General features: G+C 41.1%; 5 protein-coding genes across 9 annotated transcripts; 2 read left to right on the top strand and 3 right to left on the bottom strand.

The window, feature by feature from the left end:
* Positions 1–7,095: 7,095 nt before the first annotated feature.
* obsl1a (obscurin like cytoskeletal adaptor 1a) lies at positions 7,096–22,589 on the top strand. Its single transcript, XM_028011462.1, has 25 exons — positions 7,096–7,407; positions 9,054–10,299; positions 11,337–11,606; positions 11,701–11,961; positions 12,774–13,079; positions 13,175–13,441; positions 13,511–13,786; positions 13,880–13,994; positions 15,867–16,027; positions 16,126–16,398; positions 16,483–16,758; positions 16,847–17,122; positions 17,197–17,472; positions 17,555–17,830; positions 17,922–18,191; positions 18,278–18,544; positions 18,619–18,888; positions 18,972–19,238; positions 19,939–20,205; positions 20,326–20,438; positions 20,515–20,668; positions 20,790–20,951; positions 21,022–21,126; positions 21,216–21,482; positions 21,589–22,589. The coding sequence occupies exons 2-25, from the start codon at positions 9,138–9,140 to the stop codon at positions 21,864–21,866; spliced, it is 6,615 nt and encodes a 2,204-aa protein (XP_027867263.1). The 5' UTR covers positions 7,096–7,407; positions 9,054–9,137; the 3' UTR covers positions 21,867–22,589.
* Positions 22,590–24,611: 2,022 nt separating this feature from the next.
* LOC114140754 (carboxy-terminal domain RNA polymerase II polypeptide A small phosphatase 1) lies at positions 24,612–40,964 on the bottom strand. Its single transcript, XM_028010957.1, has 7 exons — positions 40,581–40,964; positions 30,079–30,227; positions 29,906–30,001; positions 28,724–28,780; positions 28,219–28,311; positions 27,090–27,275; positions 24,612–26,971 (listed from the first exon to the last, which is right to left on the bottom strand). Exons 1-7 carry the CDS (start codon positions 40,651–40,653, stop codon positions 26,843–26,845), a joined length of 783 nt encoding a protein of 260 aa, XP_027866758.1. The 5' UTR covers positions 40,654–40,964; the 3' UTR covers positions 24,612–26,842.
* A 2,055-nt stretch (positions 40,965–43,019) lies between these two features.
* Positions 43,020–89,419, bottom strand: spega (striated muscle enriched protein kinase a). 2 transcript variants are annotated; one of them, XM_028010111.1, is made up of 42 exons: positions 89,054–89,419; positions 86,907–87,451; positions 72,939–73,037; positions 71,101–71,251; positions 69,428–70,213; positions 68,224–68,669; positions 67,293–67,436; positions 66,861–67,043; positions 65,279–65,433; positions 64,332–64,420; positions 64,051–64,226; positions 63,756–63,942; positions 62,773–62,846; positions 62,517–62,675; positions 62,179–62,368; positions 61,091–61,320; positions 60,892–61,011; positions 60,714–60,818; positions 60,290–60,496; positions 60,087–60,210; positions 59,163–59,335; positions 58,969–59,081; positions 58,724–58,892; positions 58,339–58,438; positions 56,606–56,806; positions 56,203–56,260; positions 56,040–56,117; positions 55,467–55,639; positions 55,351–55,377; positions 55,119–55,271; positions 54,101–54,143; positions 53,944–54,009; positions 51,029–53,618; positions 50,768–50,938; positions 48,892–49,014; positions 47,275–47,439; positions 46,427–46,994; positions 45,902–46,141; positions 45,608–45,831; positions 45,450–45,525; positions 44,626–44,775; positions 43,020–44,536 (listed from the first exon to the last, which is right to left on the bottom strand). In XM_028010111.1, exons 2-42 carry the CDS (start codon positions 87,367–87,369, stop codon positions 44,299–44,301), a joined length of 9,987 nt encoding a protein of 3,328 aa, XP_027865912.1. In that variant the 5' UTR covers positions 87,370–87,451; positions 89,054–89,419; the 3' UTR covers positions 43,020–44,298. The 2 variants fall into 2 exon arrangements, with proteins under 2 accessions (XP_027865912.1, XP_027865913.1); XM_028010112.1 differs by lacking the exons at positions 66,861–67,043; positions 67,293–67,436.
* Positions 89,420–97,809: 8,390 nt separating this feature from the next.
* On the top strand, positions 97,810–100,031 carry inha (inhibin subunit alpha). 2 transcript variants are annotated; one of them, XM_028011504.1, is made up of 2 exons: positions 97,810–98,678; positions 99,129–100,031. In XM_028011504.1, exons 1-2 carry the CDS (start codon positions 98,210–98,212, stop codon positions 99,851–99,853), a joined length of 1,194 nt encoding a protein of 397 aa, XP_027867305.1. In that variant the 5' UTR covers positions 97,810–98,209; the 3' UTR covers positions 99,854–100,031. The 2 variants fall into 2 exon arrangements, with proteins under 2 accessions (XP_027867305.1, XP_027867304.1); XM_028011503.1 differs by having other exon boundaries at positions 99,126–100,031.
* A 1,707-nt stretch (positions 100,032–101,738) lies between these two features.
* Positions 101,739–109,318, bottom strand: LOC114141084 (gap junction gamma-1 protein-like). Of its 3 annotated transcripts, none has more exons than XM_028011505.1 (5): positions 109,069–109,318; positions 103,751–104,022; positions 103,451–103,676; positions 102,505–103,182; positions 101,739–102,280 (listed from the first exon to the last, which is right to left on the bottom strand). In XM_028011505.1, the coding sequence occupies exons 2-5, from the start codon at positions 103,988–103,990 to the stop codon at positions 102,267–102,269; spliced, it is 1,158 nt and encodes a 385-aa protein (XP_027867306.1). In that variant the 5' UTR covers positions 103,991–104,022; positions 109,069–109,318; the 3' UTR covers positions 101,739–102,266. The 3 variants fall into 3 exon arrangements, with proteins under 3 accessions (XP_027867306.1, XP_027867308.1, XP_027867307.1); XM_028011507.1 differs by lacking the exon at positions 109,069–109,318 and adding an exon at positions 108,890–109,058; XM_028011506.1 differs by lacking the exon at positions 109,069–109,318 and adding an exon at positions 108,039–108,441.
* Positions 109,319–114,520: the final 5,202 nt, after the last annotated feature.

Genomic DNA, 114,520 nt, shown 5'->3' with positions numbered 1-114,520 from the left:
GATTTGAATTAGTAATGAGTGAGTTTTTTGTTGTTTTGATGGGAAAAGCTTATAAAATAATTCCTACAACTTGATTTTTCCCACACTTGTTACAACCACACAATTTGATTGGAGCTTTATGTGCTTACACCAAAACAAAGTGGTGCAACATTGTGAAACAGGTGGGGATTTTCACATATGACAATTATGTGTGACGTTTGTAACTGCAACATAAGAAAAATGTGAAAAAGCTCAAGGTGGAAGAATGTATGTGAATATTTTACACTGCCGTTCAGCAGAAAGAACCAGAGACGAAGGTTAAAGTGAAGCAGCAACAAGTTCTCTGAACTTCCTCTGCCTTCGGAGCAGAAGGTGTCTGACAAGGGTTCATGTGGAGGACACGTGTGTGCACGCACTCACCAAACGGAAGCCATGGTTACTGTATCCCTGGCATCGGGAAGCAGGCTTTAAATAACCCTCCTGTATATCTGTGTGTCTGTCTATCAGCGGGGAGGTGAGCATCGACTTCCATCTCTTCTGTGAATGTGAAATCTATCTGCCTGGAAAAAAAAAAAAAAAAAAGACATCCACACAAAGCAACACACTTCTCTGTGACTGTCTGTCAATTACACACTTAACCCTTTTTTCACGCACTCCTTAGATAACAAGACGCCAATTAGAAGCCTGGGTTAATTAGGACTAAATTACGACACTCACACGGTGCAGCTGTATGTGAATTTAAAAGCATGTGACTGACAGGATGAGGTCTAATAGTGGGGATCCAAGCATAAATTTATCACAACACAAATTCAATCCGTATGCTTCAGTTTCTATAACTATTACCTACATAAATGATGGACGATGAAGCGGCTGAACGGGAGCAGGAAACATCTCAGTGTGCAGCAGATGGGTCGCCAGCGGCGGCTGAATGGCGTGACAGTTTCTACAGATCGCCTCACATCTGCCCCCTACGTCCTACGTCATGTGATCGCATGTCATTTGCCCCTGAAGGCCTTTTCGTCAATGATGGGACTTCACTTTACAGCAGATAGCACTGCGCTGCACTTCACTTTCCCAATGAACGTGTCTTACTCATAAACACAGACTTATTTACAGGAACATGAAATGTGGTGCCACTAAGAAATAGTGGAAAGCTATAAAAATATCAGTGCACAAAAATTGCGTAGGGCTCCCGCTGATGCAACCCTGAGATCCACGTTTGAGAAATAAATTCCTGTCAAGCATGTTCGGACTTCAGTTGACAAATTTTATAAATTACACCAAACAGGAGTCAATAGCAGAACAAGCTGTTTTGGCAGAGAGGATTTTTTTTTCCATGGGTGCAAACCAAAAATGGATTGTCCTGACAAATATGGCATTGATGAAACAAGAAAATAGTAGTACTGCTAAAGGAGAGGTAGGAATGACAAAACCAGAAGAGATAATTACAGGTGAGTGGATGCAGCTGGGGAAGGGAGTAGGTAGAGGCAAACCGGGGAATGATTAACAGCTGGGACGGGGAGCAGAATGGAGGCTGAGGTGAAACACAATAATATAGAGAATGAAAGACACAAATTAGAGGTGTGCCGATCGATCAGCCACCGATCATAATCGGCCGATTTCCGTGAAAAGTGTATGATCGGTGATCGCCGAACACTATCTCTTGATCTCACTTCGCAGCCTGCCTGTGCAGCTAATCTACTCTTTCCTTCACATTGTACTGCAACAAATCCTGCCGTGTGGAACTATAATGCTCAGAGTGAATGGGGACGTTTGGGTATTGCGGCGGATAATTACCTCAAGGGTAATTATTGCCTCGAGGTAATTATTCGTTGTGCTATATTCAACACAACGAATATAACATGACATTTATAAAACAAGCACTTGACAGAGTTTGGCTACATCGAGGCTCACTGCAGGAAAAAGAAGACACCCGCAGCGGACAGATAGCAGGTAAAGCAGCGCACAACTACCAACGCTCACCTGGAAGAGCATCACGATCAGAGAGCCAAAGAAATAACCCGAAAAATAATTAAAGTCTTCGAGCTGGCGGTGTAAAATCCTGGATTCTGCTCTTGCTGTTGGAACGCCACTACGCGTAACATCTCACAGACTTAGTGCCGTTCAACCTCCACCCGGCAGTGAACTCTCACACCAAACATCTGCTTAAAACTGGAGCATGAAACTTAAAAATGCAAATATTTTGCATGTTTTATGTCTAAATTAGGTGAATTTATTGCCAAATAATTTTTCATTTTGCCAGCTCACATAGTGTAATTTATAACAAAAGCGAAAAATTAACAGCCAATCCAGGCTATCGGTAGTGATTGGCACAGATTGGCCTGGTGGATGATCGGAATTGGCAACCAAAAACCTGATCAGAGCATCCCTAACACCAATCCATCAGACAAACATTGAGAATATATAGATAAGAAAACAAACAGTAAATAAATAATTTAAAAAAATTAACTGAAGCCAAAACTCCAAACACCAAAGGATCGTAACATTCTGCCGTTTTCTAGCCTAAAATGGACCAGAATTGGCATATCATGATCAACTGAGACAAATACGTCACTGAGATCTAAAACGCTGAAACGGACGTTTTAGATCCATCACTGTTAAGGTGAATATCATTCAAAACTCTTAGTGATATAAAGTCAGTGCTGTGCTGTGGTCTAAAGCCTGGCAGCGTAGCAGTGCAGAGAATATTTTCAATATAAAGAGAATGTTGTTCATACCTTTAAGATGATCTTCACCAAAATATTAGATCAGCTCTGGGACTGTAAATACTTATAATGAATTCTTCTAGATTGGATGTGATGCCACAATCTGTTGTTTTTATCGTGATGTGAAGCATTAGTGTTATGCAGGTAGGCAACAAAGTTTGATTAAGTTCTCATTTGACCAGAGAGCCTTCATGTTTGCTGCGTACCTTACATGACATCAGCATTATCCCACCACTCTAAGCAGACATAAAACTAATCCTATTTTAATATGCTTAAAAAGGTGTAAGAAGCTACAACATATCCTAAAAGCAGCAAGTCTATCCATCTTCTCACCGGGGTTTCGTTTCTTCACATCTGCTTCTGATGATGAAAACTGCTGCAATATTAACCGACTCAACTTCTCACTCGCATTTTTAAACCAAACGCAATATGAAGCAGACTTAAAGGCCAAACCCAGGATCAGGACTGTTATCAGCTTGAAGCAACAAACTATACAAATACGGGCCTGGATTTATACTCAGGACAAGCATGAAATGTGGAGAGGTTCAGAGTACATGCCATCAACAAGAGCCAAATCTAGAAAAGCTAGCTTTAATGAAACGTTAGCTTAAAAAGTTGAGCCTACAAAAAAATGTGATGACTACACATAGTATTGTAGTGGTGTGCAAGTACTCTATTCATTTCACAACACAAGACGATACACAAAGACATCTTGTGGCAAAATCTCTGAAACTGATGTTAGCTTTAGCATTACTAGCTGCTAACTGGTCAACTAGTTCCTGCTGGGGCTTTTTTCCCCCTCCCGCTTAAAAAGCTTCCATTTTCTACAGAATACCCAAAATGTTGAGAAACAATTTCAAAGTGGGAGCTTCTATATTTGCTTTTTTATTTTATTTTTTTCGTATTTGAGAGTTGTTCTCCAGACGGGCAACATGTTTGTTAGCTGATACAGCGCTGTGATGTAGACTTTCTCCCTCTGCAGAGATCTTTTATGAAACAGTCAAGGACTGTAAGGCAGCTAATTTGGGAATAGCAATCTGGTCCTGGAACAGCATTTGATATTACCTACTGTGGGCCCAGCCTTTTTGTCTTTTTATTTCTATCACTGTACAAGAAAATGTCTATAGCTGACCAGAATGTTAGCAGAATCAAAAACGAGCAAGTTTTACAGTATGACTTTTTCTACTAATGAAACTTTTGACCAGATTAGGAAACAAACATCACAAATATGCTAACAGAGTAAAGAGTGCATAAACAAAGCATAGAGATCCTGTATAAACAAAGCATGTTTTTTGACTTCCTTAGAGGATGCTTTACTGTTATTAGTCGACTGCTGAAAGGTCACATACAACGGAAATGTTGCAAAAGAAAAAAAATCTAAGTAATTCTGTCAAAAAAAAGACAAAAAAATCTCCCTTTTTTCCCCTAGTAAAGCAGTTATTTGAACATCACACAATCCAATTTAATGTTGGGGTGAGAGTTGAATCTGAGCTAAGAATCACTTTTGAGAAAAAACAACAACAACAACAAAAACACACAGTTCACCCCACCCCACACACATCCACACAGATGTTGTTTGTATTGAAAAAAAGAAAGCCCTCCTCCTGTCTTTCCCAGAACCCATTGTTGATTCTCGCAGTGTGCTTGCAGGTTACATGTAGAAGGAGGGGGGAACTAAAATGTCAGAGATCGCTCCACAAAATGTATTTTGCTCTTTGGTCTCCCATCTCTGTAGCTTTTCATGTCCCCTGGGCCCCCCTTCTCTTTGATTCCTGCCATACGATCCCAGTTCCCGGCAGTCCCTGAGTGTACGTGTAGCAGAACACGCCATTTCTGGTCTCAGGGGGCTTTGTTCTAGGACCACAACGTTTTCACAGCTCATCAGATCAGTAGGGGTGCTGTGAAGAATTTTAGTTCAGAAATGAAGCTCTGATTATCACCAGTTGTGAAAAGGTTCCTCAGCTACATTAATGTTCTCTGCACAGATTTATTTTTGGCTTCTACATATTGATCCATAAATGGATTTCTCAAAATTGGCTGTGTAACATTTTAAGTTTACACAACAGAAAGATTTAAGTGTCTAGGCTGTGTAATGTTTTACTGGTACATGATGCCAGATCGTCCGCCCCCCCTTCAGTGATATCAAGGGTCAGAGTTATAAAGCTGTGAGGTCAAACACTCAAGTTTATCTTGTCTCTGGTACAGTGATTCAGTCATGGTGAATCTTTAGCGCCATCTAATGGAGGACATAGGAAAAGGGAAAAAGTCCAAACTCTTGTTGAGGTTTTTTTTTTTTTTTTTTTTTTTTAAGATTTCAACCTTGCCAGATGGGCCAAAAAAGTCAACAGTGTCACAAGTTACATTTTTTATTTTAGGAAAAATTGGAATCTCCAATTCATAGAGATTTGAATTTGCCCGTATTTCTTTTTTGAACGGCAAACCAACATGCCACAAAAATGTGACTTTTCTCAGTAAGCTAGATTTGTCTATTTCTTAAAGCGATATCCTATTGTAAAACTATACAATGGCGTGCATTGTTTTGGGTCAGTTTTCTATTTTCTCGGTTTAGAAATTTTTTTTATGGGATATGAACCACGCTTGCTTTGAAAATTCTATCCATTTTGTAAGATTAATGGAACGGCGTACTCAAACATGCTTCTGAATATGTTTTTAGATGGATGAGCTTTTCTTAACTATGGAAAAAAAAAAAAAACAATAATGTGCTGTTGTACGGAGCATTTTACATGCTAAGATTATAGCATGTCTGTATCTGAAAATTGCACCATAAAAAAAAACAAAAAACAACAACCTGAAATTCTTTCAGAATCAACTACTTGTGCTGACGGGCCTAACTCCTGCACAAAATCGTTAAACCGAACATTGAGTTCGGTTTAAACGTTGAACATTACATCATACAGCAAACTCTTTTAAAAAGGCAGAAAACTGGAATCCCTCCAAAAGTTGGAAGTCACAAAATCCCAGTCTTCCACTCAACACAATCCACCACAACTCTGCAACACCTAGACACTTCATTTTCTTTAGTTGTAGCTACCAATGACAAAACGTGATTAATAGCCATGACTTACGTGTCTCATTTTTAGCTGTTGTATGAATGGAATCCGGTTGACTGACAAGTCAGTCATGAATGCTACAGTCTATCAATCCCCTTCAGTTCTTCAAACTGAAACCTGACCCCAGGACAAAGCGCAATCTGTCGATGACGCGGTCATCACTCAGAGCAGCTGCCAGGACGACTGCAAACATGGGAATGACAGAGAAACCATAAATGGAGCTAGTATTGTATTGTAATTCATCAAACGGCTGATCTAAACACCACAGATAAAACAGAACATTAAAAAAAAAAAACATTGAAAGGTTTTTTTTTAAGACGACTAGATTAAGTGGATGTTTCCAGATGGAGTCGAAGTTATGTGACCTGTACTGAAGGTCGAAGATCTGAATGGACAGTTTGCTGTGCGTATCAGCAGCTTCGCTGTCTGAAACACTCTGGAAGCGATAGCCTAAAGAGCTTTGGTCTGAGAATGCAGGCAGGAACTAATCAACACCAGGAACACAAACGGTAACTGGTTAAGTACCGTTTATCATGTGTACATGATAAAGTATACATGCTCTCACCTGTGTTGCTGTTCCTCGCTGGATTCTTGCATAAACTTCTTGTTCTGCCCCATTGTGTTTCCAGTGTTTCTATTGTCCTGTTAGTCATCTGTGCTTTTGATTACGGTAACTCATCATGTGACTATCAAGATTCTTTTCCTTTTTAATCTGCCACTCGTCTTACAAAACATGACCTGCTTCAGTTCAAGAATGATACAAAGTTGGCCTTTCCCCTGGACAAAGAAGACAAAACAAATGTACCGCAAGAATTGAGGGAACTGAATTTGCATCTCTAGATCAATGTGATTTACATAAGGCTCCTTTGTTCATTTCTTTAAATATCACCAGTTTAGTTTATTTTGGGGGAAACAACCAAATTTGCAATAAACGTACATTGCATTAAAAAAAAAAAGAAAACAATTCTAATTTTAAATGCTTTCAATTTGACAGATGTTACAAGTTTAAAATTAAAACAAGCATTCATGTAGAGTCCTAAACATAGCAGTATTTAACATAACTTCTTCTTCGTTGATTTCGAATGACTGTGTTTCTATAATTATTGTCACAAGGAAGTCCAGCAGGCGGGGTGTCCTTTGTCTTCCGATGTTTAGCTAAGGATATCTTCTGAACTGAGTGATCCAAAGCAGGGCTCTATCTTTAGTGGGCTGTTGTCTCTGAACGGAGAGCCTAACTTTATCTGACTCTGCGTCATGAAAGCTGTTTATTTTTAGGACGGGGGCTTGCAAGTGGCAGCAGCTGCAAAAGCATTTAATGACCCTCTCCATTCTGGCCCTCCCTCTGTCACATTAGCTGTTGGACAATGATTGAATCAGAGCTGAGGCGTGCACAACAGAGACAAAAAAAAGAGGCTTATTTTCCTTTATGCCACCTCCAACCTTCCACCAACAAAGACAGAAGCGAGCGGGAAATGACAACTGTGACTTTGACCCAACAAATGTGAGTGGAAGGTTTAGTTTTGTCTCTTATGCAGACGCCAAAGTGACATGAAGGTGTGCTGAGTGGGGACCGAAGGCAAGCAAAAGCTTTCAACAGGAGGCAAACAGCAGAAAGCAGCTACTGGAGACAGGTGAGTTTTGGATGTTCTTTCTCGGTTCAAAAAGAAACAGTTGAACTCTGGTCTGCCAATAAAATGGTAACAAATACGATATCGCTAGCTGTAATCTTTGCAAGTGTTTCAGTCACACAAAAAACCCCCACTAAAGCACTGCCCACCAGTGCTTTAGTGCAGGAGTGTCCAAAAGGCATCCTTGGGGCAATTTGCAGCAATCTGAGCAATTTTGGGCAGCTTTGGACTACTATTCAAGAATGAACTAAATATCGTTTGCCTTACAGACACAAACAAAAACTCAAGACAACGTAAAGCGTCCAAATAAAGAGTAAAGATATGTATAAGGTCTCAGAAACCTTGGTCCATTTCAAATAAAATTATCTTACTGGACCAACATAACTTTGAACTGAACAGCTTTGGAATCCAACCTTTAATTTGAGCACATTTCTCCAATTAAGTTCTACATTGGGAAATAATCATCTTTTGTACACTGCTATTTAAAATTTCACAAGCTTCAACAATGCTTCACACAGACATGGGAATGTTCAACCAGTCCTCAAGTCACAATCTGCCTTTATAGTCAAGAACCTTTTCAGGTCTGTGTAATGACCTAAGAAGCTCATTCTGGATGAGAAGCTCTTCTTATCCCAATGGATCAAAGTTTGTGGTTCCAGTTGAAATCCAGGCAAAGCAAACTGTTTAGCTAGTCAGGACAGGGCTGAGTAACTGATTGTCATATAGATTATGTCATATTTAACACCTCTCAGCTACTGGAGAAAGGTAAGAACATCCAAAACTATGCGTCAAAACATCTCTGCACATGGTGGAATTTGACATATGTCATGCAGAAAATGAACGTAATGTTTTCTTGTCTTTCCTATTTTGAAGAGGGCTTGAGTTTATTCCCCAGGGAAACAGAAACTCATGTATTACATAAAAAGTTCCTCCGATTAATTTAGAAAAGTAAGTTTTAAAAATTCATTACATTAATTTGATGCATTTTTACCTTAAATTAAGCTAATATTTGTTTGTGTGAAAATGCTTTAAAACACTGAATAAATATACTCACATTAAATGTTGGATATTTTTTCAGTGTGATGCTATTTCAATAAAACAAAAATTGCGAAAAGATGTATTGATATTTTCATTAGGAAGGAATTATACTATTGAGTTATAACCTTGCAGTCAACACAGAAACCACCCAACAACTTAGAAAACAGAGACATGAACAACCCAACCCATCCAGCTGCTTTTAGTGATCAGTACACCAATGAGTCAGCTGTGTTCTTGTTAGTCACTGCAGATGTGATCCCCACAGTTTTTTTGAAAAGGTTTTTCTACCATGACACATGGTCTCATGCTTCTTATTTTGGAGTACTTTATAAATACACCGTCAATGAGCTACAGCACCAACTGCGGGAGAACCAAGGGCCGACTGCGTTTACACAAAGTCTAATCCACTAAAAAGTGATGCAACTCAAAATACGTAAGACAACCAGCTTCATTAGCTGCACTCAGCTTTTTGTAAACCGCTATGGGTATCTTTTATTCTTTGTGAAGCACATTTCTAAAAGGCATTCCCTAGATTTGCGACGAAACTTTATTTATGCTCCATTCACAAAAGTAGATTTTCTACTAAAATGTATGTTTTGTTTGCCCAACAGCTTCTCACAGAAGATAAGGATATAATTTTTGGACAAAAACAAAGAAATTTGGACAAGACCTCTTTCATAACGGTTGACATTATCATGGATATTCTTGGAGGTGCACCTCGTGTTTTGGGCTATCCTCGCCCTATTGTGGCACAGTTTGGGGCAGATGCAACCCTAAGGTGCCAAATTGGTGGAGACCCTCATCCGGATGTCATCTGGGAACGTAAAAACATACAAATTCTGTCTGAGGGGCGGTACAAGATCTCAGAGGAGGGAAAAGCATACTTGTTGACCATTACTGGAGTTACCCAACAAGATGCCGGTCAGTACATATGCAAGGCTAGAAACAGCGTAGGAGAAACCTACGCAGCAGCCTCTCTCAAAGTGGAAGGAGAGCTTCTCGACAATAATGGAGAATCGATACAATCAAACAGTAATGGCATAAAGGAAAATGGGGACTTTGGGGAAACCCTAAATGGCTACAACATGGTGCAGAAAGAGAAGGAAATGAATGGAGACTACAAGTGGAGGAATCAAGCAAATGATCAACGGAAAGAGATTGATTTAACATCAAACGATAAACCAAGATTCCTGATCAAGCCTTTGTCCCTGCGTGTGGATCGTGGAGAGGATGCCGCCTTCTCATGTAAAATCTGGGGCACACCTTTGCCGGAGGTGACTTGGGAGAAAGATGGGAAGAAGCTCAATGATATCTTTGAGAACTCTCACTTCAGTGTGAGCATTCAAGACGGGGGCTGGTTTCAGCTCAAGATCTACAGAACGCGCATGCCGGACAAAGGCGTCTACACCTGCAAGGCCGTGAACTCCTATGGCGAGGCCTTGGCGGGAGCTGTCCTTCTTGTCGAGCCCATTCCAGAGCGAGAAGAGAGTAAAACATCATCAATCAGTCATGTCGGCAGCCAGAGGTCACCCAAACAAAGAGGCGGGCGGTTCAGTTTGTCAAAGCTCGCCGAGGAGCCGCCCATCAACCCGTCCAAAGTCAAAAAGTTTGTAGTGACAGAGGGGAAGCATGCCAAGTTTCGGTGCTTTGTAACAGGCAAGCCCAAACCAGAGATCATCTGGAAGAAAGACGGGGTTCCTTTGGAACCCGACAGACGACACTTGGTATTTGAGGATCGGGAAGGCTACTACACGTTGAAGGTTCTCTACTGTAAAATGCAGGATACAGGGCTATATGTATGCGCCGCATCGAACACTCTGGGAAACACCCTGAGTGCTGTTCACCTGACTGTGAAAGGTAAGTAAAATATTTTTGGATTTATTCCAGGAAAGGAGGACAGTGTTGCATATTGTTACAACTTTGATGGATTAAAAAAAGAAATACACTGATTTAATTTGAAGTGGGTACCGTTTCCCTCATCTCAATGGATGTCAGACGTCATCTTATTTGAACCTAGGAAACGATCCACGATTCGAGAAAGTATAGACAAGCTAAAACAAGAATCACTGGGAAGATGGCAAAGCCATGCTCCATGCCCATTGGTCAAAAGAGAAAACATAGCATACACCATGGACACAGTGATATTTTTAAAACATAAAATAATTAGATACATGAAAAAACACCTAGCATTAGGTAGGTAATTTAGCAGACAGATACTTACTAAGACCACATTTAAGGAAACATGACCAATTCCTCAAACACTTAAGGCAGGGGAGTCCAAAGTTTGGTTTGGTCATTTTGTATGGTCCCCATCTGGAGTTCAAGAATGGTCCAAATTTGAAACTTCACCAAATAAAATTTGTATTATTTTTTCAGAAAAAGATCTTTAGAGAGAATAAAATGAATTAAACTAAATCGTACTGTAATGAAATCAAAACTAAAAACTATTAACTGGAGCAGTCAGGAATTGATCCAATATTACCAGTTTTAAATTAAAGTGGTTTATCTATATAATAAAAATTTGAACAAGGAATGCACCGATTCCAGTTTTCTGGTCAATAACCGATGTTTAATAAGCCCGACCTGCTGACTCCAATTTTTGTGTGTGAAAATATAAATGTAGTGACAAAGTGCCTAAGTTGAAACTATAGACAAGTTGCATGTTACTGCTTGCATCTGGAAACTTTGCACATGAATATAGGCATGGTGTATAAAGCCACAGGAAAAAGTCATTACATTGGTAAAAATTCTGATTTGCATTATTTAGATGTTTTTTTTCCATTTTTATCCAGACTAGAAATATTATCAGTTGCAACTTTTCCAAACTGTATGTGAAGCCATAATGTAAATTCTAAAATCAGAACAAACTACCTGCAACCTCCTTTGTGCCTCAGGGCCTGCAGTGCGGTTTAGACGGCCATTAAAAGATGTGGAGGTAAAGGAGAGGGATGTCGCTGTGCTGGAGTGTGAGGTGCCTGATGAGATGATCCCAGCTGCCTGGTACCTGGAGGACCAGAGATTGATGCCTAGCAGTAAGTATGGGATGGAACAGAAAGGGACCAGGCGAAGACTCACCATCCATAATGTTGGAATGGATGACGATGGGGTTTATCTTTGTGAGATGCCAGATGGAGCAAAGAGCATTGCCGAGCTAGCAGTAAAAGGTAGGATGCATGTAATGTTAATCATCTTATTCACAATCTGTTTTTGAAATGAAATGAGCAAAGAAAGGACAATAAAACATTTTCGAACGTACAGGCACAATTGTTTGTAAACTACCTCGGAAACTGGAGGTGCTGGAAGGTGAGAACGCAGCGTTCTGCGTCGAGGTTGACAATGATGAAATGGAGGTCCACTGGTTCAAAGATGGTCTGATGCTACACGAGACACACCAGACCATCCTCAAGGCTTTCGGCAAGACCCACATCCTGGTTTTTGTCAACGTGGCCCATCATGACTCGGGGGTTGTGACGTTTGTTGCAGGAAGGTCTAAAAGCTCATCACGACTCAAAGTCAAAGGTACAGTCTACACATGCAAAATTAACTAGACCTGCTGTTGGAATGAACTTATGAAGAACTGAAGGAAAAATCAAGTTAATGGGGATCTTAACCTTAATTTGCATATTTATTTCATGAAGAAATATTCTGCCATTTGTGCTAAGTATGTGAGACACATACTTAGTTGGCGAGGCACTAACTTAATCAGATTTAGAGATATAGACACCTTGCATGTTATGGTATACGTAAGAAAATTTTGTGCATGTGCACAAAGCTGGAGGCCAAGAAGACTATTCTTTTACATGTTATCCACAGCCGCGCCGCAGCTGTAGCACAATTTCGTTAACTCAATGAAACTTGGAATTATAGGTATTAATTTAGTGCAGTGCTCCACAGCAAAGGGAAAACCAAAGTACAACTCCAAACCACTTCTATCTCGCCCTATGTACAGCTACCTTTACTTATAAATTAAGTCCATGTCCCACTCATTCTGCACAAATATATCTGTTCATTAAAGCCAAGTCTATCCCTTACCAGCTGCACTTCTGAGCAGTTGAATGGGAAATTGCAAAAAATCAGCGATTTTGAAGAAAAAATAATCAAAATTATTTAAGCTAAATGAAAAATAAATACTTTATAGTACAAACCACAGGGTGAAAATAGCAATATAAATTATTTTATCAGTATATATTACTTTTCCATGATGACCGGTAAGGCTCTGCCTCGAGTGAGCGCACGTCACTGGTAAGTATACAAAATAAAACGATGGATGCCGTTCCTGCTATACAGAACTATTACACTAGACAATTTACTGTTTTTCCTCTGTACTACAGCAACCAGACACAGCCCGCCAATCTGTCCTGTTGACGTCAAAATGGACATAGACCGACCCAACAGTGCTCTCTTCTTCTGGGTGCCTGCGCCCAACAGCCAGACTACCACCCGCTCCATGTTTGTCCTTGAGAGAACGGAGATTGGTTCTCATGAGTGGCAGAAATGCTTCACCTCAGAGACCGTCACTTCCGCTGAAGTTTCCGGTGACAGCGTTCCTTGTGAAGGCAACTACCGTTTTCGGGTGTGTTGCGTCAATAAGTACGGACGCAGTGGCCATGTGGAGTTCCCCGAAGTAGTCCATCTTGGTGAGCAGCATACCTAAAAGTATAACATATTTCAGTAAAAAAAGAAAAAAAAAAGATTAATGCATAGCATTGCTGATATATTGTTACACTATTAGTCCCAGGGCCCAAGATTCATAAACATCTCCAAGGGTGTGAGGTGATGGAAGGCGAGGACGCTCAATTCTCCATCGAACTGTCCGCACCGATGGTTGGAACCTGGTTTCTGAACAGCTCCCAGCTGCAGCATGGTGGAAGATATTCAGTGCAGCTGAACCAAGCAAAGCACTCTTTGGTGATCCATGAAGTCGGAACTGCTGATGACACAGCAGAAATCACATTCATCGCCAATGGAGTGAGGGATTCAGCTGTGCTCAAGGTTAAACGTAGGTGTAAAAGGCTGTAATATTCATTCATCATGTTGGTTCCCTATTCATGTGTTCATTTCCCTGCAGCTGCTGTATTCAAGTTCGTCCCTCTGTCAGACCTGGAAAGCAGTAAGAGAGTGGAAACCGGTGACGCCATTGTGCTCTACTGTGAGGTCACCCATCCTTTCGCTAAGGTAACCTGGTTTAAAAATGGTGAGAAACTCCAAGTGAGCGATGGGCTAAACATCCAATCAGACGGGAAGATGAGAAGGATTGTGATACAGTCTGCTGAAGCATCCGACTCTGGAGTTTATACATGCCAAACTTCAGGGGATGTCATCAAATTCAACGTGGACGTTGAAGGTTGTCTACTTTCTAGCAAATGTTTTTCAGGAAGTAAGTTGCCTTTTGTTGCACCAGCTGTAACAATCCATCCATTAATCTCATGTTGCTCAGGGCCTCCAGTAGAGTTCAGTCCAGCCTCTCAGGAAGAACTTCATAAGAACGGCATGGAATTAGATCCTGTGGTTCTGCTTTGCCACGTCTCCAGAGAAGACGCTGAAGCTGCTTGGTAGGACAATGAAAATGTAAACTCTTGCAATAAAATAGTCCCAGCCAGTGGTCTGTATTGTGCATCATCAAGAAAATGTTGTTAAAATATTATCGGAACATACTGAGGAAAATATTTATGTACCCCCAAGAGTTTGGTTCATCTGCGGGTACAATTTCCAAGTGCCTGATAGTATCACATTCATCTGTTCAAACAAGATAAGATAAGATAAGATAAGATAAATCTTTATTGTCATTGTCACAAGAACAACGAAATTCAATCACATAGAACGATAACCACCATGTACAGCTATCATATTATTCAAGAAGGGAAGTTCTCTGTACAGTGAGATGTACGTGTTTTTGTGGGAACAACAGAATGAAAAAAAAAAACCTCATGAGATTCTGCCAGAAGCTGCCGATAGAGTTCCATATGCTGAACGTCCGCTCTCCAAGGAAGCTGCCATTTCATCTGAACCACCACAAAATGGCAGACTTTAGTTTGCAAATGCACTCAGGAAGTAATATTGTTATATCTGAAGACATGTTCTGTAGGTTGAGAAAATCAAAATCAAGTGTCTATCCACCGTATCTATTGGAACTATTGATGAAAAAGGTTTTCCCAACTGTGACATATGGTGATGGTAGCATCATGTAGGGATATTTTACTGCAGGAGGGGCTGGTGCTCTTTAAAAAAAAAAATAGATGTCATCACAATAAAATTAGATTATGCTGAAATACTGAAGCAACATTTCAAACCAGGAAGCTAAAAACTTGGTTGAGAAAAAATATATATATTTATTAGGGCTGAAACAATTCCTCGAATGGTTCGAGTACCTCGATTATTAAAATAACTCGAGGAAAAATTACCTGCCTCGAAGCTTCATTAATTTATGTTTTATTATTTAGTGCACCGTGTTCCGGCCGGGATATTATTTGCGTTGCGCGGAGCTCTCACTTCCGCCTCTGAGTTGTTGACGAAAGCTAAGTGTTAGCAGCATAACGTCCAATTTTCAAGTTCGGCCCGTGGGGATTTCATTGATTGATGATAATTCACGGGTTTTCATCGTTTTTGGTGGACCAGTAGGCATCTTTAAAATGACTGGCGCGATGCCTGGAGTACGGCAGCCTTTCTCCTGCTGGTTCAGAGCGAACGGCAGGAAGAGCGCTGAAGGAGTTTTTATACAGGTGAGCGGATAGACTGAACACATGTAAGTGCAGCTTTACAAACGACATCATCCCGGTCTGAACAAACGGGTGACGGTACACGGCTGGTAGATGCGTTTCTGAGTGTGACGAGCGAAGGTGCCATAAATATCCCGTATTGCTCCCCCCCGTTTTTACTTTTGTCCCCTGGTCTACCGGTTGTGTCTCTCCCACCCCTCTTATTTTATAACAAATGTTTCCTTTTTTTAATTGACATTATTTAATATAGGCAGTGTTATGAGATTTATTTGAGTAATTGTATAATTTAGGGTACTGAGAACCTAACTGTTAAATATTAATTTACTGTTTGCATGTTTTTCAGTTGTCCTTTTGACTGAATATCTGTTGTATCGTGCCTGTTTGCATGTTTTATGTCTAAATTAGGTGAATTTATTGCCAGATCATCCTCCAATTTTGCCAGATAACATAGTACCATTTATACCAAAGGCAAAAAATTAACAGCCAATCCAGTTGATAGGCCCTTAGAGGTGATCAGAATCAGCAGCAAAAAATCTGATCGGAGCATCCCTAGAGTAAGAGAGATAGCATATAAAATAATTTTGGAATCCAAGAACATTTCTAATTTAAACAATAGAGAAAGGATTCATTTGATTTTACTTACAAAATCAAATGTTCCAAAAATAAGTTGTGTGTCTAGTAAAATCTGGCTTCATATGTATTTCCCAGGTATAAAGATGGTTGTGAGATTCGGGCTAGTGACAACATTACCCTGCAGGTGGAGGGTACCATGAGGAGGCTAATCATCCGATCTGCAAAGGCTTCAGATGCTGGACATTACACTTGCAAGTCTGGGAACAACAGCTTAGAATTTACAGTCAATGTCAGAGGTATGGCAACTTCTGCTGATTTCCTTTGCATGTGAGATTAATTAGTTCACACCGATGAGAAAACTGAATTTCTGTGTTCGTCTATTTCAAAAACCCAGAGCCCCCAGTGACAATTGTTGAACCTAAAGATGACATTGTGATGACATGTTACATATCAGAGGAGATCAACTTGCAGTGTGAGTTATCTCGGTCCAACGGGAAGGTCTGTTGGTTTAAGGATGGTCAGGAGGTGCAGGAAAGCGACAATATCCAGCTAAGATCGGAGGGTCCTTACAGGAGGCTGACCATTCTCTGTGGCTCAGGAGCGGATAGCGGAGAGTATGTCTGTGAAACAGATGGAGACTCTATCTTCTTCCAGATAACTGTTACAGGTAAAACCGTGATTAATATTTATTAAAGAGATTACAATAAAAAGGTATGAGAAGTATATTTTAAATATCTCTTTCCTGTTTTAGAGCCTCCTGTAAGAATCGTCTCTCATTGTGAACCTGAGGTGCAACTCACCCATGTTGCACCAGAGAGACTGGAACTTTGCTGTGAAGTGTCCCAGGCGGATGCTCCAGTTCGATGGTACAAAGATAGTTTAGAGGTAGAAGAGAGCCCCAACTTGATACTGGAAGTAGATGGGGCCCAACGACGGCTAGTTATACCTTTAACAACTGTCAGTGACACAGGAGAGTATATATGTGACACTGAAAATGACTCAGTTGCCTTTCTTGTTAATATCACAGGTAAGTGATAAAGATACTTACTCCAAAGCAAGTACTACCTTGGAGGTGATCGTTTTTAACCTATTTTTACTATGTCACGTTTATTTAGAGCCACCAGTGATGCTAAGTCGACCCAAAAACTTGCCAGACAAACTGGAAGGTTTTGCTGGTAAACCAATCGTTCTAGAGACTGAGGTGTCACGTCTAACAGCAGATGTCAAGTGGCTACTCAATGGCAAAGAAATAGAGCAAAGTAGTAATATCGCAATCACAGAAGATGGGATCTTTCGTCGTTTGACCATCAACTCTCCCACTCCAAACGATTCTGGGAAATACACTTGTGACGCTACAGATGATAAAATTGATTTCCAGGTGAAAGTTTCAGGTGAGAAGCAAAAACTGACTGATATTTTATGACCCATGAAACTATTTTAGACCACTGTGTCTGTATTTCCACAGAGCCGCCTGTGAAGATCTTGAGAAAGTGTGAGATCAAGACAGATCTAAAGTTTCTAGTTTCAGATGACATTGTTCTTGAGTGCGAGATCTCTCAAGCTAATGGAAACGGCAAATGGTACAAGGATGGCTGTCAAGTTCAGGGTGATGAAAGGTTCTGTGAAGAGGAGGAAGGTGCATTCCGGTCGTTGGTAATCCTTAATGCAGAACTCAAAGATTCAGGGGAATATTTCCTAGATGTTGGGGATGACAGCATCAGTTTCCACGTTAAAGTAGAAGGTAAAATTCAAATAGCCGTTACCTATTTTTCCCTATTATTTGATAGCAAAAATCCACAATATAAAAACTCTTTTGCCCTTAGAGCCTCCCGTAAGCATTGTAGGAAACTCATGCGACCCTGATTACCAGGAATTGATGGGAGGTGATGACCTGATATTGGCCTGTGAGTTGTCCCGTGCTAATGCCCCAGTGCAGTGGTACTGTAATGACAGGCTTCTCACCAGCGATTCCCGTACCATCATTGAATGCTATGGAAGACTGAGAAAACTTATTATTTCAAACATCCAGCCCTCGGATTCTGGAAAGTATGTGTGTGATGCGGTGAATGACAAGATGGTCAACATAATCCATGTTCAAGGTAAAAACTGCCAATCATAGCTTATTAGCGTCTATGGGAATAGCAAAAATCTTTAAAAGTAACTGACTTTGTGTCGTCTTTCCCAAAAAAGAACCTCCGGTAACTTTTGTCAACAAGGAAGATGATGTGGTTGTGACAGGTTACGAAGCTGAAAGCGTGACTTTAATGAGCTACGTGTCCAAAGAAAGTGCGGTTGTACGCTGGCTTAAAGACTGGACACCGGTTGAAGGTGAACGCTTTCGAGAACTCATGGACGGCCATAAACGGAGTCTTACCATCCAACCTTTAAGGCGGTCTGATGCTGGTGAATACACCTGTGATGTCAACACTGACCAGATGCACTTCAGTCTACTAGTGAAAGGTAACAATCAACACTTAAAAAAAAAATATGAAGAGAACTTCAAATGAACTAAAAAGCCAAAAAATATGAACTGTTCTTCATCATAGAAATGAGGATAAAATTTGTGCGACCACTCTATGACACCATGGCTCATGCTGACGGCATGGTGACACTGCACTGTGAGGTGTGCAAACCAAAAGCAGATGTCCAATGGCTTAAGAATGGGATAGAAGTAGTTGGAAGCAGGAGATACTCCATTCGAGCAGATGGTGTCGAGAGAAGCTTGACCATCCATCGTTTAACTCACGAGGACGCAGGGCAGTATGCCTGTGAATCCAGAGATGATCGGACCGCCGCAATGCTAAGAGTGGAGAGTAAGTATTCAATTTGTGTTTCTGACATTTCCATGCGAGTTAGCAGCTTCATTCACTGCCTACTCTCTCTTCAGTGCCTCGAGTTGTTGAGTTTCTTACCGAACTTCACAACACAACTGTGCTAGAAGGAGAAGATGCCACCTTTAAATGTGTTGTTTCTCCTGAGGATGTTTCCTTGCTTTGGCTTATGGACAACGAACCAATGACTTTAGGGGATCGCTTCCAAGTGAGTCGAAATGGATTGTGCCACACCTTGGTGATTAAAAAGTGCCAGATGATAGACTGTTCCAGGATCACAGCAGAAGCTGAAGGAAAAATGAGCAAGGCTAGTCTCAAAGTTCAGGGTAAGACTAAAGGAAACCTACGTAAAATGTTAAAAAAAGGCTGAATGTGAGTTTCAGTTTTGTTTCTCCTCACAATGTTTTAGAAGCTCAAGTCATGTTCACCAAGAAAATGGAACCTGTGACAGCAGAGGAGTTTGAAGAGGCTACCCTAGAGACAGAAATCAGCCTGGAGACTGGTGAGGTTCAGTGGATGAGGCAAGGGGTGGTCATCCAGTCTGGTCCTCGTCATACCCTGGCACAGAATGGCTGTAAAAGAAGCCTAACTATCTACAAGCTGAACCTGTCGGACCGAGGAACATACCGCTGTGAGACCCTGCATGATCGGACACAGGTCAAACTCAATGTAGAACGTAAGTAATTATTTTTGAGGTGTGGAAACCTAATTACCATTTGTCTTACCAACCTACTTAGCCTTTGGCTAAAACGTCTCCATAAATAAAAGACCCAGGTAGATTCTTAAGCACAAATTATACCTAAAGTGCAATCATAACTGTTAGACATCCAGCTGTTACTTATAGTTATCTATACCTGACTTAAACTAGTAATTCAATAAGAAGGAGCTAACCTTCGAAAAGTGGAAACAAAAGCCACAAAAGAAAAGTTTGTTGTAGGATTTTCCTCTCAAATAAAACCATTACAGTAACAGGATTTATTTATATTGATATTCACCGCACTTCTCTGGAAATGATGTCTCTTCACACATATTGTAGGTGTCTTTTTACAGCGTGTCACAGAGCAAAACGATACTAAGAATAGCTCAGCCAGACTTCCAAGTGTGAAAACACAGACGGAATATTATATCAGTGTGCACGGAGCAACACCATCAAAATAAACTCCCGCTGGAAGAGGCATTTTTGTAATCCCAACCATGTCTAAATTTAGACCCCTATTGTTCACTGTGACACACTAAGTGCATTTAAGATACAACATGTGTTTGCTATGCCAAAACGTTAGTTCAAATTCTCAATTTCAACGCTAAGTTATTATATTTCCTTGACATGATTCCACAAAACATTGTCCTTTCACTGCATCTCTGTATCGCTAATCCAGCCCGAAAGATCTCCATCTGTAAAGGCCTAACGGATCAAGAAACATTTGAACGAGAGACTGCCTCCTTTGAGGTGGAGCTCTCCCATATAGACGTGGAAGGCATCTGGCAGAAAGATGGCATCCGCGTAAAGCCAAACAACCAGTTTAGGGTGAGCATCAACGGGCTAGTCCATAGCCTTACCCTGACAAACTTAACTCTGGAGGACACAGGCACCATCGTCTTCTCGGCTGAAGGAGCGCGATCGACTGCAAGGCTCACAATTAAAGGTGAATACAAGCTAAAGAGGTCTGGGTTATTATTTTTAGTAGGTCACAACTGCAAAAGAATTATTTGGAATTACTACGGTTTCGGTGCTGACAGGCTAATCAGATTATATTGATTGACAGAGACCCCTGTGGCCATCCTGAAACCACTGGTTGATGTTCGCGTGGAAGAAGAATTTCCGGTCACTCTCGAGTGTGAATTTTCCAGACAAAATGTGGAAGTCAGATGGCTTAAGGTAAAGAAAAGAAAATCATCAACAACTTGAATCGTTTATGTATGTAAATAATTTTTGTCTTTCCTCTGCAATTTAGAACGGAAACGAGCTGAAGCCAGGGAAGGACCATCGAATCTATTCCATGGGTCGAAAGCGGTTCTGCCAGATCCTTCAATGCTCTGTTGCTGACTCTGGTTCCTATACATGTGACACAGGCGAAATAAGCACCTTCTGCTCTTTGGACGTTTATGGTATATTTAACTCCAACACTAGAAGCACTTCAACCTTATTCTTGGAATATATTCTTCAATCATTTATAATCAAATGTCTCCATCTAGTGGTCATTCTTTTCAATTTCATCACTGCCCTCAGAGCACAAGTTGGAGATAGTACAGGATCTTGAGGACCTTTACATCCAGGAAGACCAGAATGCTGTGTTTATGTGCGAGCTCTCTCTGGAGGATGTGGCTGGGGAGTGGTACAAGAATGGTCACAAGATCAGACCCAGTAGCACCACAAAGATCCGCACAGAAGGTCAGAAATCAAACTATAATTTGACTTTTTCGTTTTTCACCAGCTGAATTTAAAACGTGTCACCTTGCAGGGCCCAAACACTTCCTGCTGATATGCAACGTTAAAGCTGAGGATGCTGGAGATGTCCAATTTGTAGCAAGGGATGTCACGTCAACAGCCTACCTTGAGGTAGAAGGTGAGTTTTTTCAATTAACGTCCTACTTCCTTCATGCCACCAACTTTATATTTTACCCATTATAAACCTAAAAAAATTGCAATTTTCAGAGCTCCCAGTTTTCATTGTAAAACCACTGCGAGACAGAACAGCCCTGGAGACCCACCGAGTGATCCTTGAATGCACCGTTTCCTCCCCTCGCTGCAGTGCAACCTGGTACAAAGGCAAACAGGAACTACATCCTTCAGACAGGATGGAGATTATAACAGAAGACTGTTCCCATAAACTAGTAATCCACCAGGTTGCTGTGGAGGATGAGGGAACTTACAGTATTGAGGTTGGAGAACACACATCCAAAGCAAAACTGATGGTTGAAGGTAAGCTGGATGAAAAGCAAAATACATTTTTGGCAGGTTTTCTTCGCTAAAATTTCATCTGAATAATTTCTTTTTTTTTTCTGTAACATGCTTTACGCTTCTTCAGCAAAGGCTCTTGTGATGGTGAAAGAACTTGAGAATGTCCAGGTGACAGAGCCGGAGTCAGCTTCTTTCCAGTGTGAAGTCTCTGTTGACATCAACAAACCTCCAGTTTGGACGTTAAATGGCGTGACCCTTCGATCATGCCCTGCCGTCCGTCTGGAAGACCACGGGACAGTCCACAAACTCACTCTGAGGGACACAAGCGTGGACATGAGTGGGACAGTCAAGTTCACATTGGGCAAAGCCAAAAGCAGTGCCACGTTTACTGTGATTGGAAAGTAGAAGGACTACAAAGTATCTCTTGAAAACAAAACGCCAACAGGAATCAAACTAACCCTGCATAACTGGGTGGCCCTCACTTATTCCATCTGTTTTTATCAAATGGTGAGAGGTTAAAGTGTCAAACTCCAGTCCACAAGGGCCGGTGTCCTGCAACTTTTAGATGTGCCTCTGCTGCACCACACCTGAATAGAATAATTAGGTCATTAGCAAGGCTCTGGAGAACTGATCTACACAAGGAGATAAGTTCCTTGTGTACTTATCCAGCTTAATTTCATTTCGCTGGAAAGAAATTAAGCCATTTCATTCCAGCGTTTTGTACCTGTGGCACATCTAAAAACTGCAGGACACCGGCCCTCGAGGACTGGAGTTTGCAGCCTGTGGAATAGACAGTTATGTCAGTAATTATACCATTTTTAGAATATAATATTTACATTTCAGTATTTTTAGTTGATTTTACAATAAATTATTACATTTCAATAAAAAAACAAGCTGAATAAAAGGTGCAACTCAATAAGTATCATTTTCTACCAGTGCCACTTTCGAATAGCACCAAAGTTCGAATGTAAATTCACAGTTGCTGTAAACCAACCGGTAATGTTGAAGCAGTTATTCTGTCTTTTTATGTCTATATTGTAAAAACTATGACTGCCTGCTTCTCAAAAGGAGCTGTTCAGACTACCGCTTACCAAAACATTACGAGAAATGTCTTCTTTGGGAACTGTTTGGAACTCAAGTCTTTGCTTCCAACATGACGGCATACCAGTGCAAAAAACTAAGGCCATAAGACATGGGTGATCAAATTCAGTAAGGAACAACTTTTGTGGTTGTACCACAACACATCTCAGAACACATTTGTGATGAATTTGAGCAAAACCTCCAAGCCCGGCCATCCCATATCAGTGCCTGACCTCACCATTGTTCTTTTGGATAAATGGCCCAATACTCCCATTAATGCGTTCCCATAAATCTTGTGAAGCCCTTCCAGAAGAGTTGGAGCTTTTATAGCCACATAGGGTAACCTGGGGCCACGTTAGTGGATTTGTACAAAAGATAGAATTAACATCCATTTCCATGCAAGAGCAACTGATCTAATAGTTTTGGATGATAACTAGTATGAATATGCAACTGTCCCACTGTGACTTGCTTGGTCTCTATTCAGTGCCAACAGATCAGAGTTGCTAGTTTGACAAAACAGATGTTTCTTGATAATAGAAAGCTAATCATGCTTTTATCATGTTCTGCATTAATTAGGATTTAATATCTGGATGCAGAGTATTTCTAGTATTTTTGGAGGACTAACATGGAGTCCAAAGGAAGCCTAATTTTTAATTTGGATTTTCAGATAACGGCTCAAGAAATAAGCATATATTTGAAAGAGCATTAAAAATGGTTGCTTGTAGGGATAGTGCTAAGAATACAGCTGAGAATTGAAACTTCCGGCCTTCGTGGTATTTTTGGCATTTAACTCATTGAACTGCTAAAACCAGACGTTTTAGGCGCTGAAATATTTAACAAAAAACACTTACTGGTTTCCAAGATCCTCCTGCAGAGGTTCTGGTTTTTGTTGGGGGTTTTTTTTGTTTTTTTGCTCGTCTCTGCAAATGAAAAATGTGTTTTTAGGTTTGAAATTTTACCCAATGACCCATGCACGCGCCAATTCGGCGCCAAGAAGCTTACCAGCTGTAAACAAACATCGTATCTGCAAAGAGAGCGTGTCTGTCCGAGGGAGGCGACTGTTAATGTCAATTCAGTATTTGGAAACCGTGGCCAACACGGACTTGGAACAGCTTCGTTCACTTCCGCCGCTGCCATTGCTAAAAAAAAAAATACATTCTAATACGGTGCAGAAAATCAACGTCATCGTTGCCGACCACCTCCTCCTTCGAGTGGCCCTGTCGGAAAATCGACCGGAAACAATCCTAGTTGAGGGAAGAAAGCCCAGACTGCTTGAAGCCAGAATTTTTTATTATTATTTTTTTTGAGCAGAATTTCACCGAAAGTTAATGGTCAACCTTCCAAGATCCGTATCTGAAACAACACACCCCAATTTATATAACATATTCACTATATTACATTTGAAAACTATTTTTAGTAGTGGCTTGGCTTTCTGACCACTGCTTCTGTAACTCCTCACGCCCCTTGTGCAAGAAGAGTAACTACTATACATAAATTCACGAACGTTAAATCGTTAGTACAAGTAATTTTCTCATTTTAGGAGATATAAAAATACGTTCCTCACTATATATATACACACAGAGATATAGATATATATATATCTGTGAGTGTGTGTTATGTTACATAGCATAGACATAAAACAGTAGGGAATTCAGTTTCAAGATTGTCCAAAATGCCATCCTTATTTTAAACAATATTGTTTAATATAAGGAACTGCCATTTCTAAAACTACACCGACGAAACATTTGGTTCATTTTCCACAAAATTGCCTTTATTGGACATTTTAGCCATCATCTTGCTTTTTGTTTGTATTGTGCCGAACGGTGCCACCCACAACTGTAGTTTTTACTCGTGTTTGGACAATGCAGACAATAAATCCCAACAACTGTAGACGTCTGGTTGATTTTCAGTATACATTTGTATTTAGAGATCGAAAGAGAAGCCGACGGGGAAAAAAAAAAAAAAACCTCAAAATTTCAGGCTGGAAAGCTGTTTGTCAGAATTCCATTTTAAGAAACGCGTTTCTGTGATCCTCTGATCCTCTTGAACAGAAAATGCTTTACAAAGTAGGACTTGGACCATCTTGCAATGAGCATTTATGGAAGATAAAGAGAGAGAGAGAGAGATGGCAATATTACATACAGGCATACATTATTTGGCATGAGAAAACAACAAAAGTCAAAAATTAGGTTACATTTATTAAATCATGAGTACAGTAAAATGAATATTCCATATATATTAATGAAATTTGTTTGCTTTATTACTGTGCAAAACAACATATACATATCTATTAATGTGTAAGAAGTACAGTATCAGCAAATGGGCCCCATGGTGACGCAGTACTCATAAATGTAATCAGATGACTAAACGACTTCATGTTCCTATAAATACTTTGCCAATGAATTGAAAATAGCGTCATTTCTCAATCTAACACACGTGACAATGGCTTACACGGAAAACACATTTTAAAACAGTTACCCTGTTATGTGCCTAAAACAGTAAGGTACTATATTTTCAGTTATCTGTGGGCGGTTCTGATCCATATTCTACCAATATATGAGGTATCCAACCAAGTCTTGCATAGAAAAAAAAAAAAGAGCTGATTGGAAAACACACTATAAATATTATATCAGATGACCACTCCTTGGTGAAATAAGAAATAAAAATAGGTAAGTATTCAAAAACAACAAGCTAACTTGATTGAAAAGTTGTTTCTTTTTTGTGTGTTTTTTTTTTCACATATAAAAATAATTCAATAGCTCTTAATCTCCCTGCCCCGTTCAAAGCCTGCTACCCCAGGCTCATAGTCTAACCCACCGTTTTCATTCATCAGTGTCAATACAGGCCATTGTCATCGCAAACGTGGAACAGTGGATTGTTGGGAGACCGTGTTGCTCTTCGCCTCAACAGACCAGGAAACTGATCTCCGAGAAGCTGAGATTGGAAAAAAAAAAAAAGATGCACATTCCAGCCTTAAATCAGCTCTACCTTGTCAGCAATTGTGTACACAGTGATTTCCTACACTTCCCACAATGCCGTTGTTGTTATTTTCTGTGATTATATTTCAAATTCAAAGAATGTTAGAACATGGCTGCGCTACATTACAGAGTTAATATTACATCCATTTATGTCCAGGAGATGAAGAACTGCGGCCAAGTAACAGAACCAATAGTGTTGAACGGCTTCAAGGTGGATTTATCCCTTAAATCTGGACTGAATCAAACCATTTATTGCAACAGATGGCTTTACGCTCCCCAAACAAGCATCTTCTGACTACGTCACAAACTTGCCTCCAGGCTACAAGTACCGCTTAGGCAAGTAAATGTCTCAAGCCTACTGTTTCGCTACAACAGAACTTTAAATATAGTCTGTTAAACCCAAGTTAAAAAGACGAAGAAAAAAAAAAGTTCACGATTTGTGCGTGGCTTTAAAGCCAGGAACAAATCCGACACAGTTGTGATGCACCATTAACAGTGACTGGTTTCCAGGGGTTGGGGTTTGGAAGACAGTTCTGGTCCTCTGAACTCAGTTGGTCACGGCGTTTATCGACCCGACAACCAATGAGAGCTGCTCTTTCTCTGGTTCAATCAGAACAAATCTAGCCTGTTTAAAAGCATGAAGCGGTGGGGAATTACACGGTAAAGATATCAAATTTGGACTTTTATTCTATTTTCTAAACATTTGTGCACAAAAACCATCAGTTTGCACTATAGACTACACATCAAACAGTAAAGTGCCGTCCAATCACTTATGTTTTAATATTTTAAACTCTTACAGCTCTGACTGTAGCTAATTTGAACGAGATTATTTTATAACACTGCCTTGATGACTCCAAAGCAGCGCTACAAACGAGGGTCAAATGAACACTGGTCCAACATGCTTAGAAGACGTGAACGACCTGCATTGCTTGGATGGAACATGTGTACTTTTATGTAAACCTTTCAAAAAAAACTCCTTTCAAATCAGTTTAAAGGAGCGTCCCAGGGAGAAATCGGCGTCCAGTACCCAGGTGGAATCCGGAGGATTCGTGGCCTACACTGTGGAAATGTCATTAAACATTCATTCATCCTGTCTGTGTTTGACCAGAAGATGGCAGCGCAGGTCAGGAAGCTGGTTGTATACTGGGAGGGTGAAGGCTCTGTCGGCTGTGAAGCAGCGTTGTGTTCTGGCGGGCAGTGATAGGTGGAGCTCCGGCCTCGCTGGTGTGTTCGGCTTTTCTTTTTTTTTCTCTCTCTCTCTTTCTGTTTTGTTTCTACGGCGTTTTGTTTCCACGGCGTTGAGGTGAAGGACCTTCAGCGCCGTTAGCTCGGAGTCCCTTGTTGCTTGAGGACTGTGTAGACGTTGTCCACTTTGCTCAGCCTCTCGAAGAACGGGATGAGGTCGAGCAGCTCGGTGTCGGACATGTCGTCGAACCAAGAAGCAACGGGAACCTATACAGAGAGAAGATGGAGAATATGTAACGTCACTCAATGCAATGACTAATAACCAGCTGCCATAGGAAAACAGGATGAAATGTCCAGAAACAGCGAGGGCTGTGTGTGCACTCACTGCGTTGTCGGGATGGAAGATGTAGGAGGCGGGGGAGTTGTCCACAATAATGACTTTGTTGAGATCACGACCCAGACGACTCAGGTCCTTCACATAATTACCTCGGTGGAAAACGCATGACTCCCTAAAGAGGCGGCAGCGGAACGCGCCCCACTTGTCCAGGAGGTCAGAGACGGGGTCTGCGTACTGTCGGAAAGACGCGGTCAGATTTACGGGACCCGTTTAAGGACGCCAGAGCAGCAGGCAATGATCTCAGAAAAGTGTCGTCGATAAAACTAAACATATAGCCGAGTAAGTTCTCCCACAATCAAATGTGTAGTTTAACACAACGTCAAAGTGGAAGTTGTTAATTGTCCAAAAAGGGAATTTTTTCAACGCTAAGGCAGAAAGACATGAGCAAAGGTCGATGTTCAGCTATTCCCACTCTCTTACTGCAAAGTGGGAAACATTTACAGCAGACGCTAATCTCTCCAGGAGAAAATAATCCTTTTCCAAGAGGTTTGCATAAACGAATGATTTTTCAAAACTGTAATGAAGAATGAGATGAAAATCCAAAGCAGAAATCTTAACAGATGAGCATCACATCCCCTACTCCAACATCTCTAACTGTACAAGCAGACAGATTTAAAAAGGTGTGGCAAAAGCAAACGAGGAGAATTAGCAGTGTCATACACGACATGTTAGTCTGGAATAGCTGGTAGCATGTCATGACGGACATATACTGACAGTCTTCAGTCAGAGGCCTCTTACTATGTATTGTAAGACTGACTGCTACAGGAGGTCCTTTTTCCCTGCATTTTTTTGTACATTACCTTATTATAGTCACAAGTTAACTCAAAGTTCTGTGGAAAGAAAACTCAAAACATTGCAAACCACTTTGTATTTCTTCACAGATTAGAAATCCATCACTCTACACCATGTTGCATCACCTCTGCCTGCAAACGTTTAGAAATATTTCCTGTTCCTGCTTGACAACATTATTTCAAATGCTCAACCGCCTAACAGTGCCTCCTTTGACATGTTTTTATTTACTGCAAGAACTGTTAAAGGTCAGGCTTTTCCACAACGGATTACCTTCTAATTTACTGAGCAGAAATGACCAGATTATCCTCCACGCTGTGGCTGTTACCTTTGCTAAACTGGCAGTGAACAGGACACACTCGAAGAGCTCTCCCATCCTCTTCAGGAACTCGTCGACATGCGGCCGCTTCAGGACGTACACCTGGAAACACAGGAATCCTCAAATCGGCCTCATTTTTGCTCTGAAAGGCAACGTGTGTCTGCAGACTCCAGCCGACAGAGTCACACATGTCTGAATGCAAAACGCAGCTGAGGGCAGCATCAGACTTGCATCTGCAGCCGAATATCAAGGTATGTGCATAGACGGCAGTCAGATGGCGTATGCGAGCCGGTGAGGTTCTCCTGAAGGCGGTGGAGTTGGCGTCTGAGGCCGGCGTTCCTGAACCAAGTCATCCGGAACAGGCTGTGCTTGTCTGAACAAACCTATCCTGGATTACTTGAATCAGGCCCAGAGCCATGAGGCACGTCGTCCCGCTCCGTCAGCCACTTGAACTCAGGCGCCACCTGCAGACTCGGCCAATCAGAGACATGGGGAGACGACGGAGCGGCGTTACCTGGTGTACGGTTCCATCTATTTCCACGGGAATGATGAAATCTGCATTGTTCACAGGCTGGTCGAAAGAGACAGACAGGGAGACGTTAGTAATTAAAACATCCAGCGTCTCTGTACAGACTACAGCGTTGCCTTTTGGAGAATGAAAAAAGACTTTGTATGAACATTTGCACCGAACGGTGTCGATCTGGTTTTTAGGAACCAGCCGGTCAGTCGATGGGAATTCACCGACAATCAGGAACAGACTGAGTTAAACAGAGAGAAACTGAGCTGCTCTCTGGTTTCTTTAAGACATTTTCCTTACATATTAAAAAAAAAGAACACCCTTGACTTCAGTAAACTCGGTGGGTGAGCTGCCCTGGTCCTGGAGCTGCAGTAGAAGTCCCCATCATCACACTCCCACCACTGTGTTCCTACATGTTCTCCATGTCTACTTTTCCAGACTCACGTTTCCATTTTGTAGGCCATTTTGTGATATTACCAAAAAAAGCAAATGGCAGACTTCACTGTGGTTATACAAACACTCTAAAATAGAAGACTGAATATGTCAAGAGATGGGCAGGAAGGAAGGAAAGAACAAAAAAAGGAATAAACAAAGGAAGGAAGAAAAGAAGAAACAAATGACCAAAAATGAATGAATGAAAATCATAGAACAAAGGACATGGGGAAGGAAAGAAGGGCACATGGAAGGAGACAAATAAGGAAGAAAGAAAGGGGAAGAGACAGGAGTTTACAAAAGCAAATATTTTTCAATATTCCTATTCCAGTTATCCAGACATTAAAAAAAAGCACTTGAATCAAATTCCAGACTTTTCCAGACTAAGCAAGAGCGCTGCAGTTGACACGATCCATTTCTGCTGACATGTTAGATTTAGTTTTCTCCTAAAGTGGAATAGAGGTCTCACGTCCAACTTGTTTATTCAACTGAAGGCTTCCACCTGTCTGTTTCTAACCCTGCTGTCTGACCTTTGAACCTGGCCTGAGCTCAGCACTATCAGACCTTGGAGTGGATTTGCTGGGAGGTCTACTTCCGGGAAGACTGGCAAAGGTTAAATGCTTTCCACTGACTTGGGGTATTTTGGCCTTACAATCATTCCCACATTGATGGACAGGAACAATTTCTTCCCTGGAGTCCTTGTTATTGTCACGTTTTGGTTGTACCCATAATCCCCCAGTGACTCACCTTAAAAGAGCTGTGAACCAACGTCTCGTCCAGGTCTATCACCACACAGATCTTCCCGGCGTCTTTTGACTTGGCTGGAGGCAGCAGTGGCTTGACCTGGACAGAAACACACACGTTGACCGCAAACCCGACACCATCCTCTCTGATTCAACCGAAGGAGGAAGTCAGCACACCTTGGAGACCGTCCCATTCTCCTCCACTAAGAGAGGGGCATTGTTGTTGACGGGCAGGGGTTCAGGCTGGTCCCGGCAGAGGCAGCAGAACAGGCCGGAGAACAGGCCTCTGCTTCGCGGCTTCTTAGATGACAGGGAGGGAGAAGAGCCTGCAGAAAAGACAGAAATTCACACAGTCAGCCTTAACCTCCCGGGCTGTACGAAGATGACCACATTGAAAAGGAATGAGGCGCAACTACTTAATTTTAACCACTTTCTGCTTTAAACAAAAAAAAAAAAGTTTGATTCTTCCCTGATGCTTTGTGATGAACGTCATAAGTGAGGCATTGTCAGGCGAGCTGCGGATGCTCGGGTATGACGAGGAAACCCAGAGACACGCCCACAATGAAGCCAACGGGAGGCTAAAATAAAACTTCCCCTCTGGTAACCTTTGTCCAACTGGAAGCAGAAACAAAGAAAAGCTGCGTTTTGTAGGCCTCGGGTCATGTTGACGCTCATCACGACTTCTTTGTTTGAGGCAACTTATTTTTGGCTGACAGTGGTGCTAGTTGTTCCATTGTTAAATTGCTAATTTTTTATTTATTTTTAATAATTGTCTTCACAGACTTGGTAGTTGTGACACAAATAAACACCTGCCTTGAGTTTCGACAGATTGATTCAGCCCTTACACCAAGACCACGCCTTGTTTTTTAGGGGTGGGGGGCCATGACTTGGATGTATGTAAAATCAAAAATCTTTAGTCTTAAATATCAGCAATAAATTATTCATTAAGTGAAATTACATGCTTGATCTTTAATGGTGAATTTTGTCCACTGTTTCAACTATATGTCATAATTTCATTATGCGATAAAAAAATATATATATTCATAGGATTATTAACACAAACCCAGTTGTAAAACCTTGGTCTTCAGCCTAGGTTTGTTTATCAGTTGATCTGACAAACCATTGGCCAAATGATCAGTGCCCATCTGACTAGCTTGTTAGCTTCCTCCACTCTGAAGATTTCTTAGTTTTGTCCAAATTCAGGGAAGGGTACAGTCCTTTCTCTCAAACCCTGCGCACCAAGTCTCCTGCTTCATCCACCACTGGTACAACAACACAAATCTTCTGTTTGGCCTGCAATAAGTCTTAGGATAAGGTGGACTATGACCGGTCCTTCACATCTGGGGAGAAAGGGGAACACATTGGAAGAAGACTTTGAATTTAGACAGCCTTCGTCACTTTGCTGTGACATAATTGCCGTTCAAAAGGATGTAGCCCCTGAATGGCTATTACTTTCCCAACAAGCTTCCAGTGAAGACATCTTGCTACAGTCAAGACAACCAATATCAATAATGTTTGGAACTCTATAATATAAAACACTGAAACCAGGTTCACCAGACACTTATGACCACCTCAGACATACAGTACATCCAATAGAAGACATATGGGATCTATGGAAGTCCCAGGAATCTGGACAATCTGGAGATGTTATAGATGCCAATGTAGTTTCTTCTTCGTATCACGTTAAAAGTCTGTGGGGCTAAAGTCTGACCTCCATCCCTCCCAAAGGAACATTTGAAGAGAATCAAGACTTCCAGTAGAAAGTTTGGAAGTCTTTAATTGAATTTATAGCTAATTAAAGCTGTTGTATTGTTGGTCTCAAGTCACAATTGCTTATCTTAGTTACAAAGTTTATTCCTCCTCCCGTCAACCCTGTAATTAAACACTTCTCCAGATTCTCTTCTTCCTCACACCAGACTTTGCTTCCATCTCTGTTCTCTCGTTCCATCCGGACGTGACCGCGTTACTAACACACAAACCTCTGTTGTGCTGCTCTCACGCCTCTTTCTTTCCCTCCTCCTCCCCCCTCCATTTGTGGATTCAAACCAACGGTGTGACCCCTCCACCGGCCTCCGCCGCGTGCAGGCCAAAACAGGAAGAGGAAACAGACGGGTATCACTGGGAGGAAGCCTCCTTGCCGGCGGGTTTTAAGACGAGCGACGCTACTACTGTCCTATGATTTCAGAGTTTGTTTTCCTTGTCATGAACAGTTTCTTCTACGTTTCTGCAAATTCAGCCTCCTCTTTACCCCCAAACAGCAATTAAAGCTGTAATTTACAACAGATAAAGCATCTAATTCCATAGGAAACACACAGAGGAAGACTTATGTTTTCTTATTTCACTCCTTCATATCCTCAGGATTTCAGCTGCACTCCCATGGCCTTATTTGCTCTCAGGAGTCTTAATTCACTTCAGTGTTCCAGCCGCCCCCCCTGCGCCATCACATGCCTCTCTGCAAGAAAAATGTCCAGCTGGGTGCTGACTGCAAAACACAGAGCATGAATGAACTTACAAAGAAAAAAAAACGGGGCTCTGTGAAGATGACAAAGAGAGAGCGAAGCGGAACGTACTGGAGGCTTTTAACGAAGAAGAAAAAGATGTGTCCCCCCTGACTGATGGGTAAACCTGAAGCAAAGGTTTTAGGTCAAGAAATTCAAGTGTCAGTGATATTGTTCTGTGTCTTAAAAAAAACCAACTGATTTCACCTGTGTGGGGAAAAAAAAGTCTAGGTAGAAGGAAAAAAATTAAACTCAAATCCTAAGCTTAATTCTTTTAAAGTGAAACACAAACAGGAAGTCCATAGTCCATTGATTCTGAATAAATCAGCACTTTCTGTTTTCTCTTCCTGCTCGGCTTATCAGCTTGTTGCAAGTTGAGATGGCTGCGGACGGAAATAAACTCAACGCATATTTCCAGTGCAGCACAGAGAGACACTCGCTAGCTCTTCTGGCGGAACCAGAGGGACGCCCTTTAGAAAGACGGCTGCAGGAATGTGACGCAGCCAGATGAGACAGAATTCACTTTTCGCCTCTTCACATTGTTTTGATCCAAGCCAGAGGAGCTCTGGTTCCGATTGGCTGACATTGTAAACACTGACGTCTAAAATCATACCTCGACTTACGAGTGAATGTTTTTATTATTGCTATTATTATTTTTAGCAAATAGTAATATTTAACACTGCTGGAACAGCAACTAATAATAATAATGATAACAAAAATATAAATAAATAAAATAATTATGGCTATCATTATTTCTACTGTTATTATTAAAGGCTACAATAATGATAATGAATACTCTAATTACAACTAAAATAGTTATTACTATAGACATTAACTAGAGAACAACAATAAACATAATTATTACTATACTTATTAATATTTTGTATTATTAATTGACATAATAATAATAATAGTAATAAGTACTAATAACTATTAGTATTATTAATTACTACAGCAGCAACAACACTCAGTAAATATAATTACATCTATCAATTATTTATTACTATCACGCAAGAACAACAAAATTACAATTATAATAATGCTGTTTTGTGTTGTTAATACTAACCATTTTGACATCCATATTACTCCCATGCTTGTACACACACTTCCTATTGACTGTAAAACCATAAACTAGCAGCAAGGCCAGCACTGTTGCATAATCTGCTCACATGACATTCAACACTAACACTAACGCAGGCAGAAAAGTGCAGGGTGGCTTTTTTTTTTTTGCCCTCCAGAAGAACATCTAACAAATATACATAAGAGCATAAAGTTGTGGTGTAATGCAAGGTGTTGCATAATAGAGTTAAGTATCAAGTTTAAGTCCAATACGCCACCCAGAAGCCCCTTTGTTTCGCCTTCAGCTCTTTTAATGAGCTCCAGCCACTTCAAGAGGCCATGGAACACCAAAAGCCTTTATTTGCATTTATATTGCTCTAATTCTCCTTGTAAAAGTCTCCTAATTGTTATTTGAAACAAAAATTATTTTTTTTTAGCATTTTACAATCTTAAAAGAATAAAATACAACTCATGTGGTTTTCAACAGAGATCAAAGAATCAAGTAAAAAAAAAAAAAGAAAAAATTGCTCTGGTTACAGAACAATAACTGGAGCTGCTGTTTGGAGCCAAGCTGAGACGGAGACAAGGAGACAAGGAGACATGCAGACAAGGAGACAAGGAGACAAGGAGACATGGAGACAAGGAGACATGGAGGCTGGAAGGATCCCAACAGCCAACCGGAGGATGCTTTGTAACAACATAGCACCGATATGAACATCTATATCTATATCTGAATATTGCTCTTAAGGCTTACCGGTATTATGAACATTTTGCTACATTTCCTGACATCGCCTACATTACTTCAGATAAAACCCAACACACTGCATCACTGTCACATGACCAAACAAACACCGCATACAAACAAGGTGGAACATTTTTTTATTAGCTACTTATCAGACCAAAACCGACGTGTTCAACAATGATAAACATCGATATGTTAGTGTCGATATATCCCGCATCCCTACTTAATAAATTACCTTTTAAAAAAAACAATAACAATAATAATAAATACAACCTAAATGCAGAGACCTGGACTTTGACTGGGCCGTTGCAACACTTTTTTTTTTTCTCTCATCCAGCTTGCGCTCACAGATAATCTTCATATCTGATTTCAAGAATACTTCAATACATCAGATAAACTAGTTGTGCTGCAGAATACACATCACCTCCGTCACCGAGCCTTCCAGCTAAAAATAAATCTTTCCATCACAGCCGTTTTCATTTCGATTTACTCCGCGTTTCATTTCATTTCGGAGAGTTTCACGTTCGGACTTTAATGTGAACTTGCAGAACCGTCCGTTCGACGAAGATGCCCAGATAAAAGCTGATCAGCTGCTGCCTCCTCCAGCTAAACTCAGTAGTTACATAGGAGCTCATTTTTATGCTTTTTACACTTTTTATTTTTTATTTTTATAAAACTCATTGCCCTGTAAGAGCAGGCACATGGATTTTATTGCGGGGTAACTAACTAACAGTAGTGCATTAAACACAAATTCTGTTTTATGAAGTCAGTTATTGTGTTCTGGTGATTAAAATGCTCGGCTGGATTAAATAGTTTCCTCAGCCCGGCATAACTGCAGCCTGTCATCATTTCCCTGTAATAACCCACATCTCCCCCTCATGGTTTTTTTTGAATATTTCTGCCTCTTCATGCTCAACTTCAGACATCAGATGCTTCAGCTGAGTTCATCTACTCTCCCAAAGTCAGCTGCTAAAAACGTCACTGAATATGCCTTTTAAAAATCAGCTTTGATCTCACAGAAAGTTTTTGTTTTGTTTGTTTTTTTAGAACTAAAATAAAATAGACAACTATAAATTTATGGCAAATGTTTCTACAGTTGTGGAGAAAATGAGGACGATAAAAGGAAATAAACGAAGAAAAGTTTTTAATCTAGATATATAATAATATAGTAATATAATAACTGCAGGTTTTAGTAATTTTTCTGCTCTTAATCAAATATTTGCTCTTTAATTCAACACAATGGCACTAAAAGCAACAGTTTTATTTTAGAAAACCCATTCTCCACAAATATCAACAAGACGGAGAAGCAAATGTATCTCTCCGTGTTTTTATTTATTTTAAAACTGAAAGCACAAATCAATGAGTGGCTCTTTGAAAATGATGACACATTTCCTGTATAGCTATTTACCAAAACGTTTTATTTTATTTCTCCAAACATGGTTTATGTCGCTCGTCTGGGTAAAAAATGTCTCTTTCAGATTTCAGGCTCAAATATCAACATGGAGCTTCATCCAGTGGCTGTAAGCCATAGAGCCAACATTCCCAACATGCACCAGGGCAAAGTTACATAACAGACTCAGCTGCTCCACATGTAGAAGAAACAAACACGCGCGCACACCCCCACTAAGCATCTGCTCATGTTTCACCTGATCCTTTATTGCCAATAGATGCTCTTCTTCTGTGGTGGAGGTCTGATCTGCTGCTGCAATGCCAGCAGATCTGGGACTGCCGCTGACTCCAGGATTATCCAGTAACCTGCACCGTTTCTTGACCCAGATGGGAGTTAATGTTCAACTGGGACAACCGGAGCCGTACAGTATGCCGTTTTGTTCTGTTGGGAGTTTATCTCATTGCTACTCATCCAGGCATGTTGAGTCTATGTGTTCCTGTTTGCCTGAAGATCCAAATTGGTACAATTTGAAAATGAAAACTCGCATTTTTTTTTTCAGCCACTAAATACATAAAACCAGAGCAATTTCATTCAAATTTACAAATAAAAACAAAGTTCTCGTGTATACGCTGTGCTCTCCACACACTTTCTGTTGCAATCCACACCATTGTACCCTCTAAGGCAACCACCAGGTCCAATGCCGACACCAGGGCCTGAAACAAACGATGAGCTTGTGTGGTTACTCTTGATGAATGACGAGTTTTATTCTGAAAATCAGAAGCGTCCGTGTCCCGTCTGACAAGTAGGATGATTTGTTCGGCGTGATCAGTAGGACATTTCTGCTTCATGGCTAGCAACATCAACATTTATAGTCAGTAACATCTGTGTTCCCAACCAGATTTCCTTACAGCGTATTAAGAGTGAAATATAGAAACTTACTTTAAATCATCAGCTGTCAAAGTGGGAACAAAACATACCTCCAGCACGCAGAAACCGATACATGTTTGGTAAGCTCTTATAGACTTTAACGTAAAGTCGCGTCCAAACATCCAGACCTACAGGTACAAAACGACAAGAGGGCTGTTTCATAAAAGTAGAATTACGAAATCCAGGATAAGAGATACAGCCAGGCTTGACATGGCACCATCAGCTCATCTTGACTTCTATCAGTTTCACAAATACCAAACCAGATTCAGGAGGTGCAGCTACGTCGAGCCGAGCTAAAGTAATACAGATTTCTTCAACAGACCAATGAGATCGATCACAGATTCACTGATGCTACGCGCTATACATAAACTGCGCACATCATAAGTCACACCAAACAAACAGCATATTTCTATTGAGGATTATGAGGAATTGAAGAACTTCATATACAAGAAAAGAACCCTGCTTCAACAGCAAACGATCGCAGATCAATTGAATACATAATTAGCGAAAAATGTACATTTCCAAACCATTTTTTAACTAAAAATCGTTCCTAATCATTTGTCATTTTCTCAAATAAACAACTTTAACTTAATATGAACATTCATATTTATACAGAACAAACAAAAAATAAACACAAGGACATTTTTGCAGTATCTGGGAAGTGTGTGAATAAAATATCTATTACAATGGGCAAATAACTACTGATAACTTACAACGTCCCTGCCTATATCGCCTTTAATTAGTTTTACCTATAGTTAACTTCCCGATTGAGTTGTGATGCTTTTGTTTTGAAGGGACAATCTACTGTTAAACTGTTAGCGCAAAGGCAGCTTAACGGATAATTAGATAAAAATCATCTAATTATTAGCCCCCTTGATAGAGGCAAAAGCATATTTATGATTTAAATAAGTACAAGTATCAAAAGTATGCTAAAACTAATATGGATTTGTTTGATTACAATACATTTGTTTCTTTTCAGCCATTTCTCTAATCCTCCTAACACTGCAATGGTCTATTAAAGGCCTTTCTGTCAAACTAGAACAGTGGTCTTCAGAAACACAATCGAACAACAACATAATCCACATGGATCATTTTAAAATTGACAATGGTACTTTCTACCATCAATGTTAAAATACTTGACTGGATACCAAAATTAATTGATAGTATTTTAATGCAGCCTAATTAAAAATGTAGAAGCAGACAGACTAGAAAACAGAATTGGTAATTAAACTCATTGGTTTCTGATCGGTGTGATCGATGACTGAACAGATCAGGCTCCAGGCTTAACTAAACCTGGCTGTTAGCGCGGTCTGGAGCAGGCTAAATCGCCATGGTAACCTATGCATTACTGCTTTTGTAGACAGAGGTTTAACTTGGCCAGGATATCTGGAAAATCCCGGCTTAATCCGCTGCCCCGGTTTTTGAAAAAGTCATCAGCAAAGTCAAAAATTGCAAAAAATGACAAAACGCCCTGATGAACATTCACTGCTCAATATCAAAAAATATCAAATCATGCAGGTTTGTTAAACTCCATCAAATGAAATAGGATGTTCTACCAGACATTGTGACCAAGAGGTCTATTGCGATTGCCTTGTTGAACACACTGATACTCCACTGACAGATCATATCTAGTATTCTGCACCATTCTACTTATGAACAAAAGTTTCCATGTCCAAGTATGGCTAAAAAAAAAAAAAATGATTGTGCGAAAAAGTACAATATTCACTCATTTCACAAAGTAAAAGTCATATTTGTTACACATAGAGTGAAATATTTCAAGCCTTTATTTATTCCAACATTGATTAAGGCTTACAGATAATAAAAATGTTCAAATCAAAGGCCTCTTGCCTTTGTTCCAGATATGCGATATTAGGAAAATATTTGCAAATTGGTCTTCACTCATCTGACTTTGTGTCATTATGGTTGGCCTTATGTTGGAGGCTCCAACAGCTTCACACTTCTTCAAGGTTTAGGAGTGTATATGATTTATGGTGCTTAGTTAGGGAATATTTGTGAGGTCAGACACTGGTGTTGGACAAGAGACTACCCAACTCTACCTCGGCAAAGGTCTAAAAATCAACCACGGTTGCCTTCTGCTCTCCTGTGAGAGAGGTTTGACTGACAGACCGGCCCACCGGGTCATGTCTGCACAGTCAACAACTCAGTGACTTTCTCACTACATTTAGCAACATTTCAGACAAAAGAATTGGTATCAGCCAAAATCGGAATTGGCAAGTAAGGCTTTTAAAAGACGGTAACCGGCCTAATTGAAGAAATGGGACTGATTGGAACACTTGAATTCAACACTTTGGATGGTTAATCCAATATTGATGGATTAGCCAAAATATTGGATAATCCAATATACCAATAATGGACAATAATGGATGCATACACTACATAACAGTGTATGCACATGTTGTCCAGTCTAGTTCATACCCAGAAAAAGTCGGCTCATTATAGACAGAGTGCAGCAGGCTGGTCAGTTGTGGGAATATAAAAAAATAAAGAAAGGCTAGAAGTTAGCCGATATGCTAGCACCTGCATCATTTTATGACAGCATGCATCTGACAATACAATAAATATAATTAAGCAGAAAAGAATATCTATTATTGAAATATGTGGTTTGTCTTATGTCTCCTGTCATGCTAATGACATTCACCTACAATTTGATCATGAGAGTAAGGATACCATAAAGTTGACACTTAGTAACTACAGTCAGTCCTTACTTACTGATCATACACAATTAGCATTAAAGCTAGATTTTGTTTCTAACAAATCACACCGAGCTTTTCCACACTGACACCCAACAACAGCAACTTTCCAACAAACGTTTGTCAGATATTACACAACACATACGTATAAATCTGATATTTTAAGACCTGTAAATACTGCATTGTCTATGCTGATGTAGGAGATTTCTAGAGTGTTGGCCGAAGAGCCAAAACTCTAGAAATACAAAAGCTAAACTGAATCAAAGACCTAGATCCCCTTTAAGCTGATTGATTAGAGTAAAACAAAACTATTTGTTTCATGTTGTTTTTTTTTTTTATATATATATAAATACTTGAATTTTGTAACCCCTTCCACCACAAAAATATCCACAAGAGAAAACTGTATTTTCCACTCTTCTTCGTCTCAAGTCTGCATAGCTCCCACATCGAAACTGATATTTATGGTTACTAATGGAAACCATACCAATCATTAACATAAGACCTTAAAATTATATATAAATAATAACTGCCCATCAAAAAAAAAAAAATGCTGAATAATTTTTAATTACTTTTAAACATCTTCAATTTTAGCAGAAATGAAAAGAAAAATGTGGAATATTTGTAGTTTCGCTAAAAAAAAGTTTGAGATCGGAAATGTTGAGTAAACGTCTAAGTGATGCATATTATAAAATGTATCAAAACGGACTGCGAAAATAAAAATAAATTAGGGTATTTGCATGTTTAAGCAACAATATTAGGGCAATATTCTATAAAACTTTCACAAGTTTTTTTTATTTTTATTAAATTGAATTTAATGGTGTTTCAGAATTTATCTGCAGTCTGAAGTAAGGATCTTTAATAGTATGTAATTAACATTATATTTATTTAAAGTAATATGGCGTAATAATTACTTTTATTTGACTATTTTCCTTAATATTCATGATATTTTTCAGCACTCTTACTTATTTTAATTGCATTTCTTTTGTAAAGAGAGTAGTATACCGATGCAAAAAAAAATAATAATTTGACAGGTTGGGTTGATGTGTATGATCACGCTGTGGGGACGTCACTTCCTTTATTTTTTTATCAGAGGCCAAAAGGCCGCAACGATCATCTCTGTCCGCACAACCACCAAACTTTCGCAGTCCGACTGCGCCAAGTTGTTTTCTGATTCTTTTTCAACGGGAAATGAGAGAAGTAGAGCCGCCTGTAATGAGCCGTAAGCAGATTACTGCAGTTTTTTTGGATGTTGAACTCTGACCACGCAGCTGCAATAGAAAAGAAAAAACAAAAAAAAAAACAAAAAAACTTTTCCTGACATGACAGCAGAGGACAAAAATGAAGACACTCACCCCTCTCTGACGCGGCTTTACTTCCCTCGTCATCCCGGCTCACTTGGGTGATTATTGAGGACGGATTGTCCATCACGTCCGAGTCCCGGACCTCACGCTTTAAACTTCTGGGCTGTTTCGCCGACTCCGGTGCCGCCGCTTGAGCTGAACATGTACGAAAACAAAACTGAAAGGCGCCGGAAAAGTGGCAAAGCGGTCGCCTAAAGCGCGTCCATTAGCGCCGCCGGAGGGTCCGCTCGCTAAGCCGCTGACGTAGAAAGTTAGAAAGTTACCAAACATTTGTTTTCAAAGAGTTGGCAACTTTGATTCAATATGGTGCTCAACTCCGTTCGCAATTTCAAGATACAAACACGGAGGTTTCAAGGCGCCCCTCGTTCACTTAAAGTGGCGCAGGAAGAGGGAGCCGCCGTCACCGACACTCCGCCTCGACGCGTCGACACATTTAGCCTCGGTCCCTTAAACCGAACGGGACAAAGTTGCTCCAAAAGTTACACCGTGTTCTTTTAAGTTCGAAATACTCCACGCACCTTCATGATATGCCTATGGTTTATCGTGTAAACTTGTTAAAAGTGCGCAGAATGCGCTCGGGACAGAAGGTTACGGTCTGAATGTGACGTAAAAAGTCGAAACTAAATGATAAGTATTCAAAGACAGCTCATTTGTTCAGTTGTTACGAATAGTGGTTTTTTTTTTTTTTATGTTTGGGTCGCTGTAGGCTGCAGCGTTTCATATTGGTTCTAAAAACAACCTCAAGAGCAAAACGTTTTAAAACTTTTTTTTTTTTTTTTTGGTCCTTTGAAGTGGCAGCAGCTAAGAAACGCCCAGTTCGGGTCTCCTTGAAACTGCCTACAGTAAGGGAGCGTCACAAAAACGTTTCTTTACCACCAACAAAAACAGTTTCCGTCATTTTTATAAATTCAAAAGAAATGTTTGCAAAACAATATAGATTTTTTTTTAAGGTTTGAGCAAAATAACAATTTCTTCGTACCCTTTACGATTAAGTATTTTGTAGAAAAAAAACCTTAACTGCGAAATAATAAAAAAAAAAATATATATATACATACAGTACATGCACTAGCCACAATATCAGGTACACAGATATATAAAATAACAGTCCTCGGAGATTTTTGATCCATATTCTTCCATAATACTACTACAAGGTTCCTCCAGAATTGTTTGGTGCACATCTACAATGAGAATCATTGTCGACATAACGCCACAAAATTGCTCTTAAATGCAACTCTTTAATGCAACTTGCAAGTGACATGATATAGCTGTTTACAAATGTTCGCACTTGTTCTAATTACTTAATTACCCTATGCATGCTTTTTTACATTTACTGAAGATTATTTTTTCAAAAGGACAAAAAAAAAAGAAAAAATACAAATGCTGTACAAAATCCAATCGACTGACCTTATGCATTTTTCCCCAAAATAATAATCCAGTCCTGAGGGGCAAGCGAGGAATAAAAACTTGTTTTTGGACAGGCACAGGAAGGCACCCACGGCTGAGTTCATCGCCTATTCTCAAGTAGTCCAATTTGCCTCATTATCAATATCAACGGCATTCCACTTTCACCCGTACCTTTACACGATCCATTTACAAATCCATTTCATTACCATTAAATCCATTGCAGATTGCCATTATTAGTTGATGTTTAGTTTAATTTAGTTTTTTTTAAAGATTCTTTTTGACTGTATAGTGGCCTTAATTTGAAAGTGCTAAGACAGGAATGTAGGTAGAGAGAGAGGGGGGAGACATGTGGCAAAGGTCATCAAGCCAGGAATCGAACCTGTGACGGCCGCATTAAGGACTAAGGCCTCCTTATGTGGGTTGTTCTTAACCCGTGGGCCACCATTGCACCTCTGAGGTTCAGTCTTCTGAATGAATTATGGACAGAGATGGTCATAAAAACCACTTGGGATTTTCTGAAAACTAGGATTAAGATTTATGGTATTGGAGTCACGTATGCACACCTCCTTACAGCACCCAATGACAAACAAATGTAGAAAGACATACCAAATGTGAGAATGATTTTTATTCTTTGTTATTATGGTAAATTGACTGAATTTGTGTGGTGTGTTAGTAGCATAGCTAACCCTATGCTTCTGCATGTGAAAATGACTGCCGGATAACTTCTAAGGTCAGAGAAAACTAACGTTTAGATCATACTCCCCTGCCATTCAGGGCTTCCGTAGCAACCAAACCCATTTAGCAAAACACATTATATTCTCAAATGTATGAATATTTTATTACATACTATCTCATAAAAACATTTCCATATTTTTCCACATATAAACACCACAATTGGGTACATTTACAAATCTTGAACCATCCAAAGTCATACAAAAGGACTGAGAGAGCAACACATGAGGCATTCTAATGTCACAAGGACTCCATGTATATTTGCCTAAATGTGTGTACGGATGAGTTGCCTCTTGTAATATCCAGACACTGCACCCAGCTGATGAAGACACACATTAAATATGAAACTTTTTGACGTTTATCCGAGGCACTGACTGGACAACTGAGATCAACTGACTTGTAATACTGACAAACTACGGCAACCTAACGTCACGTTACACTTTATAGAAAAGCTACTGTTCACAGCCGGATCACGATTTAGAGTTGATCACAGAGCAAGCTGTACGACAGATTCCCCATAAACAGATTCCCTTTAGACTCAACGTCGATCACAAGCGTCTTCCTTTTTAAAAATATTGTCTATTCCGCCTTGTAGTTACATCGAAAAGTGACTCAAAGATGTGCACACACATGCAAATAAATTAACATGAAAAAAGTAAACATCTTTTAAAGAAGGGAAAAGCAATATTTTTGGTGTTTTAAAATGAGACAAAATGCAGAATAAGTTAGCAGCTTTAATAGTGGTACATTAGCATGACGATTACCACCAAACTGCATGACAAAAATGTGTTTTTAAGATAAAACTACTAAAGAAAGCATCTTGGTATCAACAGTGGTGGGCACCGCTCACTGAAAAGTTTGCTGCCCTAATCATCAAGATTAGTTCCGCTGATGCTGATGCACAACACCAACATTGTATTTAGTGGACGCTAATGCTAAAGTACCAACTGAAGTTTTGGTTTAGCATTAGCAAGAGACTACAACCCTCAAGAACCAATTTAATTTTGACATAATTTCCATCTTCTATAATTCAGTTAAATTTTTTATCTTGCTCTGTGCTGCGTATTATTTTGTTCCTGTATGTTTCTCGTTTGCTTTAAAGTTATTTGGTAAAAAGAAAGTTAGGAGGGGAAACAGAACCGGTAGCAGATGTCAAACCTTTTTCAACTGAAGGTTTACACAACAACCGAATAAACCAGAGCTTTAGAATTGATTTGGAAATATTCAATTAGGGAAAGCTAAGTGCACCTCTCTAGGTTAGCAAATCGCTGAATGAAAAATTAGCTCCACACGTTAGTGGAAGTGTGCCCACCACTGGATATCAAATGTAGGGCAAATTAAACTGCAATGTCAGAATTAACAAACGACAAAGAGGCTAAAACCAAAAGTCTTCCTGTCCTTTTAATACAGTTTATAAGGAGTTCATGAGTTGAATATATTCTCTGTGGTCTGCAGCTCCTGTTGAGTTTTTATTTGTTCCAAAGTAACACATGGACTCCCGTGTGGGTCCAACTGTCTGCCCGCGGTGCTTGGTATCAGCAGTGGTTCTGTTGGGGCGACTCCTGCCCAGTGTTCACTTGGGGCTGGGTAGGTGTGGCGCAGTGCCAGATGCTGGGCTGCGTGGCGAGCCCTGGTAGGTGCGCAGCAGCACCTTGTGCTTGGTGGCGCTCTCCGCGCGACAGCTCTGCTGCTCCACCAGGAACTCCTTGAGTCGGCTGGAGGTGAAGGTGAGCGTCTGCCTCCGGAGCTTCATCAGGTATGAGTCCTGCAGCCAGGCCTGGGTGAAGCAGTCCCGCGTGGTTGGACGAGCCCTGAAAACACACAAATGCAATTTAGGATCTTTATGCCCATAAATCCTACTGTTTCTTTATCACATTCTGTTGGATAAATGAGCAGTCACCATGGATAACTGCTCAACATCTTCTTGAGAAAAACTGAGGCACTTTGGGAAACATTTGGGTAGAGTTTGCTAGGGTCAAACTTGGCCATCAGGATTTTAGATTCAACTTGCCGAGGGTCCTTATCTTCAAAGGGCAGTCGACCACTAAGCCTGAGAGAAAAGAACAAGCAATATTAAAAGCTTGACAGCAGCTGCAGTACAGAACATCATATCAAATTCAACTATTAACACTTATAAGTGAGGTTGTGTGAAGTACGTATGAGAAGTCAGTGTTAGAGGTAAACCTACAGAAGCAAACCAAGACTCTTCGCCATGTTTTAAAAATACTCAAGTTTTTTACATCATGCAGCTTTTTGGTATTTGACTGTCAATTAATAAGTGCTTCTTTTATCAGCCAGAAAACAAATTCCACTTATTAAACCTAAATTACATGGGTGGATGAAAGAAATGAAATGAAATAACATGAGATTTATGTAGTGCTTTTCAGGACCCTCAAAAATGCTTTACAATGAAATGAGTCAATAACATTCACACACTGATAGTGGAAAGCCACTGGATAGCAGCTACAGCTGTACTGGGACAGTCTAAAAATGGATGAAATGGACACACAGACAGATGGATGAAAAGGTTGGATGGATAGATGGTCAGTCAAACTGATGGACTGATTGATGGGCTGATGGATGATTTGAAAATCCCGAATTAAAAAATGTTCCACCTGTCCAGTAGATCATCTCCACAAACTGTTATTCAAATTCTCCCACAACAGGAATCCAGACTGACCTTCCAAACGCAAATGAAGACTTTAAGGATGCGATGAAACTTACATGATGTAGGTGACGACTCCAACGGTCCAAATGTCGGCAGGAGGACCGACGACTTCCCCTTTGACCATCTCGGGAGCTTAACAGGAGGAAGATGTTTGAGAATCAAACTGCACTTTTGTTTTGAAGTGTGGAAGATGAGTTGTGACGTGGATCCTCACCCATGTATTCCAGGGTTCCTGCTCCTGTGCCCTGGGGTTCCAGGTTGAGGGGGTTGAAACTCTGAGCACTGCCAAAGTCTACAATCTTAACCACGTTAAGGTTGGTCACCAGGATGTTCTCAGGCTTCAGGTCTAGGTGGAGGACTCTGCGGCTGTGGAGGTACTCCACCGCCTGAAGGATTTGAACCAGGTAGCCAACTACATCATCCTCCGAAAACCGAAACCTTAAACAAAAAGGAGCATTTCAACAGCTGCCTGAGTCTATAAACCTCAGCTTGATATTCTCCTTCCTACCTGTCAGTGAGGCTGAACAGCAGCTCTTTGCCAGTGCAGTACTCAGCCACCAACACCAGGTACCGTGGTGTGATGTAGGCCTCGTGGAGAGCCATGACCTTCTCATTGTGAAGCGACTTTAGGATCTCATACTCCTTCAGCACTTCCTGCTTACTCTCCTGGCTATAGGGAATGATTTTGGCCATGTAGATCTTTCCGGTGGTGTTCTCCCTGCACTCGCGGATCACCCCAAACCGACCTCTGGACACAGGAGACACAGCAGCTTCAGCTACAGGAGCTACAAATCTAATCTGATCAAAAGGTGGACCTCCTAAGATACCACTGGACATACTCTTTGACATACTCAAAGTTGTAACTCTTTGAGTTGTGTTGTAACTCAAAAACACAAATGTGTTGTAATTTCTATTTGACAAAAATAACGTATTTTGAATTCTAAATAAAAAATAAGATTAAACATGAATATTTGGAGGGTGTTTCATGGAGTATTCGAATTTTTCCCCTGACTACAGTTGGATTCTCTCTAACCTGGCCTTCTCATCCAGGAAGGTGTATGGTTTCTGTGGAACTCCTTGTCTCAGAGCAGTAGAGGGCGTGTTGCGTCCAGATGGGGTGCTTCTGGTCGGGGTGTTGGCACCCTCTGCAATGGGGCTCAAGCTGGAGGCCTGCAGGACCGGTGGGGAAAAAGACACCGGGGCGGGAGCCACGTGTGCCATGGCGGCAGTGGTGGGGACGTAGCTGGGTACGGATGCAATCAAAGGTTTGGTAGGGGTAGAGGGCGGGCTTACAAGAGGAGGCGGGGTCTGGGTCATAGGGGTCACCACGTTTATCGGACTCTGGGGCTTGAACAAGTTGAAGGACGGAGAGGTTTTGACTGTGCTAGAGGAAGGCAGAGCGCTGCTTTGCTTTTCCTCTGGGGTTATGCTAGCAGACAGTGATGGAGGACCTGTGGGAGGGTCAGAGGTCAGGGCAGACGGAGGAGGAGGAGAGGTTGAGATGGTGGAGATGACTTTGACATCTGGGTTAGGTTTCAGTGCTGGTTCAGGTGGAGTTGGGACTATTTTTACTACAGCGACTGCAGGTGAAGCTCCTCCGTCTGCACAACAGATACAAGACAGTCATCACTGGGAGATATTGGCCTCATGTTATGGAAACTACATCTGCATTTAATATCTCAGTCTGTATCAGGAAGCTGTGATAAAACATGAGAGAAGATGGAGGATAACTTCATCATACTGTTTCTTCTTTGGTTGTTTATTATTACCTTTTGTCATGGTTATTACTCTAATTTGTCATTTCCACTTTCTGTATCATTCCTGTATCGATCCACATTAATAATGATATTACTGATTGTCTATATTAAGGTGTAAACCCACCTGTTGAGTCCAGGCTGACCGGAGCAGAGCAGTTGCTGTGAGGACCTTGTCCTGCCTTGCTGACGCAGGAGACTCTGAACCTAATGGCCCCCCCTAGTGGCAGGTCAGTAACATTGTAGTAACAATCTGCTATCCCAGTGGCCACAGTTACCCAGTTAGAATCAGCTACAGAAAAACACAAGAGATTTATTCTTTAAAAACTTACAGTAATAAAGCAAGCTGCATGAGTTCAACAAAAGATTAATGAAGATCAAGCTTGGAGAACATCTTGTAGTTAACATTATGGCCACTAGGTGGGAGCGTTGGCATGCTTATCAAGTAAATAATTAGCTTAGCATCTGTCACAGTGTATTATTTCCTCTTAAGATGAAATGAAAGCAGCTTGACTTATATAAGCAACCAATTTAGTAACATTTTAAACACAAATATGACTGTGAGGCCAAGACATTTTTAATAAACCTGTTTAAATACTTCATCTTCTGCTCCAAATCCAGGGTTCATAAACATTCCAGACGTTTTAACACTCATTTCCAGACTTCTCATGTCTTTACATTTATGCACATTTTACAATATTAAATACTAAAGTTGGCATGAATTTATAGAAGCTACTTTTAGAATCATCAGGGCTTAAACATGGAAAACGTAAGGAAGATAGGATGGAAGGAAGACAGGTCACAAAAAGGAAGAAGGATGGAAGGAAAGAATAAATTAAGGAAGAAAGGACACAAAAATAGAAAGGATGATACTAAGAAGTGAAAACGAGAACACAAACAGTGACGAAATGAAAGAAAACAACAGAATGAAGGAAAGACAAGAGGAAGAAAATAAAACAAAGAAGGAAAGAATGCAATGAATGACAGAAGGAAGGTAGGAAGGAAGGTGGGAAGGAAGAAAAGAAAGAATGAAAGAGGGAGGGAGGAAAGAAACAAAAATTAAATGCATCAAGAAACATAGAAGAAAGGGAGGAGGAAACAAGGAAGAAGGAAGACATGGAATAAGAGAAAAATTGAATGAGACACAAAGACAAGGATGGAAGGAAACAAAACAAGAAGAAAGGAAGAATACAAGTCAAATGACATAAAGTTGGAGTGATACATAAAACGGAGGACAAAAGACACAACTTAAATGGAAGGATGTAAGAACATGACTAATGAAATAAGCAGAGAAGTAAGAAAGTACACAAGGATGATGGTAGGAGGTCAAAAAGAAGAAAAGAACATGAAGATAAAGAGACATTAGGAAGGAAACATGCCACTTGAAATATTTTAAAAATTAGAGGCTGAAACATTCCAGACTCTTCCATTCTGCCTAGCAACCATAAAGTATCTGTATCTGTAACCAGCGCACTCCAGCGCTGATGCAGAGTGAAGACAGAAAGCTCTGCTAAAACCATTATCCACTTGGAAGCTGACTCATTGGATCTCATTAAGACACTCTTTATGGATCACCGAGCTCATTTCCCAACAGAATCCTTCATATTCAGAGCCTGTCAAAAACCACCAGCTCTGGGCCTGAAGTGATTCACTGTTGCTCCCTCTTTATGTTACTGACAGTAGCACACAAATAAAACAGGGATTTCATTCCAGACGCGGCGAGGATGTGTTCCGACTCGCTCACCTTCACTTCTCCGTTCCAGAGAGTAGCTGCAGGGAGATTTTGTGTCCGACGGCTTCCACAGCACCAGAGCCGTGTTGTTGTAAGTCTGAGCCACTTCAGGGGTTCCGGGTCGCTTTGGAACAGCTTGAGTGAAGAATGGGAGAAGTGATGGAGGGGGAAGAAACCCGACAAATCAGGCAAGTATTTATCAAAAATGGCAATGAGCATTTCTTCATTTTTAGCAGCTTTTATGCTAGAGTGTTAAAAACATCCAATATTGGGGTGCTGTGGTGGAGCGGGGCCAAAGCACTTACGGCGGTGATCACAGGTTTGATTCTCGGCCCGGCGACATTTGCCGCATGTCTTCCCCCTCTCTCACTACCCTTTTTCCTGTTGAACTACTTTCAAATAAAGGCCACGAGAGCCAACAAAACCTACAAACAAACAAAGTCAAACAAGCAAAGTCCAATAGTGCCTTTTTCTGCAATTTCTAAATGAAACCTATTTTCTTTCTCCTGGCACACACTTAGTGAAAGCAGTCAACATTTAAGGCAAGCGGTTTTACACCAATTACACTGATGAGTCATCAAAGGACAGACTATTCAGAGATAAGCCTTATAAATATAAGTCTACAGTTCCAAAGTACCGCAGTAATTACTATACTTTAGGAGCTAGCAAGTTCTTTAACCTCGCCTGATGCCAATTTTATTTGTAGAGCACCATTTATGCATAATGTTCTTAACAGGAACATAAAAAAGATGAAGGATATTTAAGAATCACTATAAGGCAATCAATACTTGTGAGTCAAATATATATTTCAGAGTTGTTAGGAGGCAATAAAGAATGTAGCTAATCAGAGAGCTGCTTGTTTAGAGTTTTCAGAACTAGGTGGAGGCAGCAACTAGTTTCTTCAGCTCTGGAACAGAGAAACTAAAGAAGAATCAGAATGCCATGCACATTAGAGTACCAATGCTGGTCAGAACAGGAACAGAAGTTAAACCACCTAGTGCACCTAAAGGTGTGTAATATATGTTATCGAAATCATTAAGATGTTTTGTCTTTGCGAACCTCCACCAAGAGGAGCTCTTGCTTATCTGCCATGTTTTTCCACATAGTTAGAAATTTCAGAGGTGTGCATGGACGCCATGAAGAGAGGTATGGTTGCTGAAATGATGGAATTTTATCCTCCGCCACTGAGTAAATCAAGCTTTACTTGTTGTTGTCCTCTTCTTCTGCAGACACATTAATTATGTTATTTGCTTTACCCAGCACCAGTTAGAAAAATCTGTGGAAAAAACACTTTATATAGCAGCCCAATTCCCCAATGAAATCATCCTTAAGTGATTTTGTAGGATCAAAAAAGAAAAAAAGAAGTTATGATTACCATTAACTTATGGTAATCAGGCCAATAATAAATGAATAACAACAGTGTATTTTGATCAGATTGATTATTTTCCAGTCTTCAAATGCTACCATTATGTTTTGGTCTAATTTCCATGGTTTATTGTGTTGATATGAGTCACAGAAGATAATTTCAATCATCATCAATACAACAGCCAAAAAAGATTTGTTCTAATTAGGTGCTAAATATTGTAAAAGTAAAACTCCATTAGGTTAATCTTCCGTACAGCTAATCTGCTGCCGTTAATATTCTTGTCAGCTGTTAGCTTTCATACCAATCTCGGCGCAATTAAAATTCAATAATGCAAAATGTGTCGTTAGGAAAATGACTGCATGTCTTTGAAATGTAAATGAGAGGGTTGCTCCTCTGTGAGGAAAGCTCAGCATGTTGTAATTTGCAAACTCGTGCATGCATTTTAGCATTTCCCAATCCCCAATCTAGTAGCGTATCCACACAACGTATTTCACTAGCTTTGGGGAAACAGAAACCACTTACAAGCTATAGAAAGCGTGCAGGAGGTGGTGACAGTAGCGATTGGGTTGGTAGCGACGCATTCGTACACCCCAGCGTCTCTGTGGCTGCACTTCTGAATGGTCAGAAGCTGCCTGCCGTCTGGGTGGTTCAGCAGCTTGATCCGGTTGTCTGTCACCTCTAACAGTTTCCGATCTGGAACGTGGGAAAACGGGAAAGAAATCAGTCTCACTGTTTGAATGGATTTCAGTTGTACAGATCGGTCTCTTCTGGAGTTAAGGTTACCCTTCATCCAGGTAATCTGTGGGGGTGGACTGCCAGCTGGAAGGCAACTCAGAGTCACAGCTTCCCACTCTAATAGGACATGGTCCTTCAGTTTGATGTGGAACACCGGAGCAAAATCAGAAGCAGGGCGGATGAACTGCTGGCTTTTTGTCAGACCTTCCTCTTTTCGTGCAGTTGAGGGTAAGTCAGATTGGGAGGGAGTTTTGTCTCTCCTGGTCCTGGTTAAGCCCCACCGGTCCCACCGCGACCGTCTGTCACCCTCCAAGGCTTTATCGGAATGGATGCTGGAGTTGGACTCAATGGATTCCTTAGATGCAGCAGTACCGGTTTGTTTTGCCAGCTGATTTTCAGGGATACCCATCCCTTTGAGTCCACGACCTTCAGAGTGGGAATGACGGTGCCGAGCAAACAGAGGTGTGTTCCTACCCTCTCCGTCTACTTTCCTTTCTTCTGACTGACTGCGGATTTTTGAGGATATTCCCGCCACTTTGTTTTCAAACTTGTGACGTATTGTAAGAACAGGGGATTCTGAGACCTTGTTGAGATCCCTTTGCTCAAGGTCTTTCTGACTTCCTCCAGCCTCTTTAGCCTTTCTCTCTTCTGATTGGCTCCTAAATTTTGCAGAGATTCCCGCCACTTTGGACTCAAACTTTCGTCTCATGGCAGAAACCGAGGACTCCTCAGCTTTCCCGGATTGTCGCTCTTCAGACTTCTTCCTTGCTCCAGAAGCATCCAGATCCTTTGTGTCCAGAGACTTACTGCGACCAACAGCCCATGAAACCCTCTTATTTACAGCAGTTTCTCGTACATTTGGTTGCTTTTCCTCCTTTTTCTCAGTAGATGTCGACCTCTTTCCTTTCAATGAAAACCTCCCGATCAGACCAAGGCCTGTTTCCTGATCTACCTCTCTTAAGTCTTGGACAGATTTTGATTTCTCTGGAATTCCCTTGGATGCTATTTCAAGTGGCGCCCCTCTCGGCCCTGGCCTGTAAATGTCCTCACCCCCTTCAACAGTCTTTCGGCTCAACACCGGGGATTTCTCCTCAGACTTGTTTCTGGTCAGTTTGCGGAGGCCACGGGTTAAGGATGACTCACGCTTCTTAAACTTGGCCTCAAAGACTTCCACTGAATCAATGTTTTTGATGTCTGTTCTGAGAACGGGTTGGCGAGGGATGATGGTAAGATCAGGGCTTGAAGACGAGGAAGGAGAACCAGCAGGTCTGTCTTCTGTTGCTACTTTGGCAAATACAGCTGGATGCTCAGGTAAGGAAGATGTATCGGAGGATTTTGAGTCATTTGGTTTGTGTGCAGCAGCAAGGGATTTTGATTGGCCCTTGGTTGATTTTTGAGATAGTGTGGAAACTCTAACCTTTTCATTCATGCTGTTTTCTTTCTCTTTCTCTTCTATAACAATTTTAGGAGTAATAATATATGTTATAGAATCAGCTTTGGCCGTTTTCTCTGTTGCTTCATCTATATCTGAACCTTTCACATTGCAATTGTTTTGCTCTTGGTCCATTTTTTCTGTTGCTGGGAGAGCAAAGGAAGCTTTTTCTTTGGGTGAGTTTGCTTCAGACTCCAGTGTTGCTTGTTCAGTCAGTGCAGACATGGAAATTGCCTCCTGCAGTTTCTTCCCTTCTGTCTGAGCAGTGGAAGCAGATGGAATCTCTAAGGGGGCTCCAAACCTACGGTGCAGGGACATGGGCTCTGAATCCCCCTGTGAGAAGGAAACACTTTTACAAAAAACTTTGGTCTTTGGTGTGTCTTCTCCTGAGCTTTCAGAAGATGCTGCTTTGGTAAGTGTTGAGGGTCCCGCTCTGGATCTTCTCAAACTTCTCTCAAGAGACCCCGTCTGCCTTTCCTCATCTATGCCAAGGGTTTCAAACAGCGGCCCCCGTAGGCCACTCATTTTTTTATCAACACTACCTCCCCTGAGCAGCCGTTGCCTCATTAGCTCTAATTTTAAGGTATAATCCTCCTGATTTAACTTTGTAGCCCCTGGGCTTGGGCTGCGATTGGGAAGTTCCATAGAAACAGCCTTTTTTAGGCTCTTCGTCCCTGCCTCTGAGTCTTCATTTGCATTTCCTTCCTCTGGATCTACATGGAGAAGCAGAGCTGAATCAGCAGAGCTGCCTCTGCTCATGGTAGCCCTCCTGGCTCTTGTCTGTGCTTCATTAGACTCTATGCTTGATACTTTCTTCAGGTCTTCTCGTTTAGCCTTTTCTGTTCTCTCCTCATTTTGAGTTTCCACTTTATCTGTAAAATTTTTATTCCCCTTTGGCGCAGAACCATCTACATCCATATTTTCCTTTGTCCTTGTACTATTAACGTAGACAGTTGGCCATCTGACATCCTCGTCCCCTGGGATCTCATTAAGGGAGACCCTGGATCCAGAGAAAACCATGGACAGGGGCATCGGAATAAACGGAAGCTCGTCCACATCTGCGTCTGAATCGGACGAGGAAGAAGGAGGTGGGGAGCCTTCCTTCAAATGTCGAGCAACAGCGATTGAAACATGGCTGGAGGAGTCGTTGAGGAGCTCTGGGATGGACCTTAATGCCATTTTGGATTTATAGCTGATAAGGGAACGCTGGAAATAACCAACACAAAACATCTGGAATCATTACATCTGGTGTGGAAACAACAAGAAATCTATGTTTGGTTTTTGCTGTAGCAATGCTTCGTGGAAATACATCTCATATACTACCGGACAGTTTAGATCCCTTCAAATTTGTAAGAACAATGCATTTGTGAGTGAAACAAACAACTAAGTGGAGACACTGAAGTATTCATGGCTTTGTTGTGATTATTCTAGTAACTTCAATGAAGAGAAACGTTTCTTTTTAATGTCGATTGGAATTTCTTTATGTTCACATTATTGATTTACAAATGTAACAATCTGACATTCGTCTTACCTGCCAGCGCCTTCTAGCAATAACCTGCTTTAGCATAGCCGTGCTAATGCTCTTATTTGTAGGTGACTGCAAGGCAAACAGGGGGATTGTAACTGACTTTCAGGAAAGATATAAATAAATCTTATAAAAGGAATTATTTTTAAAAATAATGGCTCACCTTGAACCATGGATGACGAAGGCACTCTATGGCATTTGGTCTCCTGAGGGAGGAATGATAAAGACAAAGATGATTTACACTGTGGTGCAATAAAAAATGGGCATGGTTTTAGGTTTCAAAAAAGATCTGAAAAGTGTGGCATGCACACCTGCAGAGTCAACAGACTGTATCTTTTGGGACATACCTCTACAAACTGAGTGTCCAGCCGTTGTAAAATGGATACAACACATTAAGATTTTGGTGAACAAGTATGTCCACAAATTCTCAAATTGATTTTGGCTTGGATTTTGACTCGTCCATTGCACTAGTTCAATCCAATCTATATGGCACCAACAGTTGGACTCTTTTTACTTGCTGACTTTTGAAGGCAATTGTTAGTACTGGATTTTATTGAGGAGTATTCAAATAAAGGAGGATGAATATAAAGGAACACCAGACTTTTAATATAAAATTATTAAAACCATGTATTATTTTACATGCAAATCAGAGGTATATATATGGAGGACCCTTGATATTTGTGGGGGTTATCAACAACAGCCCCCGCGAATAGCTAAAGTTTCACAAACAGTTCAAACCCCCGCCTCTAAAGATGCTTCTAACTGCCTATTTTAATAGTTCAAACACTAAATATACCTTAAAATATTGTGGAAACAATCTCAGCACTACCACAGAATAAAAGCTAATATCGTCTCTGATTTGCTCTTGGAGGTACAGCCAGTCAGTGCAGAAGAAAATGACTGGCACTCCTGGATTGGTTGTTTTGCAAACACCAGCCAATAGCATGTCAGATAACATTATCTTTTGAATATATCAGATATGGTCTACAAAAAAATCTAGGCAAAATTTCCACAAATGACTTGGAGTTACCTTCCACCAAAAAATCTGCGATTAATATACTGTGAATAAACAGGGGTCCACTGTACCGGTATTATACAGTCTATTGTACAAGGTATGCCTTTAAGGCATAGTAAAGGCTCAAATTCTATGATGGCTCTAATTAGAGCTACAAGATGCTCACAGCCTGTCCACCACCAGAAGCTTGATGACGAATCCTTTGGCCTCTTTGCAGAGCTCTGAAAACATGCCCTCCTCGAACGCCACGTTGTAGTTCCTGATGTTCAGTGCGGTGGCTCTGTCATTCTCACCGGCAAACGGAGACACCCCAGTCAGACTAGAATCAGAAAACGTTTGGGATCTTTTATTCTGAATTTGTCATATTTCAGGACTAAACTGGAAGCTCCAGAACATACCAGAGATAAGTGATAACTCCGACAGGCCTGTGGAGAACAGGAAGCAGATTACAACATGTCAATCATGCTAACAGAGTGAGGAGTGATTTATCTAGATTCGGAGACAGCTGGCTTACCATATGTCTGTGGCCATGGAAACTGGAGTTTGGTTAATGATCTCTGGAGCAACGTACTCCGGTGTGCCGTATTTGCAGTAATAGTCCTCTGAAGTGTCCAATTTGATGGCATTCCCAAAGTCACATATGCGGATGAGGTCACAACCCGGACTGGCCATTAAAATATTTTCAGGCTAAAGAGGATTTAAATGCAGACATAGTATGATTAGGTAGTGCTAACTAACTTATATATGTATACATTGTTTGTTGCTGTGGTTTCTTGGTTTTGTTTTCTCTCTTTCTACAGGCGTACAGGCAGACTTCTAAAGTGTTGACTTGTCTTCTCTCTACGCCCTCTACGCTTTTCATATTCTTTCCTTTTAAGCCTTTCCCCACATTTATTTTCTCCTTTTTTTCCCATTTCAAAAAACCCCCAAGGAATATCTAATAAAGTTTTACATGCATATCAATGATGAAAGCTGTAATGCTCCACTTCTGAAAGTAAATCTGTTGGACCTCACCTTGACCCTCAGACAACACCACACTTCTGATGTACCTCTAACTCAATAAATAGCCTTTGGGATGCAATGATACCTTCACATCAAGGTGAGCTATATTTTTTTGGTGAAGATATCCAAGTCCCTCCAAAATCTGTTGGACACAGCTGCGAATCTGCAGGTTGGAAGATAAAAACGGATCATCTGTAAAGTCGTGTTACATAATATCCCTGCAGTGCATCAAGCAGAGGAGCACCAACCAGCTTCTCCATGACGGTCGATTTCCTGGCCATCCTGTCCAACATTTCTTCGTGACATCTTCAAACAACAGTTGAGGAAAAACCTGAGCCGAGCGTCGAGTTTGTGAGAGATGAATTACAAATGAGCAACACTCCCACACATGCTATCTATTGCTAATTCCGCCCAGCAGCCATGAGTCAGAGAAGAGAAGCTGGGCTGCTTCATTTATGCCTCCAGGGAACTGCAGAGCGCATCAGAATCAATGGTTTCCAACCTTTACAGAATTATTTAAGCACACTTTCATTTTGGAGTGAATCAAAAAAGATTCTGAAGCATCACTGTAGGTAAAATGGAAAGATATCAATATGCTTTCTCCAAACACAGCTCAACAGTAAGAGCTGCAAAGTCGTAATTAAAGGATACAATTCTGTGATGAGCACCACTATGTTCTTCTTCTCAAAAGCGTCATGAAAGTAAAGGATGTGGTTGTTGTCCAGCTCAGAAAGCAGATCCATCTCCCTGAGGGCCAAAGCTTTCCTCTTTCCTCGGGCGGAGATGAATTTAGCCGCAAAATCCGCCTTTTCCGACTTCAGCGTCGCTCTCTTCACATAGGAGAAGGCCCCCCTGTTACAGAGGTGATACAATTAGAGACGGACGGTGGACAGAGTCGCTCAGAGCTGGCACCACTCTTACCCTCTTCTTTACAAGAAAAAAGCAATAACTTGGAAATTCCTGGCTTGAAAACTATAGGAGCTTTTTAACTACTAATTGCTGTCAGAGTAGTTCTGCTGTATAAGTTAGCAAGCTAAGATGCTACAGCTGCAGTGTGAAAAGCAGCAGAGTGCAGGCTAGCCCATAAAAACTGATAATAGATTCAGTTGGTATTTGTTCCATATTTTGCCTCAGTTTCCCAACACTGTTTACACTTCTTAAACTTCTCTCAAGACGACATATTGGTTGAACCGATACTAACTTGGCATTTTCTTACTATTTGTGACTGCAGTAGAATTTAACGTTCAGTTTTTCTTATTAAAAAAAAACTACTTTTTTTTACCTGTAAACACTGTCAACCTCCACATGTTCCTTTGCTTTCTCTACGTTTGTCGTTTCAAATGTTTCAAAGTAAAAAAAAATCATTAAATATAACTGACAATGTTATTTTTACTAATAAGAAATAAATACATAATTTTAACAGTAGCTAAATGTTGTTTAAAAAGACAACTAAATAACGTATTAATTTTATAGCAATATACTGCTACAAAATATAACTTCTCACCTGGAGGAGGAACCGCTTACTGAGAACCGACCAATCAAAGGCTGTCGTAAGCAGAACAGCTGATTACATCACATCCTGAAAGCAATGAGGTCAATCCTAGTTGTTCCTACTTGATTTCGGCAGCAATTAGGATTTAGAAAATCCATAGAGGCAAAGAGAGAAGGCTTGCTGGATACGTGATGGTTGGTTGTGATTCTGGCCATATGGGCAGTTGCCCAGGGTGGCATTAGAAAGGGGTAATCAACAAATGCATCTTTTTTGCCAGTTGCATCTTGAAGATGATTTTTATCGATTTTTTTCCCAGCTGTCCTTAGGGAGTTGGAGCTTACTGCTGAGAACTCAGAAGGTATTTTATGAACTTTGTTCTGGATTGTAACGCATTTCACCTTGCTATATTTCAACTGTTTTTGTCAACAGAATTTGCTCATTCTATCAATAGTTTTCCTCTTTTTCTATATATATTTAATTATTTGCTTCCTTTCAAGGAACATAAAGAATATCATGTTTTGTTTGGCATTTTATTTGTTGTACGAAATTGTCTGAATTTGTTGCCATTGCTCCCTTTTTTTGCTAGTCGAAAATCAGCTTTGGCCTGTTTCCCGTTTTCAAAGGCTTCACCAATCTCAGCAAACGGCCGTCTCCACCGAGACGAACCAAAACAAATCATCTGCCAGCTAATGCATTCACTCCACACAGGATGGTGAGTCATCTCCCTTTCTGTCTGCTGTTGTTAAGCAGGTTCAAACCCATCCCCTCTCCGACCATCATATGCAGCCCCCGCCCCCTTCAGGCCGACCCTGAGCGCTCACACAACTATTAATGTCAGTGCCCTCGCCATGTCTGAGGAGAGCTGTGCGCCTCCACACACACACACACACACCTCCCTATCTCCTTGTGAACATCATAATAATCCGTCAAACGCCTCATCTTCCTCAGAATGGTCCCCTCGTCCTCCACTGGCTCGGCTGCCGCTTTTCGCTCTGCATGAAGCACAGACACAGGCGTTTAATACAGTGTATGTGTGTGTGTGTCAGAGCAGTGACAGATGGTTTCATATTATAGCTGCAGAACACCTTGTGGTTTCTCCCATATGGAGCAGATTTACAGAGCAATTTCCAACACCAACTAGCTGACATGGGTAGAATCTGCTGCAGCACAAAGACAGGCTCTCATCTAAGCTGTAAATCTCACACAGATGCCGCTTCTCTGCGCTTCTAAATCATGCCGTTTGTTTTTCAAGCATGTTTCAACGTGGGACTTTGCACCTGTGTGAACCGTGAGCTCGGCCTTGCAGGACACGGAGCCAGCCACGTTCTTGGCGGTGCAGGTGTACACGCCTGAGTGTTCCTGCTTGGCACTCAAGATGACCAGGGAGTATTCCGGGTCGTCATACACAAAAGTGAAGTGGCTGCTCTCAGAGAGAAGGAGATCATCCTGCAGCAGAGCAACAAGGAAGATGAACTGGAGTTGATGATGCCAAAATTTATTGAAAGGTTTGGATAAATATTACCTTAAACCACAGAATATCTGGATCTGGTTTCCCCTCCACCACCACAGCCAGACGTGAAGTTCCCCCAACGTGCGCATCCACGTCCTCCATGATAGATTCAAATTTAGGAAGAACTACGGAAGAAAACAAAGAGGTAAACAGCTGCGGTGCAGGATGCTTTCTGACTTCTTGATTAAATGCTGGAGGTAGCTGACCCGCCATGGCCAGCTGCAGTGTGCAGAGGTCGCTGCCAAACTGGTTGCTAGCGGTGACCACCAGCTGGCCAATGTCAGAGGTCCTGACCCGTTGGATCCTCAGGGTGTGTTGATCGTCGTCTGGCATGCTCATCTCATACACTCCTAGTCTGTTAATCAATGCAACTCCCCTCCTGAAGGAAGCAGAGATCCTTTCTTAGCGCCTCTACTTTCTTCAGAGACGCTAAGAGATGCTAGCAAGGCTATTAGCTTGTTGGCACAAAATTTTCCCTCAGAGCTTTTGCTCATTTTTAAAGTGTTTAATACACCAAACTTCTCTTGAATTTTTTCCATATACATTTTACAGCACTAACTTACTTGATTGTTTTGTATCCAGAAAATAAAGTTCAACATCTGCGTTGATTCTAATTAAGACTGTAGTTAGAACGTGTAAGTTATATCAAAATTAACCGAATCAAAAGTTTAAAATTAATTCCAGGGCAGATATTCTTTGAACTGAATTTAGCTAAACAGATTGTTTGTGTTGCAATTTAGCATTAGCAGAGCTAGCTCTTAGGATTAGGGCTTTAGGATTAACGCAGCTAACATTTGAGTTAGCGGTACCCGCCACGGGTAAAAGTGATAATAATAAAAAAATTGCTATGACTAGTTCACAATGTCAAAGAAGCAAAATGTCTTGTAACATGTTAAAGCTGCGGTATGTAACTTTTATTAAAAATAGACGTATTTAACATAAAACTGACAGTATAAAAATAAATGGAGAAACTACCTCTGATTCGCTAACAACTCCATTTAGCCATCCATTTTCTTTACACCCTTGTCCCTAGTGAGGTCGGGAGGGGTTCTCTAATATCTCAAATATATTTAATACATAACTTTTGATGTGACGTCATTAAAAGAAACACGTTTATGTTATTAACCAACCTTTTCCAGGTCACCACTGCATGTACGTGGTTCAGCGTGACAGTGACGTTAGCAGGTTGGTTCTCCACCACAAACACAATGTCGGGTTTGTCCAGAATAACTGGCGCCTTCCTCAAATATGGCCCTGGAGAAGGAGAGGGTTGAGCAACATGTTCTATTTCTCCTCAGAGCTGATTGGACAGCAGCAGGAGCAGATGTAGTACCTTTGTCCAGCAGCTGGACCAGATCAGTGGAGGGGGATGGTTTGCTCAGAGTCTTCCCGGTTGATGTCAGGACCCTGAAGGCGTAACGGACTCCCTTGGATAAGGAGGTGACAGTGTGATTTGTCTCCTTCAGGTTAGATGCCGCAACAGACCACTGGATGGATCCCAGAGGCTGCTGCTGGACCATGAACAGCAACGAGCTGGCATCTGCAAGTACACGTGCTGTTTATGTACGTCATCTGGGTGACAGCCAAAGACAGTGAGGTGCTTAAGATCCAGATATAGACATCAAACACATGCGGGCTATAATTGGAAATCTGAACATAGCTTAAATTTAAACCTAAACCTGTGGTAGTAAAATATTAATAGGCGTTCCTTCTTTGGATAAAACGGTTCTCAGAAATATGCTGAGTAAGGAACTTACCCAGTGAAGGGTCAAGCCTCTTCGGTCGCTTCCAGCTGAGGGTTATGGTTTTCCCTGTGATGGCCTCAATAACAGGAGGACCATCCGGAGGGTCAGGAATAATATCTGTTTGAATTAAACAAAACTTCAGAAAAAAATCCTGAAAACTTTTCAAGCAGAGCTTCAGAACGCTCCCTACCCGTAACGTAGAGATGAGCGTAGCAGGCCGACTTGCCCACTTTGTTGGATATAACCGCCTTATAGACGCCCCCGTGAGCGTGGCAGGCGCCCCGGATGACCAGACTGTGGACATCCCTGTCTGGAGAACACATGCAAATTTCTTCCTTACTTCCTTCATGGAGGCCTTTGATTGGTTTGTGATCTGGTTGCCTGCTTACGCTGAGTCATTTTGCGCTCCTCGCTGCTCTCAATGCGTTTGCCGTTGTGGTACCAGGCGATGGTTGGGTAGGGCAGGCCGGACACTTTGCATTTCAGCACGGCTTCCTTCCCTTCGACTACCTCCACATCTGCCAGAGGCTTGACAAAATCGGGCATGGTTCTTCTTTCCAACTCGTTTTCCAGGACCTCAGGCTCCTCAGGGATGGATGGCATCTTCTCTAACTTGGCCCTTGAGAAAGATTGTAAATCACATGAATTCACTACTTTAGTCTAAAACAAAAAAGTCGACATAACAATTTAGCTATTCACGTAATAGCTACAATGTATATTTAGAGGATTTTATGTGAGGTACTTTCTGATTGTGAAGAGGAAGAGGAAACGATACATGAAACCACATTTCTCTGCAGTTCTTCTGGATTTTATCTCTGGCCGATTCCCAAATTGAGAAACTTTACATTTTGCCCATTCCTGTCCGCAAAATAGTTCAAACTCAGTTGGATCGGATGGAGAGCGGCTTGCAACTGATTCTCAGGTGATGACTTTGACTATGCCATGCTAACCAAAAGTGCTAGTTTTCCTAACCTTAAAGCACTAGTCATAAACATTAGCTTAGCTAATGCTAAAGCCATATAACAACATGGTATTTAGCATAAGCTAATGCTAAAGCTATAAAATCAAACATGTTGATATCCACCACATCCCAAAGCAATTCATATATGTCAATTTTTGCATGTAATATTTAATTAATTGTGCTGGCTGTTCATATAAATGTATTCTTCAAAAAGTTTTAAAATAGCCAAGTAAATTAGCGTTTTAGAATTTATCCGGAAAATTTTTATGTAAGAATACTAAATGCTATCAAAGTTAGCGAAAACGCTAATGTGCTAAACAAAAGAATTAGCGCCGCTATTAGTGGATTAGTGGAAGTGTATCCACTGCTGCTTCGATTGAAACCACCCAACTATTGCTCCTGCCCCTGCACCCCATCTATTACAACTGCAAAATTCCAAAAAATGCATTGGAAACTGTGGAGTTCAATGTGTGTGTACAGTAGCTTAAGGCTTTATATGGGAAAAACTTCTCTTACATGTGGGAGGAGATGGCAGCCCGCGATTCCTGCACATACAGCTCTGCAGTGCATTCGGACTTTCCGTAAACGTTCTGAGCGACTGCGGTGTAGAAACCCTCCGTGTCGCTGCTAACGTGGGAGATGACAAGTGAGTGACGACCTCCTTCTTGAAGGGTGCGAATGTTATCATTCTCTTCCACTCGTGTCTCTGACAGAAGTTAGCAGTGAAACAGAACATTTAAAAAGCATTTTCTTTGATGAGAAGTTGGTGGGGGGGTTTTTTCTTTCTTTTTGTTTTTGTTTAGTGTTCAGGATTTCGACATTCCAACACACACAACCAATCTGAAGCTCCTTACCAAAATGCCTCCATGTGACTCGCGGGGCAGGTGATCCGCTCACCTTACAGTCAAAGCGTGCGGTGCGTCCTTCGATGACCTCCAGGATGTCCAGTTTGCGAGTGAACAGAGGTTCTCTGGATGGAGCGACTCTCAGGTTTGCATTTGAGGTCAGCTCCTCTGGAGGCAAACGTTGTTTTGGTAAATGTGTTTTTTGTTTTTTTTTCTAAAGGTACTTCTTTAAGTTCCTCTCTCCTCATCAGCATTTGGGATTTACCTTTGGCAGTGCTCAGTTTGCAGGTGTATGTCCCACTGTCATCCTCGTGCACTGAATTCAGCATTAGGCGGCACCTAAAAATGCCCCGGGAGGAGGGCGGGGGTGTTGGACCAATTGCAAAATTCAAAAAGCAGAGACAAAAGCAGGGAGAACACCAACCTGGTCTTTTTTTCCCCCTGTTAGCATGGCTACAGGGTTAGCTGTGCTTTGAAAAGGCTACAAGATTGGCTTTGTTGACCCATGGACGTATTTAATCCTCCATAGTGATAACCTTATGAGGACTTTGTACGCAAATATATTCATCGGTTTAATGGCACCATCCTGGCTCCAGTCACATAACCATCATCATCATTAGAAGCAGCGTTAGAAACAACAGCAGGACCTTATCTGTGTTTAGATTGGGTTGTTGTGAATTGCTCCCTAAGTAATCAAAAATAACTTTTCTTCTTAAGAAACGCCTCAGTTTTGCTTTATATCAATACACATTTTAAAAGCCTTTTCTTGACCTTGACCTAAAGAAAAAGCGGTTTCTAGTTCTCTGATGAGACTAATAACAGCTTATAGCTCTGTTGACCCATGAATTCTTTCAATTTCCAATATTTATAACGTTATAAGGTTTTTTATTTCAAAATGTTTATTTTAGGGACAAATTAATGACCCAATTTTCACTGCCGGTCCAACACTATCAGAGCTATTAAAACAACACGAGACTATAATGTGAGTTTTGATCATTTTACTTCCCCAAGTTCCATTTCAATCTATTTTTAGTGGAAGGCTATGCAACAACATTTAAAACCATTTCCTGATCAGCACAGTTTGAAAGTGTCTGAAATAAACTGAATAAGATTGAGCTTTAAAAGATATTAGACATAAATAAACAGGTTTAAGCTCATCAGAGCACAGAAACAGCAGAGTCTGTTCTATGCTACTTTCTTTCTTGTGTTTAACAAGCATACAAAAGTCTCCACCAAATCCAAACTCACCTCTTTCCATCAAAATGCATCTTGCAGTTGAGCAGCGCTGGCTGGATGAGCTTTCCATCAGACAGCCAGTCAACCTCCACATCTGGTGGCCCAGTGATGTGGCACTCAAAGATGGCCGAATCCCCAGCCTTGACTGCTACGTCTTCAGTGGCTCTGGTGATTCTGAGCTCTATCGGAGCAGCTGCTGCTGCTCGTTCAAGAACAAACAAACAAACAAACAAAAAAAAAGCAGGTAGCAGTAGGAAGAAAACATCCACACAACCTAATCCTGATCAAAAAGTGCTTTATTACTCACCTTTGACTTCTACTCTGCACTCCACCTGCTTGGTTCCACGCTCACTGTGGAGCTTACAAACATACAGCCCTGCGTCTGACCTGTGAGCGGCGCTGATTCTCATTTCACAGGTGCCGTCTGCCGTCTCTCGCACAGCAAAGCGGCCCCCTGCCTTCACCGCCGCTCTGTCCTTCAGCCTGGGTCAACGTAAAGCATTTCTCACTATCATTTATGTGGCGGTGTTTTGAGGAGTGTGCATATGTGGCCTTGTTTGGACAGAAGAAATCAAGCAGAGGTCTCACCATGACACCGTGGGTTTGGGATGCCCTCGGATTTTTGCTGCTATAACAACCTCTTGACCCTCGATCACTGCCTGGTCACAAGGGGACACCTTTAAATGATCAAACCATGGTTAACTGAACGGCTGCTCAGAACCACTCCATCCCAGAATTGAAGGACACAAATACAAAAGAACGCAGTTGGCAACACTAGGGAGAAGCGAGGATAAGCAGGTATAGATAATGATGCATGGTTATATGCACCATCAGATGAACCACAAGTCATTTCTCACTCTCTACACACACACACTACACAGTCTACACACTATTTTGGTTGTGTTTACCCAGAATGCCCTGCGCTATACCTCACTTCCTGCTTTTCGAGAGGTCTCCGCTCATGCATTCAAACCACGTCAAATTTGACTTCAGCTGAACAGAGATCAGAGTTGGGTTGCGCATTCACACCTCCCCAAATGAATCAGACTTTTCATTCGATTGAATCAGACTTTCTAGGCAAACAAACTGGAGTTGCATTAAACAGGACTAAACAGGACTTTTTTAATCCATTAAACACTCCTAGTGTGAACACACCAGGAGTTCTTTTCAGTAGAACTAAGTTGCAGAGCCAATTCCTGAAAAAAAAAAAGTCACACCCATCACCCCCTTCCCCAAACTTGACATGTGACACAATGCAGCCAGGAGAGCTCTGTTCTTCTGATGACTACCAAACCCAGACACACCAAATCCATTGGGAAAGCCAGACATGATTCATCCCTCCAGAAACACATCTCCATTACTCTAGAGTCCAGAGATGTCCTCAACACCTCTGCATCTGATACTTGGAGATGATGTATGTAAGTCTGGGTTGCAGCTGCTTGGCCATGGGAACCCTTTTCCCCAACTCTCTATGCTCTACATCCAACAACCAACTGAAAAGATTTGAGTTGATTTAGTTTTATGCAAATTCTTACCTGAAATGAGGGAGGTTCTCTGCCTTTATTCAAGGACGGTGAGTCTCCGACCTCCATCTTCTCCTCCTGAGGACTAAGATATTCTTCATCCGACTGCACTGGACTGCTGACCATTACAGTTGAAGATGATTTCCCACGCTGCACATGACCGGGTTCTGATAAATAAACATAGCTGTCATATAGCGACGTGGAAAATATAATGAAAACATTTAAAGAATTACTTTGGCTCTAATTCTACAGCAGACGGTTATGCCATTTTAACTGCTGAGTCTGTCATTGTTGAGGTGTAGCGACTTAAAGATGCGAACATGAACATCACACATAGGAAATGAGCCAAGCTGAACAGAAAATGAATAAATCCCTCAATCCCTGACCCAGTCGTTCCCTTATTCCCACTGTTTCCGCAGGAGGAAAACGTGTTTTCAAGCGCCTTCTATTTGGGGTTTTGCTGCTGTCAGAAATGATTCCCTGGAGACATCAACACATTCCATTTCAGTTTCGGCCTCGGTTGGTGCATATTGAGGAAAGAAGGGGAAGAAAGGATTGTGACAGCTGCAAAATAAGACTAAAACAGGACAATCTGCTGGCTCAAGCTAGACGAGAAACATATTCAAACCTAAACCTGAAAGGAGATGGTTCTAGATGTGAAATACCCTCTGAATGCTGCAGTTGGGCATTCTGTTGAATTGTTGATATGACAAAGGAAAGAATAAAACTACCTACCTAGACTCAGATGTCTGAGAGGCGTCTGTGCATCAGGGAATAAATCCCACAAGTATTTATGTAAACCTGCCATCTCTTATACAACTATAACAATCCCTTTGCACATTCATCATCTGTTCTGTCCTTTATTTCCCAGCTCTGTCACATCCAAGTTACCTAACCCACTGAAGTCAGGGCAGAGTGGATAAAAATAGGATAACACTTCAAAAACGTTTTAGATATCCTGCGATTGAAGATTTTCAATTTAGGTCTGGATTTTGACGAGACAAAAAAAATTAATATGACATCAAGCTAAGGTGATGCGCAACCCCCCTCCCTCCCTCCCCCCCAAAATAGTCAGTCTGCTCCATCACCACCAAGGCCTCCAGTGTGAAATCTGAGGTGGCAAAAACCTTCCCTGATCTTAGCGGCGATCTCACAGAGGGACATGACGTAGACGGCAATCACCCGAGAGAACAAGAGGCACCGGCTAAAAATACCCCCGCAAGCCAGGCTCCACTGGCCTAATATGGCAGCCGAGGCCTGGAGCTGCTGGCTCAGACACACGCTTCCATTTGTTGACAAAACGCTGCGTTTTCACGAGCCCAATCAACACTCAGTGCAAGCTCTTCACAACATGAACACATTGTCTACCAACGGCACATTTACAGCAGAAATCCTGTCTTGAAGGGAATTTGTTTTGTTTAATTGTGACTCTGAATGCCAAGGCTGCCTTAAAACGTCTGAACAGCTTTGGTGTGTTCTTAAATTCAGAGCAGGACGCGAGGTCAGGCTTCTTTCTTTTTAAAGGCAGGATGTTTAGAGGGGGAGGAGTCCTCACTCTTTCTGTTCCTTTTTTTTTGTTTTATTATCTTCTCACCCGGGTGGATGGAGAGGGTAGCTCTGCAGGAGGAGGTGCCCGCCGTGTTGGCAGCTGTGACACAGTACGATCCGGCGTTATGCGCCCTTAGCTCCTTTATTAGCAGAGTGTGCGTCTCGCCTTCTGTCTGGACCGTATAAGAAGCATTGCGGCGCAGCTCTACGTTGTTCTTCCTCCATGTCACTAAGGGGAGAAAAAAAATGTGGTGGAACAAAAAGTGATGAACAGGGTGATGAGAATCTGCAGAGATGTGCAATGAATTAGGCTCATTTTGTTGTTTGCACACATTTTTATGAATATTCATGATCTTCCTGTTCTGTTTGCGGAAAGAAATGACGTGGATGGATGGTTGGTTGGATATTTGGGTTAGTTAGATGGTTGGTTGGTTGGTTGGTTGATTGGTTGGGGCCCAGCATGTGGACTGTGCGGTACCTGTAATTGGTGGCTTCCCAGTGATGATGCAGTCCAGTTTGACCTCTGAACCAGCTGTTGCCGTGGTGTCCTGGAGAGGCTTAACAAACCTTGGTCCCTCTCCTGGTTCTTCATCAGCAGACATGTAGGAGTTATCAGATGAACCTCATAGAAGACAAAGAGGAAGATTTGGTCCCAAAATGAGTCCATGTTTTTTTTTTATTGGTTCCAGTTTGGGTTTTGAGGCCTTTAAGTAAAACAGATTATACCCAACCACTTTACCTATTCCACTATTTTGACCATGTCCGTCCCAAGAGATGCACATTCGTCCTTTTTCATCAACATTAAGTTCCACCAATTAGTTTCTTTGCGCCGTTTAGGACATTGGTGATATTTTGGTTAAAAAATACTTCAAACACACCTTTCTATTGCTTAAGTTCTGTGACTTAATGAACCAAACCGCAACCATGAGGAAATTCCACTGTCTATTTCTATAATTACTGACACTTTGACTTCCTCAGACCTACAGTAGCGCAGGATTACTTTAGAGACTGTACCAGTAACTTCACACCTCATGCAAGCTCTGATTTGCTGACATGGAGTGGTTGGACTTCTCGTTTTTCTTTGGGATATATTAGCGCTCTTTAAAACCCAGTTACATCATTATTTGATGTTGGAACATGTTGGGGCCACCACTAACTCTAACCAGCAGTGACAAGGTTGGCATTTAAAACTACACACATCCCAGATTTAAGCTGAAGTGGGTGAGAAGGTTTTGGTTTGGCAGTAGAAATCTGGCCTCTGCAGTCATGGGCCTGGTGTTGCATAGGTGGCCAACATTACCATTTCTGTACTGAAATACTCAGGAGACAATACAAATTAGATTGTTTTTTATTTTAAACACTTCCATTCTGGATTTGTATAAACACTAAACTGTCTCATTAAGACCTACCTTCCTCTGCAGACATTGTCTGGCCTTGCTTGTTTTTGCGTACTCGACCTTCCCTTCGACCGGTTCGGTGTTTGCCTTTGTTGTCGTCTGTTGGACCTTCCTCCTCCATGGGCTCGTCCTCCACCAGGATGTTGGGGATGGTGACTTTCAAAGCCAGAGAGACCCGTCCCACCTCAGCCCTCCTCTTCTTCAATAAGGGGCTAACCGCAGGAGGAAGCGCCGGCGAAGGCCGGTTGGATTTGGGCGGATGTTGGGACGACGGTTCCCCCGACGGCACAGGGGATGATCTCTTCCCAGTTGAGTTTGAGGATCCGTGATGTGATTTGTTTTCCATCTTGGTGTCTGTGTTTGAATGTGTTCCCGCATCTCTGGAGGAGGATGAAGACTTGAAGGAAGTGGGAAGAAGTGTGTGTTTGTCATCTGCTGGTGAGCTCCGAAGAGTTTCACTGGGCGGATGGAAAAAGAAACGGTTGCATAACACTTACTACAGTGAAGAACAATACCTATGACTACAGCTTGAGACATTTTATAAAGAAAACATCTTCAGTGTCTCGCAAAAAGTGTACCATTCTTTTAACCTTTCACATTTGATCAAGTTACAAACATAGGACACAATTGCCACCTCGCCGAAAGGTCTAAAATGTGAGGAAATGTGGTGGAAAACTAAAACCCTGAACACATTGCTGCCACTGTGAAACAAGGTAATGAAACAAGGTGCTGGCAGTAACATCCTGTGGGGATTCATGTCTTCCTGGTTGAAGCTTCTTCAGACCACAAATATGCAGTCAGAGCTACAATAGAACGGTTTAGATCAGGGAAGCCCAAAGTCGGTCCCCGAGGGCCGGCATCCTGCATGTTTTAGTTCTCTCCCTGGTGGTACTAACAACCTTTTCACCATGTCAGTGTTCTTCTTAGGCCTTCTAACGAGCGAATCATTGAATCCAGGTGCGTTAAACCAGGGAGAGAACTAAAACATGCAGGATGCCGGCCCTCCAGGACCGACTTTGGGCTTCCCTGGTTTAGATCAAAGCATATGTAGGACAAAGCCCAGACCTAAACCCAATATGGAGTCTTTGCCTGTCGATCATAGTAAATAAACTCAAAATAAACTTATGTTTGTGACAAAAGAGGGTTTGAAGACTTTTGGTAGGGACAGTGTAATTAGACAAACACATAATAATTAAAACATCAAATCTGCTCCAACCTGTTTAGACTTTTCCTGGCTGCTGTTGCCAGTGGTTGTCCTGGCAACTGGTGAACTGCTTCCGTTTCCATGGCAACCCAGCTTTTCCCAAAGCTTTCTCGGGATGAGCCTCCGGCCGCCTGTGCCACATTGTCCCAACGAGGATTCTCCCTCCGATGGCCTAGAGGTCCGGCGGGGAGCGGTGCAGGAACCTGGGGTGTCCCATCCCGTTCCCCCTCCAGAGCCTGCTCCCTGGCCTCCAGCTTCCGCACCACATGCTGAGGAATGGGCTCTATTTTCCCCGAGTGGATCCTTTCCTTCTGCGACAGCTGCTCAGTGGAGTACGCCTTCTTCAGGCTGGATTTCCCCACAAGTTTCTTGATCCTCTGGAGCTCCTCGGCAAACTTGTTCTGGTAGCTCTGAACCCTCTGGGAGTAGGTGGTCTTGTCCTCCAGCGAGGAGGCCCGCTGCTGGAATGCTGCTCTCTTTTGGGCTACTCCCTGCAGGACATTCCCCTCCTCCTTGCTGGGGCCTCCTGTCTTCTTCCTGTCATCCGAGTCCACGGACGCCGCCCCTTCTGGCAGATCCACACTCCTTTTTCGCTCCTCAAAGGCCCGCACCTTGTCAAAGATCTTGGGTCCGGCACGAGCCAGCTTCGAAGTCATGATAACGCTGCCACTGCCAGAAGTCTTAGATGCTTCGAGGTCTTCAGTTTTGTCTTTGTCAAGGTTTGTGATTAACGCTGGCTGGGTAGAGGATGGGAGGACATGAGAGGAGAACCCCCGGGATTCCTCAGGAGTTTTGTTCCTGCAGGAGTGAGGATTTGGGGGGAGACGAAGTTGTGGAGTTAGAGATCAAGCAGTTTTTACGGATTTGTTGGAGCAGAGACGATGCTGGTAAATGTCTGAGTATTTCAAGTCCCATTGTGTCTTATGTCGCGGTCAAAACACGGCAATGTGAGATTTTAAAAGAAGTAAACAATAGACCAGACTTCCTAAGTGTTTACAGTAATCCAGAAAGAAAAAACGTTAAGCATAAACTCATCAAAAAAGCAAGAAAAACGTCTGAAATCATGCCGAGAAAGAGCCTGAGTCGTTGACTCGTGAAAACATTCATGCTAATATCAACAAACCATGCATGTCACTGCAAACCCAGAGAGAATCCAAAAGTGAGCTGCTGCTCTAGAAAACATGCAAAATCACAGTTTTTAAAAAGCTCTAACCTGTTAGAAATGAGTCAAGTAGTACAAATGTTGCACAACATTACCTCCCTAAAGGCTTGGATTAATATGTACAGCATGAGCAGAGATATAAGCTTCAAATGAGATGAAATCAAACCACAAATTAGACAAGTCAAAGGAAAGTGTGATCAGAACGAAATGAAGAGAATGAAATGAATGGAACAAATGGATCGATGGAGGATAGAATACTGTGCAAAGTGTCAATTTGGGATTTGAGGCCAGTCCTTTAGTGGGATCTTGGAAACAGAGAGCCATGTGCTATAAGGGCATGGAAAATGTTCTCCCTCTGTAGAGGCTGAACATGCTCCCATAGTAGTCGCTTCCGACAGAGACACTTTCCTCTGACCCCTGCACGGGCCGGGCCAGGTTAGCATGAGAAGCCCGGATTAGAGGTTCCACGCCCAGGTGACGGACGGGGGCTACACCTTCGGCGGGGCCCCCGCCGAAGGCTTGCCTTGCTGGGTTTGAGGGGTCCAAATGCGGTCCCGGCGGGCGGGAACCCAAAGCCCGGAGCTCCCGCTCCACCACGGGGTCGTAGGTGCCGGGGAGCGTGGCCCTGCGATCCGAAGCGTCCGGGTTATAGTCCATCATCCGTCCTCCTTCACCTGCAGTCAGAGAGCGAGAAACTGGATGAAAACTGAGGTCTGGGTTTAATTCAGATCAATATTATTGTTCCCAACAAACAGATTCAAAATACAGAAATATAAAATCAGGCCAATGGAACCATTAAGACGGTTAAATCCATCCATTCCGTGTTGATCCTCGTTATAAATTGAAGAATTCATCCAAGAGATGAAAACAATCATCAGAAATAATAAAACGATAGTGGTTGCTCTGATTAAATTTCATATTTAGCTGTTTTGTTATGTTAGATATTCAGGATCAGAGTTGAAAATCTTAGTGTTATTTTTGAGGCTGACGGTTTTCAGGAATTACATGTTTTGTAATGTCCAAAACAGAAATTATTTGAATGAACTGGGTTGTGCTGCTGCACTGCAAAACTAACACACTAATTAGGGCCGGCTGCAGGACCGTAAGAAGAAAGTCTGCAGATACAGTCAATCGATTTATTTTAGAAAACAAATGAAACTGGAAGGCCTTATGTAAAGATGGCCTCCCTGTCACAAATCAAGAGAGGATTGGCAGCTTGGTGATGAGCAACAGAGACAGAAATGCAGTAGCAGCAAAAATATCAAACTGAACTGATTCAGACTCAGCCTGACCATTAGAGAGCGAAAAATATCAGCTTCACACACAACCAGAGGTTGAAAACCTCCAAATATTGTTTACATTGATCAAGATTGTTACAAAAAAAAAGTTTAAGATGCTGCATTGTTCAATAAGTTCTTACATAGTTCTAAACGGACATATGGGTGGATGGAGCTTTTGACTACTAGGACAAGGAGTGAATGAAATATAATTTTTTCTTCATATCACCAAAACTCTGATTGGTTTTTCTTCATGGAAAAACCTGCTTAAAATCTGCTTCTGGTTTAGTTCTCCTGTCAGATGAATCACACATCTTGTTTTTGTGCTTATAAGAAAAAAATACAACACAGGAGGGGGAAAAAATCCTCCACTAGATTTGATCTTTTTTTTAGCTTTCTTGTTGCTTGTCTCTAACAAAAAAGGGGCGCACAGGGAAAGACGAGAAATATATTTAAGTTTATCAAAACCTCCGATCTATTCAGACATCCAATTTCCTGGATGGAAATGGATTGTTGAGTTGTCACAAATTACTTAATAGTCTTCCTGAGAGTGTTTTCATCTTTGCAAGAGATTTTGTGGTGATTTATACAAATTTAGGAACACCAGCACAGTGTTGGTTTCAAATATCTGTTATCTAATTGCATTTTGCCTCATCACCATACTTTCCTTACACATGCGTACACAGTGCTGCTTCCTGTTGGAAACTGGGGCAGTGTGCCACACCATAGCATCACATCACATCACGAGGGATTAGTACATATCGGATTTCACCCGACAGACGTCAGCGACAACCTCCATTAAATCTATCAATCCACACTCAAGCATGATTTGGTACAAGTGTGCTTTTGGCTGCTCTTCTGACAGGGCAATAAATCCTCAGGAATGTGACTATAAAACATTTTCCCAGAGACGTTGCACTTGCAAAGACTGCAGTCTGGAACAGCGTTTTGCGAACAGTGGCGGTTCGAAGTCAAACATATTTATGTGTGCAGCGCCGAGAGGAAGCTGAAACGTTGGATGTCTGATTTGAAAAGTGTTGGAAATGAACAAAAGTATCAGAGTGAGCTAAAAGCAACTAAATACCCGATGGTCCTTTCCGTCCGGCTTTGTCTTGGTGCCTCCCGGGCCCTTCCTTGGTTTCCATCTGAGGTTCAGTCGTTTCATCTTCTGTCGTCTCAGAGTCTGAAATCGTGTGACGAGAGCAAGAAAATTACACACAGGTAATAACTTAAAAACAAAAAGTAAAAATGGCAGCACTTGCTCCTTCAAAAGAATACTGAATGTACATGAAATGGATTCAAACCAAGCCGTGTAACGAGTCCATAAATAGATGTAAACATGAAGTGACGAGACGCAGAGATTACGCTTGAGATACACGTGTTTTGCCTTCATATTTTATATGTGTAAATATAGCTGCATATAAACGTGAAACAGACTGGAATTTTATTAAATGTAAAGAAAAAACAAAGTTGAGAAGTAAAGCTCGGCATGAAATGTTTACGATGTTTAAATTGATGGTAGAATAAAAGTTCTATCATCAAATTTTAAATAAACTGCTTTTTTGGGGGGGTTTATTTTTCTATTTTTGTACCCCGCCAGGGGGTCTTTTTTTGTACCCTGCCAGGGGTTTTTTTTTTTTTGTTGGCTCTAATGTCCCTTATTTTTTGAAAGTAGGCTGACAGGAAAGGGGGAAGAAGAGGGGGGAAGACATGCAGCAAATGCCGCCGGGTTCAGGAATCGAACTGCAGATATTCAGTTTCTCAATATGTGCAAAAATACCTTAGCATTGTGAGGATGTTCAATTCTGTTGGTACAGGAAATATCTGACTGCAGATTCATTGAAACAGAAATAGTAACGACAAATAAACATACTAAAATCAATTTCCTCGACTTCCACTGCTGTGTTTTATTTTATTTCATACAAAATAAAAAAAGGTAGTACAAAGCTATTGTATTGTAGTACAAAGCTAATAGAGTAGAACCAAGGTGTGAGTTTGTGGATGGACGATAATGCAGAGGGGAAATGACAGCATGGCTCACGTTGAGTTTTCTTTAAAGATAAAACTGAAAACTTACAAAACAAACGTTCACAGGGAGTGTAGGGAGCCACAGCAGAACGAAAACAGGAACAAAAAGCAAGCAGAGTACTGACAGGGAAGTAAACGGGACAGAACAGGATTCGACAGGCGGAACCAGCCAGGCCAGGAGTGTGGGCAGGAGAAAGGCTTAAATACTAGCTAACAGTTAGCAAGTGCGAGAGGAGAGAGAGAGAGAGAAAGTGGAACAGGGGGCGAGAGAGAGCACAAGAGTAACAAGGAATAACTAGACACAAGAAATAAACATAATAAACCAGAATCATTAAGAAAAATTGAACTAAGGTTAAACAGAAACCAAACTGATCTAATCAAAGACAGAGACAAAGTAACACAGAATAACAATAAAACTAGAACCAAATAATCAAAACACCAAAACAGCCCAGGATCTGACAAGCTTGACTAGCCAATCAGCTTCTTAGACTCCTAATGTTATTTTACAACAAAAAGCAAATAGAAAATAGCTATTTAACATTTCAACAATATGTGCTAATGTCTTTGCAGCAGAGTTGCAAAGTTAATTAATTGCTTTAGTCCCATAACATTGGGGAACCATACTAGTAAAGCAAGGTAGGCAAAAGTTAATGCGCGGATTTCAACTATTTGTTTATGGTATGTTGCAGGAATGTGGGCTAAAGTTTCAAAAGTTCAACATTTTTTTGATAGCATAAAACGCTGCAATTACAGTAATGCAAGTTGCGATAATTAGCCCATTTGTCGGAGCGGTAAACAGCTTATTGAAGACAACTGATTTCTACTGAAGTAACAAAGGAGCAAATCAATAAGCAAAAATGAATTCCTCTGGCATCCAATGGGATTTTCCATAAAACAGAATGGCAGATTATTGATAAATATTCATGGCAACAATATATGCTCATACTTTATCAGCAGTGATAATAAAGCTCTTTAAGTTCATGATATAAAGAAAACATACCATAATAGTAGGAAACCATGGTAATAAAAAAACATTGTCCACAAGTTACAGGTTAGTCTGTCAGTACAATAAACAATTACCATTGCAGAGAGGCAATAGGGCAAAAATGATTACAACTATTACTGGCAATATTTTAGCTACATTCTGGCACTGTTTGAATTTTCAAAAAAACAAAAAAAAAGGAATTAGAGTAACTTTGAAAACGCTTGTTTTAAGACCATAAGTCTGCAAAATTAGACTGTTTTTGGTCAAACAGTCTACAGTAAAGAAATAAAAATGTATGAATTCAGACTAGGCAGAAAGAGAGAAGGTCTATAGAACGGGATGGATGGATGGATGGATGGATGGATGGATGGATGGATGGATGGATGGATGGATGGATGGGGGTGCAGCAGCAGACACATAGAGGCAGTAAGGTTTACCATAGCTTTGCTTTCGGCAGGAGCGGAAAACTTCGCTTCCATAGTGGCAGCAAGAGAGGGCAGACGGGAGAGCACCGTTACTATGGAAACCAGCATCTCTCTCACCCACACGACCAATCCTCTTCGTACCCATTAGAGTCTAAAAATCACCAGCCAAACTGCTGGGTGGCTGACAGATATGTTTACTGGTTAGAGAGTCTGCGGGAGAGGAGGAGGACGACAACCACAAAATGGGTTGCACCTCATTGCGCCTCGCATCAAGTCAAAAATCCTGATTAGATCATTGCACGACTACAAGAAAAGAACAATCACCATTAGAGAGTGTGCGCCTTTTGTGGCTCTGGGTATGTAGATCCACCCGTCTGAATGTCATGAAGTTAAACACATTGCAGAGAGAGCGCTGAATATACAAGGAAAGCGTAAAGCTTGGATTGGATTCTAAATGAGATTTGGAGTTAAAGTATCTGCTTTTGGTTTGAGTCATCAATTGCACAAAAATTCCCAAATATTATGGCACAAATGAGAAGGGATAGATGTTTTCCACATGAGGATTGTGCTTTTTGCAAAGAGGCAGCAGTGCGATACAAAAATGCCACTTTGTGGGGGTGGATGTACAATAACAAAACCCACTTGTGTGCAGTTAAACAGCAAAACATACAAATAGACTTAGGCAATAACAAGTTCCATATACCAAATAATAAGTGCTGGAGTAAATATCAGTGGAAACACATGCTGATGAAGGCTAAACCGAGAAGAACGAAAGGCTACAGCGGTTCTCCAATAGAACAAAAGAAAAATTAACAAGGAAAAAAAGAAAAAGAAACTGTAAGTGCTGAGAATAAGCTCATACTGACAACACACCATGGGTGAATCTGCCAAATGTCCGAGTGGAATGCCCAGTTCTCTGAAACAACACACAAAACCATAATGTATTATTCAACAAATTACTTAGAACAAAATATGTTCCCATTTACAGTTGTGGAAAAAAAGAAGAAACAATGAAATATTCAGTTATTTCTATTTTTATATAGCTACATATCATTTTTGACATCTATCTGAGGAAAATTTCCCCCACTCCTCACTGTCAGCTATGAGATGTTTGTACTTACAGGTAAGCTAGCACTGTAGCTTACAAGAGTAAGCTAGCATTATAGTTTACAAGTAAGCTAGCACTATAAGCCCTAAATATGAAAATGAGTGATTTAACATTAACACCGTGTTTTATCTTTGTTCGTAACTCTTAAAGAAACAAAAGAAGTAGTTCTTGTTGTTGTTTGGTTGTGTTGACAGATTTAACTAAAAAAACAGATGTCTGGTCCCATTAGCTGGCAACAGCTTGTTACAGAATCCGCCACTTTTAAATTGCTTCGTGTGGAAGCATAGTTTTTTACATTTGATAGAAAAACAAAACTGTGACAAGTGACAGATAAATTGTAAAGCAGAGTTAAAGTAACACAACTGGCTAGCTGTTAGCCACAAATGACACTGAAATTGACATCTGCTTTGTAGCTTTTCTAAGCATTTATTTAAAGGACGTTTAACAGTCTTTAAAGTCTCTGGACTGCATTTGACCATTATGTGTTCACAATTTCAGAATTCTACTCTGAACACATTTAGACATTTGTGAAAACTTTATAGTATTTTTAGGTGAACAGAAGAGGGAATCATTTTCAATGCGGTTTTGGTTCCTAGGATTACCAGAATTAGCTTGCATTAATGAGCTTCAATAAACAGACACGGCAGTCCTGGATTAGATTACTAGCTTCTCAGAAACACAGATAGAGATATGTGAAAGAATATTTGGGATAATTAAATACTTGGATTCTGAGCTTACTCAAAATATTACTGGTTATGCACCAAGTTGAAAAAAAAAAACTGTTACCAATGCCAAAATGTTACCAGTATCACTAGTAATCATATTTTTTTTTCAACACAGTGCTTTTTATTTGATACCATTTATTTGACTTAAGTTAAAACTCTAGGAACTGCAACAACAGGAAAGGATTAATCTGATCACAGAGGTACACCAGATTGTATTTATTTTCATGTATGTGGTCTTACTGGCACAATTCTTTTGTCATTTTTTGTATACTTTGTCCAAGCTCTGTTGTATTAGCAGCTTCAAATTCTAACCATTTGCAATGACAATATTTGACAGGTGACTGTAAAAAGGTCAGATGAGCCCCTATACAGCAGACACAGATACAGCCTGCAGGCTGTATCTGTGTTTTTTAAAGAGCAGCCATGCTGATAAAGCAGCTGAAAAGATTTCTTTCTGGCCAGGCTGTCAATCAGCTCCACAGAGAGCTCCTCGGAATGACTCACTGCTTTTCAGTGGACAGAAAGCAAAAGTAGCAGAAGTGAAATGACTCACTTCGCACTTATCTCCCCCCACTCCAATCCCAATGATTGCTGCTTTTCGAGTCATTTCAAGTAATTTGATTAACTGCTGTTTGACACATCCTCCTATAAGCTTCTGTCTTTGTCACGGTTCCTTTTTGTTATGTTCCCAAAGGGATCATATCAGCAAAACCCCAGCCTCGGATTTGGTAGCATTTGTATTTGGATTGTAGGGGAACAAACCAGATTCTGTTAAGCGGCGTAAGAGCAAGACAGCACATTTAGTCGTTGATAAAGAAGCAAAGCGAGCTTCAGCAGCATCCAGAGCCACCGCTTTTGCTCACTTCATCCTTGTGCATCGCTGGCCTGGTTCCCATGTCTCCACGGAGCGTAGCCTACTGACACACTTTTTCATCTGCCCCAAATTTGTGAAACCCTGAGCAAATGAATTAGTTATTATTGTAACAGAAATCTCTGAGGACCGCTTATATTTTCATGCTGGGAAAATATAAGCAGGAAATTTGGAATTAAGACCATGGAGACAGGCTGTCCTTTTGAAGGGGACGGCATAGTGTTAACTACCTTCACCTTGAATTTCAGTTCCTAAACTGAGATTTTTCTGATCACAATATTTTTGGACTGTATCGACGCTTGTGCTTTTCTTTTTCCCTTCAGAACTGTCTACATGCACTCCCAGAACTTTTCCGAAAATCAATCTTTCAATTCATATTTACTTTCATCTGTTTTCGATTAAAAGCACACATATAAGGAAAAAGGGTGTGGCATGTCTTTTAAGAAATGTGCAAAAAACATCTATAAAACACAACATTGATTGATTGATATTGCTCCAAAAGAATGAAGCAAACTCACCTGAAATCTTTTCTTGGACCAGATCTTCTTCATCTTCAAGTAGCGCCTCGTTTCAAGCAAAATCAGATTACCTGTGGCTCCAGTTCAACAAAAACAACCTTCCCTCAGAAATGATAAGAAAATAAAAAGCTGTAGGGTGTGGTATGAGGGTCGGCAACGACCGAGATCAAGATTTGAGGAGGGGGGTATGAAATAAAGGAGGATGCGGCTGTGTGTTTGTGCGTGGGTGTGTTTCTGCTCCGATCTGGAGGCGAGGCGGGGAGAACGGCGGTGAGAGCAGAGATGCTGGCGTCTTTGTGTCCGAGTGTTTATCTGTGAGGAGCGTCTCTCTGTGACGTAGGGGGCTGCTTTCTCCATCGACCCCCACTTTCTGCCTGCTCTCCCTCGCTCGAGAGCGCACTTAAAACAAGACGGGGGGGTGTGCAAGGGGAGGCGGAAAGCAGAGCCTAGTGTGTGCATGGGTCTTCTCTTGATTGCATTGACGTAAGAGGGGAAATGTGAGGAGGAAGAGCGGAGAGATACAGAACACTGGGATTCACCGGAGCGTGGGGACGTGTTTTTGTGGGGTGGCAGGACGGAACGATGGGGATGAAGAGCAGAAATGGGAAAAGGGGATTACCAGAGAATCAAGAGGGGTAAACAGATTCCTTCTAAAAATGAGCAATCGCAGATTCAAAAGAACCCGCTTCACCAATTCCCTCCGAAATCCTCGTCTCCTCCGGGTTTGTTGTCCAGCAAAAAGCAGAAGTCATTAAATGAGTATCTACTATGTTTCCTCTCTGTTAAGTTTTAACTAGCGATAAGATCATGGTCTGAGGCAGCTGGAGGAGCAAGCAGTTATTACAAGCAGGTTCCATCCCAAACTCCTGGTGGGTTGTTATGAAAAGCAGAACAATCTAGGGTTCACCTCAAATCAATATGGAGGAAAACTAGTACTGTGAATCATCCTAGACTCACAATCTCCACACTGAGACAAGACGATGGCAGAATAATACCAAAGGAGTGTTATTCATAGATTTATTTGTACAACTTGAAAAAAAATAGCAAATAGCAAAGTCCTAAATCCAACTGAGAATCTTTAGGAGGACTTAAAGATTGGTATTCAGTACCTCTGGATGTGCGACACAGTAAGACACCAAAAGAAAAAACATGGTCCAGTTTCACAGTGAGGCGCAACTATGAACCACTTTGTGTTGAATATAAAACAAAGTGGCAATAAAATCCAAGAGGTTTTTGAAAAGCAGGCTGCAGGATGCTAATCAAAGTCTGCAGAGTGTCATGAAGTGCGGTGGTGTGAATGGTGAGGCAGACGCAGCAGACCCAGGATGAGATGATTATGGTGATTTAATGATGAGACCGAGGTGCAAACAAATCCAAAAACAGTCCAAAATCCTGGCAGCAGAGCAGAGCGGAAGGCAGAGGCTCAGCACTGGTAGCAACAGGACATACGGGGACAAACAACAACACGCGATTGCTTAGACAAAGACCCGACAAAGACGCAGAGACACAGGTGACACTAAATACACAGGAGGTAATCAGGGAACGAGACACTCCTGGGAACTAATCAAGGGGAGACAGGACAACACAGAGACTCAGAAACAGAGGAAACTCAAAATTAATACACAGAAAAACTCAAACCATGACACAGAGGAGGGGGTATTAGAGTATTATTAGGAGTATTAGAAGGGAAGGGTGTGCAAACTTTTTTCTCAGGTGGAAAACAAATTGTTGTTGATAGCTTGATGTTAATGAGGAAAACAAGCTGAATTTGTATTACTTAAGTATACAAATTCTGATCCATTGCCCAGCAAGAAAAAAAACCTGATGATTTGGCCTTTTTTATTACACGAGCTTTCTCTAAAACTTTGGCTTTTGTAAGAAGAGCAGCATATGTGTTCCAAATGGTCATCATCCCACCGTGCTCTCCGTCTGTCAGCTCAGATCGTACGACTCCCTCCGTTTATCGGCTCAGAACTTCCACCATTCACTGCTGACTTCACTTTGCTGAACAAAGTTGTTTTCCACCGTGATCAAGTGATTTCTGTTTCTGTTTCTGGTCTTGTAAACACAGGATCAATGTGAGATTTACTCCCACCGTGAATCAAGAGCCGTTCTGCCGACCTGCATGTTTGCTCCAGTCATTAACTCCGTCCTGTCTGTTTCTTTTCCCTGGAAACAGATTTTTATTTAAAGGACTCACCGAATCCTCCCTGCAGATGGAGCAAACTGCAGTCTCCAAATGTTATTTTAACCAACCTCCTCCTGCTCACCTCCGTCCTCCTCCATCCATCACCAGCCAGAGCCACTCACTCCAGCAGAAAGTCAAGCAATCAATACCAATGCTTTATGCGTGATATGGGATACACCCCCAAGTAGCAGTTCCAACGCCCCTGAATCAATAAGCCCATCATAACACAGGCATTGGCCAATAAAAGACTAATGTGTCAGAAAAGGGCAGATTCTGAGCCACAACAAGCCAGTTTTAACCAGTTTCTGACAATATATCATGGAGTGGCAGCCATTAAGAGAAAATAATTTGATTTCTGTGGTGCATGTCATTTATTATTCCCTGAATCTGAGAGCAGCCCTAAGCCTGCTGTTTGGAGGCAGAACTGGCCGGGAGACGAACCGAGCCTGAAAGCGGTCCGGACGGGTGCGGTCAGCAGCGTGCTACGCTTTCATTTGCTTAAAACAACAAGGAGGGCATAGACTTCACGGAAAGCCATCGATTTAGTGACGGGGGTTGCTTTGTGAGGAGCGACTGTGATGGATGCTCTAAGGCACGCAGCTTTATCAGCAGCAGGCCTGCCATAATCTCTGCAACACAAAACACATTCTGTTGCTGTTACATCACCGCCTCTGAGCAGAAATATGATTGGTCTGATGGAAGCAGGTGTTGTAAATTCAAGATGGCTTTTGGCTTTGATGGTGTTTTCCTTTATTCACCAACCATACAGAGTGACATAAATCATGTTCTAACAACTTGTTAATATATAACAGAAAGAAAAAAATGCAAAACTCTCCTTTTTAATTAATCTGTAAGTCACAACTGAGTAATGTGGTAAGACTTTATTTGAAGGGGTGTTACATTAAAAGTCAATTAAGAGTCAACTTTGCATTAAAAGCGTCATTATTTACCGAATGTCATCAACATTCATGAAGACTCCTTCATGACAGTGTCACGTCAGTCTTATGCACACCCCTTCAAATAAAGTGTTACCAGAAATGTTTTTATGATTTGATTAATAACAGGTTTACAGTGCAGTCGAGGGGTGAGGGATCAGGTGAAGAGTTGAATACCTGGGACTCCCTCTAAACACTTTCATGACTGCGTTTTTTTTTTATTTAGTTTAAACACTAAATATATCTAAATATAAGAGTCTTAGCTCTACCACAGAAACTAGCATCCATGGTCTTCCTTATTTCCAGCCAATCAACGCTAAGTAAAATAAACGGTGCTCCTGGATTGGTAGCCTTAGAAATAACGTGTCAAATCGCATTTTGCTGAAGTATTTCAGCTTTTTCTGCTTTCTTTTGAATATATTAGAAATGTTCTCAAAGCTTAAAGCTGGGCTCTACTGTATCTGCATAATATATTAATAGCTTAATTAAATCTTGTTTAATAACTGGTTTATTAAAGGGGAGCTTTTATGTATTTTCCAGGCACAGAGCCCCATTTTATAACACAACAAAGTAACTATGTTACCTTCAGTTATGAAAATGCTGAATATATCAAATATGACTTACTGTAGGAGAAATTTGACTTTGCATCAACCATGTCTGATGTCTTAAAATTGGGTTTCTGTCTCTTTAAGAACCTCCCAACCACTCAGCAGTTGTGCCGTTCGACGGGGTGTCTGCTCATTGCTGCTGCTGGTTTGGAGGAGTTTGGGGTAAATAAGTAACTTATTGATGCAGCCTTTTTATATTCAAAATAGGTAAATTATCCAAAAAGTATATTTGTTGCCTTCAATCAAGCTCTTTTAGTGTGTCTTATCTTACTGAAAACCCAACGCTGTTCTTCAGCTCAACGTAAAGCGAAAGCTAGCGTTGAACCTCAGAATGACAGAGGCTGCTGTTGACGGCGACAGTGCAACCCAATGCTACCACCTAATCCCGATCCAATCCCCCAGGATTCCTGTGGTCGGCTGTGTACCGCCAGAACGCAACACAAACACACCGTCTGCTTCAGATGTTACCTCAGCTGCCTCGCCTCAACTGAGAATCTTATTAGGCATGTTGCAGCCCTTAATCCACTTAATGTGTGCAGAATGTGAAATCATCTATTGGTCATTTCTATGTCAGAATTGAAGGTGACTTCGTAAGCAAGGCTGGTAGCAGATAAAAAGAGCGGTAATAATTTCTAGCATCCTAAGAGAGATTCCATAAAATAAATGGATTTTTTTTGGCAAGAAAATTCAAATAACTTGAAACTTTTCGTTTCGTGTAACTGTAATTGAAGGGAAATACTCACATTCAAGCAAATGGTGTTTCCTGAATAAAATTTGGACCACAGAACAAGACTGAATTTCCAAGTTGTTTCCATTGCTCCAAAAGTTCACAAGTAAATAGATTTTCTAATAGTATCCAGTAACCAAAACTCTGAGGTAATATCTGACTGCTATCCCACTCACCTCTCTGTTTCTTGCTTCTTGGCCCACTCAAGCCTTCACCAGCGCTCCTCAAAGACCTCCGTGCGTCTAGCAGCTCCTTCCGCAACATGACTCATCTTTTTCTCACACAGGACAAAACCCTCTGCCTCCTCCTTGCCACAATGACCATTATGTCCATTGGTGACTTCCTTCAAAAATCACTTCAACGCCGTTTTTCCTTTAAGCTGTCCTCCATAACTTCCTTTCTTGCCCTCACCTGAAGTCCCATCTCTCACAGCCAGCGTTAGCAGTCTATTTCAGGTCCGACGTAGTACAATCCCTCCAGCTGAACTCTTCCTCTGCACACCCCCACCCACACACAGATAAGACCCACAACCCGTGTGCTGTCCTCGTTAGCTGAAAGCTGAGAGAAATTAAGAGTGCCACAGAAGCCTTAAAGCAGTTCTTGAACAAATCTGTGATAGCTGGTGGAATTAAAACTAGCATTCACAATAATTCTGTCTGAAAAAAGAGTTAAATGCAAATGAGCACCATCTGTTTGACGATCCAAATTACTATTTAATCAAAGCGAAACAATTATAGCGAAGTTTGGGCCACTTTTTCTTATTTTGTTTTCTAACTGCGAGTGCTTACAGAGTAAATGAGTAATCCTAAAATGAAATATTCTATTTTCTTAGATTTCTATATTAACCAAAAATAATTGCGATCCTATTTGGGCTAGTAAAAGCGTTACTGTGGCAGCAAGGTTTTCATACACTTAGATTGTTTTATTGGGCAATGTGAATTTTCTAGATTTTTAACATAAAAAAACAACAAAAAAGAAATGAAGACGTGCCTTGATACATTGAGAAACACATGAGTGATAATTCAGTATATAGTTTAGATATTCATAAAGCCTCAAGCCAACTGTGAAGCATAGAGCTGGAAGAGTCACGGTTTAATTACAAGTGGCACATTCTTCACATCTTGAATGATTGGACAGCGAGATTACCGTGTGATCTTGAGGATTCACGGTAGAATGTGCGATGGCACATCAATCTACCGTTTCGTACGAGAAAGTAAAAGCTGAAGGACCCGTTCAACATGGCCGTGAACCAGGTGATGCCACAAAAAAACTGGCTGAAAATGAAGAAATGAAAAGTCCTGATCCCAGTGAGCGTGCAGTTCTTGTTCTCATTGAGATACTGTGGATAGCACAGCCGATAAACCCCTCAAACATCTACAGCTGAACGTGAGGAGAGGGGGAAGTTCCTCAGGCTGTTGTCAGAGACGGCTACTAGAATAAAAAGTTGACGCACAGAAACCTACCGACTTGTACGCATCAGAAACGAGCCCTCTCTGCCGCCCTTCAAGAATTCACACATCGTATTTTGAAATGGACAGAAAATAGATTCAAGAGTCGAGTTCAAGTCCAACGGTGAGTGAAAAGGCAAAAGCACGGTGGGGATTCTAACACTGCTGTAGTTAAGACAGCGCAAACCAACACCACATGTACCCATTCCCATTTCTCAGCTTTCTTCTGTCAATTCCAAAATGTTTCAATTACATTTACTTGCAATTCTCTAAAAATATGTACTGTATATATTTTTATTTTTACTTTAAATATGTATCTCCCATAGTCACAAAAGCAAAGTCCGTGTCTACTTTAGATTGCAAATCATTGACTGTGCTTCCCAAAGGATTACTTCAGAAATTCCTGAGTGAAATTTCCACTGTTCCAAATCCTATGCACCAGTTTTAAAATAGTAAATGGTTACGATTTATTATCAATATATGTAATATATGTGAAGGGAAGACAGGCGGAATTAAAGAAGGAAGGAATGACCGAGTGCAAAAAGAAGAAAGACTCTTTGGGATTTGTCAGAAGACAAAAGAAGACAGCAGGAAGGACTCAAGAAGGGAGCAGAGATGGAAAGACAAGAACTCAAAAAAGGAAGAAAGGACATAAGGGAAGACAGTTGGAATGAACTGAGGAAGAAACAACACAAGGACAGAAGCAAAAACAGTAAGTATACCTTAAGGAAGAAGGAAAGACACAAAAACAGTGAACTTGAGAAACAAAGAAGGACTCAAAGACAGAAGGAAGGACTCAAGGATGAAAGAGATGGACACAAGCAAGATTGGAAGGAAGTATAGACAATATGAAGGAAGCACACAAGGACAGAAGGAAAGACAGCATAGGAAGGATTTTGTGAAGTAGCAATGACTTCAATCCTTCAAGGGTAAAGGATTGAAAAAAGAAAGAACAGTAGGAAGGGTGGAAAAAAGAAGGACACAAGAGAAGTCAGTAGGAGAGAATCAAGGAAGAAAGAAGGACACAAGGATAAAAGGGAAGACAGTAAGAAGAACTCAAGGAAGTCACAAGAACAGAAGGAAGAGCAGGAATGGCTTGAGGATTGAAGGACATGAGGAAATAGGAAGGGAATTAAATAATGAAGAAAGGACTTGAGGGTGAAAAATAAAGATCAGGATAGAAAGAGAAAGGTTAAGAGCAATAGAGGAAAGTATAAATCTTATGTCTAAATCTGGAAGATAGCATCCAGACTTTTCCAGTCTGACAGAGGATCTCTCATTCATCCTCAGACTGACTCGGTGAGTGATGCTCGGCTCTTCAAACCCGACCCCAGCAGATGCACTAACAAACATCACGCTCTCTTTTTCGTCACGCTGATAGTGACGGAGTGTGACGGCGGCTATAATTATGTCCCTCCGTGCCATCGGAGAAGCGGGGGACGGCGGCGGCCACACATATCACCGCAGCACGAGCGTCGGGAGCTGCCACGGCACATACCAGTCTATAAATAACCACGGGCAGAAGGAGAAGAGGGAGAAGTCCGAGGCGGGCAGGGGTTGGAACGAAAAGAAAACAGCTAAAACCTCGGAAATTGATTTAGCTGTCCCCCAGCTGTTAAATTAAAAGGCAGAGTTTTGTCCAAAATGCTCAGAGCAGCAAGTGAAAACGGACAGACTTAATAAACTGCCTTTGAGAAAATAGAACTCAAATTAAAGTTATATTAAATTAGGATTTCATTTAACAGACAAACACAATGTAGCAAAACACACTTTCATTGGCAAAACGCTGCATTTTATCCACGTAGATAAACATGGTGCTGGCAGGCTCATGCCGTGATGCTTTTCTTCAGCATAAGGAACCTGGTTTGAGTTAATGAGAAGAAGAATGTGGATCGTATACGGTATTTCTGAAAGAAAACTTCATAAAACGGCCTAGTCAAAGTCCAGGCATAAAGCTAATTGTCAGGCTAAAGATTGCAAATCTGTGATTGTCAGAATGCTGAAAGTGCTTTGAGCATTCTGACTCTTATTGAGGTCTCCACAGTTAAATACATTGAAGTTGTTGTTTGACAAAATGCAAAAAAACAACAACAAAAAAAGCGTCTAAATACTTGACTGCACTTAAAAATGGCAGGTAAAGACAGAATGTAAGGGGTGATTGTTAGTACCAAATCCAAATGGAGATGTTGAGTGGTAGACCGGTTGGACCGTATGTGCCAGGCATATTATGGAATCCATTTGCTGTATATAGAAATCAAAAATATAGTTAGTGGCCAAAGAGTTACAGCTGTGCAGGTAAAGGGAAGGAACAGCAACAACCAGCTAATCTGAACCATTTACCAGAGATGTTTGCATATGTAGAAGCTTAAAATCCATTCTTGAATTACCTTTTATTTTACCCAGGTCTGCTTTTAAGAACTGGGATTATGTAAAAAAAAAAAAGATCTTTATGGAATATTTGTTACTTAAGAATAAAAAGTGTTTACCTTCACCTAGGTCCATAACAGCCAACACTGCACTACAGCTTGCCTCTCCCAGGTCATTGGACGCCACGCAGGTGTACAGGCCAGCATTGTTGGTGCGGCAGTCCCGGATCCACAGTCCTCCTGAATCCTGAGCTTCTGAGGGGGAGATCAGCTCATCGTTGTGGTACCATGTCATCGAAGGTTTAGGATGTCCTGACACTGACACCCTGAGACGGATGTCACAGCCTGTTCCCACTGCAGCCTTACGGAGCTTGCGGATGAAAACTGGAGCTGACGTTTCTTGAGATTCACCTTCATGATTCTGGAGATTTTGTGCGCCTTTGGTTTTGGCCTTCTTGGAAGGGATGGTGGAACAGGGACTCGACTGTGAGCGGGCTGCCATTTTGATTCCCCTTGGAACTTCCTTCCAAACTTTCCCACCTCTCTGGTTATTGACAGAGGCGTCAAAATGAGCTGCATTCATTAAACATCTCCTCTGAATACTTCACTGCTTTAGGCATCTGCTTGTCTTTATAGGTGTTCAACGTGGACCAGCTCACCGGATGCTGCAATGACCAAAACACACATACACAGACTTTACTGTGTAATAAAGCAACATTACTTGTCAACTGAGACTGGTTACTCACACAGTCTAAATTAGTGAGCTTCCTTCTGAGTCCTGACAATCAAAACTCCTTACAAGTGAATTAAGGAAGTTTGTGTTTGGTAGATTTTTTTTTTTTTTTTTGTCTGATTCAACTTTCTTAGTATCCTACAAATAAGACAAACCCAATTATATTTTACTTTCTTTTTTTTTTTTTAACTTACAATTTTTTATTTTATTTTCCTGATTCCATTAGGAAATATTTATTTTAGCCATCATGCTAACATGGAGATTTTAGGTCAGTTTAGCATGCAAGAAGATTTTAGCACAATTGTTTAGCAAGGTTTGAATAACTAGCCAACTTGCTAGTGTTGGCCAATATAGAAACATACCACAAAATGCTATTAGCACTGTAAATGTAATATGTAAATACTTAGCAGCAAGTTGCTATGGTGAGCCAACATGATAATGTTAGATTAGCTAAGGTGGATATTTTTGCTGGGTTTTGCATATAAGATGCTTTTAGCTTGTACATGCAGTATTTAAATACAAGCCAACTTACTAGTGTTAGCCAACATGCTAATGTAAAAAGGTTAGATAATGTTGACCTTTTAGTAAGTGTTACCTATTTTTAAAATTTGTTATTCTGTAGCTAGAAATAATAGCAGCAATCAGCTTGTGTTAGCCCTTCTGACACTGGCAGCATCTTTTTAAACTTCTGCTTCTCTTAACACAGAATTTCAGGGAACAGACTTCAAAGAGAATTCACGTGAATTGTTTACACTAGCTTTAGCATATATGATGCTTTTAGCCTCGTACATTGAGTTATTAAATGATAGTGCACTTGGCAACATGCTAAGGTGAGCAGGTTAGCTAATGTTGACATTTTAGCTAACCAGTTGTGTTTTAATCTGGTAATAATATGCGGTTGGAAATAACAGCAGCAAGCAAGTTGTGTTATCCGATTTGACATTACACATTTACACTAGTTTTAGCATAAAGGATGCTTTTTGCCTTGTAGCTAACTTGCTACTGTTAGCCAACTTGGTTTTACAACAGTAGTAACAATGTAAACTCACAAACTAAGGAGGGAATTATGAAATGGTCTACAATGGAATACAGACCTCTGTACAGTAAGCTCATCTCATTGAACTTTTTATTTAATCTTCATTCAGCATTTTCCAAACATCCTCCAGGCTTTCAACACAGGATTTGGAGCAAACTGCAAATAGACATAGGCTGACTGGTGTCCAAGCTCCTGACAGGTGGATTTTCAACCTTTTAACCTTTAGCATAAACTTGTTTGGTCAGAGGAAACTGGAAACCCATTTAGTCTTTGCTGTGATAGTTTACGACAAACATATCTCGATTGAAGTAAAGTTATTTTATTTGCAGCCTTAGATTAACCATCATATATTATGTTTGTGTCAAAATGAAGAACACAAGGAAAACAACTGAACTGAACAACTATCAGCAAATCATAGGGACATGTTCAAAAGATAATGCCATTTTAGTTCTTTGCTCTGCTCATTCTACTAATATGGTAATCAAAAAGTAATCTTACCTTAGTTTTGCTACAAAGGCTGTGAGAAATTCCTTTGGACATCCCCACAAAGTCCAAGTTAAGGTAACAAGAGCCAAATATTTCATCTCAAAGCATTTGTCCTTCAGCAAGCCTAGACTTTAGGCGTAAGTCCACCCTAGATCATGAAGCATTAGCAGCCACTGCCATGGTTCCCTTCAGCAGCTTTAACCCTGCTGAAGAACTCCCAGAAAGGGAGGGAGGTCATTTTCCTAAATGTCAGTCTGCTCAGGCCTTCTGTTTTATGTTGTTCCACCTTTAAGTGCTTCTTGAAAGCGACACGTTTAATCTTTTTAGGCTTCCAGGTAGTTAAATGAGCTCATGTTAACCATCTCCCTCCAGTGTTACCGTTTCACCCTCACCAAGCTCCGTCAGGTTGGGGGCGACAGCTGCACATATAGGTCACATTTCTTGGACTGCCTTTTATGACCTATTCTCACACTCATACACACACCCCCACGCACACACACTTCCAAGCCTTTTAGATAATACTATCAGGCAATGTACAGTACATGCGGGGTCTGGAGACAGTCAATGTGATGTGGGACAGTTGGAGTTTGTATAAAAAGAAAACCTAAGAATAAAGACAGGACTTTGGGATTCATCCTGTAGAACAATGATATAACTTAACTTAGGATTGTTTTTTCCCTCCTTGCCAATAATATTGTCATTTCTTGTTTGATACATAAGTTGACAACCCTTAATAATTTATAATACAGCCATTATTAGCAACTAGTTAGTACTGCAACTTTTTCCCCGTTTCATTGCATTCTAACCACAAACTTCAGTTAATGTCATTTGAAACATATTTCAAGCAGTATTATTTTTTTAGTATTTGAATTATTATTAGTTATCTTGTTGGATTTTTTTTTGTCATCATCAGATATTAAAATTAAGAAAAATCACACTTACCGGTAAGTGTCTATAGACAAAAACATCACACTATAACACAGTAATTGTGTTATAGGTATTTTTTTCCCCACTTTATACAGTTCGGTCTTTCAAAGCAACATCAGCATGAAAAATACATACAAATATTACATTTGTTTAGGTGAGCTGAACCCTTTAAAAGTTTCTTAACATATCCTCACTACTTTTGTGAATAACAGAAAAAAACACTAAGAAAATTTACAAAAACTTGTGTGTGACGTGCACACACAGCTTTATTTAGCATCACACATTTATTGCAGTAGTAAAGAACCTTTACAGAAAAGTAAAACGTGAGAAATATTGCACGCCCTGAACAGGAACAAATAGCACCATCTGGTGGGTAAACAGAAGAACTAATTGTTGGCTTGAAATTCCAAATTTAATTTCAACATAAAGCAATGTGTTAAGTATGTTTCAACAAGTGCGGGTTAAAAATGGCCTTTCCGATAATTTTCAATGTTTCACTTCTTGAAAATAAATATCACCTGATTAGTTATGCTACGCTCAAAATCACCTGATAATAATTGATAATAAAACCAGAATGACATGATGTGTGTTTGGACTTTAAGGGGGTTAGTAGTTTTTAGAGTACTACATATTTTTTTAATTTTGCAAAACCCATGTAGTTTTGTTGGGACATAACCATAAATTACTGTAATTTTAGCCATTAGCATACCCACCCAGAGGCACTCCTAGCCTATTTGGTGCCCTGGGCGAACCACCTCTCTGGCGCTCCCCATTCCCCACAGGCAAATACTCTTCCTTAACACTTATTCATTTGCAATTATTTATCACACTGAATAAAACACATAACATAACTTCACAAACTTCTGCAAGTGTGGAGGAAGCCAATCACTTCCGCAGTTTAACCTGGCGACATGCCTGCCAGACAATACACTGGGCAAATGACCCATCTCTACCGGCTGAAACAGACTCCTTTTAACGTAAAAAAACTGTTCATAAATCACAGTATGGTTATTTTTCTAGCATTCACACAGTTCAACTACATTTTGAAGGAACATTTCTGAGTGTTTGGTTGACCACTAACCTGTAAAAACACAGAAAAGGTGCAGCAGCAGTGAACACAGCCTGTAGCGTTCGTGATCCAGTTGCGTCTGGATATGACATGGCGGAACACATCACCTGTTGCAGTCTGGCGCTATACTCGTCCACAAACAAAGGTTCCGCAGGGATGCTGCTCACATTTGTCAGATCTTCCCGCCGAGCATATAAAATAAGGTGTAAAATCTATCAGAAATAATAGAAAATTGCCGCAATTTTGTTACACAAAACGAAGTAGGCTGCGGTTGTCACCTATATCAGTAACACCGCCACTAACTTAGGGCCACATAACTTTTCCCTTCTCTGATGGGGGGCCGGGGTCAGTTTGTAACAGAAAAAGTTACTAATTAAGAAAAACAATTTAATATGCTTCTAAATTAAACCTTAGCTCTAAAAATGTGCCATTACTGTATAATAGGCCCCTGTGGTTTTTATTCATTATTGCTGATTTGTGTTTAAAATCACAATGTCTTGCTTGTGCCGATTTGATATTAATGTATTAAAAGAAAATACATGACATGAGCTAGTTCACAGATTTTTGGTGGCCATTCTTACCCAAACTAAAGATTAACAACAGTTTTGTGTATATTTGTATAGAGGAAATAACTTTTGTAATTACTTGTTTTAGAACAAAAAAAAAATCTAATACAAATCCATCATGGCTCAAAGTAAAGTGAGTGTAAAGGACTTGTAAAATCATTTTTATTTGACGTTTTATCGACTTTGTTAGGAACTTTCTTGTGTCTGAAAAGAAGTTGATTGGATCATGGAAATAACTGTTTGAAATGCATCACTTTGTGTAAAAAGTGATGCATAAGAGTTTGAGTTTTGTAAGATATTCGGTGACATAACACTTAATAAACGTAAACATGCGGCAAGTAGTTTTTTGGGTTTTTTTAACCTTTGTCAAACAGCAGAGGGCGCTGCTGCATTCATATTTACTCAATGGGTGTAATTCATATTCCTTTATCTAATCAGGTAAACCCCGTTGAGATCTAGATCTCATTTTCAAGAGGGACCTGAGCAAAAAATGTGCAATACATAGCAACCTGGTTACAAGATAAAAACAATTAATACATATGCGCAAGTATAAAACAATAAAAACAATGACACTGTTTCATAGAATCTTGTTGCCTTTCTTTAATTTTTCTTTTTTTAATGTCTCTTCTCTACCGGAAAACAAGCCATTTAAAGGTGGGATGTTCTCACAATCTGTGAAAAATAAAAATGAATAAAACCAGAAAATCCTGGGACATGAAGATTCCTTTGAGATGACAGAAAAAGAGCTACAGAAAATAAAACAATTGGAATCTGTGTTGCTTTAAATGAACCCTTAGCTTTTTCTTTACCTTGAATATGTTTATCTGTATTTGTTTTTTCTTGAGAACAAATGAGGCATAACTCTGTCGTTATACAGTGTGTCTGCGAATAAAGTTTAAAAAAAAACAACATCCGCCCCCCTCTCGCTCCCCCTCACCCAACAGACTTCTTGTGGCTTTGACGTGAAGCTGTGATGTCACTCATCCTGTCTGTGACATCACAGCCGCCTGTCTTTGTATTCCCAGGTTCCACATAGAAATTCATTTGCAGTATTCAATCTCAAACAAAACTGAACGATGGCGCGACGAAATGTATTGCTGGAGAACGTGGAGAGTTTGGAGAAGAGCTGCTGGAAGCTTACAAAAGAGAACAAGAAGCTTCAGAAAACTGTTGAAGATCTGAGGCTGAAGATTGAGAGACTGAATGCCAGGAAAAAAGATACCTGGCAGGTAGAGAATGAAAGGCTGATCAACAAAAATGATTATTTGAAAAAACAATTCAGCACTTTGACTAGTGAATTGGACGAGGCTAAAGCGACAATTGAACAACTACAATCAGAAAGCAAAGCCCTGTCAACTCATAATAGGAAGATACAATGGGGAACAATGGTCGATAAAAAAAACTTTAACAATTCAATGAAAGAGAAATCACAACAGTTGTACTGGATTGGCAAGGTGAACGAAGAGCTCACTCAAGAAATTGCTGGACTTAAATTAAAGATGGACAAACTTAAAGCCAGGGAAGAAAATTTAAAGGCTGACGAAGAAAAGATGGACAAAACAGAGACTCAGACCCCGGATGAAGAAACTAAAGAAGAGAAATCAAATATATTTCAGATAATTGGGAGAACATTCATCAAAATGTATCAATCAGGGACTTTGAGGTATTGGGTGCCACCCTGGATATTTTAATTTCGAAATAAGATTAAATAACGACCACAAAAGCAGGGCTAGACTCAGATGAAGCTTGAGAGCAGAGGCAGAAATCTGCGGCTTCCAGAGGGAGGAACGGACATCAGAAGACCGTGACCACCGCAGGCTCCTAGGAGTCTCACAGATCCTTTCCAGGACTGTGTCTTTGACCCGCCTGCTGGAAACTATCCGTCGGACAGTCGAACCTCGGATCCAGGAAGAGCAGTGTGGTTTTCGTCCTGGTCGTGGAACACTGGACCAGCTCTACACCCTGCAGGGTCCTGGAGGGTGCACGGGAGTTCGCCCAACCAGTCTACATGTGTTTTGTGGACTTGGAGAAGGCGTTCGACCGTGTCCCTCGGGGAGCCCTGTGGGGGGTTCTCCGGGAGTATGGGGTACCGGGCCCTTTGATACGGGCTGTCAGGTCCCTGTATGACCGGTGTCAGAGTCTGGTCCGCATTGCCGGCAGTAAGTCGGGCTCGTTTCCGGTGAGAGTTGGACTCCGCCAGGGCTGAGCTTTGTCACCGATTCTGTTCATCACTTTTATGGACAGAATTTCTAGGCGCAGCCAAGGTGTTGAGGGGATCCGATTTGGTGGCCTTAGGATCTCATCTCTGCTTTTCGCAGACGATGTGGTCCTTTTGGCTTCATCAGGCCGTGATCTGCAGCTCTCGCTGGAGCGGTTCGCAGCCGAGTGTGAAGCGGCCGGGATGAGGATCAGTGCCTCCAAATCCGAGGCCATTTTTTTGAGCTGGAAAAGGGTAGAGTGCCTTCTCCGGGTCAGGGGGTTTGTCCTGCGCCAAGTGGAGGAGTTCAAGTATCTCGGGATCTTGTTCACGAATGGGGGAAGAAGGGAGCGGGAAGTCGACAGGCGGATTGGCGCAGCGTCTGCTGTCAAGCGGGCGCTGTACCGGTCCGTCGTGGTGAAGAGAGAGTTGAGCCAAAAAGCGAAGCTCTCGATTTACCGGTCGATCTACGTTCCCACCCTCATCTATGATCATGAGCTTTGGGTCGTGACCGAAAGAACGAGATCGCGGATACAAGCGGCAGAAATGGGTTTTCTCCGTAGGGTGGCTGGGCTCTCCCTTAGAGACAGGGTGAGAAGCTCAGTCATCCGGGAGGGACTCAGAGTAGAGCCGCTGCTCCTTCACATCCAGAGGAGCCAGTTGAGGTGGCTTGGGCATCTGGTCAGGATGCCTCCTGGACGCCTCCCTGGTGAGGTGCTCCCGGCACGTCCCACCGGGAGGAGGCCCCGGGGAAGACCCAGGACACGCTGGAGGGACTATGTCTCTCAGCTGGCCTGGGAACGCCTCGGGATTCCCCCGGAGGAGCTGGAAGAAGTGGCCGGGGAGAGGGAAGTCTGGGCCTCCCTTCTGAAGCTGCTACCCCCGCGACCTGACCCTGGATAAGCGGAAGAAGATGGATGGATGGATAAATTGCTCCTTCGAAGCCGGAGTCCGATACGCCTGCTGGAAACCAGCTGCTGACGGGACGTCCGTGAAGGGGGGACAAGTGAGTAGCGTTTAAATTAAAAAGTAAGCGAACGATTGAGGGTCTTTGGGGTGTAAAACCCCATGAATCCTAGGCACTGATAGGTAACAGAAGGACGGCGGAGTCCGCGTAAACTGAAAAACCCGTAATACCAAGTGTGTGTGTGAGTGTGAGAATACTTGGAGGAATTTAAATACCACTAGGTATTTGTCCTCATACCAAACCGCAGGAGTGCAAACGGTGAACCTCTGGTGGATGCATGTAGGCAAGAATTTCCCACCTGAAAAGGTTGAAGAGAAGAGAATTACCACAACAGGGGATTGATCACCGTCCTGCTAAGAATTTATCCAGTCTTTTAGAGTCCACCCTATGTGTTTTTAAGACTGGAACGAAATTGACTAATTTGCTCAAAATGGGAAAAGGGAATAGCAAATTAACACCGAAAGATAAACTCCAGTGTAAGGACCGGAAGTTTATGGAAAGACAAAACCCTAACTCAGTAAAGAATTTAAATAAATTGATAGAAAAATATAACTTTCAGGGCCAATTAAACACTCAAAAAAAAGAACTGACTGAGTTATAGGATGAAGTACGACAGAAAACAAAAATCAAATCAAAAAAATATGAGTAGTGAAGGAATGGGCGAGTTAGAAAAGTGGATGGAGGAGCTAAAAAGAGAGAAGAAGGCAATCAGAAAAGTTAGGATAAAACAGGAGAGCAAGAAGAGTGAAGCAGATCAGGCAGCAGAGCAGGGAGGAGCTCAGGTAGGAGTTATAAGAAAAAAGCAATGTCAAATTTATTTATATAGCACTTTAAAAACAGGCATAAAACTGCACCAAAGTGCTGCACAAGAATGACAATAACACAAATGAATAAAAACAGAGAATCAAAACACCAGTTCAATTAAATGCCAAGGAATAAAACTGAGTTTTAAGAAGCGATTTAAAATGATCCAGGCTGTGGGCAGATCTAATTTGGAAAAGTAGATTGTTCCATAGAAGAGGAACAACAGAAAAAGCCCGATCTCCTTTCCTCTTAAGCAACCAAATACAGAAAGAAAATAAAAAGAAGATTTTGAAGATACAGAGTATAGATAAATAAATAAATGATTTAGTAAACAAAATGAAAAATAATGAATTATCTAAAAGCTGGAAAGAAAAGTAGGTGAGAGGAAGTTCATACAAGGAGGGAGTGAGGATTGTTTTGTGGTCTGTCTGACAGTAGAGAAGTCATGATCATCGCATAAGGCAAGATTTTGATGTAGTTTTAGTTTTCTAAATTCAGAGAACAGTTTTCTCTTTAGAGTGGCTTGTTTAAGTAAGCAAATGATTTATGAGGAATGAAATAATATGGGAAGTTTTAAACGATTCACAACTGCAAAGAAAATAATAATTTGGTGTTGTGATGCCTTGAGTGGACATCCAGAGAGGTTGACCAGCAAGTGTTAAGGTGCCAACCTGAACATTATCCAGCTGAATACCTCAATTTAGGTTTTGATGAGAAGGGGAGGATAGGGGGGGTGTTATCTTTACTTTTCCTACACACACTCGCACACATAATGCAACGTGATTGGATTTGGGGAGAAGGGCGTGATTAATTTGCCATACAAAGAAACCTGGAATGGAGTAGTGGAACGGAGTGGCAATGTAATCACAATGCACTGTAAGCTATGTAATGTGTTTTGAGGCAGTTGACCAAAATCCCGGACGATTTTTAGGTCTGAAAAGTAGGACATGTCCGGGATAAAGAGGACGTCTGGTCACCCTACCATCGAGGTAACGTCTTATGAAATGGTTATAATCCTCCTGTTTCAGTAACTATAGCTTGGTCACTAGACACTACTGTATTGTGAAACGTTGACCATAAATGAACTTTGTTTGGCATTGTTTCAGTTCCATACATGGTGTATTTAGCTTAGGCCTAATGTTGACTGTAGCAGGCTACCTAGACTCCTCTGTTCAACGGGGGACAGAAGCCATAGCGATAGCAATTTAGACTAAATTTAACGAATATAGGAAAGGCATGCAAGTTCAAAACCAGGTTTACAGAGATGACAATAAGCTGCATTTCCCTCCCAATTCTTTTTTTCTTTTGCATAATGACCAGTTGTGTGCACCAGCTACTGACTGTAGCATTGACTGATTCACTGATTTGTGAGGTAGAGTAATCGTAACAGCTCTTTTTCTTCATGTTGGCCGCATTTTCTGTACTATTTATTTTTCTCATTTTCAGCACTGACCTTACTTGAAGGGAAAACTTAAGGCTTACAAAAACTTTGTATTTTCTGTCCTGGAGGGTTTACTAAGAAGCTGGTTCAGTTGTAAAGCAGGTTAAGTTAACCTTGTGCTATAGGTAAAGCACCTAATTTTCTTAACTAAATGATGCCTGCAGGTATATCTATTAGCAGGTTTAATTTTGCCTGCACTTGGTTGTGTACATTATTTTAAGTGTATTTGACAAGTTTACCAAAATATAAAAAATGTCATTCAAACTGCATTTGCTTTGTTTTACTTTTTACTTGTACTTTTCATTACATTACTCGAGTACATCCATTTTTACAGTAATTTCCATACTTAAGTACAAGAAGTTTCAGATACTTTAAGACTTTAACTCAAGTAACATTTCAGTCAGTGACTTGGACTTTTACCAAAGTCATATTTTGGAGAGGTACTTATACTTTTACTTGACTCTGAGATTTCAGTACTTTATACAACACTGCTCATTCAGCATCCCTGTCATACACTTAGCTAAAGGGCTAAGAGAAAAAAAACTGTATTGAAAAGGCTATAAATATTCTTTCACTATGTAATATAACTATTATTTCAAAACTTCAAATGTGCATTACCTTCATTTGGTTCCCCAATGACATAGTTTGCGCTTTGTTCAAACGTCACGTAAAATAAAACACACACAAAAAAACACTCTCACAAAATTAAAACAAAACCATGTCACCTCATCAGGTAAAGAACGCTAATTTAGCATTAATCTAATATATATATAATATTCCTGATCGGTGTGAAAGGTCAAGGAAGAGTATGAGACAGGGTGCAACTCCAAATATGACCACGAAGGTCGCTGTTCAGCAACATTACCTAATTCTCACATCAAAAAGGCATTTTAAGCCCAGCTTTTATTTTCAGCATTTCCATATATTTGAACTTTGTCTCAGATAGTTTTTGTAATTATCCTGCAAATTATGCTAAAATTGACATTAGAAATTATAGTTCCACGTTCAAAAAAACTAAATATGTTCTATCAGCAGATTGTTTACTGAACCTGATTGCAAGAAATCTGAATTTCAAAAAGCTGATAATCAAATGAAAAGTCTTTGTACAATACCTACATAGGATCTCTTTTGTTTAACTTTTTAAAAAGTGATCAAATGTATGCTTAGAGCAATAATCTAATATTATACAGTAAAAGGATGATGAAGACATCTAAAAAAATAACTCAGCTGAAAAGCAAACAGTGTAACCTCTCATCGCTCAAGGCCACTCTTTGCTATTATTTAGCGAGAGAAAGCTCCTGCCTGCAGACAGATAGCAGCGGAGCCCAAACAGCGTGTGAACAGAGACGGTCTCACAGATTCAACATGGTGTCCTGGTCTGTCCTCATTCTGGGGCCTCTCTGGATCCAAGGTCTGCTCCAGGTCTGCGGTACGGAGAAGCTGCCCAGAGGGGTGGTGGTGTCCTGGTTCAGGAAGCGGATTCTGGAAGGTCTGGGCCTGTTGGAGCCTCCGGTACTTGCTGCACAGAGAGCAAATCGGGATGGAGCAAAGCCAGAGACAAGGCAGTGGCAGGCGAGGGTCCCCGGGACTAGCAGAGTGGTCCGGGTCAGTCAGCAACCCAGCCCAGGTCAAGACAGATCTGAAGTGATTCTGTTTCCATGTCCAGGTGATAATTATTTATGTTCCATTAGAATGGATTTACCAGCTCAACATGTTGAGTTTAGTGTTAAGAAACAATAGAAGTTTTAAGATACAGAAGAAAATAATGCATCAACACGTTAAATATGTGCTAACGTCAGCTTTTCTGTGATATCTTGGTTGTGCTTCATCAGATATAAATATTGGGTATAAATTAGTATCATTTGGTGTTTAGCGATCCGTTTTTCCTTTTCCCAGAAGGCTTTGAGTTTGTTCATGTGGGCAGCTGCATGTATCCTGCGGCTTTATGTACATTTCTATCAAGTCTCAACAGAAAAGCAGATATATTCCCATGTTTGTAGATAGAATTAAACTTTCAGACAGGCCTGATTTGTATTCAGACCTGTTATGCCACACCAGGCCACCAGACGTCAGTAAAAGCCTGATATTTGATTTCTTCCCTCCGTTCCTCCAGCAGATGCCTCCTGGGTCCAGGCTGATGCAGAAGCGAGAGGAAACTGCAGCAGTACACCGTCGTATCGCTTCCAGCCGTCCATTCCCTTCCAGGACACCGTAGTATTGTCAGCTCACTTCTGGTTCTACGCCGGCCCAGCAGTGAACGCCTCGCCGCTGTTCATGCTCACCTTGGCGCAGCGGCGACTCCAGGCGGCCCAGGCTCCCGCAGCGCTCAGCCCCGACGGCTGGACCACCTATGACCTGGACCAGAGCGTACTGGCCCCTATGGCTGAGGGCCCCTTTCTGCTTCAGCTCCAGAGCTCAGCAGGTCAGCACCACCTGACGAACCCAGATAAGACGCCTTTTCTCCACCTCCACGTTCAGCCCAGAGTGCCTGTGCGTTCCCCCAGAGCGGCCCCCGTCAACACTCCCTGGTCCCCCGCTGCCCTCCGCCTCCTCCAGCGGCCCTCCCATGAAGAGCTGCAGCTCGGGGACTGCCGCAGGGAGCAGGTGGAGATCAGCTTCCAGGAGCTGGGCTGGGACAGCTGGATCGTTCACCCCAAGGTACTCACCTTCTTCTACTGCCGCGGGAACTGCTCGGCCGTCCTGCTGGGCATGGCGCAGTGCTGCGCGCCGGTTCCGGGGACCATGAGGTCCCTAAAGATCACCACTACGTCTGACGGCGGGTACTCGTTCAAATACGAGACCCTGCCCAACATCATGCCTGAGGAGTGTACCTGTTTCTGAACATGAGGGGAAGGACAGGCTGAATGGGGGTTTGTCTGGCCGGCCACTTTATAAGGGGAAAGTGGTTCTCAGTTTTTATGGGCGTCGAGTAATGGTTATGCCATGTGTAGTTTTTTTTCGTCAATGTTGCATCCAACATATATGGTCCATTAAAAATAAAAAGTGGGTTATTGGTTTAATAAACAGTTTTATTTCCTCTGTGTTTAAGCAGATAAAACGATCCATGTCTCATTTAGAAGAGGGATCTATGCATAAAATCTTTCACACTCGACTACCTGGTTACTCAAAAATAAATTACGTCTTGCAAGATAACCTTTCAGTTTTATTTATATAAAAATACTTGTGTATAGAAGAGGATTAATCTGAGTATTAGCTTTGAGTAGAGCATCATTAAAGACTGGATGTTAAAGCATAGAGTTGCAGCAATTTAAAGTTTTGTCCATATGAACAGTCCAAATGGATCCATGAAGATAGCACCTGGTCAAACAAAAACTTTTTCCAAAAGTCATTCTGAGCTCAATTTTTAAAAATCTAATTTATAAAACAAATAGATGAAGCTTCATACAGTACTTCATAACTCCATCCCAATTAGATCACGTGTTTCGACTGCAAGGATGAACAATTTAGATCAAGATCTTCAAAGAGAACAAATTCTAGAAAGAACTTTAAGAGATTAAAGTTAAATCTTAGCCTTCTAAAAACTATACTATTCCAACATGAATATTGATTCTATATATAAAAATGTAATATCAAAAGGCTAAAAAAAAAACTCATGTAAAATGTAACTGCAATAATCCTCCCACAGACCAACATCATGGGCCATCGGGTGTGTGGATTTGTTTTGCTGATAACTGGACTGAATTGTTCTGGAGGTCAGAAGCATTTAGGCAGATTCACAGCACGGTGATCCAGTTTGCATTTTTTCCTGCTTCCTTTCATCTGAGGATGAGGAGTTGAGACATAGCTCAGACGAAATCTCTGAAAATGGAACAGTATAGTGACAAGTTATAAGTGTTAAAATTTTAAAGGGATAACTTTTGCCTTTTTCCATGGACAGTAATTTTGTCAGGCACATTTATAGCTTACAACATGATTTCAAAATGGTGATTTCTACTCAAGTTCGGTTGTGAATATTGACGACCTGATTCAAATAGAAGTAAATTGTGTTGCTTTCCTCCCATCTGCCCACTAGATGTCACTGTAGGGCATCATTTGCTTCATTTCAAATTAAAAACAGTCCAAAAAAAATAAAAAAAATTGTTGGGAGAAGTTCACTTAACTACTTAACACAACAAGTGAGCTGGTCCACTTACTCATTTGGACGTTTATCCAGAGAGAAACGGACACTATGGGACCAGAGAATTGACTCAAATATATTTATTTACTCTGACAAAATAATCTCTACAGTTACAAAAACAAAACAAAAAAATCTACAAAACTTGCAATAGGAAAAAAGTCAAAGTATAAATCATAGAAGGAGTACCATATTGAAAACTGGAATGTTGTTTCTTGCAAAAACGGGAAGTGATATACAGGAACGATCAGTCTGCAGCCGAGGGTTATGAAGGTAACTATGAAGCTATGGAAAGGTTTGAAGTCTTAAAGCTACAGATCAGAAATCTATTGAACTGAACATGTTAAATGACTCCGGTCTATTCAGAGCTGTTTCGTCAGGATGACCGTTTGGCAGCTTTAAAGAAAAACATCCATCTTCTCTGAACACAATGGAGGAACTCTACATTCTACTTGTTAAGCTGAAAGCTGTTAAAATGAAATTGAAATTGTAGATGAAAAACATTTCCCATTAATTAAGGATTCAAGCATTGCCCAGGTATACATTTTGGTCAACTGGACTTTCAAACACATCTTATGTACCAGTTCTTGGTCAGGATGGGTTAAGAAAATCTTGCAAAGAGAAAAAAGATACTGCAGAGTCCAATTGACAGCCTGAGGCTGTGCCGTTTAGGAATCCAAGAACAATAAGCCTCAACATTCAGTGGCAGTTTACGAGAGAAAAAAGAAAGCACAAACTATTGGCTCAGCCAGAGGAGTTTGGAACTTTAAGGTCTTAGCTGGATGAGGATTATTGCATGGCTACAAATAAACAGGATATGTGTAAAGATCAGGGCTTAACTGAAGGCACAGTCTACTTTTGGCAAGCAGAAAAACTCCACATGTGGCAGGCTTTCAAGTTTACCGTCACACAGATTCTGTCAGCAGTTCCTTTGCTTTGCACTGACCACCAATACTGAAAGGCACAAATCTTTCATTCACACAAACACATTCACACACAAACGCACACTTAGGTCTCCCTCAGTGGTACGACTGCTTTCCTCGTGTGTGCTTCCCTCCCGTTCCAACATTTAAGGCCAGTAGGAATGGGAGGACAAGACATCTGAGGCAGGAAGCACGCTCAGGCATGTATTCCTGGGAGAAGGAACAAAAAACAGAAACAGTCAGCAACTAAGTTTCATCAAATCTGGACTCAGAGTTAGCTCTTCTAAGCTACATCCTCTGAATCAATGTTCACTCTATCAATAGAAATTATGCACATAAAAATATCTTCCAATTATCCCGATACATTTGCCAATTGTGCTCAGTCTTAGAACTGATCTTGGTCCAACTCGTCCAGCTCAACATGTGATCATTACCTTTCTCGCTTGACTCTCCTTGCTTTTCTTGTGCGAAGTTGAGGCGGTTCTGCTCAGCAGCTGTCTGTACAGCTGTATTCACCTCCGGGCTGCTGCTGCGTGAGGGGCTTCCTTCATCCGCCTGGTATGCAAGATCCAGATGCTGCTGCGCCATCTTCAGATGCCTCCTCAGCCGCTCCAGTTCCCTGGATGATGGACCCTCGTCTCCAAAGCTCTCTCTGCCCGAGTCGCCCATTGGCAAGTCCCTCAGCTCTCCTTTTAGTTTCTCCTTCTTCATGGTGGCATGGTAACCTGGCGGGGCCGTGGGTAAGGAACGGGACGAGTTTGGACGTGGAGTGCGCCGGGAATTAAGAATGGCACGCCTGCGGAACGTGTCACGGATGCCACCGACGCCCAAATGGAGGATTTCCAGGACAGTGAGGAAAAGGCAGAGGAAGGACACGACGTACATCACCAGCAGGAAGATCGTTTTCTCAGTAGGTCGGGACACAAAGCAGTCCACCGTGTGTGGACATGGGGAGCGAGTGCAGATGTAGGAGGGGATCACCTCAAAGCCATAGAGGAAGTACTGGCCAAAGAGGAATGCAATCTCAAAGGCAGAACGCCACAGCAGCTGGCATACGTAGACTTTCATAAGTCCATCACGCAGAATCTGTCGTCGACCATCATGCTTTGTTTCTGCACCGTGACAGAAAAAAAAGCAGAGAAATGGAATGAATTTATTTGATGCTTTTCTAGTTAACACCAAGCATTTTACACTGGAGCCAACTTCAAACATTTGCAAAGATGTTGCCCAGGAGCACATTGACACCTCTGGCAGGAGGAAATCAAAATTGAGCCCACAACATTTGGATTGCAAGGCGACTATACCAGCCGAACCAGTTATCCAGAACCTTCCCTCCCATCAAAAAGGTATTCAGTCTCCTTAAATGCATTCTTGACTTGCCTTTTTCTTTTTTTTCTGGCTTGTCCGGTTCAATCTCCTCAGCAATCATCGGATCCTCCTCTCCGTTGTCCTCTGCTTCTTCATAGTCCCGCACCGCTCCACGGCTGACTATAGGCATCCTCTTCTTCTTGTTCCGAATGGGACGGTACTCTGTGTCATCCATGCGAGCGATTTTGTGCATGGCGAAGCCAAGGTACATGATAGTGGGAGTGGTGATCATTATCACCTGAAAGAAAAGGCACAGGTCAGAGGGGGGGGGGGAAAAAAAGGAGTAAAACTCCTTTATATTTGACAGGCTACCTGAAAGATCCAGAATCTGACATGTGAGAGCGGAGCAAACGCGTCGTAGCATACGTTCTCACATCCAGGCTGTTGGGTGTTGCAAACAAATTTGCTCTGTTCATCATAGTAGATGGTTTCGCCACCAACGGCTGTCAGCACGATGCGGAAAATGATCAGTACCGTCAGCCAGATCTTCCCCACAAAGGTGGAGTGGTTTGAGATTTCATCCAGCAGACGTGTCAGGAAGCTCCAACTCATGGTGCCGAGGAAACCAGAGCACTAAGTCAGATCTGAGGGAGAAACAATGCTTTAATGTGAATATTCACGTCTTTCCTAACAAAACAAACTATGTTTAGCATGCTTTGTGCAGGTTCTGCTTCCTTCTTTAGGTGTATAACATTAAAAGAGAGAACAGAGTATGAACCTGATGCAGCTGATGCAACATGCTTTCTGAAATTAATTCCTACTGTTCCTTCTGAAGTCAACCCTTTGTATCAAGACCTCAAGATTTAACATGTCTAACAGATGTTCACTGATCTGATATACTTCCACTCAAAAAAAAAAAAATGAGGGGAACTTATACAAAGGCTCTCGTAAAGTAAAAAGCATGCGATTGGTCTCCTTCCCCCCTCTCTTTACTACAATGATTGATTGCTAGGATTTCAACAGATCTGATACTACTTGTCTACTTAGCAACAGAGCTGGATAAATTCTGAAAATTGCTTGCATTCAAATAAAACTAGAAATTCCAAGACAGAGTTAAGCAGCCAACCTTCATGTCCCAGATTTGTTGAGTACAAAGGAAGTGAGACCACTGACACCAGTGGCTTAATAAAGCAGTTTGGTAGCGTTGATGAAAGCAGCCTCTTGTAGAGAAACTGGCCATAAGATTCAAGTATCCTTTATCCCAGTATGTAGAGCTACCACTTCAGCAAATTTGTTGCCAATACTTAATTTCACATTAGGAGCAAGTATCTATGAATTGAAATAAGAGGAAAATTGTGTTATTGTAGTCCATTTGTAACAGTTATTGAAAAAAATAATTTCAGACCATTGGAACCACTGTTTATTTCTACTGCAATTCCACCAAGTGTTTAGTGGAGCTAAACACTTGTGGTTCCGGACATGAAAAACTTGCCACTTTTGCTGGTAGGCTGGATGGTGATCTGGAGCATCCCCCTTCAGTGGGAAACGCCATCATTCAAGGAACTCGCTGCAGCAAGATCAAGACTAATTTTCCCAACATAATTTAAATATCTTGGGGAACGATTTCTGTCCTCTAAGAGGACAATGCCTATTCTCACAGAACACGGTTCCAACAGAGAGTCTCATGACCAGCTTATAGCCCTGACCTCTCAACCCTATTAATATCATTTGGAGTTCAGCTTCAAAGTGTTGTTTCTTTAACTTTCTGGTTAAAGAATAAAATGGTGACCGCAGTTATACAAGTCTGCAGTTTTGTACGACTGGATAGTTGAAGTTTGAGTAAATAAGACAATGACAACCTTTCAGTTACATAATTAACTCCTCATCCCATCCATGCATTCTCTACCAAAATTTCACCCCTTATATTTTGAACAGCTCAGACTAAAGTATGAATTGTACAAAGAAAACAAGGAATTTTGTTTTAAAAGTTTAAAGCCATCCAATAGTTTAATTCTCAGAAGAAGAAAAAAACTTCTGCTAATTAGTATTGGATTTTTAAGCATTACACATGCCCTACGACACCAGTTACTTGGAATCAAAAGGGGTTCAACTGCAGTTGGTCAATAAATTTAGTCCCAATAATTTCAAGTTCTGACCAGACTCCAAATCTAAAACCAATTAGAAATATGTACATAGCTTTGATACATTAGTATCACCCTGGATTTATACTTGGATTGTTAGATTCTAAAACTTGGCTTCAGAAGGTTTCCAGATTGTTTTCAGTTTGAGAAACCCCTGAAATTTATAGGAGAGTTATTTTCACCCAGTTCTTTGGTTTTAAGTTGCTTTTCTAAATTACGCCTTGGGAAATCATTCTAATAAAATCCATTTGTCTCTACACATTTTTTTAAGATCCTTAACTGAGAAATCTGGCTTTGCTTTGCCAGCCTATAAAACTTAAATCTAAATATTTGGGGGTTTTAATCGTCTTGTTGGACAACAGAAGTACTTGGAAACAAATTGTTGTTTTCCCTCCCCATTTTCTAACACTTTATAGACCACATGAATAACAGAGCAAAGAATTTGTTCCCAACCATTACTCAGCTAGATTTATAAGCAATGCTATTACTCAAACACCCTTAATTGGGGTTATAAAATACCCCAAACAACATCAAACTTTGAGCTTTACACGTCTGAAGTTTTTTTTAGTTTTTTTCTTAAGAGAAATGTACACGGAGTGAACAACAATGTCTGATAAGAGATTAAGCCAAGTGCTTTGTTTTCCTCAAAGTTCTATAAAACTGAACATATTAATCTTTTCGGTTAGGGCATAAAAACTTCTGGTAGCAGTTTAGTAAACCCACAGTCTCACTACTAACTGGCATACAACGCTTAATCCAAAAAGAAATCCAAGAGCCCACCAGTAAACTGCAGCCAGGAGACCTGCTGTGGCTTTGGACGGCAGGAATTATTGTACTGAAGCAATGAACACACTCAGGAATTTATTTACCACCTCGCAGCCCTGTAATGATGTCATTAAATTACCCTAAACATGGCCAGGATCTACAACAGAACAGAACTTGGACTTTCATACTTCACAGAAAGAGTGATTCCTGTTTAGTGGAAGACAACTTCTCAAACAAATTTTCGTACAATGTTCATTGAAAGTCTCTTCCCATGCAAGATGAATGGCACCAACATGGATGAAGATTTCCTTTCAGGAGAAGGAAAAAAAAAACATCCATGTTTCAATGAGTCACGACAAAAAAAGCAAAGCTACAATGGCTTCATTCGTCAAGTTCACCCTGTGACAAACTCCCACCTTCAGATGATGAATTGACCAAACCGACTTGCCTGAACCTGAGGTGCCTGCTGGAAAAATCTGGAGCTTCCAGGAGACTAAAGCAATGAAAACAGTCTGTGGAAATTATGGCTTTTGAAACCCAGACCTACAAGCCTCCTACTTGCAGACACATCGTCTCATTAAGTCAAGCAAGCCCCGTAAATACCGGGTCTTGCTTGTTGGAACGTGCAAAAATGTTTGACCAAACAGCACCTTGATGACCTTGAAAGAAAATCTGGAGACGGAAACAAGCACAGCTGCACGGCACCATCTGCTTTGCTCCCCAGACTATATGATTATATCCTACATATGTAACCGTCTTGTCCTAAAACTGTTCACAAAAAAAATACAAATAAAAACATTCATGTGATTCATGCATTTAGCCTCAAATGACCTGATCTGACTCACTGTGAATGGCTGGGTTACTCACAGCTAGTAAGGAATAAAATTTAAAAGCCTTTCTGGCAGCAACCAAAGCAGCTCCTCTCCTTAAACCTCAGTTTAAGAAAAAACACCTCAGATATTAAGCCTATTTTTACTTGAATATGCCGACCAAAAGCATCTTTTCTTTTTCTAAAGGTTTTGAACAGCCCCAAAGCCTTTCACCACTAATGACCCATACAATTAAAGAGGGAAAGCATGCCAAAAGCAAGAGCTAAAAGGTGACAAATGAGTGCCCAGAGGGTTCCACTTTATTTCTGTCATGCAAAAGACTCAAGAGAACCTGAAAAATATCAACTTACTGGGCCTAAAAAAAAAAAAAAGAGGAAGTTTGAGATGTAGATTACACAGACAAGGAGTTCTCTGATTTAGAGGAGAATATGCCAAAGGAACAAGCTAATGGTTGATGAAATGTCACATCAAGACTTCCAAAGAACAGAAGCTTCAGACAGGACAGGGGCTCAGTGACCTTCCCCACAAATCACCTCCAATAAAACACAAAAGGACACAAAGGCAGCGGTTTATAGGGGAACAAATGATTTGAGTTTAGATCTCTCTCAAAACCTCAAGACCAACTCAAAAATTTAGGATTACTCGACCTCATCAAAACAGTCTAAGAAGTCTGACACCGTGGGCATGAATATGTTCAGACTTAAGTTGATTTCAGCAACTCAGATGAGCCTTATGACTGACATCTACAATTAAACAGAACTTTTCACCTCAGTCTCCTCAAGCAAAACAATTAGGAGCACTTGAACTCAACCGTCTGAGTTAGATTTCAACTTGCATCTGAAGAATCTTTGGATGTATAAAAATATTTGTTTAGACATCTCACACTTAACCGTTTACCCTCCAAAAGAGCAAAAAGCCCCTTACCTCCAGAAGCACCAACAGCTCACCAGCCACCAATGTACAGGACTAAAAGTCTGGAGTAAATGCAAACGCCGCCACCTCCCACCAGCACAAACTAAACTTCTCACAGAGTGGCTCACATTTGCCAGTGTAGGCAGTGATTTAATGGCTTTTCTGCTTCAGGAGTCTCTCAGCGCCAGGATATTGTGGGTATGCAAGAAGGGTGGGGGTAGACTGGAGAAATTTGGGCAAAAGATCTGGACAAAGCAAAAGGCGAGTTAACATTCCTGCTTAACCAAAACCAGAAAGCTTGAATTCTTAGGGTTCACAGAGCAGAGAGAGGACACTTGAAATCCCTTTCATGCAGTCTGAGCAGCAAACCTAAGAATCTATGGCCATCACGACTTCCCCCGTGGCGTCAGCCATAAGGTTTAAATCCACAAAACTCATCCTAAAGGCAGCTTTTGTAAGATCCTCGTGAACTGCTCCGTTTTAAAGACGCCACGATGAAAAATAGATGAAAAGCACAAAAGAGAGGAAAGAAAAAAAAAAAGAAAGGAAAAAAAAAAAAAAGAGAAAACTTCCAAGAAGCATGAACACGCTTTGCTGAGTCAGACTTAGATGTTTTGGAAATTGTGGCATTCCAGGAGGAAAACAAAGTGCTGCCAAGCTTTAGTGGGAGAAAAAAAAAAGACAAAAAACACCGACTTAAAAGAGGAAAGTCAACCATAAGTACCAGGCTAGCTTAAGCCACTAGTTAGAAAAATAGCTGTTTTTTTTTTTGTTTGTTTGTAATTATACACCCCAATTAGACAGGCAGTCACCTAAGAAAAATATTCATTAAGGTTTTTCCATTGAGACTGGAAAACACTCACCTCTCTACGACACGCGCAGCTCCAGAACTCGCCACGCGGGAAAAAAAAAATATATATATATATATAAAACCCCACTAAGAACTATCCAAACTGTGAAAAGTCAACTTTCTACACCTTAAAACGCCACAGCGAGCTTCAACTTGAGGAAACTAAACAGTTTGTTGGTGCCAAACACTCACCGTGTGCGCCCCAGCTCCGCGCGACTTCTCTCCTCGCGCTTAATTGCCTCACCAGGTTTTTCTAATTAACGCTCGCTCGCGCGCTCTCTCTCTCTCTCTCTCTCATTGACGTCCGAACCAGCCTACGCTAAGAACCCATGCGGCCCGCGCTGACCCCATGTGTCGGGGTCCCGAACGAGAGGACAAAAAGGAGAACTTTGATTCCTCGAGGCTCCTCGTTGCCCTCCTTCCTCCCTCCTCCACCTAACTCGGCCCCATTCAAGAAGAAGGAGGCCCCTCCAGTGAAACCTGAGATCCGCGACACCGACTACCGTCCTGCCCTCGTGACAAAAGGACCAGGAGAATCCCATTACATGTTTCATAAGATGCAGTGCAAGTGTCGCCGCGTGATTTTAGGTCTCCAATGCTTCAAACTGCAGGACAATTTTTTTTTTTTTTTTTTGCTCCCAAACCGCCACAAACACGCATTTAAGACAATTTTATTCATTTAAATCTTTGAAGGTTAATAATTAAACCACACATATTTGTTTATTATTATAATTAGAACATACGTGGAAAAGACCAAATAAATAAAAAATAAAAAACTGAAAATAAAACTGCAGTGTATTAATTATTTTTCAAAACGTTTGCCACAATGCCAATTTCAATAAATAGGTTGTGTTTTAAAGCAACAGTTCATTTTAAACAGCCACTTTGTTTCTGTAGCAACTAGCTGCGTGATGCTAACTTAAAGATGGCAGGTATTGATATGAAAAAGTAAATAAAAAATCAAAGCTATTTCGGCTGTATTATTTTTTATTTAAAACTTCCTATGCTTTTTAAAAAATATATATATTATTATTAATTTTATATTTGACTCAGTCACCCAATAGCGTTTGACCTTTTCTGACTTCCAATAGCTGGTGCAGTGCTAATGCTAGCTTGTAAGTAAATAGATAAAAAGTTGGGATTTAGAGTTACCTACCCACATGTTGCTACAGCACTACAGCTAATAAGACTTTTCATAGCATCACTGCTACAAACAGGTAGCTACATGACCTCATTGCTATATTTTTGGCTCTGTAAATGGAAAACAACCAGCAACTTTATAATCAGCTCATTACTGCTGCATCATTTTGTAAGGTGTCAATTTCATTTTTTCTGTCCTGCAGCGTTTTGCCACGTTAGATTCCTTGCTGTTGCATTGATTTCACAAATATTTCTGTTTCATTTCGTTTGACGAGAAAATAATAGTCTTCAGCATATTGCTGATGTCTTGTTTTAGTTATTCATATCAAGTGTCTTTAAAAGAATACCACGTGTAATTTGTTGGTTTTATTAATATTCGGTTGTCACATTTAACTCGTTTTTCTTGATTTATTGTTCCTGCCCGTCTCGTTGTAAAAGTTTTATTTGTGGTGGTTTTATGTGTATTTGTTCCTTTTTTTTTTGGTTTTGGTAAATAAATGTTTTCAGTTCGAGTCTCTCTCATGTTTTTTTTTAAATTTTTTAAATTCCTTTAATTTCGTAGAAGTTTGGCCTGTTTATAACATCACTTTTAATTCTCGCTAACAATCCTTGGTTTCTCTTTCGTGGTCATTTTTGTCACACTGTTTATTTGTTCTTTTCTTCAGGCTCGTGAGCTCAACAGTAATTGTCCAATGAAACCCTGCGCAGGCCGAGCAGGCTGCTCTTATGCGTTATTTTAAAAATGTCCGAATATATGCACTTAATTGCCATCATCGTGGATCCACAGGCTACAATAGGCCCCCGCAATAAATCCAGGTTTTATGAAGGTTGTAATGTTCACTTTTGGATTTATGATTCAACTTTATAGCAACTGCGGAGGCTGTTGAGTTGCTTTGCCGTGTTTAAAGAGTGAGAGTTGTGTATAATATTCAGTCTGACCTCCAGCTTTAATGGCCTGCACAAAATATTCAACAAACTGCAGCTTCCAAGTTGCTCGGGGGGGGAGTTGACTCAAAGTGTAAACATCATAATCTTCAATAGTTCATTCAGGGTCTTGTGTGAGACGACGGTGATGGTGCAACACCGGCTGAGCAACGAAGTGTTGGGTTCAGGACCTCCTGTTAAAGTTTTGCAAATCAGAACTTTACAGCTCCTACATCCATCTCTATAGATTGTAATACAGGGCTGTGAAAAAGTACCAAGTTGGTGACTTTAAGCTCATGCAGGACAATGATCAATGAAGACATGAGCCCAGTCGAAGTCCAGACTTAAGTCCAGTCCTGTCACGTGAACTTTAACATGCCAAATTGAACAGAATTCCTCCAGAGAAGCTTCAATCAAGGTCAGCCAGACCTTGATTCATAAGGTCTGTTTTGGTTCTATTAATAACCAAAGTCGTCATACAAGAATATTTTCCACAGAGAACAAGAGCTGTGTACTGTAACATTCGATCCGTCTGTATGTGGAGGAGCCGATGTTGTGCCCTGGACCGCAGCTTGGCAGCCCCACCGGTCTGACGGAGGACTGCGAGACTGCAGCTTTTACACGCGGAGGCCCCACCGTCCAACAATCTGGCTGATTCTGGCGTTCGACAAAAACAACAGATTTCTCACTGTCATGCACGGCGCAGCTGTGGCGCTCCAGACTGAGAAAGAGAACCTGAAATGTTTGGAGGAGGGGGCGAGGAGTCAAACCAGGCCAGATGTCTGCACCGGGCCAAGCTGCCCTGCTTCCTGTCGGCCTATCAATCCGTCTGTGCTCTGATAAGTTCTGAGTGAAACATGAACTTATTCACCTGCGTCTCTTTTGTGTTTGCAGACCTTGGCTTTGGATCAGTAGTACGCTGGGAGCTATGGAAGAAGAAGAAAAAAGGGGGGGAAATTGTGAGCCAACAGGCCCACAAATTGGTTGCGGGAGCTTGACAGGGTCGTGTGAGGCTCTGTAAGGGCTTAAAAATTCTTCCTTACACTCCTGCAGAGAGAATATTAGCTGCATCATTAAGGGCAGGACTGACTGATATGAGGTACTTTTGATTTTTGCCCACCCGCGCAGCATACACGGCCTCTCCTCACAGCAAACACACGCTGCGGTAATGTTTTAGTATCGGCCCAGATTGCTTATTTCCTCCTAGAAATATAAAAGTGAACGACAAATTCGGAGCATGCAATCAGTCTGACTCATGGATTTTTCAATGCTGAGTTTTTAGGATCATTAATTCCACCAGAGCCAGCCAAATAAAAAAAAAATGTTTTTTTTTAAAAAAACATGCAGCATTTCCTCACTTGCACTTTGTTCCTGGGCGGATGACGGAGGCCCGGGAACGGTTATTTAGATGATCAGAAACAATAAAAAAAAAAAAGAAAAAAAAGCAGAAAACACAAAAGAAACACTTACCACATGGAGAAAGACAGTAAAACTGTGAAATGCATGGCTTAGTGTGGGCATGTGGGAGAAGTAAATGGTGCCAGATCAGAGCCATAAAGCAGAATTAATGATGTACAGTATGCTTCACCATTAACTTGGTTTTATGTGAGCTATTTTTTCTCTTTCAGGTAGGAAAATAACACATTTAGACTGCTGCAATTTCCACTCTTCACACACCTTCTCGACAAAGAAGGAAAAGGATCAATGCTGTGTCCGATGTTTTTCACAAAAGCTTGCACGATTAGGGAGGTGCTATAAATCAACTCAGACTGTTTAGTGAGCGCAAGCTGATGTGATGCTTCTTTGAGTTCTCAGTCTACTTCTGAGTTGGTGTGTCGAACAGCGAGACACAAGTACAAAGGTGCAAAGAAGAAATACTATTTTGTCCAAAAAGAATTTGAAAAAAAGTCCATCAAAAAGCAAATATCCCACAAACCTGGCAACAAGGGCCCAAAAGAAAACGTTGGCAAAGAGAAACCGAGGAAAATTGGGACAAACTAATCACTTTAGTACAGTTATATTATGACAAAAAGTTGTACGAGAATAAAGTCATAACGTTATGAGGTTTAGGCCATATTACCATGTGACATTACAAAAATGTTGCACGACAATGTAGGTATGACTATACAAGCATAAAGTCGCAATATTGCAAGATTAATGTATGACAATGAAGTCGCAACATAACAGGAATAAAATAATAATTTGACAATAAAATCATATTACCAGAAGTTGCAATTTTACGCACAACAACAACGATGTGCAAGCATGCAGCCGAGAACAATGTCGTACCGACACGAGAATGAAGTTGTTGTACTAAGTCATAAAATGAGAATAGTCATAATTTGAGAATAAAGTCAAAAATATTACCTGAACAAGGTAGTAGTAATAGAATAAAGTAATAATTTTATGAGAAATGCTACGTGCAGCAATACAAAAATAAAATGAGGGATGTCCAGCATTTTCTGAAGTTATAATTCAATATTTTTTTTTCAAACTATCATCAGAAGAAGGACTTTTAAACAATTGTGCGTCTATTTTGAAGACAAAAACCACAAGGACTCACTGAGCTGGTGAACTATTAAAGCCTTTTTCTCATCACAGCGACGTCTTCTCTTAATTTTACAACTTTATTCCTGTAATAAAAAAATTGAGAAAAAATATTATTATGGTCCTAATGCTCCGCAATAATTTTAAAAAATCTAGAAAAAAGACCTGAAAAGAAAATGTCAAGTAAGGCAAACCAAAGGAATACCACAGAAGAAGAAATAAAAAGGCGGGGCTTCCAATCTTAAACTAACACAGTTAAAACAATGACAGAGTCTTAGAGGTGTATTCAGAACGATACAAGTAACAATATAAATAACCAAAAAAAAAAAATACTTTTTGTGTAATTATAACAAAAGAGCAATACAACCAGGTTACACTAAGACTAGTTAACAATGAACACAGGATAATTTATGCACAAAGGCTGGCCTTCAAGAAGGAGATTAAGAAGAACTTTGAATAAACTATGGGAACTAATTCAAGCTTAAATATTGTACCTGCAACATAAATGTTAAAATCAAAACATCATAACACAAAAATGTTCCTAACTATTACAATCCAGAGCTCTCAGTAAGCAGCCTGCTGGTTTCCTCCATAACATAAACCAATATTATGGAAATAAAGTTGACATTTTAAATGAACGTGCTGGTGTGAAAGGAAACACTGCGAAACCCGGGAGAACATCCATGGTGCGAAAAGTGTTTTGCGTCTCCTGCACACGTCCACATCTGCGGGGAAGAGCGGCGGCCTTCAACTGTGGACGACCTTTAGCCCTGCACGGAGATAGAAATCAACCTTGCTGCAAAACGAGCCGCTTGTTAATTGTGTGCATCAAACCTCCGGGAACATTGAGACCAGGTCGGTCGCGGGTTAGTAACGACCAGTCATTTGTGTGCTGCTGCTGCTCACTGGTTTGTGGAGGGCCGGTGAGAGTGGGGGGCCAGGGGGCCCTCGGCCACGTGGTTGGAACCGAAGGTGATCCTGGTCTTCTGAAACATGTGAGCGGCATCTGCTCAGCCTAGGAAATATTTACACC

Source organism: Xiphophorus couchianus, chromosome 24 (assembly GCF_001444195.1).
Source record: "Xiphophorus couchianus chromosome 24, X_couchianus-1.0, whole genome shotgun sequence".
NCBI lineage: Eukaryota > Metazoa > Chordata > Actinopteri > Cyprinodontiformes > Poeciliidae > Xiphophorus > Xiphophorus couchianus.
Note: the sequence above shows the minus strand (reverse complement) of the source record. Positions and strands in the feature narration are given on the sequence as shown.

Coding starts and splice junctions, on each gene's coding strand:
- LOC114141084 (XM_028011505.1), bottom strand. CDS start 103,990: ATGAGTTGGAGCTTCCTGACACGTCTGCTGGATGAAATCTCAAACCAC. Junction 103,677..103,750: donor TCAGATTCTGGATCTTTCAG/GTAGCCTGTCAA, acceptor CTTTTCTTTCAG/GTGATAATGATCACCACTCC. Junction 103,183..103,450: donor GCCAGAAAAAAAAGAAAAAG/GCAAGTCAAGAA, acceptor GTCACGGTGCAG/AAACAAAGCATGATGGTCGA.
- LOC114140754 (XM_028010957.1), bottom strand. CDS start 40,653: ATGGACAATCCGTCCTCAATAATCACCCAAGTGAGCCGGGATGACGAG. Junction 30,228..40,580: donor TAAAGCCGCGTCAGAGAGGG/GTGAGTGTCTTC, acceptor TCTTTTCTGCAG/GCTCTTCTCCCTCCCTGTCA. Junction 28,312..28,723: donor TAGATGGAACCGTACACCAG/GTAACGCCGCTC, acceptor CTGTGTTTCCAG/GTGTACGTCCTGAAGCGGCC.
- obsl1a (XM_028011462.1), top strand. CDS start 9,138: ATGGATATTCTTGGAGGTGCACCTCGTGTTTTGGGCTATCCTCGCCCT. Junction 18,192..18,277: donor CTTCAGTCTACTAGTGAAAG/GTAACAATCAAC, acceptor TCTTCATCATAG/AAATGAGGATAAAATTTGTG. Junction 19,239..19,938: donor GGTCAAACTCAATGTAGAAC/GTAAGTAATTAT, acceptor TCGCTAATCCAG/CCCGAAAGATCTCCATCTGT.
- inha (XM_028011503.1), top strand. CDS start 98,210: ATGATGAAGACATCTAAAAAAATAACTCAGCTGAAAAGCAAACAGTGT. Junction 98,679..99,125: donor GATTCTGTTTCCATGTCCAG/GTGATAATTATT, acceptor CCGTTCCTCCAG/CAGATGCCTCCTGGGTCCAG.
- spega (XM_028010111.1), bottom strand. CDS start 87,369: ATGAATGCAGCTCATTTTGACGCCTCTGTCAATAACCAGAGAGGTGGG. Junction 56,807..58,338: donor GTTCACAAGGAGATAGGGAG/GTGTGTGTGTGT, acceptor CCTCTGTAACAG/GGGGGCCTTCTCCTATGTGA. Junction 49,015..50,767: donor CTGCACGCTTTCTATAGCTT/GTAAGTGGTTTC, acceptor TCTTCACTCAAG/CTGTTCCAAAGCGACCCGGA.